The sequence below is a fragment of the Cryptomeria japonica genome, chromosome 4 (genome assembly GCF_030272615.1).
Source record: "Cryptomeria japonica chromosome 4, Sugi_1.0, whole genome shotgun sequence".
NCBI lineage: Eukaryota > Viridiplantae > Streptophyta > Pinopsida > Cupressales > Cupressaceae > Cryptomeria > Cryptomeria japonica.
The window spans coordinates 518,685,763-518,829,941 of record NC_081408.1 but is presented as its reverse complement, the minus strand read 5'-3'; the positions used below and the strand labels follow the sequence as shown (position 1 = coordinate 518,829,941).

The 144,179-nt window shown below is 36.6% G+C and overlaps 1 protein-coding gene across 3 annotated transcripts; it reads right to left on the bottom strand.

Moving 5' to 3' along the window:
• Positions 1-40,295: 40,295 nt before the first annotated feature.
• Positions 40,296-122,221, bottom strand: LOC131031242 (uncharacterized). 3 transcript variants are annotated; one of them, XM_059219928.1, is made up of 2 exons: positions 121,245-122,221; positions 40,296-40,558 (listed from the first exon to the last, which is right to left on the bottom strand). In XM_059219928.1, the coding sequence occupies exons 1-2, from the start codon at positions 121,856-121,858 to the stop codon at positions 40,510-40,512; spliced, it is 663 nt and encodes a 220-aa protein (XP_059075911.1). In that variant the 5' UTR covers positions 121,859-122,221; the 3' UTR covers positions 40,296-40,509. The 3 variants fall into 3 exon arrangements, with proteins under 3 accessions (XP_059075911.1, XP_059075909.1, XP_059075910.1); XM_059219926.1 differs by lacking the exon at positions 40,296-40,558 and adding an exon at positions 41,506-42,195 and having other exon boundaries at positions 121,245-122,220; XM_059219927.1 differs by lacking the exon at positions 40,296-40,558 and adding an exon at positions 41,506-42,192 and having other exon boundaries at positions 121,245-122,219.
• Between the last annotated feature and the right edge of the window lie 21,958 nt (positions 122,222-144,179).

The following is a 144,179-nucleotide window of genomic DNA, read 5'->3' as shown; positions in this document are numbered from 1 at the left end:
GCCAACTATCACAATTCCTATAGTCTTTAGAGGATAATTTAGTTATCATTGGAGGAGATTTTAATGCAATGATAGATTGTTTAGAAAATGTGGAGGAAATTTGAAATCAAGACAAGTGTAGATGTGTTGCAAATATGATTTTGTGTTGTCATTTATGTCAAACTTGTTATCGTTGATGTCAATCAAGGTCTCAAAGTATGTGATCAATGGTGCTATATCAAGAGTCTACTCATGTGTTCATATTTATGTATAGAGATTGATGGTGATGAATATAGATGGTATATCTAGTTGACTTATGTTTTTTTTGGAGCATTAAATATGTATCAAAATGTCTGCAACAGATTGTGCTAAGTGTGACTATTCCGTTGAATAGTCTATCAAACATGGTTCGATTTTCTGGTTTGCATTGTGCCACATTGATTCATATTTTCTTGTGGTTGTAGTTTGATGTTGGTGAATGGAAAATAATGTTATATACAAAGTTTCATGTTCTCATTTAATCCATAGATGATTTGGTGTCAATTTGAGTGTTGGCTCTACAATGATAGTGTACTTATGTGTAGGAATGATTTGCATTCCTTTGCCTTTTGATGTTTTTAGTGTTATGTTTCTTTGATATAGTATTGATAGTGTCAAGTGATTCTATTTTGTGCATTTGTAGGTTTTGTGAAGGTTTGCATCATATTAAAGTATGGTTGACTATATTACTTTATTGGTTCTATCTTCCAGAGTTGGCGAGTATTTTTGGATCCTGCAGTAGCATGCATAGTTGAAGGTGATGATTTGGGATTCCTTTTATATTGCTTTAGAGAAAGTATTTGGGGTTGTGTTGGTTGAGAATTTTGTAATCAGAGGATGATTACAAAATATGGTTTTCCTCCATAGTTTGATGAGATTGAATCTCCCCCTACAAAGGGGAGGTTGCCTTCTTATTGCAATCTAATAGCTAGTATCTGTATACACCTAAAAATGGTCTGAAGATAATTAATTAAATATGTAGTTATTTAATTAATAACCCTTCCCAATTAATTGAATTTGCAAATAATTTGATTAATTTCCCCATTCAGTCTACTTATAAATAAATCTAAGGATTTATTCACTAAGTTCATTTCAATAATTCCCCTTTGATTAATTAATCCTCCCCCCATTTTAATTCACTCTTCTAATCTCATAATTAGTTAAAACAAATCAAATCATGATTTGTTGAAATTAATTATCTTTTCCTAATATTTGAATTTCTAAATTCAAATATGAGCACATGGCTCCTAACTTTTAACCACCTAACCTAACCACCCTCTAACCTAACCCATGCTATCTAATCCTGGGTTTAACTAATCCTATCCTATCTTGCACATCCTAACCTCTTCTGGGTTGGATATTCTCCCCTTGAGACACATGGAACTTTTGCCACATGTCTCCTCCCTTGGACACTTGCCCTCTCATGAGCAAGGTTCCTTGACACTTGTCACCACAGAGATGACAAATGTCCCTTCCTCCAACCTCTTCTCCAACTTCCCCAATCTTAGCCCTTGGTATCTTTAGATCAAATCTGGACCATCGATTCCTACCACCTCAGCTTTGGCCTTGGAATTCCTATAAATACCCCTCATTTTGTGGCAATAAAGATCCCTTGCATCCTAGATTTCAACATCATTACTATAGGCATTTTTTATCTCAATCATCTAGCATAATTAGCATCTTAGATTAATCATGCATACAATTATGTATCTCATATCACATTAGATTAATCTAGCTTAATTTGTTAATCTTGCATTCATCTATTTTGCATTCATATAGATTAAATCCTCTATCTTGGTGTAGTCAAGTCACTGGTATTGCTTAGACAAATCTGAGAGCAAATCTATACTTGCATCTTTTAGGAGGCAATAGGTCAATTTGTTATGGTTTTACATTTATTGATTTTGATCAGCTAACCATGCATGTAATGATATATTGAGTGTTTGTGTTGCAGATGCAGATTCCAGATTTCACGCAAACATTAATTGGCACCCACCGTGGGGCCCGAAAGTCATTTTTTGGCCTTGCAAATCATCAATCCTTCAGATTACGTCTGTACATTCTATAAAATATTGTACGATATTCTTTGGTTCATAGTACAATATTATTTTCTTTTTCGTATGGTTAGGTGAGAATTGGATTGCATTTTAGGGTTTTTCTTGATTGAATTTTGATGATGCTAATGCTAACCCTAATCTATTTTGAGATTTTTCACAGCCTAACCCAGTTTTGTAGGACGTTTGTCCAAGAACACACTTGTTTCTCAAAAACAATATGACTACGATTCATTATTTTTGTAGGTTGCCTAAGGAGATTCAACTAAACTTTGTGTATTCTTAAGTTTTCTAGGCACTTAATTGCGATATGGTAAATGAACAAATATGTTTTTTATGTTTGAGAAGAGTCTAAAAGGTAAGAGAGTATGCTCTTGTCTATATAGACAATCAGAAATCTAGACCCTTGAAACTTTTCGAGTTTGATATTTGTGTTCCTTTAGCGGGCCTGTCACAGTGGGAAAAATTAATCACCCTATGAGAACGACCCAAGTGAGTACAACTAGACCTAAGCATTCCGACTCACTATAATAAATAGGCCTCTCGGGATTAATGTCTCAGAGGATGGAGTTATTTGAGTTTTCTCTTTGAGATCTCTCATATCAGGCATTTTGTAGGGCCTCATGGTCTCAATCACGCTTGCGTGACTACATCTTGTTTTGGTACCTTGTCGGGCTATAGGCCTCAATCATGCTTGCACTTGTTCAAGGGGTAATTTCAAATGGAAGTCCTTATTAATAACTTTAAGATAGAATCTACCCGGTTCACCTCTGAAAGGGGGATAATCTTTATGCAAGAGAGATGGTAACTCTCCCAAGATACTTGCCATATCGTACCCCCATTAGCATTTGGAGTCAGTTAATACGATATTGAGAATCCATTGCATGAGACTCAACGACCATATTTTGATTAGCTATTGGGTGTGTACCTAATCTTGCAAGCAAAGGTTTTCTCTCTCAGCCAAGTTCCTTAGGATTAGTGTGATGTGCTTGAGGTCACTTTGCATCTAGCGTGTTTGCTATGTTTTTATCCTTGAAACTGAAAATGAAATACTGAAATTGAAATAGGAGAAAATAATCAAAACATCAAAACTCATTGGTCAAAACTCAGTTCTTGCTAGAAACTCATCCCTGTCCAGTCTTGTGTCGTATGAGTCTTCCATTTTGTCATTCTAGGCTCTAAGGATTATCGTCTGGTTCACCCTAAACTCTCGTACGAGTATAGGTAGTAGGTTGTACGAGATTTCCCTTTTGTCGTCTGGATCATAATCTTTTGTCGTACGAAACTTTGTTCTCACCAGTCAAAAAACCTGTGTTTTCGTTTGCCTTTTTGGATCTGTCGTACTTGCCTAATCAGTCCTGATACACCACAATGAGCATATACCTGGTCTTGATACACTAAGGTTCTCAAAAATTCATTTCTAACAAGTTTAAGATCTAATATCTCAAAGTGCATTATCACATTTTCTTTAATAAACTGATCATTCAAACATAGTTTCTCATTAGGATCTATCATCCTTTATCATGAAACTACAACGCTTGATCAGATTAACCTCATTCTCTATCATAGGATATATTATTCCTATTGAACTTGGTCATATAAAAAATCATAAAATTTGCACTCCAAACTAAGATCGAAAAACTTGTAAACTCGCAAATACTTGAATGACCATTTCGTGTCTTATCAATCTATCATATTTACCTCAACAATTGATCACTTATTGGGGCACATTATAGAAAATTGAAACCTCACAACACATTCAAAACACATGTATGAACGTTTTAACTAGGGCTCAGAGATGAAAGATCAGAGAAACATAAATAGAAACACTTGAAATGGCAGAAGATCACGAGGAAATGGCACACGAAAATGAAATACAAGAAGAGATAACTGATCAACACATTAGAGAAATCCAACAAGATCCTAAATTTGAAAAATTCATGGAAAAAACATTGGAGGGTGAAAAAGAAAAATACTTCCTAATGTTAGCAAATTCTAGTGCTAAACTTCCCCCAAGATTTTGACATAAACAATTTAAGACAAAGGAGAAGATCAAGTGAAACTTACAATGATAATGAACAAAATGAAGAAATTTTCAGTTGCAAAAAGGATGACACAAGAATTCTTGATGATGCAAGAACTCATGAGGACACACGAAGAACTAATGACGACACAAGAAGGAATTGTGATGACACAAGAACTCATGAGGACACATGAAGAACTAATGACGATACAAGAAGAGATCATGATCACACAAGAACTCATGATGATACGAGGATAAATCATGTCGATGATCTTCTCTTAGCTATCATGCAACAGATACAAACTCTTCAAACGCAAATTCAAGATATACAAAGGGGAACTACTAAGAGGTATTCGCTTCAATATATATGTCCTTATCCATTTGAAAAAAGTCTCAACATGATACCTTTTCCTCCAAATTGTGAAACTCCTAGATATGTCAAATATAATGGAAGAACTGATCCCCAAGATCATATAAGAGAATTTTGCATGATGAGCATGGAATTCGCACATGAGGACACATACTTAATGAGGTTATTTCCAAAGAGCTTAAGTGGACAAGCTATGGAATGGTTCTTGAAGCTTCCACTTGGAATTAGATCATTTGTAGAATTGGTGGACAAATTTGTTTCACAATATGTGTACAACATACAACATGAGATCACAATGCTAGACATGTGTCACACCAAGAAAAAGAGTGGAGAACCTTTCATGACATTTTTAGAAAGGTGGAGACAATTAGTTGCCTGATATCCTCATACGATGCCAGGATATGAAAAGATGAACATATTAATTGACAATCTAAACGAAGAAATGAGTTATAAACTAAAAATGCAAAGTCATCCAAGTTTTGAAAGGATGATTGATAATAGAATCAGGATTGAAGAAGCTATGATAAAGAAAGGAGAGTTGAAGATATACAAAGGAGTTAATCCTCCTCCCAACAACACTACTAATAATAACAACAATGATAAGCCCAAGTTTTGGAACAGAAGTCAAAACACTGTCAATGATGGGATAATGGATAATAATAATGTGAAACCAAAGCAACCAGTTTTCAATTTATCAAGTCACACAACAATGGTTCAATAAGATGAAAATAAACCAAAATAATCTTTTAATAACTTCTTTCACAGGAAATTTACCAACATTGGTAAACCACTTGGGTTAGCATTAAAGACACTTCTTGCAAACAAGTTGATTACCTTACTAGAAGCAAGAAAATTTAAACCCAAGGTTAAACCTGCTTGGTGGAACAACAACCATTATTGTGATTTCCATCTAAACAAAGGACACCAAACAAATGATTGTTAGCGGTTAAAACATGTCATCCAAGAATTGATTGACAATGGCGTAATAATTATGGATGGGCATAAGACAAATGAATCGCACACAACTTTCAAAACTCGACTTCCTAAAATGAGAAGGGTGAATCATTAACAACACAAAATGGCAAGGGTAAAGCAAAAGTGAACTATGCTCATACTTATTATAACATGGTTAATGTGATTGTGGTCAAAGAGAAACAACAACAAGAACCTGCTCATGTTATCATAAGAAGAAAATTCAAAGTTACTTTGTTGGGTCCTACAATTGACACGTCATCCACTTCAAAATAATATAGTCTAGTGGATCAATTACAGAAAACTCCTGCACAAATATCAATTTTAGAACTTTTAAAAATTTCACCCACACATAAAGAAATCTTAGAAAGAGCGCTAGTAGATATGACGATATCCAAAGATCTTGATGTAGAACAATTCCAAACTATGGTGGGACACCTCACAACACCTCATTTCTTATCATTCACATAAGAAGATGACATGTCTTTGCAACATCCCCATAATGCTCCCTTGCATATTGAATTTCGTATTCATAAAACATGCATTAAACGTATCCTAATAGATGGAGGAGTTGGCTTGAATATTTTCTCATTAAGTCTTGTTCGTGCTTTAGGTTATTTTGAAGAGACAGTTGGTCCCTATAAAAAGATCATAATCAAGGCATATGATGAAGAAGAACGTTCCTCCAAAGGAATTATGGTATTACCCATCAGAGTAGGACCCTTGCAGAAAGATACAACATGCCAAGTTCTAGACTTGGATTTATCATACAACATACTTTTGGGAAGACCATGGATTCATGACATACAAGCTATTCCTTCATATTATCACTAGTGCCTGAAATTTCCATATAATGGGCAAGAAATCACAATTTCAGCAGACTCGAATCCATTCCAATATTATAGTAATTTGAAACAGGCACAAGAGGTCATTGTTCCACATAATAGAGAGACATCATCTTCAAGCACACAATCCAAGGAAAAATCATTTTCCTCAATCTTGTCAAGTTTTGAAAAGCAAATACAATTGAGAGATCAAGGGAACGGAGAATATTCACTATCACAGTTACCACTTTCTCCTAAATCTTATGGTAAACCATCAAACTCAAAACAACAACTAGTTATTAAAACTCTTCCAATATTTGATGGAGCATTTATTAGTGTTGGGACATTATTTGAGGAAACAAAGGACAAAGATGTGCTACAATAGCTATATAAGGATGAGAAAAAATCAATAATGCCAGAATACCCACAGAGAAATATGGAATAGGATTCAACATCCTTCATTAAATGGGATATATTAGAATAGGTTCTATAGGAAAAAGAAAAGAAGATATCTTAGAACCCATACAACCTCATACTTAGCAGGCTACAGACAAATTAGGCTTAGGGTATAGACAAGTTAATCCGTAAGAAGAAACATCTTCTAGGCAACAAAAAGATGAACATGACAGAAGGCAAGAGAAACTTGCAATTAAAAGAGAAGAAGCATCTACCAAACAACAAGAACAAGAAAACATAAGATCACAAAAAGAGAGCTTCTAATCAGCAAAAAAAACAAAATAATGTCACTTCCCAAACAAAGTCAACTCCCAATCAAAACAGACAAGAAGCTGGTATAAAGAAAAGAGAACTAATAGCAAGACTAACAGAAGTCCATATCAGCCTAGAGGAAGCTGAATATGAGAGAAGAAAAGAGATAGAGAAGAAAACAAAAGAAACAAACCAAAAGCTATATGAACAAATCTGCAGATTGCAAGTTGCCAGTGAGATAGATTCCAATGAATGGGAATGGGATTCCTATCATTCTGAATAATCAGCTGAAGAAACATGCTATGAAGAAGATGTGGGTGTCGATGTAGTTCATGCATATGCAAGACAAATGTTAGGAACTAGATCACTTGAATTAGAATCACATTCGAACGACTTGGATTTAATTGAGGACAATCGGGAACTACTTGCGAGAGGTCATTATGAGGAGAGTATTGTCCTAGACATTGAAATATGTATTGAAGACTTTAATGTTTCTATCATGACCCTTAATACCTTTGAAACATCTCAACCCAAAGATCCCTTACCTTTAATACATCCTGAACTTATTGACTGGGATAATGAAGGACATACTAAAATTGATACCTTTCCTAATGACCACTCTATAACCTTATACCTCAATGCAATTGAGCCTACAACAACTTCCACCAGGGATTTTGCCAACGCATCTTCCAGTCAAGTGGGTGCCAAATCTCCCAGTCTCAAAAATAAAAATAAAGAAAAAAATATCAAGTCTACTACTAAAAACCATTTATTGGCAAGACTAGACCACATAAAAGTAAAAAGAAAGGACGCATCTAACGGTTAAAACCTCCTTGAAGCGTCAGAAGATGGGATATTTGACACCTTACCTGAATATTATCAAGAGAGATCATCTATATTGATTGAACCGACAAAGGCAGTCAACATTGGCACAATAGATAAACCAAAGGTTCTACATCCGACAACCTCTCTATCAGAGCATGAAAAGAAGAAATAGATGGAATTTTTCAAAAGATGACAAATCAATTTTGCTTGGTCATATACAGGCATGCCAGGGTTAGATCCAGATCTTATAATGCATCACCTAAATGTCACTTTAGAAGCTAAACCAGTAAAACAAAAATTGAGAAATATGCATCCTCATATAGGTCTCCTTGTCAAAGTAGAACTGAAGAAATTACTAGACGTGGGATTCATCGGACCTATAGCATATCCTCAATGGGCATCAAGCATAGTTCCTGTTTCTAAACCAGATAAAAGTATCAGAGTATGCACAAACTTCAAAGATCTCAATAATGCATGTCCAATGGATGACTTTCCTTTGCCTAATATTGACATCATTATCGATTTAACTACTAGACATTCCATGTTTTTTCTAATAGACGGTTTCTCAGAATATTATCAGATTAAAATAGCTCTAGAAGATCAAGAAAAGACAACTTCCATGTGTCCATGGGGTATTTTCTATTGGAACATCATGCCATTTGGACTATAGGAAGGTGGTACTTATCAAAGAGCCATGACAACAATATTCCATGACATGATGCATACATTCATGGAAGACTATGTAGATGACATATTGACAAAATCATACAACAGAGAGGAACATCTAGAAATACTACAAAAGATCTTTGACCGGTTAGAACAATACAAGCTAAGGCTCAATCCTAAGAAATGTGCCTTTTGTATCACTTCAGGTAATCTATTGGGATACATTGTTTCAACTAGAGGTATATAAGTAGATCCAACTAAAGTTAAAGCAATCATGGAAATGGCATCTCCCAAGAATATTAGTCACCTCAGATCACTTCAAGGAAGATTGCAATCAATTAGAAGATTTGTTGCTTAGTTGATAGATAAATGTCAACCATTTACACATCTATTGCACAAGAATATTCATTTCAAATGGGACAATCAATGTGAAGAAGCATTCAACAAGATCAAGGAACATCTCATGCAACCATCATTCCTAATGTCACCAATTCAAGGAAAGTAGTGGTTACTAAATGTATCAACCATAAAAGTATCATTAGGAGTTCTGCTCGCACAATAGGATAATGAAGGAAAAGAATGAGCTATTTACTACATCAACAGAACATTAATTGGATACGAGCTCAATTATTCACCAACAAAAAAAGCATGCTTAGAAGTAGTGTTTGCTTCTCAAAAGTTGCAACACTATCTACTCTCTCACTCCATCAAACTAATTGTTAAAATAGAAACATTAAAGTATTTACTCGGTAAGGTGATTTTAACAAGAAGATTAGCAAAATGGGTCATGATCTTGGGCGAATTTGATATTGAATATGTGGACAAAAAAGCTATCAAGGGACAAGTTATTGCAGACCAGTTGGCCGAAGCACCACTTCAAGATGATCATCCCTTAAACATTGGATTTCCAGATGCTGATATCCTCCCAGTCACCAAACAAACATGGAAGTTGTACTTTGATGGTTCATATACCCAACATGGATCAAGAGCACGCATTTTATTCATCACACCACAAGGTCACACAATTCCAAAGGCATATAAATTGAGTTTTTCATGCACCGACAATACAACATAATATGAAGCTTTGGTCATAGGAATTAAGATGGCCATAGAATAGAACATCACACAATTATAGGTTTTTGGAGACTCTCATATTAGAATCAATCAAATTAATGATGATTATCAAACAAAGGATGACAAACTAATGTCTTATAAAAAGATGGTAGATGATTTCAGGAAGTATTTTATAGAAATCACTTTTGAGCAGATTCTGAGAAATGACAACAAAGCAGCAAATGCCACGGCAACACTTGCTTCTCTACTTCAAACACAAGAAACTCAAGAGTGTTACGAATTCCTGGTGGAAGAATTGTTTTACCTTACCCATAACTGTCATGATTCCCAAATTATCTGTCACCTTGTTGGGCATGATTCCTCCCGCTATGGCCAAATTTATACATACTTGAAATATACTACCCTCCCTCTTGACTTGTCAAAGAACCAAAAACAAAATTTCATTCGCCAATCTTCCCATTATAATCTTGTCGCGGATACCATTTTAAAATGAGGTCTAGATGGTACTCTCTTAAGATGTCTCGAGAAAGAAGAATCTGAGAAGACCTTAAATGAATTCCATAATGACATTTGTGGCACTCATTCAAGTAGTCTTACCCTTTTGAAAAAACACATGCGCTTGGGCTATTGTTGGCCAACTATGGAATGAGATTCTTTTCACATATCTAAGAGAAGAAAACAATGTCAGATCCATGGTAATTTAATTCATGCACCAACACAAGAGATTCATACTTTGGAAACATCTTGGCCTTTCTACCAATGGGGTCTTGATATAGTAGGAAAGATAAATCCTCCTTCATCCAATGGTCACAAATTCATCCTTGTAGCTACAAAATATTTTACAAAATGGAATGAGGCAGCACCTCTCACAAATATCATAGGAAAACAAATTAGTGCATTTATCTTGAACTACCTCATATGTTGCTATGACATACCCATGACCATTATCACTGATAATGGGCAATTGTTCAAGAACCAGGATGTAGAAGAGCTTTGTGAGAAATTTAAGATCCAACATAGATTCTCCATACCCTACTATCCACAAGGGAATGGACAAGCATAAGCATCAAACAAAACAATTTTAAAAATCCTCAAAAAGACAGTGAATGTTGCTGGCAGAGATTGGCATATTCAATTGAACCTTTCTCTATGGGCCTACCATACCAGTATCCACACACCAACATGAGCCACACCTTTCTTTCTTGTCTATGTATTAGAAGCAATACTTCCCATAGAAGTAGAGATACCTTCTTAATGAGTATCATTAAAAGGACTTATCCCAGATGAAGAACAACGAGTATCTAGACTGTAAGAGCTAGAATTGATCCATGAACGATGACAAAATGCCTTTGATCATTTGAAGGTGTATCAACAAAGAATGTGCCGAAGTTATAATCACAAGGTCAAACCAAGAGCCTTTCAAATTGGAGAACCAGTGCTTAAGGAAAATCTACGTAACTAGTCAGATCGAGAAAAGAAAGGGAAGTTTGAACCAAATTGGTTGGGTCCATTTGTTGTCACAACAATATTTGGGTCTGGAGCCTATCAACTATCAACAACAGATGGGGATTAGCTAGAGGAACCAATCAATAGCATGCATCTGAAAAAGTTTTATGTTTAAAAGCAGAAAGTCCAAAAAAAGTGAAAAAGCAAAATAATCCAAAAATAGTGAAAAAGCAAAAAAATCCAAAAAATCAAATATGAGAAAAAAGTGCAATAAAAAAAAATGGTTAAAACCTGGCAACATGATAGCTCTTCCATCTATTAGTTCATGCATCCTTCTGCTTGCATTCATTTTCATCAACGATGTTCATATCCATAATAAAGCCTTTGTACATGCGCAGGCTTCACAGGTGATTTCTCACCATTGTTTGGATCATTGTATATACCATAATAAAGTTTGTTTCTAGATCGGGGGAAAAATCCTGAACCTGGCTGGGGGCAAAAAATTTCAGCATTTTGAGCTTAATCAAACAAGTAGAACAACAATAGGCAACACTTGTCAAGTGAAATCTGAGACACATCCAATGTTGAACGCAAGATCAAATTATCAACCATCAACTACCCACTGTCAATCTAAACATGATAAACACATATCAATGGATGATATATTTTGACTAATGATTTAAACACTTTGATAATAATGGTTCAACTATTTTATCTTGATTTTCTCTATCATGATTTTAGAGTGACTCAAGGATGTCTCTGACTAGAGGAACACAAAAGGAACATGATATTTTCTTGTCTATTGTCTGTAAATTAATCGTTAATATGTGCACATTTGTCTTAGGACATGGTCATCGAAGTATCATCGAAGATATTTCGGATTTGCATATAGAAATGGTTAATACTGCCTGTTTTACGCAGACAACACTCAGGTCATCTTGGTTCAATTATACCCCGATGCTTGTGCTAACTTGTAGTATCAAAACCCAAGAAAGTAGTACTTAGCTCATCATGGTTCAATTATACCATTGATGTTTGCACTCACTTCCCACATTTTAAAAGCTCAATGATGACAAAAATCAATAACCAAGTCACTAATTCGATCATAGCGTTGCATCTCATTTGCATTTGCATTATTTAAAGTAGATTGCATTTCATTTTGCATGGGATCGCAAAAGCTCATCTTTTTCTAAGGCCAAACACTTCAACAGGTGTTATCTCTCTTATTACGTGATTGAGTACATTGGACATTAACAAAACTAATCAATTCATTCATTTGGAATGATAAGTTAGTTCATTTCATCACATGTCAGCGTTACATAATAAGGCATCATTCATATAGATTCATCATCCATATAGATCATTCAATCTTTCATTCATTCATAAATATCAATCATGTCAAAAGACATCATCATTACATTGCATTGAATCCATCTCATATCAACATGCATGGGAAAATTCAGAAAACCATCATACAAATAGGAAACATTTCTTTGCACATGAGTCACATAGTACATATAGCATCATCTTGCATCATCATATAAGAGGCATGCATCCATCACCTAGGGTCCATAATCATATAGCAAGTAGAATGCATCCATAATCTCATAGACCATATAAGGAAAATAGGATCGATTGCATATCATATCATTAGAAATAATCAAGGTCCAATGTACAATGATATCACAAAAATGTCAGAATATATCGCAGGAATCATCAATGTCTCATTAATGGTGTATACAAAATCAGATCAATGATTAATCTCTCATATCAATTTCCACTAGGATGATGACCAAAACTTTCTCCAGATGTTGTCGGCCTAAACGAATCTCACACTACTCCCCCAAATGCACCAACGTCAGCACATCTAAATCTTCCTGCAACGGGATATCAACAAAATGCCAGTTCTTTATCCAATCAATCTCTTTGATCATTTACTCTGCTATCATATCCTCTCACTGAAGATTTCCATCAATCTCTTTGAGCACCCATCAGTGATTCTCATTCATCATGAGGTCACACATCTAGTATTTTCAATCTTGAGTTTAAATCATTGACGCTCATCAATCATGAAATCAATCAAACTCACCCTATCAGATCATCAAATCTTGAGTTTATATCATTGACCCTCATTGATCATGAGGTCAATCAAACTCTATCAATCATCAATTGAAGAAAAAAATCAAAGTGATCAGAGAACTGACACTTTCATCAACCAAAGTTACAGGAACCAAGTAAATTTTATCGGGAAATCAATTTCGCACAAATCCAAACAATTCAATCGTCAATTCTCTCAATTGATCTCCCAAGGGGGCATCCTCGTATCATCATCTATCAATCAACGTCTGGGGAATCCTCACATCATAATATATCAATCAATGTCTAGGGCATCTTATCAAAATCATATCAGCATCAAATTGAGATTTTTCTTTGAACCAACACATCGTCACACATCACTTCAAAGAGGGGCAAAATGTATACTCCTAAAAATGGTCTAAAGATAATTAATTAAATACATAGTTATTTAATTAATAAGCCTTCCCAATTAATTGAATTCACAAATAATTTGATTAATTTCCCCATGAAGTCTACTTATAAATAAATATAAGGATTTATTCATTAAGTTAATTTCAATAATTTCCCTTTGATTAATTAATCCTCCACCCCATTTTAATTCACTCTTATAATCTCATAATTAGTTAAAACAAATCAAATCATGATTTGTTGAAATTAATTATCTTTTCCTAATATTTGAATTTCTAAATTCAAATATGAGCACATGGCTCCTAACTTTTAACCACCTAACCTAACCACCCTCTAACCTAACCCATTCTATCTAATCCTAGGTTTAACTAACCCTATCTTATCTTGCACATCCTAACCTCTTTTGGGTTGGATATTCTCCCCTTGAGACACATGGAACTTTTGCCACATGTCTCCTCCCTTGGACACTTGCCCTCTTAGCAAGGTTCCTTGACACTTGTCACCATAGAGATGACAAGTGTCCCTTCCTCCAACGTCTTCTCCAACTTCCCCAATCTTAGCCCTTGGTATCTTCAAATCAAAACTAGACCATCGATTCTTGCCACCTCGGCTTTGGCCTTGGAATTCCTATAAATACCCCTCATTTTGGAGCAATAAAGTTCCCTTGCATCCTAGATTTCAACATCATTACTATAGGCATTTTTATCTCAATCATCTAGCATAATTAGCATCTTAGATTAATCATGCATAGAATCATGTATCTCATATCATTTTAGATAAATCTATCTTAATTTGTTAATCTTGCATTCATCTAGTTTGCATTCATATAGATTAAATCCTCCGTCTTGGTGTAGTCAAGTCACTGGTATTGCTTAGACAAATCTGAGAGCAAATCTATACTCGCATCTTTTAGGAGGCAATAGGTCGATTTTTTATCGTTCTATATTTATTTATTTTGATCAACTAACCATGCATGTAATGATCTATTGAGTGTTTGTGTTACAAATGCAGATTCCAGATTTCACGCAAACAATATCTATCTAACCTCTATCTTCTATAATATTTCCCAAGGTGTTACAATCACTCTATTCTCTTTTTGATAATAAGTGTTGATCCAACTCTGTTACTTCAGAGTAGATTTTCTCCTTCACAACAGGTCACAAATTACAAGATACTAATTTAAGCATTAATAACCGATATAACTTCTAGCCAAAAGAAAGATGACTCAAAGATGTACCGACAAATATACAATAACCAAGAAACCTTTGTAAGCACAATGTCTTGCATGGTCCCTCTAACAGATTCTTGAAACTAAATCATGATATGCAAATAGCTCAAAAAATTTCATATGTATCACAACTTTCATTACTTTAAACAAAATAACCTGATCTACCACAAAATCTCCACCTTGTTATCAATCACAGATAAATAGTTCTTAATAAAATACTATAGCACAAAGTCTACAATATCTTTATATCCCTTAATTCAAAAACTTCTCACATTGCACAATTCAATCCGTAAAGATTATATTACAAGAATGACATAATAACACTCTCACCATATAATAAAGTGAATTGAAGACAAATATTGGAAAACAACTCTACTTCTTTATTGATATAATTTTCAGATTTTCACTTAGAGCACAAAGTATTTGAAAGCTCTACAATCCAACAAAGTTTTGATGCATTAGAAAAAAGATCATATATTTATAATGAGGTCTCTCCTTTAAATAGAGAAGAGCCTTGAGAAAATATAGGGATTCTACAACTAATTTGACTTATTCAAAGTATAGTCCAATTTGATTTAGGACTTTTAATTTCTTTACATGCAATCACACATGCAAATTGTCATGTAATTTATTGAAAACAAAAAAAAAATTACAAAATACAAAACATGATAAAAACTACTAAGTGTCAGGGGACACTTCTTCTTCTTCATAAAAATTATTCTTCAAAAATTCTTCAAATTTGTGGAGGGCTCCCTTTATCTATGATTAATTAGGTACATTAACATGGCTAGCGATGACATGAACTTGATTAATCGAATCACCTATGCTGACACATCCTTTCTTATGTTTCTTCATAAGAGATTCTAAATTATCCAAGATCACCTAAAAAAATACTAGTTTGTGAATAGAAGAAGCTATAAATTCTTCTTTCTCCATTTTTGTAGTGACTAGTAGAGTGAATTCTAGGATAATGGAGTCCACCTGTAGACGATCTTGATCCTCATCCAATAATTTTTATGGAAACTCTAAAAAATTTATTGACGATGTCAAGCCTTTTATCATTACATTCTTTCTAAGATTTCAAAGATCCTTAATTGTTCAAAAGCATCCGTTTTGTATGCTAGAGCTTCCCATTACTCAACATACATATGGTGGGTAGGAATGAATTCACTTTCCACAAGAACATCCAATTCAAAATGCTTTACCTTGAGCCAAGAATCAAGGTCCTTTTCTTGCACCTATAACTCCTGTGATAATAGATCAAGTATTTGATCCAATTGAGACTTCACACTGTCCAAGTTGTCTAGCAACTTGACTGAAGAACTCACAAGGTGTATTCCTTGTGACAACATTATGTTTGTCTACGCTGTAACAATTCTACCATGTGTTAAAATTCATTTATCACTAAGAACCGATTGGTTCAATTACTTTAGAAGATCGAGTAATCTTGATTAACACTAAATTAAGCTACTCCACTTGTAGTTTTAGCTTGTCCTTGATGGCTTTATCTTTATCATATCTTACTGTCAAAGCCTCAAGTGTGACTTGAGAATCTTATTTGGTGCTCTCATGTGTCTATTTCCCTAGCTCAATCCTTCTTATTTGATAATCAATCAATTGTACTTCATTAGTAGGTTTGTCTAGTGGTGGAATTGCTACCTCCACATGTTCTTCGATTCATCCACTCTCACTCTTTAGAGAGTTTTGGCCTTCTTAACACCTTTTGGCTTCACATGAACTAGTTGACCAAAGTCAAAGTTATATGGAGAGTTGGCTTGCATTTTCCTTTTAGGTGCCACTGATTGAAACCGAGGAAGGGTAGGATTTGTCCCTGCATTGATGCCCGTAGTCTGGATAGACATAGTTTGCTGTGACATAATAGCAAATATAATTGGTTTAGTGTGTGTCATGATTGCAGATGGATTCTTTGAAGTTGGAGTATTTGGGAGGGCATTTGACATGAACTTGTCAAAATTAATATATGCTACATCAAGCATGGAAGTAGTGACTTTTGATAAAGTAGGGAAAGAGGAAAGAGATCAAAAACATTCGTCACATTATCCTGAGGGGTATCCAATATTGACTCGCTTGAGGTCAAAAAGTGAACAAATATTATTGGAGCCACACTAGAAATCGCAGGAACAATGGGTGTGGACACAACAATGGAAGTGGTAGGAAAAGAAGAAACTACAAAAATGGGGGAAAATATTGTACATTGACCATAGAGGAAGTAGGAATTGTAGTTAGAGGATATGAAACCTCTGAAATCACTTCATTGGTAGTTCTATTTCTATTGTTGTAGGAGTAACTAAGAGGTCTCCTTCTTGGTAATGTCCTTCCTATTCTTCTTGCTCTATATACAATTCAATGTCTTGCACTTCAACTTGTTGAGATACCTGAGCACATTTTCCCCCTTACCATTCCTCTTGTCTTTTCCAATTGTGAATTTAAGCTTGGGTGCCTTCTTTGGAGTGGACACATCTTCCTTGTTCTTATTCATTAACTTAGACTTCTTCCCAGTAGGTCATACATTTCCCTCTTCTGATCATATCTTGAAAGGCTTCAATCTAATCCCTTTCTTTAGTAACCAAATGTTGGGATTGACAAGAGTGCATTGGAATATTTCCCTGATGGAGGTTGATTCCTTTTGATACCATTGGATATAAGGAAGAGGGGTCTCAACAATCTTACGTTGCACATATTCAGGATCAACAATATCATCTTCATCCTTCATTGTGTCAAGAATGTTTGCCAAGTCAAGATTCTCAATCTGTTCAAGTGTGAGTTGACTATAGTCTAATCTCCTCATATCTTCATCTATTTTGCATTCATCCCAGATATCATGAATCCTGTGTACATGAGTATAACTCTTTTTGAGTTTGTCCTTCATGCCACGATAGTCAAAATATTCCCTCTTCTTGAATATTTTCATGGTGACCCATTGCAGTTCAGTCTCCATTTATGTGGCTTTGTATGAAGTGGACACTATGTAATGACAAATTGAGAGAGGGAATTTGAAGCTGACTTTGTGTGCCTTAGAGTGTTGACCATGAACAATTATGATCTGCCAACTCAACTCCATGAGGATAATCTTGTCACTGAGGTACCTTGGCAACATGAAGAGGGATTCTTCATAACAACCAATCATGATGTATGAGAATGTGGGAAATTGAAGGAAAAGACATCCATATTTCTTCACAATGTTCTATGTATCTTCCGACACTCTTCTCTTCTCCAATCCCTGATCAAGTGAGCTCATAGTGCATCCAACAAATCATTGTTGATCCTTCTGAAATCATTCAGGCTCTACTTGAAGGGTAACTGGGGGTAATATCTATGATCATGGACAACATTAACACAAAGACACATTAAGCATCACATCATTGGAGAAACACATCACATGCAAGAAAACACACAAAAGAGTCCACTTTACAAGTGAATCTAGTCTAACAAATCATCCCCATCCCAATATTTCTTAACATCATTTAGGGATGGTGGACAAGATGAAAGAGGACCCACAACAAGATTGATAGAAGGAGCTATCAAAATTTTTAAACAAGGACAATGCTTTAATGATGAATCACTTTGTTTGTCACTAGGAGATAATATTAAAACTTTTTCAAATCTCGAAGATAGCTCATAATTAATTTCAATAACTTCATAAATATCATCATAATCATTAGTATCCACATTATTATCATCAAAATCATCATCAAAATTAATCACAATAGGATCCCCAATGCACCGAGGAGATGAAGGAAAGCAATCATTTTGCATAGATAATTTTAATTTTTCACATAGTTGTTTAAGATAGAGCTCTTCCCTAGGATTAGGTGAAAGTTGGGGAAATGGGACCAAGTTAAAATTTGATGTCTTGGGGGAGGAAACTCTTTGGGAAGCAATCTCATGAGCCTTGGCACAATTTATTTGTAAGTGTTCTCTTGAACTATGATTTCTCTTGTTACAACTCAAAGTTTTAGAAGGTTGGGGATCAATAAACATAGGCTTCTTTTCTTTGTTTATAGGAGGAACCGAATAAACCTCACTATGTTGAGAGATACGAGATGTTGGGAAATTTTCTCTTTGACCTTTATAAGTTATAGGAGGTGGGATTTCAACATATATAGGAGGAATATGAGGGGTAGGAATAAGTCCAGGTCTAAGATGCAAAGGAGGAACATCTATATCTATGGGTGAAGAATCATTAGGCCTACTGAAAGACGATATCATTTAACGTTTGAATTTTTGATAAGATAATAAAAGGATATCTTCATGAGGTTGCAAAGGTTTAGGTTTATGAAGCCTAAATAAATCAAGGGTCAAGTTTCCATGTCTTGCTAAGGACCGATAAAGGATATAATTGATTGTTATAATACACCCACTATGAGGGAACTTTAAACACTTATGGATGATAGAAGGTATAGATATAATGGAATTGAGCCAAGGGTGTCCCAAATTCACACAAAATTTGTTTGAGGTAGGAATAACAACAAAGGTAGCATCTAAGCACCTATGCCAACCTCTATAGGAATGTGATGGAACCTATGGATGGAAAAGTGAAACTACCATGCACCTTATTCATAACATCAGATGTATCTTGATATAATAGTTGTGTATAAGATGTTCTTCAATGATAACATTCACCATACATATGAGATCAATGAGTACTCCTCATGAGAGCTTTCCTTTAATCTTTGCAGTAACATTAAAGGTCCATTAGGTTCATTAATAATATATCTTCTTAAGTCAAAGATGATGTGAGGGCCATACTTTGGTATAGGTTGCTCAATAAACAACATTGTTCCTTTGAGTAGACATATCACCAACAATTATAAAGATTGGGTCCATAGGCTCAACAACATTGGTAGAATGAGAAAGCAAATGATTGGTGAAGATTTGCAAATTTTGTTTAGGAGGTGCCACATATTTATTTCCTTTATTATTCACACCCTCCACTACTATATTATTAGAATAAATAAGGTCTTGGATCACATGTTTCAATTTATATTGCTTCTTAGTATCATGACCAACTTGATGATGACATTTGAAAAAGGCTTTAGGATCAAAGGAAGGTGGTAAAGGCTTAGAGGTATCTATGGGATGAATGAGAGGAAGCCTCATCACATTAGAATTAATCAATTTAAGCATGATACTATGCAGATTTAGAAAGATGAGTGAAATTGCAACATGTGAAATTTGATGATAAAGGGGCTACAACTGGTGTTGCAACTGCCACTTGAAAATCAATATGATTGGAAGAATTATTACTGATCTTGATAAAATTCTTAATTTGTTTTGATTTTTTTTGAAAATATTGATTATCATCTTCATTCTTATCAACCAAAGCCAATGATAAAGAGGATTCACATTAATTCACTTGAAGTTGATAATTATGTAGTGGTATGCATAATTATGTGAAAGACACATAATAAAAAAAGTTTATCTCTAATATTGTTTTGTAAATTATTAATGAAAATTATTTGAACATAACCATCAATCACAAGATAAGAAATTTGTGAATGAAAATGTTTATATCTACCAATGAAATCAATCACCTTTTCCTTATTTCCTTATTTATAATGCATCAAATCAATCAATGTAATTTGAGGACTGATATTTTTTTTTGAAAATGTTGTACAAACACATTTTATTTTTTATGAAAAGAATCAATTGAATGAGGAGGCAAGGAGAAAAACCATTGAAATTTTTTTTCTCTTAAGGTACAGGTGAATAGTTTTTCCACGAGTCTATGATCACATGAGAAGTGTTGGACACAATGGACCACTAAGAGGGGGGGGGGGGGGTGGTGAATCAATGATTTAAACACTTCTTTCCTAATCTTGGATATACCGGTACAATATAAAACAAATAGAGTGTTGACCGGTAAACCAAACAATACAAACTAAGTGTGTGAAAGGATTTTCTATAACATAAATATAACACATACACAAGAATGCCTCACATAACACCATATTTACAAGGAAAACCCAATGTGGGAAAAATATCAGTGAGAATAGCTGCTGGAGATCTTCTGCTCCAATCCAGCTTCACAATGAAAATGATTTGATTACAATTTTAGGGCACCAACCCCTGATTTATGAGCACTGACTCAAAGGAGCACCAAACCCTAAAAAATTTATAGGCTACATCCTAAAGGAGCTACAACCCCTGCACTAAGCACCTATTTAGTGAAGACAATATGAAAATTCAAATACACAAATAAATTCCCTGTTACAAATGAAGTTTTGCAACCTTTCAATACTTTTCTCTACCGGTTTCAATCTTACCAGTCTGTGAAAACTCCACACACCCTGCAACAATGCCTTTCAGCTGATTCTTACTTTGCTAAAACTTCTATTCCTCTGACTATTGGATTCAATTCACACTTGATCACACTTTGCCAGGTTCTACCTCTGTCAGTTCACACAGACCTTACTGGTTTCTCCTTCAACACACATTCACTTTAGATATTTATTATTTTAGCCTCAACACAGTCTTTTTCCACTCTCTTTCATTCACCAACATCATCACATATCAATCTCAGGTTGACATCTTTTAAACTTGAGGCTTCCCACCAAAAACTAATTCAAGCTTAGGATGGTTAGGGTTTCCCTCCTTCAATCAAAATCCAATCTAATTTGATCGGCCTTGGATCGCTCACCTGCTTTGGGGAGATGCATCTATACACATTTTTATTCATCCAATGCATGTTTGCTAAAAATAATAAACTTAACCCTGCTTTTCGGCCTTGTTCTTTATCGACCCCATTTATAATCCAGCTATTTATTTTTTGAGGTCAATCTGCAATCGGATTTCATGCTTCGATCACAATTTCTCAACTGTCTGATCATTCTTTGTCATCCATTCTTCCTCAAGCCGCATCAGTCTGTCATCAACCTGTGATTTGCATTTTTATCATTTAATGACCACCTACTACACAAACAACCATGTCGATGAACATTTCATTGACCTCCGCATATTTTCCACCTCAGCACCACAAGGCACACATCATCCTACATTCAACCCACCGACAAGGAGTCGGTTCAACCTAGAACATCTCTACCAGTACAAACCCTTATCGGTATGTCCAACACACTGAACAATCACTCTTATTGACAACACATTTTCTGACAATTCATCTTGCCTTCTGGTATGTCTTCATATCATTCTTTCTATTTTGCTTCACCTGGTGTTGTTGTGATTCATCTAACATTCCACCTCTTCATCATAAACAAACTACCAACCATCATACTGGTTTATGCCTTATTGATTATTACTCAAGTGTGCCAACACACTCCTGCATCTCACCTCATACCAGTGATATCATCTGTCAACTCAGAACATACTTCTCATCTTTATGTCGGTTCAATCTTCTTCATACCGGTTGACACACTCTACTTATAACTTGCAATACCGGTTGACATCAATGACAACTCAATGCCAACAAGAAGTCACTACACAAAGTTTAAAATATTTTTACATGAGTTTGGGTGTCACATTTTCCATTATATGTCTCGAAATAGGGAACCTCCATGTATGGTGGGACAAGAGTATGAATGATATGATTGAAAAGTGGGCTAGCTATATCACATGTGGGAAGATTGAATTTGGATTGGGTCATATAAGCCAATTGTTATTGTAAATACAAAATATTTTGGACCAAATTATTTATAGTGGTTTTGGTCGATGAATTAGAGTTGGACATGCTAGATTGTGATGGAGGTGTAACATTATGGTAGGTAGGTGGAGCATTGGAATAAGTAGCTGGAAGATTATGATAGGTGGGTAAAGGAGATGGTTGGGAAACAAATGGAAGGCTAGTAGAAGGAGGTATGTAGGAGTATTGATTGATATGACTCGACCCATTACTAAAATGTGTAGCATTAACATTTTGTGTACAGGAATCCATGTTGGAAGATGCATATGTAGGCACATTAGGAAAAGAAGTAGGAATGGAATTCTCAACTTGATTTGTAGGATTGAATAATTAAACACTTCAACACAACTTTTCATTGGCATAACACGTTTGCCCTTAATATGAGCAATGCTATCTAACACATTCAGACCTTGTTCATCACTTTGAATCATCCTCCTCAAACCCTCAATTGAGTGGACTTCCTCTCCACCCAAGTGTTCTTGACTCATCCATTATTGAATATTATCCGATTTTTGGTCAAGCTCCCCCAATTGCTCGATAGTCACTTCAGTTAGAGAGTCATCCTCATTATGAGAATCATGAGGGAAATGGTTCTCTATAATGTTAGGTATGTTTATTGTAGGGATAAAGGATTCACTCAAGTTCCCATGGAAAATCAGGCTCAATACCCTTAGTATTTAAAATTTGGGAAGCTAGAAGTCTATAACTTCTTCTCACAAGGATACTGATTTGAGACAAAGGGTCATGAAACTCACACACAAAGATGGAAAAACTAATGAAATAGATTTGTAGTCACAATGTATCATAAAATTGATAACAAAATAATGCAATTTCTCAATAGAATGATCAATTAACCATTTAATTAAGCAAAATGCACTATAGGAATGATAAATATGAACAATGAATGATTTTAATTTTGAAAATGTATAATGGTAAAAATGGGGTTCACTAGTCTAAACATGCAAACTATGAATCAAATCCATATACAACACACCATCACATTAAGATGAATGAAATGTCAATAGGCCCAACCTCAAACTTATTTTAAGGGCTGGACAAATCTATTGAAATCTTATTCACTTTGTTTGAGTTGAATTTGTTGCAATTGGATAAGATGGAACAAGAACTAGGGCTAATGATGCAAAATTGAGAGAAATCAACATGAAAATAATGTTTTAAAACAATTATGCAGACACTGAGCATAGATTTAGAAATGAGAAGCAGAGAGGAGCCAGTGTTTGAAATTTGAGCTTGAAAACGTTAGGTGATGGGGCTAGGCAACCTAGTCTTGAAGGTGTTACCTTTGGATATTGGAAATAATTTTGGGATCAGAATGTCGCTCATATTCTCCTTCTAAAATTTTGTCAAAAAAGTGTTGGACATTGTTCGTCGATTGCTAGTGTTTAGGGTTTTCCAGTTCTTCAAAATTTGGTTAAATTTATCTTAGTTCGTACTTTTTGGATCTATATTCCTTCTCTTCATACCCTATCACCTACACACAAGAGAAAAATGTTGTTAGATTGATAGGGGTTTTCCTAAGTCAAACCCTTGGTTTGGGCTTAAACCTATGATGAATGAAATGAAAATGAGTTGGAACTAAAAATAAAATGCTAAATTGGAATGTTATGCCTTCTTTATGAATTTCATTTGCCTTGAAGTATTCATAAAAAAGGTTGATGTTGTCCTGTGCAAATTTATGGATGTCCTAATAATAACTTTATCATGGATACGATCTTGAATGCTTGAAATCTAAATGCCTGGCATCTCCTTCATTACTCCAATGGTGCTTGATTGCTTGCTCACTTAAATTTTAAATGTGGAGTGAATTTACTTAATGAGAAATGATTGAGAGATGTTTCAAATGAGGGGATAAGACTTAATTTTATTCATATCCCCATGAAACATATTGAAAATTATGAAGAAGGCTGACATCAAAAATCTATTGCAAGCTCAATTTTTTTCAATTGTTAGAGGGTTAAAAAATGGGTCCTTTTGGTCTAGACTATGGTGCCTATTACCCTAGTCATGAGGACTATGGAGACTAGTACCATGGTATAGTCCATTGGGGCTAAATTGAAGTCTAAGAATAAGAGAAAATGATGAAGATAACAAATTTGGCATTGGTGTGAGCAGAATTTGGTACAATTAGGGCATAGAAGGCAAAAATGTTGAAGTGAGGCCCAAGTGAGTATGAAATTGTATAAGGATATAATTTATGATATTACATAACATAAGCATCAAATTTAAATGATAAAAAAGGCTCTAAGTAATTTCCTTAATCATATCACTTGGAATAGAAACCACAACAAATTACAATTCATCCAAGCTAACCATACCTCAAACTAGGGTACATACCAACATAGGTAGAACTTCATAGCATCAACATATTGAATATAAACCTATAATAAAGTCTCCAAATATCTATCCTCCTATCACAATGCAACATACAAATGCATAAATGACCATAGACAAGACCAACTAAAAAATTCCACATCAACGTTGAAACAACCTCGTAGATATAGACAGTCCACATCCAAGTCATTGCATTGCAATCAATAGGTTGTACACACCTACAAACTGCATAACTTGTAGATCTTAATCCAATGAAACATGCAAACTCATCATCCCATTAGTACCCATCAATCCAAGATATCAAAAGGGATAACCAAACATATCCAAAAACTCCCATTGCATGAGTAATATTGAATCTAAAAATAGATCAAATCATATCGAGTCTATCTATAGTACTTCACATAGAGGATGTGGCTAATTCATCTATTACATAGTGTCAAGGAAACATACACTGATCAACAAATATTGCAACCAAATATTTTGCAATATAACTCTCACCATAGTCTCCATAGCTCTACCAGCTTCTTTACACTAAACCATATGAATACAAACATCCAAGAAGAAGTCAAAAGAGAGAACCTACAAATTAAATCATATAATTGTTCCACACTAACATGTATCAAGCTATGTAATGTAACATCTCTATCATAATTTACATATGAAAATGATATCAACATATAACATTCAAATCAAATGAAACATGGTAGCAATAGATGTAAACCTCTTATACTAAACATAGATCAAACAAATCAACCATTTCAACAACAAAGATAATATGCCTAAAGCCACAAACCATTTCCTGTACCTTCCCAACTATTCAGAATTAAATCCATAGTTGAAGTCGAACAAGGAGAACAATGGAAATACATAAAACCATGCATCTTCTTCTCAACAAGTCCTCAAAATTGGTATATCAAAGACTAGTACACATGAGAAAACAAGATAGAAAATAAATAATGCATCTAAAAATTAGGTTAGCTATACCTCTTAGATCACTCACCTTCCAAGTAGACCAAGAGTGTGAAATAAGATTATCATGAGCACAAAAAACCAAGCAATTAAAGCTTATAATGAATTCCAATATTCTCTTTAGGTCCATAATGGATTCACATCCATAACCAGGTGTAGGCTCCTTAGCCTTTCTACTAAAATATTCATCAAAGACTAACCATATCAACAAAAGATCCCAAAGAACATGAGATATTATAGCCTCACCCAAGTTTCTCTAGTATCCATGAGAATCTACCAACCAATCCACGCTAACTTCAAATTCAACTTTCTAAAATCATGAAGCTCCAATCAAATGATTAATACTCAAAGCCAAAGAGAACCAACGCAACCATTGTCAAAGTTGCAAGAATAAGATCAAGGACATATCATGACATCAAGATCTAACATCTCCTCAAAGGAAGATCATATACTCCAAAGAACATATCATAAACTAACACCTCACTAAAGATTCACGAGTCCTCCATGACAAACCACGATGTCATAATCTCTAAACCACATGAAAATAACCATCCATCATAAAATGATGAATCCATGTCATTGTCAAATCTCCCACTGAACTATGTAAACAAGCTCTCCAAGAATCATGATAACAATCTCCTAACTAAATATCCTCTATGGTCCCCCCAAAATCAAAAGACTTATCACCAAGAGATATCAAAAAGAAGATTGAAACCATGATATCCAAACAAAGAAGATACAAATTCACATCCTTTGTCAACATAACCAAAGATGTCAAACTTAGAATGTAATATGAAGGTAGAATCCAAAATCTCCACATGACACAAACAACCATTGCAAAAGACCATCCATATTCTACTCAAATCTTATCCATGGGTCACCATGCACTGCAACAACAATAACTTAGAACCAAAATCTTGAAACAAAGAATATATAACATATATTATGTAACTACATAAAGCTCCCATCCAAAGTGATACCAATTTATACATGGCATCATGAACAATATTATGACCAAAACCCCACTAAAAGTAAACAAAGCTTCTCATGCACCATAATCTACTACTAAGATTCAAATGAACAACTATATCAGGTACACCCTTTTTTTTTTCTCATTGCAATCAACATACCAATGTAATAATGGTGACCAACAAGGCATACCAAATTGAATCCTCATTAGACAAGCTACAAGATCAACACATATGCAACATCCCAAAGGAGAAATACATATCCAGTGATCGAATCTTAAATTATTGAAATATTTGACCCCGCATCAGTATCATGCATAACAAAGATAATCAGGAATAACATGTAGATTTCTAAGCCTCAAACATTATAATCAATGCTATATTTGATTTACCAAACAAACCCACATAGGAGTAACCATAGATCAATAAGAACCCTCCAAGAAGTTGTTCAAACCTGTAGCCATCTTCGTCCAAAACACCCTAAATATAGTCTTATCTTATATCTATATACCAAAAAATTTAGTTAACATATAAAACTAGAAAAACTGTCTCTATAAATCTAAAATCCACTTAAACATCTAGACATTCACAAATAAGTACAGATCTACAAACCCAACAACTGAAAAATAAGAGAACACTAAAACCCAATATGGAAACCAAGTTGTCCAAGAGCTTAAAATATATGAAACATATCAAATCACAACTCACAAAGAGGTTATTGGCTTATCTTCCAATGCTTTCATGTAACCATGGGCTAAAATCATGAACCAAACATAAACACTCCAATCCATAGTCCAAATAGCTGGTGTTTCTCCATTGTAACCAAGATGTTGATACCCATCTAACATGAACACCTTCTCATTGCATATGACCAAAAGGCAAAGGAACTAAACTACTAAACAATAGGTTACACATATATTATCAAACAAGAGATCCAGGTTACCAAACCATAACCAACTCCATGAAAATCCACAATCATAAGCTTCGAATGCCCAACATAGATCACATTGATAATATATATTGCTTCTAATATAAAAAAATTATAAAACAAACTTAACTCACAAAAAATAATTGCAGCTCCATAAGCCTTTCAACAACATTTAATCCCTTCTAATAGATTCCAACAAGCTTTCCAAGCTAAGAAACCAAAAATAGAGGAATACCTAAAACTAGTTAACCTTCAACTTTGATACCAAATGTTGGGAAATAAATAGGCTCAATGCCAAATATTTTGAAGGTTAATATCTATCCAATAAACCAATCAAAAGATGAGATACAAGGCTTGGACAACTACAACATGAAAATCTGAAACTCATACGCAAATCTAAAAATTAAGTTTCGTTAATATGGAAAACCATGCTTAGATCCTTCTTCTTAATAATACCAAAAATTAGCCTACATATCATTCTTAATAATCCTATCTTATGTAAACTTATAATAGAAAATAAATAAAGAATATCATCACAATAAGATAGCAAAAATGAGGCACAAATCAACAACATAAAAACACCACATAACAAAGGATTTACATAAGGAAATCCTTGCGAAAAAAATCCACCAAGTGAGGTCAAGTATGCATTATTGACAATAAATGTGATTACAATGCATTCACTTTAATTCTCCTCTTTGCCTCCAACATAGCAGCACCTATGTACCTGTGAGCAACATCCTTATTCCTTCCATTATCCTTGTTCTTGTAGATTAACTCTACATTTAGTTGTTTCCCATTTCATTGTACATCTAAAGAACCAAAATTATGGAATGCAAAGAGCTCCAAAACGACCAATAAATGTGTCCAAAGAAGGCTCTTGATTCCAAACGACCACAACCCTTGGATTGCCTCTAAGGAAGTTCAAAGGACATTGGTTCTGGCTCTAATACTTTCCCTCCAACTTGGGCATCCAACCTTGCAAGATAAACATTACATTAAATGCAATAAATGATAGAATACTAAGAGACACATGTTACCTCTTCCAAGCCTCCACTTAGATAATCTCAAAGGTTACTCATTTCTCCAATTCTCAAGTCATTAATTATCCTGTTCTAACCATCCACATGTGGGGAAAACAATATTAAATAATTATGTTCACAACCCACCTTTATTGCTGCTAATGGAACCCATCACCCCTTATGAATGTATTACAAACAATAGTGATAATAAATATTACTAATATATTTTTCCAATACACCCTAAGTTCCATATGACACTTTCCAAGGATTTTGGAAACATGTCATTGGATTTACGAGCTAGATGGCACCTTAATCCTAACAATTTTTATCATTTTTTAGATTCCTTTCCATTTGTTGTTTACTTAAGTATTTATTCCAACCTTTCTTTTCGAATGCAAGTGATGATTTATTCCATCCAAATTTCTTCTTAGTCCTATTTCAATAAGTTGAGATTGACTTTAGTTTGTGCTCCTTTTTAATAACTTTCTCAAACACCTAGTCCATGGTTGTCAAACCATGAACATCAACCTCTCCATAGATTTGTGCAATAAGGTCCATCATTAATTTCCTTATCCTAAACCTTTCATCGTTTTGATGTTGTGGTACGTATTTTAGCAACCTAGAATAATTATCCTAATATTTAGTCACCGGCATATCTCCTTGTCATAGATCCTACAAATCAATGAGATATTGGTCAAAAAAGAGTTGAGGTAGCCACCTTTGTCTAAATATGGCCACTAACTAATCCTAATTGACCCTTAGGGAACTCATCCCTAATTCCATTTTTTTGTTCATCCCCTAAGTAGATGCTTCTTGAGCTAGTTGGAAAGCTCCCCAAATTGCCTTGGTTACTTCAAAATTGTTTCTTATCTTGAAGTGTTTCTCCATCTTAGTGATCCATATCATGGTACCATCAAACTTAGGTGGAGTTACCTTTCTCATATCTCTATCCAACTCATTGGTCATACAAGCTCTCACATCCCCTTGGTTTTAAAGATTTTGGTTAGCTTCTCCATGAGCATCGCGAGTACTTTTCTCTTGATCATTGTTTTTACAATTTCTTGGATTGCTTCTTCATTATTAGAATCACCAACCCCTTTAACTTTTGCTTAAGGGCTCATAGTATTTCCTTGGCTTTTTCCAAAATGGATAAGATTTGATCTAGTTTTTCCATTGGGTTTTCTTGTTATTGACTTGAACCATCATAACTTCCACCAAGATTTGCCCTTGTTCAAACCATTTTCCCCCTTAGTAGGTAATACTAGTTAAAATTAGTTTTTTTATATCAAGATATTTTAAAATTGATGGTTTAATTTGAATTACATACAATTACTTTGGTTTAAATTCTTATATTGTAAGAGATTCATAATTACATAAAATATAATGTTTCAACACAAAAATAAGATCTTTACCTATAATAATGGATTATACATCCTTATTCATATAGGTTTATCATGATATTACATATCACTATTTGAGAGAAGCATTTCTTCAAGTTTCTCCTCTCATTCAAAATTTGAGAAAAATACTCAGAGGGTAGATGACCTTGCAGATACTCCTAAATATCCTCTTTAATCATCTTTGGTGTGTTGTAATCACACCCGATGGGCTAGTCGTGAATGATCAAAGGTTTCTTAGATATAGCTAGAGTAACTAGAGTGTTTTTTGGTTGTTCAACTTGTTTTTTATTCTCTTGCTTGATACACTCGGGAGCATCAACAAAAAAATTTGGATTTAGAGAGCCATGCTTTTCTTGAGTAATCACAACTTTCTCATTCTTGGTTTCAATTTTAGTTCTCTTTGGTTTCTTTGGTTTTCTTTTTTTTCTCCAAGCCTTTGACTCGTCCATTTCTACGTTCAATGCACACAAGAAGTTATCTCATAGACAAGTTTGCATGATAAGCTCATAGACTTTAATTTTTAAATCATGTGTAATGAATCCATACTAGTTCCAACCATTCTAACACTATATATTTATATTTATATATATAAGTAAATTGCACAATTTCCATTTCCAAGGCAAAATGAAATAAACTAGAACAAATAATTGCATTGATCATCTTTCCTCATCATGGTACATAAGATTAAATGAACAATATTTCATAGTATAATAGTCATGTTTTCATCAGTCATTTTCATAGTACATAAACATAATTACATGGCTCATCTCATTTGGATGAAGATAACACAACCATATTATAATAACAAGAGGAATCATGAAAGTTGTCTCTAATAGTCCAAGTCTTTAGCAATCAATCACAAGAGGGGCAATATCACCCAAGTTCTTTTCCTTCAACCATAGAATAGTGGTCCCTCACATACCTTCTGACTAGAAGTGACCTTACCCTTCACAAGACCGTCAAATCCAAGAAAATTCTAATGTCACCAAGTCATTTGAGAACTAGTGTTGTGTATTAATGCAAATAACCTACCATATATCTTCTAGATACCTTCTAGCTATGCATGACATATATGGTTAGTTTGCAACTTTAGACATGGTGAATCAATAATGAAATCAATGATTTTGCATTACTTTGACCACATATTTAATAATATAAAATATGTAAACTTACGTGGTCATATGTTTAGATACACTTCTATCCCAAACTAGATATAGAAAATGATCCCACAATCATGTTTTTTAGTCACATTTAACAAATAACAGTCCTATTTTGTATATATTTTAGAGATGTTGAAACACAATTAAGATAATCGATCTTACCTTCTTTTCCAAATTGATAGGAACATATTATTCAACTATTTTAGTACTGATCATCATTGTTATTTTTGTCTAAATAAACATGTGGGAAATGTGTACTTCTAGCATATGTAGTATTACTTCTTTATACACGATCAATTGGTGTGATACAATCACATGTATAATATAGATTTACACACATATATTGTTTTTATGTACATACATACATGCATGCATGCGTACGTACATATGCATGCATGCATGCATGTATGTATGTATGCATGTATGTATGTATGTATGTATGTATGTATGTATATGTAGCGTCCTAAAATTGCACCCCTTTGTAATTTTGACCGTATTTGGGTCTTCACCTTAGTGTTTGCACCCCTTGGCTTGATTGAAGACCTGATTATGCTCATACACATCACAAATGCCATAAAACTCAAAATCCACCTCATCAAGCACCTTAAGACTACCCCAAAATAGGGCAAGACCATGGTGCCATGACATGGTCCACCCTAATTTGGGGCCCTTCAAAACCCAATGCAACACTTTAAATTTGAGTGGGATCTCCCTCTCTGTGTCTGTTCATGTCAAAAAATCAATTTATTTTCCTGATGGGCAAGTATATAAAGAGGATTTCCCCTCTCATTTGAAGTAATCCACAAGCATCCATCAATTAGAAAGAGCACACACATGTGATCAAGCATTCAATAATTCAAGAGCAATTGAGCATTTTAAGTCTTCCTTCAAGCCTTGGAGCAACAATAAAGTCAATATTCAAGCATTGAAGTGGAGATCTACATCATATTTCATGAAACCCTAATTCCATGTGGACACAAGAAAAAATTCACAAGGAGGTATCATCATTCAATTTTTCAGTCATAATTCAGCATCGCCTTCAAAAGGAGATCCTTTCCTTACAGTCATTTCAATTATCTCTATTTCAATTTCATGGTTAATTACAAAACAAGGGTTTGACCTAAGGCAAGCCCCTATTCCCAACCCTTTTTCCCTTCTTTTTGTGTGTAGGAAACAGGTACAAAGTTGTACTCCTTAGAATAGGCTTCAATCACAAAGACGAATCATCCCCTTCAACGTGCAAAAAGTTCGGAGGACTGTTGTGATGCGCCATGGTCTTGACTTTTTAGGATCTTTTTTGAGGATGAAATCTGACTCAGCTTATACTACTCAGATCCAGGTGCACACGAAAATCCCGCATATGTAGCTCACTGTTTTCCTAGTTTTGCCCTCATTTTTCAACACTTTACCTTAATTCAGCATTTCAACTTACAAAAGAGAGGAAAAAAACCAACAAAAATTAATCAATCCATTTGATATTCAGTCCTTAATCTGATTTGTGACTGAATCTAGTGGATTCCCTTCCCTCTTTTGAATGTAAAGGTTTTTAAGCAAAATTGATTTGGTGATTTCTCCCTTCTATGTTGCAAATTTCCAAATCAAATTTTCCCCTTTACAGTATATACATGTATGCCATATATACACACATATACATATATATATTGTCAAAATTCTTCTGTTGTAAAATAAAATAAAGACTAACAAGTGATAATTTTTAGTTTACATCAACTTTCGAGCTCAAGATCTGAACACAACACTTGATAATTAAACTCTTTAATGATTAGAGTGAAATTAGTTTTTGGCTTCAATTGTGTATAAGATTTTTGTATCAACATTTTAGATCACACTCTGTGATCCATCATCAGGATAATGAGAGCCAAAGGAATCAAATAAGATATTCAGTTGTAGACCAAGCACAATAAAAGGAGGGGATGAGAGAGAGAAATGAGGCACAAAAATCAAGAGATCAATATGGTCAAAGGTTCAAAGGGAAGGAACCAAAAAGAAAGAGAACACAAAGAGAATAAACAAAAATGATAAAAAGACACCAATAGAAAGAACAAAAAATAAAAAACCAAGAACAATAAACAACAAAACAAAAAAAAAGTCAAAAAATAATCAAGAAAAATATATAAGAAATCTAACTTAAAAAATAAATTAATTAAATAATGAATTAATTAGCTAAAAATAAAAAAGGAACATAAAAAATAAATGACAAAAAAAATAGTATTATGTGTGTGTGTGTGTGTGTGTGTGTGCGTGTGCGTGTGTGCATGTGTGTGTGTATGTATGTATGTATACGACAAAAACCAAACACCCATACACATAAATATCAATGTATGTATGTATGCAAATATTTATGTGTGTATGAATAGGTATGTATGTAAATACACACGCGCACGCACACACACACACACATGCAAAGAAATGAAAGAATACAAACTAACTAACTAAAAACCAAACAAACATAAAAGAAAAAATTAGATAAAGACAAATAAATTTGTGTGCATGTGTGTGCAGGGGAGCTGAGGGACTAAAAATATAAGAGAATGATATTGGCAAGCTAGGAGACAAAGAGGGGCAAGGAGGAAAGAACAAGGATAAGAAAGAGCAAGAAGACTAATAGAGCTTGGATAATAAGGGTTGCGAGGATACAGTGAGACTCCAACTGTCGTCTCGGTTAAGGTTGGAAGGGTGATTGTAGATCTCAATAGCTTCCTTGAGCTTTCTTTTGAAGAAGTTGTCTTCTTTGAACAAGGTTTGGGTGCTCTCAAGACAAATATGGTGGTTGGTAGAGAGGGAGTGGTCTGCAAGGGTTGACTTGAGGGTCTTCTCATGCTTGATATTTGTGCTATGTTCTTTGATTATAGTGCAAAATGAATGTCTAGTCTCACCTATATAAGGCATGCCACAAGAGCAAAGAATCTTGTAGACATCGGAATCAAGAAAGACATCTCTCTTATCTTTGAGAGGAGGGATGCGATTCTTCAACATAGAGAATGGCTTGAAAGAACATTGAAGACCTTTTTTTAGGATTTGACCGTTGGATCTTTCTATAATTTGGAGGAAAGTTTTATAACTATCATTTCTAAAATCTAACCGGAGAGATTGTTCTGGTGAATAATATTTTAAGAGTTATTAATGATTGTTCGTGACTGTAATTTCATGACCAGAATAGAGTAAATTTCATAGTTTGGGAAAATTCTTGGTTTTCATTTGCAAGAAATCAATAGATGAAGGGTTTAAATGATTCATATTTAATGCATAATATATGGATCTACAATAATGATGGATTGATATCTATGGAGAAGATTTGATAATGGTTATTTGATTGATGATTTTGTTGGGAAATATATGAGAATGCCTCTAATATGTTGGAAGATTTGTGTTGATGATTGAGCTTCACAAATGATTTGAGGTTCTTGGTTGGATTTCACTATGCTCTGCATCAAATTGGTATCAGAGCTCAGGAAAAGGTCTGGGCTGAGAAAGTGATTGGTATTTTGGTTTACTAATGGTTGTGGTTGCAGATGTATATCCACTGGCTGCAAGTAGGCAGACATGAAGGTCTGTCATGGGGCCATAGGAGATGGTCCAAGAGGCTTGAGAAAGAGGTCCAGTGGGTTGCCAAAAGACCTAGGGAGAGAGGCAAGGAAAGGACTCATGGGTGAGGCAAAGTAGTTGGTGAGTTTGGTACAGCATTGAGGGTGGACTTATGTTTGGAGCAGCATCTTGAGGAGTAGCCAGTATGTAGGTTATTTTCATCCATGTTTCCTAAGGACTTGGAAACATTTCAAAGTTGAGAGTATGGTGCAGGAGCACCTAACACAAAGGCACAAAAGGAGTCTAGTCAGTTACCCGGTACCAACTGCCGATAACCGATGGGTTAACTGTCGACGCTAACACAATTTACCTTATGCTTAATTACCCAACAACAATAGACTAAGCTAAAAGTTGTAAACTTGAGATGTCCAAACAAAAGCTAAGAAACCATGCAAGTGATTGTAAGGTCTTTAGTTCACAACAATAAATTTGGCATAACAATAATTTATGGGTCAAACCCATTAGCTTCTAGCCTTACTGAAAACCTATTCGAACTACCAATATCACCACAAAAGAATATAACAATATTCTATAAAAAATATTTCACTTCATGGAATTAAACCAAAACCTTGTTGTCATCTAAGTCTTTTTAATAAACAATATGGTTTTTGTTCAAAACAGAGAAATAGTATAGTTCTAAGATACGAGCTCCTGAATGAGAACCCTTCATCTAGTAATACATAGAATTAATGATAATTATTTGATGGTTTTATCTCCAATCAATCAAACACAACTCTGACAATAATAAACCCCTACATTTTAATATATCGTCAATGAATACAATAGTAACATTTAATCTAATCACATATGAAACCTTCACATAAAGTCATAATCTCTTTGAACACAAAATAGAACAGTAGGGTTTACATACCATGAATTGTAGAGCCTTGAGAATGCAAAAAGATCACTCCTCAATTCCTCTTTCTCCCCTTTTGTCATGTCCCCTTTGTTTGCCCTTTTTTCATTAAAATTTTTCTCATTCTCCATCATTTTATCCACATTTCCATTCATCTTCTTCAATTCCAACTTCCTCTACCTTCATTTCTCTCCACTTTGCAAGCAGTAAAGACCCACTTCTCTTCATATTACTCACTATTTGAATTGATGGCATCCAAAGTACTTGGTAATCAATTCTTGATATAGGCTATTAAATATCCAAGTTTGAGTTGTTACTCAACTATGGTCCAAGTTCAAGTTGCATTTAGCTAAGAATAGATTCACACATACACACGTAAAATATAGTCATATTTACATTTATATCAATCTCTACGTGTCTTTAATTAGACATATATTTGTATGCATATGTGTGTGTGTGTACTTATCAATATGCAAAAACCACACAAGTATGAGTTTGTACAATACATACATATATAGATGCATATATATTAATGTATACAACTATGCATATTTGCTTACATTCTTTTATAAACACTTGCTCTTACTGTAAGAGTTTCACTAATTAACACATAACTCACAATACCAAAATTTACCCATGGAAAATATTACAGTAGACAAATAATCATGATCTACAAAAACACATTTTCACATAGGTCAAGAAATGCAAATTCATGAAACCACACAACATTTCACAAGGAATTAGAAATGAATTATATTACAATCATAGGAAACAACAATTACTATTGGTGTAGAGACTTCTTCCATTTCTCCATTCCTTGAATCTATGAGTAGTGGCAGTGGTAGTGGTAGTGCTAATATCGGGCCTAGAATTTGTAGATCTTTATCTAATTTGTATTCACAATTGGTTCCATGTGCTACTCTAGATGTCCAACCTTCACTTGTGAGTCTAGATTCAAACAAGGATAAGCATGATGCTACAAGAAGTGCAAATGGAGACTTTTGGTTCTATTGCATCATTCATTTTTTTTGTATTTAGAGATATTTAGATATTTAATATTATTTATTTATTTTATTTGTTTTAAGTCTCTTTATTGGCAAAACATGATAGATGTGATTATTGTTTGTAATGTAAGTTCAAAGCCCCTTACGATGAGGAGAACAAATGCTCTAATTTGAGTCAAAAGATTATTGATGTCAAAGCTAGAATTGACAAGCATAACGACATGGAAAACGAGTTGCACAATTATGATTGATGGTTGGATCGATAGAACCAAAATGGAACATTGTTGAATTTTCTTGTTTCTTCCTCAAATAATTGTACTATTTGAAACCGATTAATTTAATGACAACCTTTTTAATTTCTAATTTATTGAATCACTGTTTTTTTTTCAAATGGCACAATATTCCTTAAGTCCATTGAATTCTTTTATAAAGGTTTACAAGGAATATTGAACAAGGTGGTTAAGGGGAATATAATGCAAATAGTTACAAATTATGCAACAAGTTATGTTGTTGTAGTTAGAATTCTCATGGATATACACCCATCCTTATTCTGGACTCCTTATGTTGCTTATTGTCTTGACCCTATGTTATTGATTCTACTTGCAAATCAACCAAATTCAAGTTTAGTTCAAACTAAATCCATAATCCAATCCAATTCTCTTGCAAATATAGATGGGTTACGACAAAATGGGGTTGGGTTAGTCTAAGACAAACCCAAGCAAACCCAAGCAAGCCCAAGAAGGATCTAGGGGATCCTAGGCAAATTCATTCATTTTCTTTGTTTTTAATTATTAAAAAAAAATCCTCCTTTGATTGTCTTTTAAATTTTTATGACAATGTGCACCATGAAGGTCTACGTGGTTTTGAAGGGCTTGGTGACAAGGGCTTTGCTCCAGACCCCATGAGGGGCATCACCTCTTGACTCCACAATGGGCATTACCCCCGAACCCCCATGAGTGGTATTATCCCTTGACCTTGATAGGGGTGCTACCCCCAAATCCGTATGAGGGGTGCTACCCCTTGACCCCACTAAAAGGATTGCCTCTAAAGGCCCACAAAGTATTGGTATATGAAACTAGAGCCAACTAACTCGGGTACTTCCACTTTCCAACTTGTTGCACTTGTGGACCCTAAAAGCAAATATTAGTGTGAATGGCAATGGCATTGCTTGTAGTTCTTCACATGTTTCAATACCATCTAACATCAATGATGATAATAATGATGATTTGAAAAATCCACATGATGTTGAAAATAGATTGTTGAACTTGATATTATTATTTTAATATTGCATTTGAAGTTTGAATGATGGATATTTTATAATATTTATCATTTATGTTTTAAGTAACATTAGAGTTTATGGTGATATTGTTGATTAAATTACATTGTAGTATTCTAAACATAATTCCTACTTTTAGGCTACAAATGGATATATATTTATGATTTTTGTAGACGCCTAAAAATTAATTAAATTTGATTTAATTAACTCCCCTTGTAACATAATTAATTTTTGTTAATTATATTAGCCTCTTTAGCCTTTTCAAAAAATTAATTAAATTTGATTTAATTAATTATGTCCCCGTCCATTTATTAATTCTATTCCTTTTTTTTTATCAAAATTTGATTTATTTTAATAACTTGAACTACACCTTAGCCCATTCATTAATTAATTCTTCTAGACCACATTAGTTAAGTAATTGACTATCATCCTAGATTCCTACAAATCCTCCCACTAATCCCCCTCATCAATCTAATTAACCAAAGCTTAATCCTCATTATCATTTTTCTATACTTTTAATTCACCTCACCTACCCCTAGGTCCACATGTGACACCCCTCTTAAATGACTTGCATGCACAAGTCATTTTCAAGTCTTCACTTCATCCTTTGACTAAAGGTGCTCACACATGTGTGAGAATACTCTTCCCCATGAAGCCACCCTACATTTCCCTTTTCACCCCTTTGTCATTTCCCTCTTCCTACACCTCTTCTATTTTGTCACTTTTACCTCCACTTGTTACTCTCTTGTTCTTCCCAAGATGTGCTCACACATGCACACCTTGCTCTCTTCCCCATGACAAGTGTTCTTCCCAAAATCCTCCACCTTATGACACTTGTCACAAGACTATGAACCAAGCCACCTCATCTCCTCACGTTCAATCCTAGCCCTCCAACTTTAAATCCTAACTGTCCAATTCAAATCCAAAAATCTATAAATTGGAGTCTCCTTCATTTTATAACCAACAATTTATGCTAACCTTATGCTACCAATTTGACTTCTTGTGCAACAAAGAGAGTAATCGACATATCTATCTATCAAAAGCAAATCAAGTGGCTTAGGGTGCACCACTTCAAGCTCAATCCATGGGATATGTGAAAAGTATAATGCATGTTTAGACTATTTGTTTTATGTTTGAACACATATTTAGCATTACACTTTTTGTTGTCTTCAATTTTTACATATTTTTTGTACAAACAAATCTAACCCAAAATCTTTTTTGGCTAGATCCACAAACCAAACTAAGATTGTACTAGAACTTTTAACTTAGCCTTGACTTCATAGTGGAGGACCTTGGCAAGATTCCATAGATCAAAAAATGTGTAGGGTATGCTAAAAAAATGTGTAAATACACACAATAATAAATGGATCCTCAGCCTAATGAAAAAATTCACAAACAAAAACAGAGTTAACCATCCTAAAATAATACGCTTTGCAACCAAGTTTTATCACGTTGCAATTCGTGTTTCAAAGAAAAGTTATTTTGGGATGCATGTTTGTTAGTAAGGAGTGGTCTACATCATCACATGCAAAGACCAATGTAATAGTTTAAGGGTTGATTGGATATTTGACGAACACAATTTCTAGCAACAAACCAAAACGATTGTAGAGATAAATTTTCATTATATTTATGTTCGTACTCCCATTTCATTTGTTTATTTTTATTCACTTATTTAATATTTTACAATGTTACAAGTCAGAGAGCCTTTAATTGTTCTCTACAGGTTGATGGGGAGAAGCTTACAATGAGCTACATTTATGAGGGCATGGTTAGGGCGAAAGAGGCCATTAGATCCATTTATGTTGGGATTCTCGATAAGTATCGTCCAATATGAGAGATCATTGATTAATGATAGCACCCACAACTTCACAAACCCTTACATGCAATTATCTATTTCTTCAAAAGCTAACATTCCAATTTCGCCCAAATTTGAAGGCCGATGAGGTGGTCATGAGTGAGCTCTACAAATCGTCGAATGGATCCCCTTATTTTTAAAAAAAATACTTAAGATGACTTTTGATTGGTCTTCAGATCTTGGCAAATGTTTACAGGCCCTCAAATATATGAAAAGGTTTGCCAGGAGCAATGAGAATTGTTTTGAGATTATCAAGAAAAAATAAAGTAATCACAAAGTTAAATAGAACACTCGTTATTTGTCCAGAAACTGTGGGGACATAAAGCAAGGAATATTTTAAGATGGACTAAGTTAAATAGAACACTTGTTATTTGTCCAGAAACTGTGGGGACATAAAGCAAGGAATATTTTAAGATGGACTAAGTTAAATAGAACACTTGTTATTTGTCCAGAAACTGTGGGGACATAAAGCAAGGAATATTTTAAGATGGACTCAGAATATGAGAACTGAAAGATATTGCTCAGAAAAATATCAATTGCATTCCACACAGCAAGCCAGGATGCCAAAAACTGTTTATAAAAGCTTTATCCTTGTGGAAATTCTATCTACCAAAGATGATTAAGAGGTTCAGTAGCTTTATGTATGTCCTTAGTCACGACTGAGCAAAGCTGTAGCCCCAATTTGGAAATAAAAAGGTGGTTCAACCAACCCAAAGGATACAGCAAACTGTTTATACTTCATCGGTAGCCCGTGGAAGTCTCACTTATCAGTCCACTCTGTAGTAATCTCCCTTGTAACTCAAGAATAGGTAGAATCTGCAAGTATAATGCCCAATAAGAATCAACATGATTGCAGATAAGTACGATACACAACACTCGGGACGGTATCATATAGTAAACATAAAACCAAATTCAAGCTTTGATGAAGCTAATAAATTGACTTGGAGAAAGCACCAATTTTTGACCCAAATTATTTGTAATACAAATTAGTGACAACCTAGTCCATCTGAGAGAAGTATTTGCAATGGAACAACTCTCCAACAAGCAATTGTTTTCAAAGAAATATAAAGCTGACACAATGAAGCTATAGAACTAGGAAACTTGAATGTATCTTTTGTCCTCTTGGAAACGTGATTTAACCTGTAATAAGCACTACCACACCCTATAATCAAAATTCCCCCCTTCACCATAGCCAGCTTTGGCTATCCAAAGGAACATTACCACAGTAGGTCTTCCTCCAACCAATGTCATGTACTGGAAATCTGGAAAATATTACGTGCATATTTTAGTGTACCACCAGGCAAAGAAATTTGAAAGTGGGCTGTCCCTTTCATTGCAGATGCTACGATGGTCAAATTTTGTTGGGCTTCTACACTATAAGAATATGCCAGCACTTGGTTAGCCAACTTTCAAATCGGGTGGCAAATGCTAAGGATAGATTCCCTAATTCTTTTTATGGATAAATGAGATGAAAAAAGTTATATAATAATAATATCTGTTAAGTTCATTGTCATCTCTAATGTCTGTTAAGCTCAAAATATCCGTCCAGAGCTAAAGCATCTTTTGGGTCCTTGATCAACCATTTGGCCACTGCTTGCATCATGCCAGGATAAGCAAATCTCGGTATCACAACAGTAGGAATTGAGATTAAGGAGGCAGGGTATTTAGATGCAGGTATAGGACAAACAATCAAGTTGTACCAAAATTAGCATTTAAAAGTTGAATTAAACACAACTGATGGATTATTTGCATCATATCACAACTTCACAAACACCAAATAAACAATCAACAAGATAAATGATACATTACAAAAATACGGTATTTGGTAAAGAACCTACTTCAAAAGATAATTTGCAGACATACTGCATAGAATACAATCCTTATTAGGGTAACTGATAAGTTGAATCCTCTGGAATTACATCAGAGCATTTGGGAAGCTGAAATCTCCAATGTTCATATTCTTCAAAGAAGTGTAATTAACATCTTGTAAACATGATCTGTTTTTCTGAAATGCTTACATGGATGTCCAAAATGATAGCTTCCAAAGCTCCATCATATGTTAGTTACTCTGTACAACTCCTAGATTGATTATTTGCACTCAAGCTAAAAATTTTGGAATCAAACTGCTCAATCTTTCAAGTAAAAAGGAGACAAAAACACGAGCTCTAATGCTTGCCAGGATCTTTTATTGCATTCAAATTGTTGAATCCTTCGTATCTGCATTGTGAACAGGTCCTGCAATCCAAGCGTCCTTTCTTTTACTCTGAATATAATTTACATATTCTGAAATAATATGATGAAATTTTGGGGCAGATTTGGAAGAAGTATTAAGCCCTGCCCTTTGTAAAGAATAAGCAACATGTTTCTGGGCCTTCTGGAAGTGAACTGTGCACAGAGAAGGTACAGCTGCTTTCAGCACTGGTTTTCCACATGTAACTGGTTTATTCTGTCTGCTGCAAATCCAATCAAACAATCTAAGGTTGTTAAGATACACCAACGCATTTCTTTATCTAATTACACCTTTAAGGATAACAAAAAACAGTTATACAAGCCCAAGGATGAAGCACATGGTATCTATAAAACTGAATTCATTCACATTTCTTTATATGAGGAAGGACCCTTTTCTCACAATTCAATCATTTAAAGCTACAGGTTCATGCCAAGTTATCAGAACGATCCCATGATTATCAAATAACTGTATCAATATCTAACAAATGATTTATGCCATTCACAAACACTTCTCCTCCATTACCCAAGTTATACAAAGATTTAAGGCTTAACTGCCCAATTACCCAAGGTCCTAAAAACTTAAGGCATATAAATACAAGAAATTTGACAATTACCTTTCCAACTAAACTATAAAATGTAATTACAAGACTAATAAATGATGCACACATTTCTGTATAGTTCTGTCTCTTTGCATTAGATCCCTTTGACCCTTAAATGTCCATACTATTAGAAGCAGATATCTTTAAAATGAGATATCTTTTCTCAGCAGGGGTTCTGACATCTTGAAAATATCACAACTTTTTTCAAAACGACTTTGACCAAAAATATCACAAAATTATTGGCAATATATCATTGGTAATATCAAAATAAATTAGTTTTTTTTATATATAAGCATCAGACCTGCAGTTTTTTATCACTCTATGGAGTCTACACTAAAACTTTTATAAACAGGTTAGATACCTTAACTGATGTAAGTAGCTGTTAATAATTCCAGCTGCAATTATTGAATAGCAGTTAGATCTGTTGCCATGGGACAATGACAATTATTGTTGTTATTAAAAAATTGAACATAGTCATCTACAGTTGTGAAGATGCTCGGTGTAATGTTCCCTGACGGTACGGTGAACTGGCAAAGACTGTTGAATTGGTAGAGGACGGTTGCACAGTGGATAGACCGTACGGTGGTAGGAAGAGGGGGCCGTATAGGGTGAAGACCGTACGGTGGAGTGAGGGTCCGTGCGGTGGGCGAAACAGGCCGTACGGTGGTGTGTGGCAGGTTGTACGGTGGAGCCAAGCAAGCCGTATGGTGGGAAGAAGGCAGGCCGTAGGGTGAAGGGGTGTGCTGTGGTATGGGGATGGAGTGACCGTACGGTGAAGGGGTCGTACGGTGGTGTGGGGATGCAATGACCGTACGGGGAGAAGTCGTACAGTGTTGTGCAGAGGGAGTAGCCGTACTGTGGACCTAGAGGGAGGGGTCTAACCTGTGGTATGGTGGTTCAATGGACTACCTTCGGTGGTTCAAGGGTTGATCTTATGCGTGCATATCAAGTATTGACCTCCAAATGATAAGAATCCTTAATTAAGCATGTATACCAGAAATGAAGCTATTTGATTCAACAATGATGAGTTTCCAGAAGGTCCAGAACAAGTACACAAAGCAGAGTAGGGTGAGGGTTGAATCCCACTGAAACTGCAAATACCAAGTAGGGAGGGTCTTTCACCTCCGAAATGGCGAGTAACAGAACTCCAACTGGAATTCACACAAACAAGAGAAAATACCAAATCGCATACATACCTATGACAAAGACTAACTCGGCCATATATATGGGCTCCGGGAAACTTCCCGAAGGGTTACAAATGGGCCGACGCATCCAACTAAGACTTACCTAATCTAGTTAAATAAAAGGGCCCGAAATATTTATTATTAAGTTTGGGGCCTTACAATAAAGTAATTAAATTTATTATTTAATTATATCGGGGACATTACAAATCCTTGCCACCTAGAAATTGCTTGCCCTCAAGCAATCCATCATCAAACGGTTTGCCCACTGCAGAGGTCCAGGGTCCCAAACCGAGCGCGAACACCAATATTCGTATCTGAAATCTCCATGCCGCAACATGACCATGTGCACGTACATCGAAGTAAGCGAGAAGAGTAAATATCCCTCCAGCTTCAGCCGCTCCACTCTGATATAATTGCTGCCATGCCTAGAATTGCCAAGATCCCTTTGAAGCCAATCATCAAACACATCGATGCTCGAATCCCAAGCTATCATGTCATCTTGCCAATTAGTCATTTTCCCATGATGGTCTGGAATCTTGAAACTCATCTGCAATAGGTTCTTCTCATGTAGATGTCACTCCTCCTGAAAAGTAATGCTCATGTCTGTCGCATGTTTTTCATACCACTGTGGTGTTCCAGAATCCCTGTCACTCACTATGTTCTGTGGAATACTGTGCAGACAGAATACCTCACGGAAGAACCACTTGGCCACTTGAGTTGCCTGGTATCCGATGGAGATGGAAAATAAATGGGCATACTTGGTCAAACGATCTGAGATGCAATCCTTTCTTTGCACTAGGGGAATTCCGGAAATGAAATCCATCGAGATGCTATCCCATTTCTGGTCAGGGATTGGCAATGGTTGCAGCAGTCCAGCGGGTAAGGTGTGCTCAGATTTGTTTTGCTGATAGGTGGAGCATTCCCGCACGTACTGTAAAACGTCGTTCTCAAGTCCCTTCCAGGAAAAACTCTCCCAATCCTGTCTGTAGGTTTTCAAGTATCCCAGGTGTCCGGCCAAGGGAGAATCGTGCATTTCCTTCAGAATCGTCTCCTTTATCTTAGACTCGGGCACCAGATAGATTTTGTCCTTGTAGTAAATGATGTCGTCAGCCACCTTGTATCTGTCATCCTGCACTTGACCATCCATCAGCTCGCACGCGAATGTATTCTTGGAGTATTCAACCAACAGATGTTCCTTCCAATCAGCCGAAATCTGGGATAGAGAACATATGGCAAGCCTTCTAGCGAGGATCTGACAAAGCTCTTGATGACTTCTTAACTCCTTTAACGCATCTATCAATCCTTCATTCGATGTCATGATTCTCTCGACAAGCTAGCGGAATCACTAGCTCTGATACCACTGTAATGTTCCCTGATGGTACGATGAACTAGCAAAGACTGTTGAATTGGTAGAGGACGGTTGCACAGTGGATAGACCATACGGTGGTAGGAAGAGGGGGCCGTACAGGGTGAAGACCGTACGGTGGAGTGAGGGTCCGTGCAGTGGGCGAAACAGGACGTACGGTGGTGTGTGGTGGGTCGTACGGTGGAGCCAAGCAAGCCGTACAGTGGGAAGAAGGCAGGCCGTACGGTGAAGGGGTGTGCTGTGGTATGGGGATGGAGTGACTGTACAGCGAAGGGGTCGTACGGTGGTGTGGGGATGCAATGACCGTACGGGGAGAAGTCGTACGGTGTTGTGCAGAGGGAGTAGCCGTACTGTGGACCTAGAGGGAGGGGTCTAACCTGTGGTACGGTGGTTCAATGGACTACCTTCGGTGGTTCAAGGGTTGATCTTCTATGCGCATATCAAGTATTGACCTCCAAATGATAAGAATCCTTAATTAAGCATGTATACCAGAAATGAAGCTATTTGATTCAACAATGATGAGTTTCCAGAAGGTCCAGAACAAGTACACAAAGCAGAGTAGGGTGAGGGTTGAATCCCACTGAAACTGCGAATACCAAGTAGGGAGGGTCTTTCACCTCTGAAATGGCGAGTAACAGAACTCCAACTGGAATTCACACAAACAAGAGAAAATACCAAATCGCATACATACCTATGACAAAGACTAACTCGGCCATATATATGGGCTCCGGGAAACTTCCCGAAGGGTTACAAATGGGCCGACGCATCCAACTAAGACTTACCTAATCTAATTAAATAAAAGGGCCCGAAATATTTATTATTAAGTTTGGGGCCTTACAATAAAGTAATTAAATTTATTATTTAATTATATCGGGGACATTACAAGCTGTTAATAATTCCAGCTGCCATTATTGAATAGTAGTTAGATCTGTTGCCATGGGACAATGGCAATTATTTTGTTATTAAAAAATGGAACATAGTAATCTACAGTTGTGAAGAGGCTCGGTATAATTGGGTTTGAAAACCTTACAGGGAACATGACTGTCATTATTGCGGTTGGTGATTATCATTGTTGTCTTTGATAACTTCAAACACTACTGTCATTATTTATGATTCATGAGCATAGTCATTACTAGACAAAACTGCCGAATGATGCTATCCTTTGACTTGTCATTATCATTGCATCACATATGTTAGAGCTTTTGTTGACTTGCTGTCATTTCTACTTACCATTAGATATTGTTGTTGTTATTTCATTTGTAGAATAGTTGTATTATTGAGGTAATTTGATTGGGAATTTTCATTGTTATAGATTAGCTGTTAATAATGTTGTACCAGTTGAGATTGTTGTCGTCGTTAATGTTTTTTTGACATTACTATCCTTTTGTGATTAGCAATCTTCTTATGATTAAGATTGCTAATTAGTAATTAGTATCATTCTGTCATTATTGTGGCCTGTACATTCTTGATCCATATGGTGTTCAATAGCATCCCTATTAGTACTACAATCAATTAATATGAGCATCAATACTGCTGTCAACATTATAGGAAATATTGCTGATCAAAATGATTAATATGCAATGTTCTTAAGACCAGACATTACTGTTCTGAAATGCCAGGCATGATTGTTGGCACTGCTGCAAACTTAAGAGGTATTTGAAGGAGAGGTTAAGAAGACTGCTATTGTCAACTCCAGTTACCATTTTGTGTATTAAGTTGTCCTCTTCGACATGATACTTAAGGAGAATGGTAGAGTTAACAAGTCATATATATCTTAGCTGCATTTTATTGCTTTCAGGGTTCATTTTTCATTCTGGCAGAGTTATTTATTAAAATTTAATGTTTTGGATTAAGGCAAAAACAGGTTTTGAAGGGGCCCTGAAACCCTTTACATAGAAGATTCTAAAAGGCTTGGAATCAAAGCATTAGAAAATCCAAAACAAAACATTTCATTAAAATTTAATGCTGTTAAAGACATTTACAGTACAATTATTTGTGATCAGTGATCTCCAAATAAATGAGAAAAATCTATATTTCAAAATTCAGTGTACACTATTGTTTACTTTCACTTTTCTTTCTATGTAATTAAGATGGACCTACAGGTTCAGGTCCGATCCAGCTCAAATACAGATCTGGATTCGGTTCGGCAGGGGATTTGGGCAGGGTTCTACAAATGCTCTGTAGGTTTGTCCAGGATGAACCTGAGCAAACCCATCCCAAATTTCACCTCCGTCCACTCCTGCCACAATGAATCTATCGCTTTTTTGTGATTTTGTTTGCTTTTCTAAATTGGCATTTAATTCATCATTCATCCTTGCTAACCTGCATATTTTTGGCCTAAACCATGACTATTTTTTCTCCTCAACATTTCAGATCACAGTACATGATCCATGATTATCTTCTCTTGCTTTTCATATTGATGATGGATCATGTAGTGCGATCTGAAACATCGATGAGAAAAAATGCTCAAACAGTTTAAGCCAGAAATCTGCAAGCTATCATTATGGATTGTGGAATTTTCATGTATTTAATTCATCCTTGCTGTTTCTAGGTGTATTTGCAACTTACAGAATGAAATGTCTTATTTGCAGCTAATAGAAAACATAGGTATTCCTCACGAGGATTGACACACTGTTTTATTAAATGCAACGAACAAGTGTCTAAACCAATTGGTTCACTTTTGCTAGCATACATCACCCTGTGACAACATAAGAGCCTTGGATCATGGTATGGTCATCTATCAAACCATAATGAGAAGGGTTTTTTTAATCAGATATTGTAGTTGGAAATGGCCTGGTAGATATGCATGCAAAATATAAAAGCATACACAAGGCAAATGAACTGTTTGACAAAATAGCTCAAAATATGTGGTAATTAATAGGTATCATAGAATACAATGATTGCAATAGATAAAATGATGTTCTTGATGAAGCTTCAGGATTTTTTAAGAAATGCAACAGTTGCAATCACACTCAAAAAACATGGTTTTTTTGCTTTATGAAAAATTATGAAAATGGCATGCACCATGATGGTCAATGTTTCTTTGAAAGCTGTCGTTTGGGCTTGGTGGCAAGGGTTCTACCCCTCAACCCCACCCTATACTACAACATGGATTGCTATAGGGGCACTACCCCCATAACCCATAAGGGGAAATGCCATTGCTCCTCGACCTTGCTGGGGGCAGCAGACCCCCACCACACTCATTTGATACATTTTCTTTCACCCATAGCTGCTTCTTTCCTCTTTTCCCTTCACAAATGCTTGATTTCACGGTCACTTTTCTGCATGACTCTGCATCACACACACCCATAAACTGGCGGAAAAAGCAGCTTTGATACCCACTGAAATGAGCCAATCTAGAAATTTGCTTTCTACATAAAAGGAATGGAAATTTACCATGAACCACAGGAACCCATCCCCAGCCATGGATGGGAGGGGACGTCCCCTTGCAGAACTACCACAGCCAATGGGATGTCCCAAGGATGGCTAGGCATTCCCCGACCGTCCTAGGGACGCATAGAGGTCTTTAGTGCTGGGACAGCCCAAAAAGTGAAAAACAAATTCTTATGTTTGTCTCAATCCCACAGCCCAAAGCCAAACCAAATTCCCCATTTTTACTCACAATCTCCTTTCAATAGCTAGGTTGAAGAGGAGGAAGAGAGTGAGTGAAGGAGTGTGTCATGTCCCCATTTCTCTAGTGGCTATATTGATGTTTGAATTTGCCTGACATCCATCCCCACAGGCAAGTTCACAGTGTAAGGGGATGATTGTTTAGCCAAAGGGGTCATTTGTTTAGACATATTTTGCTTTGGTGAACTTATAATAATATAACTTTATAATTTTATGTTATAAAGTTACTTTTTCTAAATATAGAAAAAGGTTAATAAAAGTAGCTTATAAGTTGCTAATTAATTCAATAAGTAACTTTATTTAAAAAGTTACATGACCCTCTTCCCTAGGCAATTTAATAACTTAAAAGGTGGTCAAATTTCATGTTGAAGCCACCCTTGAGGTTGAGCGCTCAAATGGAGGGAGAATAAGATTCTTTAGCATCTTTGGAGATGCCTTGTGGAGGTTCGATGAGTTTATGAAGCCATTTTTTGAGAAGAGGCGATTCATTCTTTGGCTTGAGTTTTATGATTTTTATGCATCCTTTGGATTGTGGAGGTCTGCAGCAGCACGAATTAGCCTGAGCAGCCTTTGGAGGATGTGACTCCTTCAGATTTAGGTGGTGTGGACGGAATCCCACACTCCTCTCTTCACTATGGCAGTACCATTAGAGGTTAATTTGGACTTTGGGGTTCGATTTCCTCCAAGATTTCATTCTTCGCAGCATAGTCAGGTCTGTAATATAAGATCTGAGCAGTTAACAGGGAATATCCAGTGAGTTCTCATACCAAATTTGCAGATCCAGCTTTCTAAGGCCAGCCGTACCATTCTTCTTGCCTGGGAAGCACAAGAAAATAATTTCAGGGCTTTCGGAACTTGAATTTTGCTCAGAACTCATTGTTGGGGACCAGCAACAGCATTCCAACCAACTCCTTGGTAATTATTTCAACAGTGAGAGCAAATCGATTATTTATGTGGGAAATCGCTTTGGAAGTGAGGGTTTTTACCTAGCAAAGTTCAAAAGATTGCTTGGTAGTACAAGATCTTCTCCCAAATTGTTTCAGTAATTCTTTGTTAGCATATTTAAGCTGTTTGGAACCCTAATTGCCTTGAGAGGGACCCTTCATCAGCCATTCTTTGATTTCAGTGCAATATGGAGGCCCCATCGGTTGAGCTTGGACCCTTGGTAGGCCAATTCTGGCTTCTAATGTCTCCATATTTGATTTAGATAAATGCTGTCATTAAATCAGATATCTAATTCTTCTTTCAGTGTTAATTCTTTTCTATATTGCAATTTTATTTCATGTTGGCTCTATTATTCAAGCAAGAAAATTTCAAAAAAAAAAGTATAAAACGTCAAAATTGTCAAAAAAACCCCACACAATTCACGCTGTCAAAGATTCAAAATTCAAACAAAACAATCAGATTTGTGCTCAGTCCTAAACGGCATCTTTCAGAGTGAAAGAGTTTGATTGAAGTGCAACAAGTGCAAGTGGAGTGAGAAGGAGCAAGAAGAAGAAGGATTCTACACCAAGATGGAAGGATTTTTCTAGCACGAGGTAGGATTTTATGACTGCTTTTGAGGTAGGATTTTATGACTGCTTTTTAAATTTTTTTATTAGTTTCATATCCAAATTTTAATTTTATTCTTTGTTTCATAGACATGGCCGCAAGTGTATATTCAATGATTCATTGTTCAATGTTTATTGTTTGTTTTTCATATTGTCAATTTGTACTAAGATTTGGCATTGAAATTAATTTTTTATTTTGTCAAACTAGGCTGAAACTATTGTGTATTCTCTGCTTCTGCGCTCTGTGCCTGAAGTAAGAAAAACAAAAGTGAAATCCTTGACTGACAAAGATTAGTTTGAATTTTAGTTCTAGAATTATAAATTTATATTGTTTATTGCAGTGTCACAATGAGTTCTCATGGCATGAGTGAGGATGAGGTTGAGGTTCACAATAAAAGTACTAAATTTGATTATGCACCTGAGACTGAGGGGGATGACCATGAGGCTGAACTTGAAACCCAAACCACTAGTTCCATGGCAAGTGCAGCTGCAGTTATAAGTTGCCCCTCTACATTATTGGTAGAGTATGCTAGGTGGCCTTTTGATCATAAGTCTCCTCTGAAACAATTTGCAACAAAATTGCCAAGCAAGAGTGGGACATCTGGGGACATGAGGTTGTGGAAGTGCCAACACACGAATTTTATAGCAGCATTAATAGAGTTGATGCCCACCTTCTTCATATTCTAGGGAAAGGTGTGGAAGCATGTGAGTTTTTGGGAAGATTGGCAAACGTGAAGTATAGAACTGAGTTATACAAGCTATGGGGTGTCACTGATGACATTTAGCTACACCTATGTCTACTTCTTTGTCTCAAGGCTGCAAGCTCATCAGAGACAACCACACGTTTCTACTGATACTTTGCAGAGGAGAGTAGCAGAGATGCCAAGTTGTTCTTCAAGGACCCATGTAGGAGAGGCTAGGGGGAAACGCAAATTGACAAGTGATGCTGGTAACCCCACAACTGATTTATTCAATGTGCAATTGAAGGATGATATATATGATGCCACTGACAAATTTTTCTTTGCCAATGGCATTCCATTTCATGCGGCTCAATCTCCTTATTATAAGGAGATGATGGTGATGGTAGCAAGAGGAGGACCATCATATGTGCCACTAGGGAAGACAAAATCGAGGACCACGATCTCGGATAAGAACTATTCCAAGATAAATGTGTTAATGGAGACAATGAAGGAATGTTAGGTGAAAAGTGAAACTAGTATAGTCATGGATGGGTGGACAGACATTTGGCATCATCCAATCATCAATATCATGATTACATGTACAAAGGGTCCATATTTTCTTAGGCAGTTGATTGTTTAGGGCATTGCCAAAATGCTGATTTTCAGTTTCAGATTCTCAAGGATGCTATTGAGGAGGTTGGGCCACAAAATGTAGTCCAAGTAATGACAGATGCAGCCTATGTGTGCAAAGCTGCAGGGAAATTAGTTGAGGCAGCTTATAGACATATTTGGGGATTCCTTGTTGCATGCAACCATGAATAATGCACTCAAGGACATGGGAAAGATCGAGTGGATCAAAGCAGTGGTCAATGATGCTACAGATGTGCAGATGTTTATCTGCAACCACCACACTTCATATGCACTCTTTAGGAGCTTCTCTAAGGAGTTCTTGAAACCTATTGAGACTAGATAAGTATCCTATTTCATTCTCTTGGAGAGAATGCTTGTATTGCAAGAAGCATTGCAGCTAATGGTTATGATAGTAGAATGAAATTGGTGGCCCAATTCTAGACAAAGCAGGGGAGGGCAGTGAAGGATGCAATGAAGAGTGATGCCTTTTGGGGTGATGCAAAATATATAGTCTCCATTACTCCAGTTTTCTAGGTCATTAGATATCGGGATTTCGATGCACCTAACCTTGGAGAGGTGTATGAGTGCATTGATTCCATGCTTGACCAAATAAGGGTTGTCATGTGAGAGGACTTCTTGTGATGTTTTCACACATCGCCCCATTACAAATGGGGATCCCCTCTTTTTTGCTGAATAAACCAAGTCTTTTACAGTCTATGTTGTCTCTCGACCCTAAGGAATGAGTTGTATGGTCTTGTCGGTCTAGATTTTGATCTTTGAAAGTAATGAAATGACTATGCAGGGAATGGATTCTTAAGGAATATACAGCCTAGACAGGATGCAGTCTTAATATTGTCATTAAGTCAAGAATTGGGGTTTTAATGTATCGAGAAATGCATTGTGCTTATTGCTTTATCCTTCGAACTTTGCATTTTGCTAACTATGAACTTGATTGATACTTGTACTTCACAATGTTTCCTTGTCTTTTTCAGGTACATTGCAGGGAGCAGGACTTTGGATGCTAGAGGACATCATTGAGTGGATGATATCATCATCCAAGGAAGAGATTGCAATGATAAAGCCAAAGAATACACGTGTAGAGGAATGGAATGATGGATATTTGGCTAAGTGTCAGGATAACCTTGAGAATTGATATGAAGAAATGAAAGAGAAACAGCCAAATTTTGGCTGTCTACAAATGTTTTGGAGAAATTTGACCAATTTTGGCTGTCTGCAAATGTTTTGGAGAAATTTGACTAAGTCTCCAAGCTGATATTGTCTATTTTAGGGTTTGTACCCTTCAGACTTAGAAATGAGGTCAATAACTTAGGGTTTTGAAAAAGTTGAACAAAGCATTGAAATGAGAACCCTTGAGAAAAGCTACCAATGAAATTTGAGTGAATTCTAAGGACTTACTATTTTTTGCAAGTCTCTATTTTAGTAAGTTTCACTATGGCCCGGATTGGTCTAATTTTTCATTTAACAAACTTACTATTTTTAGTAGTGTCTATTTTTAGTAAATGTCACTATGTCCCGGTTTGCCCTAATTTGATGTTTGGAAGAACTTACTATTTTTAGTAAGTCTATTTTTGGAAAGCCTATATATAGCAGTTGGCAAGACATTGACAGCAGAGCATTCCCGAATATCTAGTTCTAAATCCGGAAAAGTTGAAAAGCAAGCAGACGATCAAAATTTTGGTTGTTTGCAATTCTTTCCCGAAATGGCAAAGGCACGAAAAGTCTATTCTTGGGCATGAAGAAATTCATCCTTCACTAAAAATTCCTCCACTACCTCAAAATTGTTCTCAAGGACTAGAGGAGAGTGCATTTCCTTGGTCAAGGAGGATTTTCCTTCCTTGCCAAAATTCCTGCACTACCTCAAAATTGCGCTCAAGGACAAGAGGAGAGCACATTTCGTTAGTCAAGGAGGATTTTCCTTCCTAGCAAAAATTCCTCCACTACCTCAAAATTGTGCTCAAGGACAAGAGGAGAGTGCATTTCCTTGGTCAAGGAGGATTTTTCCTCCCTATCAAAACTCCTCCTCCACCTCAAATTTGCGCCCAAGATAGGGAAGGGAGCACATTTCATTGGCAGTGAAGGATTTTTCAAAAATGCCAAAATTCCTCCTTCCATGCCAAAATGCACCCAGTATGCAAAATTCCAGGAAAGTAAAAAACTAAGTGTTGAGAATTCCTCTCCTCCAGACTCCAAACTGTACAAAGTTCTTGAAAGATGTAAAAAGTGGTTGAATGTTAGAAACTTCCTCCTTCAGGACAAAGTATGCATGAGCATTCACAAGAACGGGAAATGGCAGAACTTCGCAAGAAAAGGAATTTTTCCTTCTCCAAGGTTGATATGCACTCAGGAATTCTTTGGAAATGGAAAAGATCATGAAATTTTTTCCAAGGAAAAGATATCCTTCAATTCCTCCCAAATGCGCCCAAGCACTTTCAGGGCATAGACAGGATGAAATTTCACTAAGGAAAAATTCCTTCTTTCCCTTCCAAATGTGCCCAAGTATCCAGAGAGGCAAGAAATGATGAAATTTTACTAAGTTTGTGAGGAATCCTCTATGTCATTTCATGTGCACCCAAGCAAGAAGAATCCTCCACCATGGGGAATTGGTGCCCAAACATGGAGAATCCTTCCACCTATCTCAAATGTGTCCATAGAAGTAAAGTGATTGGAGACATAAAATTGAAGTTCCTAAGGAGATATTTTGATAAAACATGGCATTCTTGACAAGTCAGAAAATGATAAACATCAAGAATTCATCTATCCAATCCAACGACAACATCAGGATGTCAAGAGGCACAGAGGTCCAAGATGAGCAGATCCAGTTTATGACATCCAAGTTTAAGAAGAAATCCAGTCTCAAGAAGTTCATGGAGGAGGAATTCCAGTTCCAAAGAATGCCAGTTGAAAGACCTCAAGATTCAAACAAGTACAGACGAGAAGAGTTTACAACTATCTTGAATTTCCTTTGGAAGTCCAAGATCCTAGTCAAGAAAGAACAAGGAGGAAGAATTCTAGTTCCAGATGTTCGAGGAAGGCATTCAAAGTTCCTGAGATCAAATTCAAGTATGAATGATTTAAAGAATGACAGAATCGTCGACAAGGAAAGATATTCCAAGAAGGTGAATTCCCAAGCAAGTACATGGAAGGAAGAAAATGATCAAGGAAAGATATTTTTGGAAAAGTTAATCAAAGTTATAACCTTGATCACAAAATGATGCAAAATGGAATATTCCTCGTGATGAGTCACCGGGTCCACATGGCATCCAACATGTTGAGGTGGCGCCCCATCATCTTCTCCGACCAATCATGTGTTTCCAAACCATCATGATCAAATTCAATGCATTTGCCGCCAAGGAGAGGGATAGTGGGCATGCTATTTTGCGCGAGAATCTATTGAATGTTTGATGGAGTGACAGTTCATTTAATGCATGGTGGTCGCCTTACTTGGAATGATGGGTCACTTAATGCAAAGTGGGTGCGATGCCTTATTTATTACTGGACCTACTACTTGGCGCCACAAAGGGTTCATTTTTGGTCAAACCCTAATTAGGGTTTTTGCATTTTGTAATCTTGGCCCTTGATTTCAAATCAATCTTGGCCATTCATTTATGGGGGACCTCTATAAAAGGCCCTGCCTTCTCAATTGTAATTCATTAGATAGTTAGCTCATTAGAAGTAGAGAGCTCTTGCTCCTTAGAGTAGAAGTAGAGTAGAAGGAGAAGATATTGTTGTAAGACTTGGAGAAATAAAATTTGATTTCATTGAAGATATGGTAGATTCATGTTTATTTCAACTTGTTGAATGGTGTTCTTCCAATTTCTCAATTGTTAGATAAAGTACTTTGGTATTAATGGAGAATGCGATGGTGTTTGATGAACTTCCATGGCTCATACTTTTTGCATCTTATTGATTATAAGTTGCAACGTAAAGTTAGCTAGAGCCTTTTATTTGGATGCTTAATTTCAATCATTAAATGTGCATTGTTCGTTATGATGGTGTTCATTATGATATGAAAACTATTTGCATAACCCTTGGAAGATTGCACTAGTTCTTGTGGAGTTGTAGTTGATCTTGGCAAAGCAAAGCTTGGTTTATTTGGAATTCGTCCATTAGAGCACTATCCATTGACATCGTTGTCCTTAGGAGTAGATTTAGATCCTTCTAACCCTTTCCCCTTTAATTTCAATTCATTTCAGTTGTGTCCATTCAAAGAAGAAGCATCACAAGATTGCAATATCCGATGAAGAAGTTCTAGCCAGCATTGCAAAAGAAGTGAAGAACGATTCAAACATAAGTCCCTTTGTGTTACCAGCATATCACAATGACCATTGAGCTTATCCACATGTCAGGACCTGAAAGAGAAGAACCTTGGAGTCACCTGTATGATCTTTTGCAATCTTAGCATATACGGGATTTTGCTCAAGAGAGGATAAGATACCTTGGTATTTTATTCTGTGTTGGTGTGGTCATAAAATACCCATCAACAGGACCCCATATTGGCATTCTACAATGAGCACATTCAGCTAATCATTCATCAAAGATGGGAGAAGCTTAACACTCCCTTGCATGTTTGTTTATGCATTGAACCCAAAGTAGTACAAGCATAGGTGATGCAAGAACATCCAGGCAATCTTGCATCATCCAAAAATATTGTTCTTCTATTTTTTGTGAAGGTTAGGTTTATAAAAATAAATGCAAGCATCTATAGGTCCACATGTACCTTGGGAAGTGTTCAAGGGGACATAGGGGATAAAATAATTTAATATTATTATTTGTGGCCTATGTCAAATGGCAATTGTAATTTTCATGAGGGGACACATATTAGCATTAATTATCAAGCAAAATGAAGAAAGTCTCCATCTTGGCGTCCACTTGGGAAGGGGAAGAGTCAAGCTTACATGTTTTGGTGGTTGTAAAGAAGAATGGGAAAAGTCACCTCTTTAGGCACCCACTTCGAAAAATTGAAGAAAGACCATCCTAAGAGCCCTTTTGGGGAAGTTGTTGAGTCTCTTAATGGCTATGTGTTGATTTCCTTGGTGGCCATATGTTGTTTACCAAGAGGGGGCATGGGATTTCCTAGAGGCACAAGAGTACTATAAATTGGGGGCTTGGGCTAGTCATTTGATCATTCAAAGTTATGTCCTCCTTTACAGAGCCTAAGAAGCAAAACTTGTAGCTCCAACTTGCAGAGTTGTAAAGCCTAAGTGGCTAATATTTTGTAATTGATGAATTTGTATTGCATTTTGTTATGCTATGTGTGATTGTTGGATGGAGTAACCCTTCATCAGGTGTGACAGAACATGTGTTTGGGTGTGTAAGGGGCTTCATCAGTGGTCTCAGAGCCAATGTTCCTAAGCATACAGAAGCACCGAACATGAGGCAATTTGGCATTGGGATCTATGGGTGGTGTGTTTGAGTTGTTGCAAAGAAATGTTCCTAAGTGTGTAGACAAAGTGCCTAACATGAGGTAGTCTTGCACCAGGATCCATGGGTGGAGTGTGTGACTAGTGTTTCTGAGCTTGTAGGAAGAGCACCAAAAGCGAGGCAGTCTTGCACCAAGATCTGTGGTGGAGTGTGCATGAGCAAGTTGCAAGAGGAGCTACGTAGTGGACTTGTGTAGTACGAGTTTCTAAGTGTGCAAGCAGAGTGCCGAACATGAGATAGTTTGCACTAGGACTTGAGGGTGTTGGTAAGATGATTTGTGGAGTGAGAGTTCTTGTGTGTAAACAGATCGTCGAACGTGAGGCATGCACTATGACCTAAGGGTGTCGGTAAGAGGATATGTAGAGCAAGAGTTCCTAAGTGTGTAAATAGATTGCCAAACATGAGGTAGTACCAGGACCTAAGAATGTTGAGGACTTGAGAAGTTGAAGATGGAGAAAAAAGGAAGACGAAAATGACATTTGTCACTGGATGGATTTTGAGGATTCATGTGCTTATGAGAAGAGAGAGAAGATTAAGAGATAAGATGATAGAAGAGATGATAGAGATGTAGCAACAATTTAATGATATAAGAGCAAAGATTGAAAAGATCCCAAAGAAGAAAAGAGGTGTGGTTAATTTTCTTTCTAATGATGTTTTGATTACAGGAAAAAGGAAAATGTAGCAAAGTGCCTTGCATGTGGCACAAAAGAAGAGGCTGTAGTAGAGGACTTGGAAGGTCTGATATTTGATGGAGATGAAGAAGATTTTGCGATAGAGACATGTTTGTTGAAAGGCATGGAGAATGAGATCAAGGAGGTTATAGTAGAGACGAAGATGAGGATGTCATTTTGAAAGAGATGAGAAGAATCAAGAGCTTCTTGAAAGCTGAACCTGAGAAGAAGGAAGAGATTGCAGCAGAGGCAAGTCTTTGCAATGGTTTGGATATATTAACAACAGAAGAGGAAATTGAAAAAAGAGTTGCAACAACAGTAGAAGCAAAATGGCACGCATTGATTGAAGGTAAAGGTGTTGGGATTAGTGTTCACATAGGGAGTAATATTGCATCATAGGATGCATAAATAATTAAGCATAAAATAATTAAGGGGTGTTGATATATGTCATATTAATATTAAGTTGAGAAACAACTTAATATTATTATTAGTCACATGGTTTGTTAATAGGTTAGTATATTGGTTGTACGTACTTGGTTGTAGGAAGTTGAGTTGTTGAATCAACTCATATATTTAATAGAGTTGTTATAGGAGGTTTCCTATAAAATAAGAGTTTGGAATCCTATAAGTATGTAATGATTTTAAATGAAAATAGAGCAGAAGCATGTATTATTTTGTTTTTGATTGCTCTGGCTAATATGGTATTAGAGCAGGATGGCTAGCTGTTTTTCTGTCAAAAGTTTTCACAAAATTTTTTGATCTGGAGGCGGCTTCATTTATCGGATCCCTACTTTACATTTGGACTGGTATTTGTAATGGCGACTTCATTGAGATCTGTTTTTATTTGTTGCCTTGGCTTTATTGTATTTTTGTGTGTAAGGCGATAAGTGTATCTTTGTGGATTGGTGAAACATTTGTCTATGATCTAAGTGCGCGATTTTCCTTTGAAAAGTTTGCGTTTATTTTTTAGCGCTTGAAGCACCACTTGTGTTTGGCACTTCCTCATCATCATTTGGCTTTGACATTTGAAATTTGGGGATCAACTTTCTATATTGGCAGATTAGTGTTTTGGAGGCTTGATTTGTTTTTGCAAGGTGTGTACTATTATTCTGCTTAGCAATATTGTGCACTGTGGCTTTGTGTTTGTGCAAGCGATTATTTCCTGCGCTTGTAGGGCTCTATTATTGGTGCTGCATCTTGTCTTTGCCTAGACATATATAGAGGGTTCAAAGGCTCCCAATTTTGCCTGCATTTTGTTGTTCTGTTCTAGGGTTTTCCAGTTGCACACGAGAGTTTCTATTGGGATGGATCTTCTTTGACTTGGATCATTGTTTATATTTGAGATCGGGCCCATTCCATCCTCTACAATTTGTGGCTGAGTTTACTGTTGATGCATCTCATTCTGGATCCATTGATTATGCTCTATAGGGTCTGTATTAGTTTGGCAAGCTTCATTGATTATTTGATGGGCATTATTGTTGTCTTTATTGAAAGTCTACTTGAGTTTTGACCACCATGGCATTACCATCCGTGCTTGGCCCGTATCGAACCATATTGGAGCATGGACAAGGTGTGTGGGATGAAATAAGGCTCGGAAAAATGATTGCATATATCAGTTGCCAATAGACAGGAGGTGTAATGTCCCCTAATTAGTTATACTCTAAATTATCTTATGCTTTCCCAAATCTGAAATAGGTAATTAAGTTTTAAGGGAGTACCTTTGTATACTGTTTTCTTGCAACACAAAATTAGAGAACATATATGAAGTAATACTTATAAGTTGAAACATAGGCTAATGAATTAGATTGAATGATATAAATTTTTAATGTATTAATTACCATTAGCATTATATTTGTTAGATAAAATCAGATTGTAGGTTAGTTGCCATTCTTTATTATCCAATTTCTTAGTGCACTAGGGTAGGCTGGTTGGATAGGGTGTCCAAGAGACCCTCCACCCTAGGCCCAAGAGCAGATGCTACATCCCTCTTGGCTCCATGCGGCAAGTGTTAAGCATCCATCATGGAGTGGCATACCTAGTGAGGTGTCCTATCGCCGTTCCCCCTCATCACAACCACCTTCCCTCTTAAGCCCAAGAGCAGATGCTACACCCCTCTTGGGTCCATGTGGCAGGTTGTGATAAACCCTTGTTGGTTCAATTCTTCAATCTGTTGTAATTTAATATTTTTTTTGTGTTTTTTATTATTAGAGATGGTCTTTCAGAATTAGACAGAAGTTGCAGAAGGAGTTTCTTTAATTTTCAATACATATTGAAAGAATACATGAAATTAATCAGCTGAAACAAGAAATTGGGGAATTTAGAAGCATACCCGTAGGTCCTTAGCTAATTTATTGAAATTAAAAGATTCAAACCAGCAACTTACAAAGTTCTGATTTTTATTCTGAAAACAATTCAGAACTGCTCTTATTTAATATAAGACGCCCAAATAGTAAGAAGATGGCACCATTAAGTGAGCAAGTTGTGTGTTTGGGAAAGAGACTTCCAAACCACAGAAAATTATCAGCAATAACAGCAAATAGAAAACCTACAACAAATCTGCCTTGTAAGAAGCCAAATCTGCCCCAATTTGATTCAATTTGACTTCTGAATGAAACCAACCAAGCTGCAACAATTCGATTGATCTTTCACAATCTCAAAGCTATTGAATTATGAAGAATGCACGCTCTCCAAAACAAGTCCAAACCCTAGCCGCCATAGCCAAGTGCTCAGAAGAAATGTCAAATGCTCAATATCCAATTAATGAGGTCTAATTTCATCTTGGCCGCCTAAATACCCAAATGGTGCGATTTTAGCTTTTAGGGTTTTAAAAATAATAACTTGCTTTTAGGGTTCCCCACTTAACCCAAAAAAGGATGCCCAACTTAGGAGATATAAAATTTTCACTTAAATAAATTTAAGTGATGCAATTTATGATTTTATTTTAATATTTCATTAAAACATTAATTGCTTGAGAGAACCACCTAAAAATTCATATCTCCCTCATTATTGCTCAGAACCTAAATCCGTCAGAAGCTGGGGCCACAGTTTGCCATGCCAGTGAAAATAGGACCATGTCTATTTTTAGCAATTTTTCCCAAAAAAAATAGGAAACCCTCATATGATGTCAGAAACTGATGAAACGAAAACCAGAACTAAACTCAACATTGAACTAGAACAAATAGACTGACCACTCCTCAAGACACTGCATCACTGACCCCCTTATCCATACCCTGTTAGCCTACAAGGGTCCAAAAATAGGCTAACTCCTCGCACTCGGATGCTCACGAAAATGGGGACATTACAATCCGCCCTCCCTGAAATTGCTTGACCTCAAGCAATCTCTACTACAAAGTAACTTCACTCCACCAGAGGTCCAAAAGATGAACTGTGAAATGTCCCACACATCTCCAACCGACTCCTGTAGCACCAACATAAACACAACTACGCAGGGACAAACATCATGCCAACTATCCAACCCCTGTGCACAAGAATAGTGCATCAAAAACAAAACATGTTCAAGAAGGCCAAGGATGAACCGGTATACTCTCAGCACACTGAACATGCTGCAATGATCAACTGTAAACCCTGTCTGGAATCTCGATGTACCTGTTGTCATTTTATGACACCCTTGGTCCATCAGTAAGAACCGATTAGAGATATGTTCCATGGATCAGCGCTGCCCCAGTTGATCAAGGTTAAAAGCAGTGGAATCATGGTTTGAAGTGTTGCCTTGTTGGAAGTTCCTAGGCCCTCTTTTTCTCCTCTCTGGAACCTCGTCGGGGTTCCAAAGTTATTTTCCTTAGCCGCTTTCTTTCCTGCTCCGGAACCCCGAGGTTCTAAAGTTCCCTTCGTTCCCTTAGCTTTTCTCCAGTTTCTTCGGAACCCCGAGGTTTCGACGTTCATCTCCCTTCCCCTTCCCTTCTTTGGAACCTCGGAACCCTGAGGTTCCTTCCCTTGCTTAGCCCCTCCTCTCCATAGCCTTTCTCCCTCCTCCTTCGGAACTTTGGAACTTCCGAAGTTTGTTGTCCTTTTTTCTTCCCTTTTCGAAACTCCGAAACCCCGAGCTTCCGAAGTTCCTCTCTTTCTTTCCCTTTTTCTCTTCTCTCTGGAACTGCGAAACCTCGAGGTTCCGAAGTTCCTTTGCGCAGTTCCCCAGAACTCTAGAACCCCGAGGTTCCAAAGTTCCCTTCCCTTGCCTTCCCCGGAACTCCGGAACCCCGAAGTTCCCTCCTAGCCTTTCTTCCTTCTTTTCTTCGAAACTCTGAAACCCTGAGGTTCCAAAGTTCTCTTCCTTGCTTCCCCTTCTTCACTCTGGAACTCCGAGGTTCCGAAGTTCCTTTTCTTCTCTTCCTCTCTCTATCCCAGAACTCCGGAACCCTGAGGTTTTGAGGTTCTTTCCTTAAGCCTTTTGAAGTTCTCCGGAACCCCGAGGTTCCTTGTTCCTTGTTCCTTCCATTCGGAGCCCGAGCTTCCGAAGTCTCTGGACTTCCTTCCAACTGACGATACTTCAAGGCTTTAAATGCTCCGACAGTTTTGGTGACTTGTACACTTTCTTTTGTGGAGCCACAAGGGTGCATTAAATGTTTTGGCAAGATTTCAATCAAGGGAAGTACAGGGCCTTGCTTGGTGACTTATGTCATGTCTGACTTAGGAATGTTAGTCAATCCACCTTCTCAGAATTGCCTTTTGTGGGTATGGCTAGGTTGCTTGCATGTACAAGTCAAGTGCATGCACTTCCCTGCACTCCCAAACTAACATATAGGGGTCATGATCACTTTTGTAACCATTTTTCTATATAAATGGTTGTTAAGCCTCATTGTAAGGGGTTCTCTCTCTTTGCTAGTTTGAGCTATTCCATGCTCTCCCACTTCTCTTGTATTTATCTTGCATTTATGCAACTGTAAGTTTGGCCATTGGCCTTGTAATTAATTGAAAATCGCCACTCTTGCCTTCTTTCAAACTATGTATGATGTGTATGTTTTCTTACCTTCATTATAGGTGTATGTCTTGTGGCTTTTCTCTCCATATATGTTGTGTTAACTTGTTTTCTAAGTGTGACTTGTGGGAATCCTTCTCCCCTCTTGACACTTAGCGAATTCTAACCTCCATACATGCATTGGAGTCACTCATGCAACTGAATTTTGTGCATCTCCTAGGTGTTTCAGTTAATTATTTGTGTCATCTTGGTGGGGAGAGGAATAATCTCTTCTTGGTGCATCACCTCCTTCTATTTCAAGCATTTCTCTCTTACTTGTTGAATCCCGGAACTCCGAGCCTTCCGTTACTAGTTGCTGAATTCCAGCACCCCGGAGCCCCGAGTTCCTGAGTTCTCTCAACCTTGCAACTTCGGAACCCCCAGGTTCCGAACTCCCGAACTTCCTCACTTCGGAACCGCGAGGTTCCGAGGTGCCGAAGTGGTCATACTCCGCAACTCCGGACCTCCAAGCTTCCGAGGTCGGTTGCAGATTTCATGCCTAGAATTCATACAAGGGCGCCTTCTAGAGGCAGTTTCCAATTCGTAGAGCTCCCATCTGCAAATTCTAGAAGGCGGAGAGGTAGACCTTCATTGTCACCAGTTAGGGGTGTCAAGGTCGTAAACACTCTATCTCCCAAGTCTCATTCTACTCCTCCATTTACAAGACCATTACTATCAAGGGCTCCCACCACTCATATCAATAGACCATTGTTTCACATGGCAAGAAATCAGGTTTTGTTACCTTCAATGGAGGGAGTCCCCTTATTTTGACTCAATGGAGTGACATACCAGTGGCTGCGTTGAAGAGTATACCATACTTCACTGGTGAAACAACTACTACCCCCATTGAGCACATTCAAGACAGTGCAAACATCTGCTCCGTCCATAATATCACTTAGGATGATGTTGCTGTCAGACTCTTAGCCACATCTTTGAAAGGCAAAGCCTTGCAGTGGTATAGAGGGTTGTCGTCTAGCTCCATTCACAATTGGGATGAATTGGGGGAGAGGTTATGGAACCATTTTGAAGGCAAAAGTGATCACCTATCACTTGTGGAGCAATTGACTACGATCAAGAGGGCACCCCACGAGTTCATGGAATATTTCAATTTCAGATTTCATAAGACATGGAATAGAATTCCTTCTCTAGTGAAGCCATCTCCAAATCATGCCTTCTTGTACTATCTTAGAGCTCTCAACATCAATATAGCTGTCATGGTACAATCAATGGGTGGAGCCTCTCTACCGGGTGCATATGACATAGCCATAAGAGCAAAAAATTGTTTGATTTAGGCTAGGAAGATAGCTCCAAGGCCTCCAATGCCTCTCTTCCCAGAAGCTCCTACTCAACAACCCACCTTGGCTCCTATCCCCATGGCTCCCGCAGGACAATCATCCACACCCTCTACATCCTCCAATGAGCTCCATGAGGTCAAGGCTCTATTGCAAAACTTTGGTAATGAATTGGTGGCACTAAAAAGATAGCAAACTCAGTATAGTAGACCTTACCAAGCACAAGGTCAAAATTATCAGCAAAATAGGCCACGCTTTCAAGGGCAAAACCAATGGAGCAAAGCCAGGCCTTTGAATAGTGTAAATACCCCACAACTCCAAGCAACTCAAAGGCGATAGTTCCAATGCAAAATAACCTCGCCCAAGAGCATGATTGGTGCTAACCATGCAATCAGCCACACAACCAAGGTGCATGCCAAAATGTAGGGTTTGTCCAAACCTTAGTGGTACAAGATGAGCCGACCACTTCTGGCCAACATTATGACCCAAATCAGCCTAGTGTTGGCACTCAAGCTCACTTACAAGGAGACTCTACCTTCGTCAATTGGCAAGAGGTAGAATTCTGTGGTTTGAACCAAGCAAATGGTGAGTCCATGTTGCAGTATGTAAGGTCAAAGGAGAGAGCCATGGAGGCTGCCTCACCTTCAACATCAGCCCAAGCTCCAACACCAAATGTAGTCGTCCATGATACAGGCCAAAATAACATGCAAGGGAGCAAGAGGCAAGAGGAGGCCCAAGTTGTCCAAAGAGCAAAGGCAGACCTTGTAGCTTCAAAGGGGCCTCTAAAGTCAGCGGGTGTTCCTTTCAAGATAGTTGATCAGATGAAGAAGGCCAACCTCAACGTCACTATGTGGGAGGCCCTTTCAATCCCATCTCAAAGGGATTTGCTTAAGGAGGCATTGAAGGACGTCGATCAATCAAGTGGTGAGGCAGCAGTTAGAGAAAAGGCAGTCTGCACCAGTTTGGTGCAACCCAATGAGGAGGGAGATTCAAGCAAGATCAGCAAGCCTCCCCCCTTCTATCTCTCCTTAATCATAGGAGATAATTTGGTTCACAACTGCATGATAGATTTAGGAGCTAGTAGCTCAGTCATGCCTAAGAAGGCAGCTGATCTTCTTGGCATAGAATGCGAACCTGTGACCAAAGGGGTGGTCTAGTCAGATGGCACTTCTATTAAGACAGTAGGGGTGGTGAAAAATTTGAAGTTAACCTTCATGCATGCCCTAGTTGCACTGTCTTGCAAGACATATCAAATATCGACCTCCCTGCCTTCTTTGCCATCTGCCTGTCGAGAGACTTCACCGCCAAGATAGGTGGGTACCTATCTTTCGACTGGTCCCATATGCTATTTCGAACAAAGTATGGTACCAAGGTCACTATAAGGGCAGAACCCATTGCCCAAAACCACATAGAGCCCTACAACCCCAACCCTATAAACATGAATTGCACTTTGCATGAAGAGGGGGAGGAGTGTGTTGTCCGTGAGCCTGCTACTCTTTTGTAGGAGGTCACTGATTGCTTGCTAGACGAATGGGCCAATGCTTTTCAGTTTGATCCATTAGCTGAGACTGAAGAGGCTGGGCTTGGCACCTATTGTATCCATGAAGAGGATACTCCTATCCCTAACCTCATCAAGACACAAGGAGATTCAGAGGGGTTATGGAACATGTTTTTTGATGGTTCAAGAAACAAGAATGGTGCAAGTGTCGAGGTGATGCTTGTTTCTCCTGAGCAGGAGAAATATTTCTTCTCTTTTAGGCTTCAATTTGGTTGCACCAACAATGTCGCTGAGTATGAAGCCTTGATCCAAGGCCTCCAACTTGCACAAAGCAGAAAGATCAGATCTTTCCAAGTATTTGGAAATAGTGAATTGGTTGTTAAACACATCCAAGCCCAAAGGGTAGCAAAGAACAACCTACTCAAATCATACAAACACAGGGTTTGGGATTTGAGGCCTTCAATATCCAGAGCATTCCTAAAAGTCAGAACAAGCATGTTGATAGGCTTGCAGCGGTTGGTGCTCAATTCGACATACCAGCGCATGTTGCAAGTGAGAAGGAGCAACACATCAGACTTGTTGTGAGGCCTGCTGTCCCAGACAATCAAGTGAATTGGCAAGTGTTTGAAAGCGATCAGCAGATAGTCAACTTCTTGCAAAATGAAGTAGAATTTTCTGCTAAAAATCAGTCTAAGCTGCAAGACCAGTATGGAGACCAAATCATGCAGCTCAACTCCAACAAGTTGCCTAAAGATCTAGTTACCTTGCAGGGCATTTTCAATTCAGATGATCAATTGAAGAAGAAAATGAACTTGGCTGCAAAGAGGGGTGATTACAAGCTAGTTGCTGTTGCCAAGGGTGGGTCCTTGAACTTGGGCAGGGTGTGTTCCTCAACCGAGCAAGAGGCCTTTGTTGAGCTTTGCCAACAATATGACATAGTTGTTTGGACCTATGAAGACTTGAAGGGTTTTGAACCTAGTTTAGCCTAGCATACCATAGAGCTAGACCCAGATGCAAAGCCAGTTAGACAAAAGCAAAGGCCAATAAACCCCAAAATTGAGCCACTAATGAGGAAGGAGTTGACCAAGTTGATAGAAGCCAATATCATCTTCCCTATCAAGCACTCCTCCTGGGTGGCCAACCTTGTCCCTGTAAGGAAGAAGAATGGGGAAATCAGGCTATGTGTAGACTTTAGGGATCTCAATAGAGCCTCCCTCAAGGATCACTATCCCCTTCCCTCTATGGAGCAGATTCTCCAAAAGGTCAGTGGCTCGGAAAGATTTTCATTCTTGGATGGGTATTCAAGCTACAATCAGATCTTGGTCCAAGAATCAAACCAATACAAGACTGCATTTACTACTAAGTGGGGTACCTATGCTTATTGTAAAATGCCCTTTGGGCTAACCAATGCAGGTGCCACGTTCCGAAGAGCAATGGACATGGCTTTCAAGGGTGTATTAGCAAAGTTTGTGCTTGTATACCTTGATGGCATAACTGTTTATTCGAAGCATGTAGCTGACCATCTTGGTCATCTTGAGCAGGTTTTCATAAATGCAGGGAGTATGGTGTGTCTTTGAACCCTAGCAAGTGTGTATTTGCTACTGATCAAGGAAGATTGCTAGGACACATTGTATCCAAGGAGGGTTTGACCATTGATCCAAAGCGAGTGGAGGCTATTCTTTCTCTTCCACTCCCCAGTCACGAGAAAGGATTGCAAAGTTTCCTTGGTAAGATCAACTTTGTGAGGAGGTTCATTCCCAACCTTGCCACCATGGTAAAACCCCTCACTTCCATGTTGAAGAAAAGCTTGGCTTTCAGTTGGACCAAGGAGGGAAGGGCTGGTTTCGAAGAGATCAAACAAGCAATTGCTCAGGCCCCTACCTTTGTCAATCCTAATTACGAAAGGGATTTTATCCTCTATACCTTCGGAGGAGAATCCAGCATCTCAGTTGTCCTAACACAACTGAACGATGACAATTTGGAGCAACCTATTGCTTTCTTTAGTAAGGGGCTAAAGGACTATGAACTTAAGTATAGCTATGTAGAAAAGCAAGTCCTCGCTATCGTAATGGCATTAAAAAAATTCAGACACATGTTGTCCAACAACAGGATCCAGCTCTTAGTTTCGCATGCAAGTGTCCAAGATTTCCTTCCAAACAAGGATATCAGTGAGAAGAGGGTTGGGTGGATAATTAAGGTCATGGAATATGACATCAACATCAAGATCACCAAGCTTGTAAGAGGCAGGGGCCTATGTGAACAGCTTGTCTCATCTTCTGAGACTACTCCAGAGGCCACCCTTGTGTTACAAGAGGATCAATCAACTGGCAACAACACTCAATTCAGTTGGGTAAGCGACATGACCACCTTCTTAATGGAAGGTAGATACCCCCAAGGTCTAGACCGGACCAAAAGAAGACACTTCAGGTTGTAGTCCATTCCCTATGTCTTAGTGAATGGCACTCTTTTCCGAAAAGACTCTAATGGAGTCTTACTAAGATGCATCGAGCAAAACCAAGTCAACAGATTGCTGGAGGAATTTCATGATGGCTCTTCAGGGGGCCACTTCTCTGCAAGGACTACGGTTATCAAAATAATGAGGGTTGGTTATTACTGGCCATCCTTATTCAGTGACTCACATAGATGGGTGAAGAATTGCAAGAAATGTGCTCTCTTCTCTGAGAAGCAAAGACTAGTTGCCCTACCTCTTCATCCCATCCAAGCAGATCAACCGTTCGCCCAATGGGGTTTAGACTTCATTGGCATGATCAACCCACCTTCTAATGTCAGCCATCAATGGATCTTGGCCGCAACAAATTACTTCACTAGGTGGACAGAGGCAGTTGCATTGAGGGATGCCACTGAGGCCTCAGTGTTGGAATTCCTTGAGGGAATTGTGACAAGATTCGGTGTCCCCTTCACCATCATATCAGGCAATGCCAGGGCATTTGTTGGAACCCAAATCAGCTCTTGGGCAGTTAAGCAAGGTGTATACTTGAAGACATCATCTAACTATTACCCTCAGGGTAATGGCTTAGCTGAATCTTCCAACAAAATCCTCATCAGGATAATTAAAAGGACAATTGAAGACAATCAAAGGGCATGGCATACTAAGTTGAGGGCCATGTTATAGGCTGACAAGATCACACCCAAGAGGGCGATTGGAAACTCCCCTTTCATGCTAGTATATGGGAAGGAAGCAAGACTCCCAACTTCCCTACAGTTACCTTCTCTTGAACTAGCACATCAGCTGGAATTAACAATGAATGATGCCATGACAGTAAGGCTAGCTGAGCTGATGGAGCTGGAGGAAGTTAGAACTAAGGCTATGCATAAACTTGAGACTCATCAAGAGTAGGTCAAGAAGGTTTTTGACAAAAAGGCGACTAATAAGATCTTCGAAGAAGGAGATCTAGTTCTCAAGTGGGATGAAGACAGAGCCAAAGTTGGGCGACATTCCAAGTTTGATGCTATCTGGAGTGGTCCATATGTCATCACTAGTTGCAAGGAGGCCAATGCATTTCATCTCTTCAGGCTTGATGGCAAAGTTCTTCCAATCCAAGTGAATGGGATTCATCTCAAGCCCTACTTCTAAAGAGGGTGTTGAGGACTATGTAAATATTAGACTAGAAGTGGTTTTGCTTTCATAAGTGCTTATGCACATGCCACGTTCTCCTTAAGAGGGTGTGCGCTCTAGTTTCTAGTTTTCCTCCAAGTGATGGCACACACATGTTTTGGGTCTTTTCAATGACTCAGTGCCCAATGGATGCTCAAGGTTTTTGGACTTCACGCTGAGCAGGCAAGTGCCTTGTCGGAAGTTCCTAGGCCCTCTTTTTCTCTTCTCTCCGGAACCCCGAGGTTCCGAAGTTCCTTGTCCGTTTTTCTTCTCTCTTCGAAACTCTGGAACCCCAAGCTTCCGAAGTTCCTCTCTTTCTTTCACTTTTTCTCTTCTCTCCGAAACCCCAAGGTTCTGCAGTTCCTTCTTTTCTTCTCCCCTTTCCCGGAACTCCGAAACCTCAAGGTTCTGAAGTTCCTTTGTGCAGTTCCCCGAAACTCCGGAACCCCGAGGTTCCGAAGTTCCCTTCCCTTGCCTTCCTCGGAACTCCGGAACCCTGAGGTTCCGAAGTTTCTTTGTGCAGTTCCCCGGAACTCCGGAACCCCGAGGTTCCGAAGTTCCCTTCCCTTGCCTTCCCCGGAACTCTGGAACCCTAAGGTTCCAAAGTTCCCTCCTAGCTTTTCTTCCTTCTTTTCTTCTAAACTCCGAAACCCTGAGGTCCCGAAGTTCTCTTCCCTGCTTCCCCTTCTTCACTCTGGAACCCCGAGGTTCCGAAGTTCCTTTTCTTCTCTTCCTCTCTCTATCCGAGAACTCCGGAACCCCGAGGTTCCAAAGTTCCTTGTTCCTTCCATTGGGAGCCCGAGCTTCCGAAGTCTCCAGATTTCCTTCCAACTGACGACACTTCCGGATGGCGTGATTGACACTCAAGGCTTTAAATGCTCCGACAGTTTTGGTGACTTGTACACTTTCTTTTGTGGAGCCACAAGGGTGCATTAAATGTTTTGTCAGGATTTCCATCAAGGGAAGTACGGGGCCATGCTTGGTGACTTATGTCATTTCTGACTTAGTAAGGTTGGTCAATCCACCTTCTCAGGATTGCCTTTTGTGGGTATGGCTAGGTTGCTTGCATGTACAAGTCAAGTGCATGCACTTCCCTGCACTCCCAAATTGACATACAGGGCTCATGATCACTCTTGTAACCATTTTTCTATATACGGTTGTTAAGCCTCATTGTAAGGGGTTCTCTCCTTGCTGGCTTGAGCTATTCCATGCTCTCCCACTTCTCGTGTATTTATCTTGCATTTATGCAACTGTAAGTTTGGCCATTGACCTTATAATTAATTGAAAATCATCACTCTTGCCTTCTTTCAACCTATGTATGATGTGTATGTTTTCTTACCTTCATTATAGGTGTATGTCTTGTGGCTTTTCTCTCCATATATGCTGTGTTAACTTGTTTTCTGAGTGTGACTTGTGGGAATCCTTCTGCCCTCTTGACACTTAGCGAATTCTAACCTCCATACATGCATTGGAGTCACTCATGCAACTGAATTTTGTGCATCTCCTAGGTGTTTCAATTAATTCTTGTGTCATCTCGGTGGGGAGAGGAACAATCTCTTCTTGGTGCATCACCTCCTTCTATTTCAAGCATTTCTCTCTTCCCTTTACCTCTACAATTTGTTAGGATAGGCCTAGGAGTTAGTTTTGAAGTGTTGAGTTGGTTCAACACCTACACCTAATTGAAGAAGGAAGTAGGCCTCCTTCGGAGATTCAACCCCTTGCGCAAGGTCCCACACTTCGGGGTTGTTTCCATGTTTCACAAGGTTGCTAAGTTGATAGCTTAGCAAGGGTGCAAGTTTTTGAGATAACAGTACCCAAAGAATCCCAAACTCTATACTCAATGCTCGACTGAATACTAGGATCCCAAATCACTCTGTAGAGTACTCCCTCCAAACCATGTGGCATCAACATGATACCATTGTATAGTGCAACTAAGTCAACCCCAACAGAAGGAAGAAGCAATCCACCAACTAGAACAATCCATGGATCCCATAACCAGTATTGAAGTCTGCCATGAGAAACACTCCCAGACCTCCGCTGCTCAAATTTGATCTCAACTTCACCATGCCAGAAGTGGTGAAGCCAACCAATGGGACCCATCCAAACCGTAGTGCCAACCTTTTCAACACCCAAGTCTCAATGCAAACAATACACACATCCATCTACTCTGTGGAGATAGGAACAACTGAGAGTGCCCACAACACAACAACAATCTCCACCCTTCGCTGAATTGTCCTGGATGTGCTGATTCCCCCCCATAGGTGTTGAATAACGTGTAATCTCCCCCCTTATGTTGCTGATATGAAACCAAACAGCACCCTCAAAACTACAAGACCAACTTGAGGGGATGCTAAGGATACCAAAAGGTACATAAGATGATAGAGTATCATCCCCATGATACTCTCGCATGACAAGGAAATGATCTAACTCTTTCCCAACCTCATGTGTAGCAATGACATTAGAGGCTGATCCACTAAGTGTGTATTCAACATGGTCACACATCTCTAAGGCTTGAGCATTTAATGGCCTCTCAACCAAAGATAACTCATGGGTCTCAAGATGCAAGTTATGTGTACCAATAAAATTTTCTAAATCATAGCTCTTCTCTTGTTCACACATAATTGCATATTCTTCATGCTTGCTTACCTCAAGAAGCTCCTCCTTTGTATGCTCAACTTTAATATGCTCTTCCCTTGGAAGAATTAGAGATCTAAAGTGTGACTCCCCTTGCTTCTTTGCTTGATCTAGCTGGTTGCAACATTCTTCAATTTCTTGCAAATGCTGTTTCGTTTGGGCAGCCAATAACCTTGCCTTTTTAGCTCTTTGCAACCATCCATCACACATGACATGTGTCTTGTTCACCTCTTCCAAGGTCTGATATACAAAATCAGACTTGCTGTGACTTGAATTTTTAACGCATAAATCATTTTTAACACCCAAATCTTGAGTGTCATTGCTAAGAATCTCCATACAACCCTCTTCCACACATGGAATGGCTGTTACCTCATGATAGTGCAAAGAATTGTGACTGCTGCTACAAAAATCATAACTGTTTGAGCTTGTGTCCTTTGCACATTCCTCATCTTTGACACTTCCAACTCATGTGCCAACATTGGTAGATCCTTCAGCAACGTTTTCGTCATTTACTAGCACATCTACATCATGATTATGCTCAATAGTTTGGCTACATGTGATAAACCCCAAAGATATCACATAATGTAAAAGTATTTACATAATGTCAATATATTTATAGATTAATTAAATAAGTTCCAAATGAATAAATGATTAAATTAATAAAATATATTTAATATATAATAAATGTCAATCAAATATTTAATACATTTAAATATTTAATAATTCTTTTACAAAAACTAAACCGAATAAGCAAAAGCAAATAAGACTAAATAAAATAAAGCAAGTTAATTAAACAAAAGTATTTAATGCCCCCCCCCCCGATCACCTCCGCACAAGAGGTGCGACGGTAATCACAGCCTAGGCTGTGATCACCGCCACACCCCTCCATGCGGAAGGGCACCGTGAAGGGGTACAACCCCTCACGGGATACAAATAATAAGGGGGAAGGGAGAAGGCAAGGAAGGGAGGACCAGCGTTGGAAAGGAAGGGAGAGACATTGGCTGCGTACAAACAGGTACGTGTTATATGTTTTTCACGTAATGTTATTAATATGTTAATATATGTAAATGGAATATAGGGGTTAGTATGCTATTACAATTTGCTTTATTTAAATAAGGAATATAAGTAATGTGTTAATATCAAGGAACATAGGTAATTAGCATGTTAATGTTATTTACTTTATTAATGAATATAATATACAAATTAACACATTAGGGAATGAACATGTTAATACAGATTTGATTAAGGAAATTAATAACAATATGATGATAGTTAGGCATATTTAAAATATATGTTAACAAATACGTATTAATGAATAGTTAAGAATATATGTTAATAATGTGAATTATGAAATGGAAATAATAATGTGAATTATGAAATGGAAATAATAATAAAATTGTCAAATGCAATATAAATATGATTAAATAATGAAGGCCATAGGGGGGAAACTCCCTTAAGCCTAATGGAGGGATACGCGAATCCCTAGTTGGCAGTATGTATATATATATACTGATGATCTATATGCATATATGAATGGCTTGGTTGACAAATTCATCCAAGAAGAGACGGATCAAAAGATTCAAAGATTCAAACCAGCAACTTACAAAGTTCTGATTTTTATTATGAAAACAATTCAGATCTGCTCTTATTTAATAATAAGACGCCCAAACAGTAAGAAGGTGGCGCCAATAAGTGAGCAAGTTGTGTGTTTGGGAAAGAGACTTCCAAATCACAGAAAATTATCAACAATAACAACAAATAGAAAACCTACAACAAATCTGCCTTGTAAGAAGCCAAATCTGTCCCAATTTGATTCAATTTGACTTTTGAATGAAGTCAACCAAGCTGCAACAATTCGATTGATCTTTCACTATCTCAAAGCTACTGAATTATGAATGCATGCTCTCCAAAACAGGTCCAAACCCTAGCCGCCATAGCCAAGTGCTCAGAAGAATGTCAAATGCTCAATATCCAAAATTTCATCTTGGCCGCCTAAATACCCAAATGGTGCGATTTTAGCTTTTAGGGTTTTAAAAATAATAACTTGCTTTTAGGGTTCCCCACTTAACCCAAAAAGGGACGCCCAACTTAGGAGATATAAAATTTTCACAAAAATAAATTTAAGTGATGCACTTTATGATTTTATTTTAATATTTCATTAAAACATTAATTGTCTGTGAGAACCACTTAAAAATTCATATCTCCCTCGTTATCGCTCAGAAACTAAATTCGTCACAAGCTGGGGCTAGAGTTCGCCATGCCAGTGAAAATAGGACCATGTCTATTTTTAGCAGTTTTTTCCATACCCTATTAGCCTACAAGGGTCCAAAAATAGGCTAACTGCTCAAACTCTGATGCTCACGAAAACGGGGACATTACACAGGTGTTAGGCATCCACTATGGAGTGACGTACTTAAGAGAGAGACCCTCATATATGATGAACCATTTGTGATATTCTAATGAAGTTATATTTATTATTCAATTCAACCCATTATGATAATTAATTATACTTGACACAGTCATTACAATTCTATTACATTATGTTATATGAAGTTATATTTATTATTCAATTCAACCCATTATGATAATTAATTATACTTGACACAGTCATTACAATTCTATTACATTATGTTACAATAGTGTCTCATGCTTTCTGTTAGTACTACTTTGTATCAGCATTATTCATTTTCTGTCATGGCTGCTTCTCACCATATTAGCACTATACGAATTTACAGTATTATAATTTATGCAAACTGAATTTGACTTGCTTATACAATGAATGGTCCACTTAACACTCTTTGCATCTAGGTTATGTGAATGGTCCACTTAACACTCATTGCTTTATTCCTTCAGGATTTATTAACAAATGTATGTACATGTATTATGTCTAACAGTGATGTTGTGTGTAGTTATTACAATGCTGTTTGAATAATTATATGTTATTTGTCTTTTCAATTTTATATCATATTAATGGTCATCAATTTGATTAAGATTATCCACGATGGTTTATATTCATTAATGAACATATTGAATTTTCATATATATATATATAAGATGCTGACTGTTATATTTAATATTAACTCAGAAAACGTACCTGTCACTGCTCCTTACTTTTTCCTTCCTGTCGAGCTGGCAGTCTGAATGGTCTTCTTATATATTTTCTATCCTTTCTGGCAGTCTCTATGTTTTCCTATATTCAGCACATCACCATGCATACCACCAAGAACAAAGATGCTACTGCCTGTAACTTAATAACAGTTCTGATCTGATCCAATCCATGGTGATGTTGGATGCTTTGATTCCTTTCCTTTATATCTCTCAATGTGAGGGAAAGGTCACACCTCTTCATCATGCATGCCCTTTGGCACGAGACACACCCTTTCACCATTAGCCCCTTTTGAAAGAGTGCAACTCTTCATTATTTCTGCCCTTTGAAAGGGACATAACCTTTCATAATCAAGTCTGCACTTCTTATTTAAATCAGATGCGCACTTCTCATTTCCCAAATTATCCCCCTCTAAAATGAGGTTTTCTTCTCCCTTTTATATCTCATTGTTGAGGGAATCACAACTTTTCCTTCCATATCTTTTGACCATTCATTAACTTAATTAAATTTTAATTAATTATATTTAATTATATTCTTTTATATTTTAATTTTTTTTTTTAATTTTAATTTTATTATTATTATTTATTATTAAATTCTATTTTAAAGTGGGGACATTACAGGAGGGCTGTGTAATGTAGGTGAAACCGCAACTTGTGGGCACATGGATGTGAGGCGGATGCAGATTTTTGCGTGGAGGAATACGAGGACGCCAAGCCTCTAAACTTGGGTTTCAAAGTTATTTATTGCTATATCCAAATACAAGTCGATTGGGTTCTTTCAGCAATTGAAACTATTGAGGAACAACACCCAGTTGTGGTTCTGACTCAAATCAGCTATCTCAACTATCGAAGGGTCGATTTTGTATGGGATCTCTAAGTGCAAGTTGACATGCATTCAGGCAATAGCCCTTCGTTTGGAAGGTCCTCAACAAATATGCTTATAAGAGAGGTATGCAAGCATCACACTAATTCAGAAAGTAGCCAATATAGAATGAAAGAATTTTAGATAAAGAAGAGTGCCTTATTCCATGGGAAGTTGATGGCAGATTGTGATCTTCGTAGTGTCTAATAATATATTGAAGTCAAAAGTTTATTTTTTAAATGCTAGATTGTCATTATTATCATTTGAATATTTCCAAGTGTCATAGAGTTGTATCATCCTTTTAAGAGAGGGTCTACTTCCATGAGTTTTAATTTTCGTATGTTTGAATGTAAAGTGTCAAAAATTATGAAAAAAAAAAATTGTCTCAGTTGCAACTAGATGCATTATCGCTTGTATGCGACATCCAACTTTAAGGGGCTTTATAAAATTGAGCTTCAAAGTCAATTTTGCTTAGCAAATCACTGGAGGATGGAGGCACAAGAGGCTGGAGGACATTCAGCAACCTCTCGTCAGTCACTAGCGACGAGGTAGTGAAATTGCAATAGTGACAATACTATCTGTGCCAAAATGACTAAAGCCAAGAACGGTTGCTAAGTAAGTAGCAAATCACTAGAGGATGGAGGCACAGAAGGCTGGAGGACATTCAACAACCTCTCATCAGTCACTAGCGACAAGGTCGTGAAATTGCAATAGTGGCAATACCATCTGTGCCAAAATGACTAAAGCCAAGATCGGTTTCCAGGTGGCAGCGACAACCGTCTCATATTATTTGTGATCAGAGCGACAATGATCTAAAATGGTGGCTGCATATGTGACAACGAGGACTTGGTTCTCAAACTCTGTATTTGTGGTTGGATGTGTTGGTCCCCAATCACAATTGTTGGTTGTTTGTGAATGGATGTGTTTGTCCCCATTCACAATCTATGTTTTATGTGATTGGAAGTGTTTGTCCCCAGTCACATTTGTTGGGTAATTATGGTTGGATGTGTTTGTCCCCAATCATAATTGTTGTGAGCAGATGTGTGTGTCCCTCTTCATAACCATGTTGTTGGATAGATGTGTTTGTCCCTATCCTTGGATGGAAGTACACTAAGCATAGTGAGGCTAGTTCCACTGTTGCTTGTCATGAGTAGATGTGTATGTCCCTATTCTTACCTTATATTTTTGGTGAGCTACCGAGTGTAGTCATCAAGTATTGTGATGTACTTTCTCCCCATGTTCACACTAAGGAGAGGTTTTGGGATGAGTGTTCACATAGGTGGTAATATTGCATCATAGGATGCATAAATAATTAAGGGGGTGTTGATATATGTCATATTAATATTAAGTTGTTGAGAAACAACTTAATATTATTATTAGTCACGTGGTTTGTTAATAGGTTAGTATATTGGTTGTATGTACTTGGTTGTAGGAAGTTGAGTTGTTAATCAACTCATATATTTAGTAGAGTTGTTATAAAGCAAGAGGAAACTAGAGAGGTGTATGTTAAGGTGGTGATTGCAAAGGAGATTGCACAATGCTTTGGTGGAGGTGGTCTAACTTAGGTGAGTTAAAACCCATGACGAAGAGAAGAGGAATGCTAAGTGGTGAGATGAGGAGAGATGCTGAGTGGAGCAACAATTAGAGGAGATTGGGTTATGGTGGAGCTGGTTCCATATCGAGGAAGAGTAAAGAGCAAGGTTGTCAGAGGAGGAGGATGCTTGTTCTGACTAGGTGTTGGAAGAGGAGAAAGAAGAACCAATTGGAGGTACCAGCTACAATAATGGAGTTCGTTGAAGGCTGCTTACAACCTAAAAGGATGGCTCTACCATCTAACTCCATTTTATGAGACCAAGTTCACATAATTTTCCTACCCTGAATGTCTGATGCAAGAGCATCAAGGAGTAGAGGGCAATCCTGTATCATCCAAAAATATTGTTATTCTAATTTTCCTATTAAGGTTAGGTGAATAAGAATAAATGCAAGCATCTATAGGTCTCCATGTACCTTGGAAAATGTTCAAGGGGACATAGGGGGATAAAATAATTTAATATTTGTGGCCTATGTCAAATAGCAATTGTAATTTTCATGAGGGGACACATTTTAGCATTAATTATAAGGCAAAATGAAGAAATTGTCCATCTTGGCGTCCACTTGCAGAAGGGTAGGAGTCAAGCATACACGTCTTCATGGTTGTAAAGAAGAATGGGAAAAGTCACCTCTTTAGGTACCCATTTTGAAAAATTGAAGAAACACCACCTTAGGCACCCTTTTGGGGGAGTTGTAGAGTCTCTTATTGGTTGTGTTAATTTCCTTGGTGGCCATGTGTTGTTTACCAAGAGGGGGCATAGGATTTCCAAGAGGCACAAGAGTACTATAAATTGAAGGCTTGGGCTAGTTGTTTGATCATTCAGAGTTAACAGGTTTGATAATGTTGTGGGAATGTCAAATTGGACACAAATAACCCTCCTTTGACTGCTGTAGCGTTCAATTCTGGGCAGGGCAGTCACATTGTAGACCCTGTGAGGCTTAGGCACCTTCTTCTAACATCCTGCTACTCTAGGATCTGAATCGTTGGTGCTGATCTGCTACTAGGACTGTCCTTGTTTATGCTATGGCGGCAGATTTGGGCACATAATGACTCATCCTTGGTGTCCTTATTGAAATTATTGCTATCCACCCGTCTGCAATGGATAATGTTGTTGTAGGTCTGAACAGGCTATCTCGGCTGCTGCAGGTGTGTTGGCTTCCCCAAATGATTGATTGAGTGGCCTATGGCCTGATAGTGCTGTGAGAGTTTCTCCTCAATCTCCCAAGAGTGGTGACCTGCCTGGAAATCAACCCTTATATTAGGTTTATGATAAAAACTCTGATCTGAGCATGCAATTAGGAAGGAAATTTGATAGAAATTAGTGGAATAAGGTCATGGTTTGTGTCCTAACCTTCGTAGACAACTGGGGTTTTCATCCCAATAGTCTGCCTTGGGAATTCTTCCCAAGATTCACATCAATTTTCATCTTACCACAATAAAAGCAAAAGATTTACATATATCTATCCAAAAATCAAATGGCATAGCAAGTGGGCGACCAAAAGGATTTTTTTATTATTAAAATGATTAATATTATTATTATATATTATTATTAGTGTTAAAAAACACTTTTATAATTAAAAAGTTGAGAGGGTCGGCCCTATGGGATAAGGGGCATGACATTGTCCTAGCCAAGGCTTGTTGAGTGGTTGCTCTATTGTGCATGTTTTACATGTGTTCCAAATAAGAACAATTTCCTCCTAGAGTGTGCAATGGCTATGAGGGACAAGACCATTGAAACTTGCTAGGGTGAGAGTGACCTTTCCAAGTGTTTTGATTTAGATAAGTACTTAACTTTCAAACATATTCAGAACTATAAATAAATAGGATGGAGTTAATTTAATTAAATTCTCACAAAATGTTCTTTGTTTCCTTTTGATAATATTCATATTGTTGGACCCCCATTCATGGAGGTCCGAAGGATAATCTTTCATCCAATCCTAGAGCAGATGCAAGATTGGTTCCTCTAGATGAGGAATGACACAAACTCAATTTGATGGTGCTACAAGAGGAAACCCAAGCCAAGCAAGGGCTTGAAGCATATTGAGAAACAACAAAGGGCAATTAGTTGGCTTCGTGGCAAAGGAACTCCAAATTGGAACAAATGATGAGGCAAAATTCAAGGCTGTCTTGTTAGGTCTTTGAATGTGTAAAAGTTTAAATATTAAAAAGGTGCATATAGAAGGGGACTCAATCATAGCAATTAACGCTTTGTGAAGGCACCAAACCCCAAATTGGAAGCAATGTTGCAATCTTATAGACAACTTCGAAGACTTCAAGGTTAGCCACATATACAGAGAAGCAAACCAGATCACTGATAAACCTGCAAATGTGGCAATAGAAACAATGCTTGATCATTACTTCCCATTTTTGGTTAACACGTAGCAAAATATAGTCCCTAATATCCCATCCTTCACAATAAATGAAATTAAGAGATAAACATACTATTTCATGGTTTTTGGCCACTTATAGTCAATTTTCCATTCCGAAGCATGTGTGATAAGAGATCATATCATGTTTCCAAAATACTGACAAATGGAAACAATGAATAAAACCCTCATTTGGTGGTGGCTTTTTTCACTTATTAACATTCGAGATGGACACCACCTTTTGCCTTCAAGCTAAGAAGTGCCAAATTGAATTTAGAGGGGAGGTGTCTAACCTTCGTCTGAAGAAAGCATTTAAACAAATCCAACAATACTATTACATGCTATCAGGTTGATGCTCGATGACTCTTTCCTCTCCTCCACTTACAAGTACAGAGTGAACACGGACATTTCATCAATGTTCATGGCAGTTTTGCTAGATGCTGGTGAGGCTAAGGAAGAAATTAAAAAATTAGTTGGTTGGTTATCAAGCCACACTAGTTTGGGGCCATCAAGATGGTTTTGGACATCGTTATGGTTGGGTTGGGCTTTCATCTTGACAACGAAAACTAGCCCCTAACCAACCCACAATTATGAGGCTCCTGGGTTCCCTTCATTATCAAGGCAATGGTGGAGAATGATGACACTAGCAAACATGGTGATGTGGGACATTGAATTCCTAAAGACAAATGCAAATACCTTGGCCCCCCAAAATGTTTGTTGGTCCTCTCCCCTAGTCTCTTATAGTTTGAACTCCAATGGTGGCGAGGCTAGTGATGAAGGTGTCCCTATTATGATAAAGACATAGACATAATAGGTAATCTATTTTGTTACTTTTTGATTTTTAAGTCATATAGGCTATTTATATAGTTGCTATTTAGTTTATTCAACGTTATATGCTAGAAACCATCTCTTGTGGAGAACCTCAAATGTATTTTTTGAATTTTGACATCAATACAAAGGGTATGGCTCCCTCATTCCATCTTTACCGATAAAAAATATATCATATTGTTGGTATATACAAAATATACATGGTTTTAATGTGCTAAAGTATTAAGCTAATTAATTTTGAGAAAACTTTATAATCTCTAAACTTAGATAATGGCATTAACAAATCTGCTGTCATACAAAATTAACTCTAGCTCTAATATATTAAATCTATTTAATTTTATACTCTACGCAGAAGTTGAATTACATTTTGGTATTAGAGCCAATCATAAGTTAGAGCTAGTACAGCAATCATACATTAACAACAACCAACCAAATTCTAAAAGAGGTAAATACGTTTTCATATAAGACACTTGCATAGCATTTTCATAACTCTCTTTTTAAATACATAACGAATACTATATCTCATTGCAAATTCCCATACACTCTATACTTCTCTTACACATCGATTCATTTTTTTCCTTACCATATCCTATACTTCTGCCATACTTTATCCTATCATCTCATACTGCTTAGGGTTTTGTACCAGAATATCTTATCACAATTTTCTTGCAATCTTGTTTTGATCAGTGTGGTCTCAATGGCTCTTCGACCGTAACTTAACCCTTTAGAACCTTGAAGAAGACAATAAACATTTTTGTCAAGGGACCATTAGGTGGAATGGACTTACTAAAGTTCCTTCACATTGGAGACCTTGATGGACCTCCAAAGATACATTTGCTTTGGTTGGGAAGCATCAACCATGAGAACTACAATTCAGCTTAACCAATTACTCAATCAAATGACTTCACAATAGAAAAATAGTTGTCTTTCAATGTGAAATTTCCAAAGCAGGGCAAGGATCTTGGTGAGGATAAGGTTGAAAGTTTGAATTCAATTAGAAAAATTGTTTACTCAAGAGACAACAAATTGGTTGAGAATTGTTGATACATAAGTTTTGTTGATGTGAAGCTTGTTAGACATTTTGTAATTGATGTCAAGTGATTTTTGTCAAGCCTATGTTATTCAAGCTAGAGGATTACTCAAAGTAATTTTGGACTGAGTTTGAAGTGCTTTCCAAGCTACTGTTTATATATTAGATTTTCTCAATTTTGGTTGAGCTGCTTGAGGTGCTTGGCATGCTTGACGTGCTTGACCTGCTTCAGCTCCTTGCCTTGCTCCAGCTGCTTGGTTGGTTGATTGAGGTGCCTTGTTGGCTACTTGAGGTGTCTGGCTGTCAGCTTCAGCTAGTTAAGTACCTACTTGTCACTGTGTCAGCTGTTACATCAGATTTGCTGCCATGTCATTGTTGACTTGTCAAAAGCCTTTAAAGAAGAATGCCGTGACAATTAGTGAGTCCAAAAATGGCTTTGACTTCAATATTCCTTTTTGGTCATGATGCGTTAAAGAGATTAAAGCTACGCGAGTAGAGCCACCTTGTATGTTGTCAATAAAAACATATTCAATAATTACTTTCAGCCTTTCGATAAACTGGAAAATAACGCATTTGATGCTATGGTGATATCGTGTTTATGGAAGAGCATCGGGGGTCAGCTTTTTAATGCAAAAAGCCTTTAATGACAAAAATGTATTGAATGAATTAAGCCGGAAGGGAAAAAGGTAACAGATGGTGTGTGTCAGGGGTCTATATGCAAGTAAAAAAAAACACGACTTTATTCTTTGTAGAGATATGGGTGTAAGTAGTGCTTGATATTGTTTTTTAATACATATATAGTGCCCAGCTAAAAAAGACATTTTTTTTTGTGAGTCACGATTTTATGTTTTGAGTCATGTTCGTGTTGTTCCCTGGTTCAGCTAGTAATCTTTAATAATCGTATTTTTGTGTGGTGTATTAAGTGGTGGTGTGGACATTTTGGGGGGGGCCTAGCACGTATGAGTTCATGGCACAATCAATAAATTTGGAGTTTGATATCTCTTGTTTTTGAGATATATTTTTCTGAAGGATGAAGAGCCTATAAAAGGAAGTTACATTTTTTAAGGAGTGTCGTGTGTCTGTTTTCAATGCAGTTGATGTCTTTTTGAAGTCGCCAAGCGTGGTATTGAAATGCCGACGGTAAGTGGAGTTGCTATGGACATCTTTGTCCGTTTTAACATTCTATATTTGAATTCTTCATTCGGGGAGGAGAACATGTTGTGGAGGATTCTCTCCGGCGATCGTAACTTTTACTAGCAAATGAAAGTGACGGAGATCGCTCGCTTCACAACGCTCGTGGCTAGAGACATCGACAAGGTGGCAGCAAGCATTTTGAGGATTCAACGAAGCGATGTGAGTCGGTATGCTTGCTATTGACTGCTCAATGTAATGGAAGGTTGAGATCGAGCAACAGCATAGTGGCGAGTTTTGTGATGATCACATTAAGCCGTACACAAATGTGAAATGTGTGCGTATGGGGACGAAAGCGAATGGAGGCACCTAACGATCAGGAATGGTGAAGAAGGCCTCCGTGCAATAACACCTTGCAACAACTCTCGCATCATCCTAGAAGCTTCGAGAGTCACATGAAGCATTTGTTTCGTTGAAGCCTGCATAGGCATAATTGGATGGGGTTGCGAATCGAATGATATTGCAACTGAAAGTCTAGTTATTCAAGTTCTTACTTATGTCGCTCTTGAAGATCATCTGACGTTTGTCCTAGGATGGGCACTGCAGCTTAGCATTCTAGCACACCCTGTTACAGGTGCATTTCTGTCACATTTATGTGGTTGGTCCATCACTTTGTTGTGGATGGTATTAAAGGCAGTTCCTCAGATGATGCTTAAGCTATGCACGGAGCAGATATTGTGGACAGATGATGAGTGATGGCGAGGACCAAAGGCCACGCAGCCATTAGATCATCACTAGGTGTTTCGGTGTGATCAATCCAAGTGAATGGAAATTCCATTGCTGAGCAAAATTATAAAAGAGAAGTACTCTTTATGTTTGAATAATGTTCATGAATTTTTCATTAAGTCATGCTACATCATTGAACAGCAAATCATGTATTGACATTTCCCCTGACTATCATTATCTCTCTCTGAAATGCTTCCAGGACGAATCAGAGATTGCATTCAAGGAAAGAAGATTGCTTGCATTTCTTCGCAGAGGAAAATCAGCATTCAGAGTGAGTCTGGCATATTGTTAGAAGTAACCTTGGACGAAGAGATCAGAAGATTGATATCTGCTTCAGAGGGAGCTTGACATTTCAGCTTCAGAGGAAGCATGACATTTCAGCTTTAGAGGGAGCATGACATTTCAACTTCAAACGAAGCTTGACATTCCATCTTCAGAGGGAGCCACATCATCATGAAGAATTGGTTGATGCATTTTTCTCTGTGATGGAGAAATTTGAGGTGAAAGCGCTTGTTAATGAGTTCTTCTCAGTGAGGAAGAAGTTTGAGGTGCAATCCCTTGTTAATGAGTTATTCTTTGTGAGGGAGAAGTTCAAGGTGCAATCCCTTGTTAATGCATTCTTCTCTGGGAGAAGTTTGAGGTGAAAGCCCTCGTTCCACCCTCTGCGAGAAGGCATGGTGGAGATGCATTCTTCTCTGGGAGAAGTCTGAGGTTAGAGCCCTTGTTCCACCCTCTACGAATAGGCATGGTGGTAATGTAACCTTCTCTGGGAGAAGGTTGAGGTGAAAGCCCTCTTTCCACCCTCTGCGAATAGCTATGGTGGGTATCATGGAAGAAATTCCATGATGTGCTTGTTCACCCTCTGGGAGTAGCTATGGTGAATGTACCATTCATGGGAGTAGCCATGGTGGTAGTCACTATGTGACTTGGTTATTCAGAAGGAATCCTCCCTAGCTAAGAGGGAGTGTTGTTGTGTAGCTAGGTTGGATCCCTTCTAGGGCCGACCTAGTGCACAAAATGCCAAGTGGCATGTCGGCCTAAGCATTTGGATATCTCAGTCGTATGAGTTTAATTTGGGGCAGGCCCTATTTGGGCGAACCACTTGTGTGTAACTTGTGATTAAGTTAAATGTAACTTGCAACTAAGGGAGACTCATATGTAACTTGTAATATATAGGTCTGACCCTATCCTTGGCGCCAAAAGTATATAGCCGACTTGAGATCTATTAGGAGGTATTGATTCATATATATGCAAGGTCATGACTGCATCAATAGTAATGAATTCAATAACATAAAGGACATGCAGTGTGCTCAGGGGTGACGATAAGAGCTTATCGTCTGTGGTTGGGAAGGCAACAGATCTGATGTTTGCTTGTGGTTAACGAGCACCACCATAAAATCAACAAAGAGAGTATATTTCTAGTTGAATGCATGGCAGCAGCATCAATATTGCGGTATGCTACACAAAACTCTCTTGTAGTGTTGGGTGAACTTGGTTGAGAAACATCTATATTGTTAACACTCCAGCCCTTTCTTCCTGCTCTCACTTATGGGAAAACATTCTCTTTCATACACTTATGGTCATATAATTGGATGTCCATGTTTCTTTGCTTTATTCCTGCATATATTTTCATATATCTTTGGCATTTAAATATATTTTCATTTATTTACAGTTATGCATCTGCCTATTCAATCTCATTTATATACCAGACTTTTATCCATTCATTGGCAAGCTCATTCTGACACATACATATTTATTTGGTTGCATGCGTGTCTGTCCATCTTTCCCTTACCCATGTATATACTTACTTATGAGCACATATAGGTAAGCATATATTATTATACATTGGCTATATATAGGTATGCATACTCTTTAATACTTTACATTCATTCATTTGCAGTCTAATATACTTTACTCTTTAATCAGTATATGCCAATTCCAAATTAATTCAACATTAATTTAACATTCATAATTTCTCCAAGTGTCACTACTAACCTCAACCCTAATTCATCATTAGCAACATTCAGTAATCTTTCCTTAACCATTAGTCAACTTATCAAATGAAGAACATAAACACACATCCACACAAATGAACACCGGATTTATGTGGAAACCCGAAAGAGAAAAACCACAGTGAGAATAGCTGCTTGGATCTACTATCCAAATCCAGCCTCACAAAAGATATAATAAAGAACTTACAGTGTTCAATAGGCACCAACCTACCTGAGACACCAATCCCCAAATATGTTTGCAAACACCAACCTATAGGAGACACCAATCCCCTAACCAAGATCTGAGCACAAGCATAGCTTATGAGAAATCAATCTCAAATACAACAAGATATACAAAAGATATGTTATGCAGACCTTCAAGGCTGAACACTCAACAACTTCTTGATTTGATCTTCTTCAACACACCCTCACACTGTGCATGAGACCTTCAATTAAGTTCAGCTATTGACTAGACAATTTGAACGACTTTTGCCAGTTATTAGTTTTCCTCATGCATTCTCAAACACACACACTGTGATGTCCTCTGAATAAGGAATGGAAAAGCATCATAATTAATTAATGAATAATTAAATGACTCTATTTCTCTTTAAAAGTCTTTAATTATTAATTAATTAATCGATAATAAGTGACTAGTTAAGTCACAAACGAGTGAGGCAATTGAACTGCTTAAGGATGATGGACTTCAAAAAGATGCCAGATGCAAGTTAGGATATACAGAGAAGTGGAATGGATCAATGTCTTGTAGAACACTAAATTGAGGATGATACCCCTCAATTGCTATCAGTCTGGACGAAAACCCAGAGCTTCTTCGTTGTTTCTAAGAATTAAAACTTCAAGTTGGAATTGAAGATTTTAATCAAAAGCTTGTTCAAACTAGACATGTTGATGAAAGGAATGATAAGTTGAGTTGGGAGGAAGTAATGCAAATAATTACTCCTGGAGTGCCTTTTGGAAGGTTGACGGATTAGGCAAACGTTCTACATCTAGATATCACAAGGTCTATGAAGATTCATTTGATAGTTGTTCTAGAACATTGTCGGAAGGCAAATAGAATAGGGGTTTGATAGTTAGTATGTTTGAGTGGAGTTGTAACCTAACTATATCGTTGCTTAGACTTGAAGATCACATTTTTATTCTACCGTGATGCTCTGTGAAGCAAAACTCCTTTCTTGAATGAAACAAGGTTTTTACCATGAAGACAAGATTGTAGATAGTTTGTATCATGTCGACACTCAAGGAACAGGTTGCAATTCTTGCCACGGTTTGTATCTATATTGTCGGCCAAACATGAAGGATTAGTTCTATGTACATGGTCGTACTCTAGAAAGAGACGCTGATTAATATTGAGACTATTGATATGTATAAGGCATTGATGCTGATTAATATCAAATTTGTAGATATGTATAAGGTGCACATTTTAAGTTCTCTATGGAAATCTTGAACTCGTGGTGAATTGTTAAAAAGAGTTTTGCAAGTTACAAACATATTATGTTTTTCCATCAAGAATTTAGATCATGGTTTATTTACCTCTATATACGTTATTGTGGCATCGTACAAAATACTGGGAAACTTAAACACTTTCAATCATTTCTCTACAAAACTGAGCATATTCTCAAGCAAACCTGCCCTATCACACCAAACTGAGAGTGCCATAAAATTTTGTAGACCAACCTAGCCGAGATCATTACACACACATTGGGATGAATCTGAACAACAATATATATGCATCCCAATAATGATTACCACTTCATGTCGACTTGAAAAGATACATTCAATAATACCCGCAAGTTGGCCATTTGCAAGTATCTAAATCAAACGTGTACTTGGCTAGGTCTTAAAGTCCACACATTACTCCAAGAGTGAGGACACACTATGGGTTATCCAACACACACTCTACTGACTCCAATGAACATCCACACACTTCATCTAGCTAGTATATAGTGCAATACTTCTAATACATTCATCTGAAACACCAGAGCAAACTGAGAACAAGTCTCAATGAGGATGATATCGACTTTAACTTCCTTTCTTCTTGAGCTCCACCTCAGAAACTTGAATAGATTTGTCTTCATGTATAGCCTTACTTATCTTCCAAACCGCAAGCCTCAAAACATCCTTGCGGTAGAATGTGGTACAAAACAAGTTGCTAGTATATACATAGGTTTTGAGAGACAGGCCTTAGAAACATACCGCAAATACTTGCTGATCTCTACTAACAACTAAAATATGATCAAGATGATATTGGTAACATACTATAGAAGATATATCCAACATAGATTGACTTTGTTCATCTGGACCACCAATGCCCTAACATGACATGACAGTAATTAACACTATTGTACTTTTCGGACACCTGAAACCAAGGGGAACACAATGATATTTGCGTACAATTGCACGACTAATTCTATTAGGTGATTTGCATGTCATGTCACAAGTAGTTAAAATTCCAACAACCTTTTGTATACCTTTACATCAATAACCATACTGACTATGCCTTTGACATCAATGACAACACAAGGTTCAACAATCTCCCCCTTTGTCATTGATGGCAAACAACAAAATGCCACCAAGGAAATGCTCCCCCTGAGAGAAATACTACTTTCAATGTAATTGTGCTTCCTTTCTCCACAAGTTTGGCATCTTCTCTGGAAACTTGAGTGGCAAATCATTTTGGCTTCCTTTCTCCCCCTTTGACATCAATGGCAAAGGGTACCACCATTCTCTTGCTCTTTCTCCCCCTATTTGTGTATTAAAACTCTTCGCACGACCATCAAATCTGCTTGCAGCAGGAAGTCAACACTCCCCCTTAGCCTATGCTTCCTCTTTTATTTCAAGAGGACGGAGTTACCACCCCCAACTTCTTCCTGAGATACTCAAATGTTACCTTTGGAAGAGATTTTGTAAAGATGTCAACAATTTACTCATTTGCTTCAACATATTCTAACTTCAGTTCTTTGTCTGCAACCTTCTCTCTTAAGAAATGATACTTAATTGAAATATGTTTTGTCTTTGAATGCATTAAGCAATTCTTTGAGATGTTTATAGCACTTGTATTGCCACGAAGGATAGGAATGAGCTCATCAAACTTTATTTTCATTTCCTTCAAATTTTGTTTCATCCATAAAATCCGAGTGCAATAGGAAATTGCTACGATATACTCCACTTCTACTATAGATAGGGATATTGAGTCTTGTTTTTTGCTCATCCATTGTACAAGGTTGTCACCTAGAAAGAAAGTTCCACAACTTGTACTCTTCCGGTCATCAATAGTTTCAACCCAATCTACATTTGTGTATGATGTCAAACTAAAATTGTCACTCTTGGGATACCACAAACAAAAATCCAATGTAGCTTTCAAATATCCGAATATTCTTTTCACCGCCTTTACACAAGTTTTCTCAAGTGCTACCTGAAACCAAGCCACCATACCCACTGCTTGCATTATATTCAATCTAGATGCAGTTACATATAACAAACTACCAATCATTGATCTATACAGAGTCTGATTTTCTGAAGTAGACTCATCACCTTTGTTCAATTTACATCCAATAACCATAGGTGTACTAACTAGTATGTAGTCTTCCATCTTACACTTGCTCAACACTTCTTTTATATACTTGGTTTCAAAAATGAATATGACATTTTATGACTAAGAGATTTGTAAACCAAGAAAGATAATTCACCAAGCATTAACATTTCAAATTCTTTTTGCATAACTTCCCAGAATTCCTCGCACATTGCATCACTACTGCCTCCAAAAATAATGTCATCCACATAAACAACAACAATTAGTAATTGATCACATTTAGTTTTTATGTATAGGTTGCTATCCACACTACCTCTATTGAAGCTTTGTTGTTGCCGATTCTTATCCAATCTTGAATACCATGCTCTGGGAGCTTGCTTGAGTCCATAGAGGGCCTTCTTCAATCTACATACAAAATCCAAATAGAAAACCTTGTGGTTGTTCAATGTATACTTCTTCCTCTAACTATCCATTCAAAAAATTTGACTTGGCATCCATCTGATATACTTTGAAATTCTTGAATGCTGATAAGGCAAGAAACATTTTGATTGCTTCAAATCTTTCTATTGAAGTAAATGTCTCCTCAAAATCAACTTCTTCAACTTAAGCATATCCTTTGCATACAAATTTTGCCTTATTCCAAAACACTAAAAAACAAAATGAAAAAAAATTAAGCACAATCCTATTAAAAAATGAAAATAAAAGATTCTCTAATATATTTTAAATAGTTTTTACCGTGCATATACAATTATTTCGGGTAGTTCTAGCAGAGCACAATTATTTCCTAGGCAACAAGGTAATTTTCCTGCAATAGTTACGGTTAGTTGACTCAACTTATGTAGGAACAATTGAGATGAATTAAGTTGTTAACAGACACTCGCAAAGTTAAGAACTATAGTTATGGTGTATAGATAACATGTATGGGATGATGTCATGCCAATGCATTGTAGGGATTAGGTAGACAGTGCCTAGATCACATTTCCATCTTCGTTCAATTTGTTTCTGAAACCCCATTTTACCACTCTGACATTTTTGTCCTTAGGTCTTGGAACTAGTTCCCAAGTTTCATTCTTCTCAATCTAATTTAGCTCTTCCTCCATAGCCTCTAACCATCCCTTATCTTTGCTAAGTTTTGCAAAACTACTTGGTTCAATTTTTTATAATAAAGCAAAGTGTACCTGTTCATTTTCTTTCTCAATCCTTCTTTGGGTTTGAATTCCACTATCTTTTTCTAATAATTTGATCTTTGGAGTGATTCTTCTTAACATATTTGCTCGTAGTCTTTACAACTGTATTTTCCAAATTTGGAAATAAAATCAAACATAAACAGCTATAGCCTTTATTTCCTCAAATATCATAAATACTTAGAATAGAATAATCTTATTTCCCAGATCAGATGCACATATATAATACTTCTAAATTTCTTTATTCTTAAAACCAAACTTCAAACATTACAAATTTATCTCCAACGAAGACTTTACAAAATTGCTCAATAGTGCATGTCACCCTACAAACACTCCACAAGAAGGGATGGGTTTTCATCCTCAGAAGTTCATCAAAGATTAAATCCAAAGCATGCTTTACTTCTCCCAGCCAACCTCCTCATAAAGAGCCCCGGGAAACATCTAGAAAATTAGGCCGACTTGAATATTGGAAAACTTTATTTAATAAAGTGACAAATAATAATATTTTATTGTTATTTAATTAAATTAATTAATATTAAGTCATCTTTTGAATATTTCTTTTATTTTTTGACAGCTTAATAAAAATCAATTTAATTAATTGTCACTAAAAATTGGGGACATTATAGTCCTCTTGGCCTAAACATTGCTTGTCCTCAAACAACTCTTTGTTGCACCACCAAGATCCCAAACCAGCCATATGAAGAACACTATATCATTTTGCTGCTCCACTTTGATGCAATCAACATTATGGAAACCTACAACTCTGTCATGTGAAGTATTCCCATTGTTATGCTTATCCACTCTCCTTCCAACAATGCCTCATCATAATCCCACCACTCCATGCTCATGTTGTAGACTAAAATTTGATTAGCAACATGTTGCATACTCATGAGTGTTTGTATAGCAATCCATTCTACATACTCCAATCTTCCCATCATGGATGCATAATAAATCGAAAGCTCATCATAAAATGCCATACCTAAAAAATCACTTGCATCCACATCATTCCCACACCTTGGAGAATCAATTTGTAAGGCTGCCCCCTTATACACCACATCATGATTATTCATAGCTGAAATCATCCTTGCTGCGACTACTTGTGGTGCTTCATCCACCAAGGCCATGAGTATTATCTTTTTTCCTTCCAACATGAACTTCAATTCCACCTGCTGAAAGTCCTGAATGTATCATCCAAGAGAATGCAACCATTGAATCCTAAAATGATATCCGAATCGACAATCTCAATCATGTAGAAATGATCAGAGATTGTGTAATCATCAGGTTCAATGCTCATCTGTGGTACCCTCTTGTTGCATTTCCTCTTAAACCCATCAGCCATCATGACATGCAAACCTGAAAATTCTTCTAATGGCAATCCTCCTCTTGCTACTAAGCCATCACTCACAAAATTAAGTTGCACCACTATCCACCAAACATATCACTTGCTGTCCATTAACCACTCCTTTTACTCTAAATGGAAAATACTTAGAACTTAGAAGTTCCTAAAAGTAAAGTTGTGGCACCATGTACTAAGGCTATAGCATCTTGCTCCTCATTGTCACTTTCTGAAGTATCATCAATAGCATCATCAACATCAGATGTAACTTCAATATAATGCAATTGACCCTTTCCACGACATCTATGACTGGGCACCCACGGCTCCTTACAAGTGAAGCACAACTTCTTCCTACATAGATCATTCTTGACCTAAAAATCCAGCTTCTCATCATCTTCCTTATTTGGCTTAGATGGAATTTTGGGCTTCTCTTGAGATACCTTTTTTGCCTGTCCTCATGATTGTGTTTTCCCTTGGAGGCAAAGTTGTTCTTAGTCATGGAATCCTCCAAATTAAAGGCTCTTCTGATAGCCTCTTGTAGTGTGATCAGATTGAAGGCCTTAAGCAACCCTTTTAGGGGTTCAACTAATCCCTCAACAAAGAGCACTATGAGTCTCTTTTCTGTCACATCAGGCACCATAACAGCAAGTCTTTGAAACTCTGCTACATAATCCTCCACTTTGCCCTCTTGTTTCAGCTACTAGATCCCTAAAATGAATTTCTGAGTCTGTCTTATCAAATCTCTCAATCAACCTTTGACTGGATTCTTCTATAGTGTTGACTGAGTCATGCCCCTGGGTCACCATTCCATGATACCACCATTCATGAGCTACTCCCTCCAAATGCACGGTAGCAAATTTGATGGCTTCCTCTTCGAGCATGGGGTAAAAGGAAAAATATGTATCTAGTTTTTGTAACCATGACCTTGCTGATGTGCTGCTTGTCCCATCGAAATTGGGAATTGTGATCTTCCCCAATCGGTGTTGGATATCCTTTCTCCCATCATACCCCTTCCTGCTATGCCCTCCTTTTGTTTTCAGTCTACAATAGTCAGTGAAGGTCATGTCATCACGCACTGCTGCACTCAAAGCATTGTATTTAGCATGAAGTCGTTCCATTGCATTAGCTTGATCAAGTTGTCCTTTGCCCATATCTTCCTTTGACAAAAAACTTGGCCCTAAATGACCTAGTTTTTGTTTATGCTCTTCCTCCTCCTACAGTAGATCTCTCCTCATTAGAATTAGTATGCTCGCCTCTGTCATTTGCAGACCTATTAACATCTTGACGCTTATTGAGACCCTCAATAATTGCACCATTTCTCTCATGGTTTTTGAAATGCTAAAATGGAACTCTTCAAACCTCTTGAAGAAAGCTTCTGCAATGTCTTCTTTATCAGCCATCGAGGCTCTTTTCTTTTTCTCACACTGCTGATACCGAATCTCCCTCTCACTCATTCACCTTCCCCAGGCTGATAGGGTCAGAGGCTCTAATACCATGGAAATATCCCCAACACCACTATTGCAGATTCATAATAAACCAATAACAAAGTAACACCAAATTCTGATTGACTTTAGGAAAATTTGATAAGTCTGTATTATTCAAATACACAAATTGATAATATAATACTGATCATGCCATGAATACCATTGCTGAGCACAACATAGAGAATTGCATGGGAGCTTATATTTGAACTACAGAGCAGATGAAAAAGTTCATACAATGGTGTTTCCAGAATTACATGTAGATTGAGTCTGAAACTAAAAGGCAGTTATATCTTCGAACCCTGGCCACTGAAATGCGTCTTCTTCCAATTGATATCTTTGTGTTCTGCAACTAAATCAATCTGCACAGCAATAGTAGCAGATTGGTCTTACTATGAATGCCGATATAAAAGATATAGCCTGCGTTGGAAGTCGCAGACACAAACAATCACTAAACAGTCTGCAAAAATAATCCTTCACGGTTCCTATACCAGCCCAATGTTGTGATCGCTTGCGCTAAAACCAAAGTCACTGATGATAAGATTTGTGATGCCACAGATGTGTCATGGTTGGGTAATTTGGTTGTTCTGCAGATGAAGACTCGTCTTCAACATGTATTGTGTGTTGGGCAATAGATGGCTCGAATTAAATTTAATCAATCATTCTGCTAAATGAACATTAGCTGCTATTCTTAATATTTCCTCAATAATGATCTTTGTCGGAATGATGTTGGACACCAACAGCTACTGAAATATTATTCCAATGCCTTGTCATCCTGAGTATATGAATCCTCAACCTGTTGGTTCTTCAATAACCCCACAATATTTACCTTCCTTTGCAATTATTAATTTGCAAGCCACCTCAAGAGTTCGGCAGATTATTTGAATCATAGTTGGACTACTCGTGACTCGGCTCAACTCGCCAAGCCCCTGGGAAAAAAACTCGGCGAAAAACTCGGCAACTTAAAAACATGCTTAAATTTAATAAAAATGCATTTTTTTTTGCAAAATTTAATGAGAAGATGCATCCAATGAGTCAATAAATGATAACACAAAAGAAACAAGCTGATTCTAGATATATTTAAATGTAAAGTGTCTACAAAATCACATCCTCGTGAGGAATGCTGATGGCTAGAAGCCTGAAAGCAATATAGTAAATAGTTTTTGTAAAACCAAAAGTAAATACATCATTACAACTTTCTCTTCCTAGCTCTAGCAAAAACTCGGGGAGAGGTAGAACTAGAGGGTCTAGTACCTAGAAGTCTGCAATGGGCGTGACTGTGCCTCCTCGCTTGATATGGCTGGCTCATCCTCCATCCTGGATGAAGCTATGTCTCCACCTGCTTCTGGCACTGGCAATGAATCCTCATCCTCCTTAATGTCATCCAGTGTGAAACCAAATCCACCCCCCTCCTCCGTAGCCTACCTCTCCAAACCATTGATGTCGTCCTCTATAAACAATGGAGGCTGCTCCTGTGATATCTAGTCAATGTAAGGATCTATATCATCCGAATCAATTGGACCAAGTAGTGCTTCCTCTAACTTCCTTACGCGCAACTGAAGATTATATGGCACAAAGACAAGGTCATTGAGGCAGTTTTTAGCTAACTTGCTCCTCTTCTTCGTGTCGATGGCCTCAAACAAGCTCCAATTGTGCTCACAACTGGATGAACTACAAGGTTTACATAAGATTTTGAGGGCAATTTTTTTGAGATTTGGGGTATGTCCACCCAAACTTTTCCACCAAGCATCTACAAATTAAAATTAGGTTGAGGGTAGCACCCCTCGTTGAGGTCTGAGGGTGAGAAAGAGAGGGATAGAGAATGAAACTGACCTGAAAAAACAAAAAATTAGATAATTTTTTGACATGTTTGGGCCTCTTTTTTTAGTGTTGCTGAGTTTTTTTAATAGAAACTCGCCGAGTTTTTGTCAAAAACTCGCCAAAAACTTGGCGAGTTTTTATGACGAGTAGAAGTCATAAAAACTCGCCTTGAAGAAAAACTCGCAAGTTTTTAACTACTCGCCGAGTTTTCGGCGAGTAGTCCAACTATGATTTGAATCACACCTTGGGATTTTATTGGCATATGAAATACCTCTGACAATAGGAAGCGAGATTAATATTTAATTACAACATGAAAGAAGACACTTGCACGAGTCAGCTCCTCCAATTAACTTCCCAAAACATTAGTCATGCCACAGTTCACAAATATTACATAAAAACAGATATCAATATATTCAATTTGGAATTAAATCGAACCTGAACAGCTATAACCTTTATTTCCTCAAATATCATAAATACTCAAAATAGAATAATCTTATTTCCCAGATCAGATGCACATATATAATACTTCTAAATTTCTTTATTCCTGAAACCAAACTTCAACCCTTACAAATTTGTCTCCAACAAAGACTTCACAAATTTGCCCAACAGTGCCTGCCACCTTGAAAACACTCCACGGGAAGGTATGGGTTTTCATCCATGCCTTCAATTCTAAGGGTCTGCATCCTCAAAAGTTCATCAAATATCAAATCCAAAGCATGCTTTACTTCTCCCAGCCAGCCTCCTTATAAAGAGCCCCAAGAAACATCTAGAAGATTAGGCTGACTTGAATATTGGAAAGTGTTATTTAATAAAGTGACAAATAAATAAATTTATTATTTTATTATTGTTTAATTAAATTAATTAAGTCATCTTTTGAATATTTCTTTTATTTTTTGACAACTTAATAAAAAGAAATTTAATTAATTGTCACTAAAAATTGGGGACATTACACACCCTTGCCAAGTCTGCGCCGAGTCTGAGTCCTATTTCTATGGTTTTTAACTTTCTCCTATGCCCACCACATAGAAGTCATCTTGCAACTTGGGTCTAGCAAGAGCAATCTCCAAGTACTAAATTCTCTTGGTGCATAGAATGGTAAAACCATCAACCATTGTGACATTGAATACATTCAGATTTTCTATATGCAATCCTCTTATAGCAACCAATCCTTCATCAATGATGTTGTGTTGCTCCACTATCAATTAGAACTATAACTTTATGTCCTTGCAAAACTCCCCATACTATAAAAGAGTGATATTTAGGAGCACTCGACAATGTTGCAAGTTTGCCCATTGGATGTTTACCTTCCTCTTTTATCTCTAATGCCGGTTCACATTTTTCAAATTTTTGGTTCTAGTTCTTCCTCTAAATCCTCATCAAGAATTACTTCTATGTAATGTACTTGACCTTTTTCTGAGCACCAGTGTCCAAGTTCCCATGGTTTTCTACAAGAAAAACATAATTTGTTTTGGTGGAGCTCATTTTTTGTCACAATTTTCCTGACAATGCACTAGCACAAGATGTACTTAGCATCAGTGCTTCACATAGGCCCATTCAGCCAAGAGTTCAAAAGCAAGAACTTCCCTCCCATCCAGAAGAGCCACTCCAGGATAGTTTCATAGAAACAATCCTTGGAGAAATGGAGGAAGTTTCACAAGAGCGTGTACATATGGGGTTCGGGATTAATCGACTGCTGGTCTAGAATGGCTGAAAGACAAATTGAGAAAAGAGCCAAAAAAGGAAATGGATCTAGCACAAGAGTTGGAAGAACTTCTGAGAAGAATGGATAAACCAGCCGAAAAGAAGGCCGCCCGGAAGTTTTCTAAAATCACAAGGAATGAGTTTGGATCCAGAAGTTCACATTTAGCCAAGCCTGCAGTGGACAAGGATAGAAATGAGATTTGGGGCATGCTTCCAAGATGCAGGTGGTGGAAGAATTTGAGGGTTCTTCCTTGGCCATGAAGGAAAAGATGCAAAAGATGAAGGAAAAGTGCAAAAGGCTGAAAAGTGAAAACAAAGCCTTATGAGAATATTTTAAGAGTTTCAAACATCCACACAGGGAGGAAGATCTGTTCTTAGTTCTTCCCACCTCTCTTCCTAAGGAATCCATTGATATTGCTGAAGAAGTTAGGAAGAGGGCTCAATGTTCTAAGGAGTGGGTGGAGGATGTTTTAACTGCATCCGGAAAATTTATTGAGGACTTGACTCACCTTCATTCTTGACTCCTTACCCTCTTGAACAGGCTAGAAGTGGTGGATAGTTCATGGGAGGATGTACACATTTATTAGTACCTAACTATTCAACGAATCAGAGCGTTGATGAAAGTTCCTAAGCTCAGATACCGGTTCTTGGGGAAAAAGGCTAGGTCTGGGTCCTGGTTCTTGCCCGGTCCTGGTCCGAGCCTAGGTTCCACCCGGGTCCTACCCAAGTGGCAGGACCCACAGAGAACCTAGCCACTTGGGCAGGACCCGGGTGGAACCCAAGGAGAACCCAGGTGGACCCGGGAGAACCAAGGCCCGTGGGTTCCCAAAAATGAGGCCCACGGGTCATACAAGTCAAAAAAGTATGACCAAACATGAAAATTATAGGTGAAAAAAGTCAAAAATGTATAAACCAACTTGAATTAGTTTGAAACTTGAAACTTGAATATTATCTTTTTTGCAAATTATGAATATGATATTACATTTACGATATATGAATATCAGATTATTTATTGGCATTGGCAATTATGGATTTATGATTTATCTGCTATCATTTATGTATCATTGTATGGGAAAGTTACATTGTATGTTTCATATTTGTATGTTTGAAGTTTGAACTGTGAACATATATATAACATATGTCATATGTTATATGTATATGTGTGTGTGTGTGTGTATGGACGAACCCGTACCCATATCCAAGAAAAAAAAAATTGCCGAATCCGCAAATCTGTACCCGAGTCTGAACCTGAATCCAAACCCGAACCGGTAACTTAGTTCCTAAGTAGACACTGATAGATAGGAAAGTGATCCAGGAGAATGAAATTTATGACTTCCCACGGAGGTTTTGTGTCGTTTGCACTGGAAGGGAAGCCATTGAAAGATTCAACATGGAATCTTTGACTTTAAAAGACTCATTTAGAAGGGTACAGGAAGAAATCATCAATGCAGTTGAGGCATTATTCGCGAGAAGGCTAGATGAAGGTGGAGTGACAGTGAATTACCTGAGAGACCGATTACATGAATTCTTCTTTGTGGAATCATTTTCCAAGGCACATATGGAAAATGTTTCTTTATTTTCCAGCTCAATGCGGAGGACACAGGAAATGGCAGCAGAATGGGAGAAGTTTTTCTCCAAGAGTGAAGAAGAAATTTCCTTGATGGAATTTAGGATGGAGAGTGTGCCAAGTGTCTCTGTGGGAGAATTGGAAGCCGTCGGCGCCAAGTTCATTGCTTATGCCATTAATGAGCGAGATAATGGTCGTCCATTTTTGGACGAGGATCTTTTGACCGAATGACATAGTGGCATATTTATTTTAGGAATATTTGTCTGGGTGGCGGTTGGGTCAACGCATGCTAAGATAGTGGAGCATCTTCTTGCATGTAGCCGTCACATTTATGGCATCATGGCTAATTCTTGCATGCAGCTGTCACATTTAGGAAATGATGAGCATTTATGGCTGCATGGGTGATTTTGCATGGAGGAACATTCATTGCATGTTGGGTGAACTTGGTGGATAATGGTGCATTTAATGCACAGTGGGCACTATCTTTAGACAGCAAGAATTTATTGGAAGTGGGAATAATGAGCATTTAATGAATATTCCCACCTTGTTGCATCATGCGTGGGAATCTTTTAGGGAAACCCCTAATTAGGGTTTTGCATGTAGCCAAACCCTGAGGCCTATATAAAGGGGTGACCTCCCTCATTTGTAAGGGAGGAGAGATTGCTTTTGAGATTGTTGCGATAAGTTGTTAAAGCAGTAAACTTAATACATTGTTCAATTTGATGGTGTATACTTAATCTGTTTTCTAACTTGCATGGTCTCGCTTTCCTCACTTGGAGTAGATTTGTTTTTGGCACTTAGATGAACAGGATTGATGATATTGTTTGTAGTGAGATCCTTGCTCATACCTTTTGTTAATAGCTGATTGTAATTAACTTTGCAAGGTTAGTCTGAGCCTTTTTATGTGGAAACTTAACTTTGATCATCAAGTGGACATTGGTGTTATGAAAATATTTTGCACAACCTTTGAAGATTGCACTGCCTTTGTGTAGTTGTACGAAGTTGACGAAGCAAAGTGTGGTTGATTTCACTCAAGCAATCATTGTCTCTTTGTTCTTAGATTTAGTATAGCTTTTCTAAACCCTTCCCTTTTACTTTCAGCATTTTCAAGTCAAAAATTAAAAAAAAAAGGCTTTTCACTGACAAATCATTCGCGATCGAATTCCTTCAAAGTAATAAATTGTTTAATCTTCTTCAAGTGTGTGTAAGTCCCCTTGGATTACCGGCATATCACATCAGGCCTACTGAGTCACATCCATTGCATAACTGGAACCTTGGAGTCAATTGTTTGAACTTACTGCAATCTTAGCATATGATTGAACTTTGATCAAGAGAGAGTGAAGTGACCGTTGGGCAACTTTATTCTGTGTTAGACGATGTCATAAAAAACATGTCAACAAGCTCACCATCACTTGTGAGGATTTACTCACCCCTCCCTACACACACGAACCTATCCTCTCACAGTCATTAGCAAATGAATTAAGATAAAGTCATGAATATAATAATCTTTATGCTATGAATGTATAATAAATTAAGTATAAATCTGATATATGAATGCAGTCTTACTGATAATGTATACAGTAATTTATATTGCATTAATGTACATACAGTAATACAGATCTGACATGATATCAATGGATAAATAAATATTATATAAATGCAGATCTACTATAACATAAATGAAATAGAAATATATAGCCATGATACAGCGTACCCACCTGCTGTCTTAGATACAATAGCAAATAATTGTAATGCTGGAAATGATCGCTCTCCTCCTCAGTGATATTCCTTTTTACCACTCCTTTTACTGTTTCTTAGTTGATGCCTTCCAACTCCCAATCTTATCACCTGTATACCTTTCACATAGCCTTTCACAATGGTTGTGTCTTATCAACAGTCAAAGGTTATCCTTTCATAGTCGCCTCTTTTGTAAAGTGTATTTTATTATTTTAATTGCTAATCTTAATTGCTGCTACCCAGATCCGTTGCTCTTTAAACAAACGCCTCTTCTTATCCTTAATTGTTATTCTCTTAAGTGAAACATTCCATTGCCTAATCAAATCATGGCTATATAAAATCGCTGAATCATTAAGTTATATGGATTGCTAAGAATGTAATGCTGACTTTACTAATAATACCAATCGATATTTTCATGGAGTCGTTGGTATGTGAAGATTAATTATTATTCTTTTATTGGATATCAAATCAGGAATATGACACAATAATAATAGATAATATTGCTACCATAGTTGAACTACTCGCGACTCGGCTCGACTCGCCAAGCCCCTGAGAAAAAAACTCGGCGAAAACTCGGGAAAAACTCGGAAAAACTCGGCGAAAAACTCGGCAACGTAAAAACACGCTTAATTTTAATAAAAAATGCATTTTTTTTGCAAAATTTAATGAGAAGATGCATCCAATGAGTCAATAAATGATAACACAAAAGAAACAAGCTGATTCTAGATATATTTGATTGCAAAGTGTCTACAAAATCGCATCCTCATGAGAAATGCTGATGGCTGGAAGCAAAATAGTAAATAGTTTTTGTAAAACCAAAAGTAAATACAACTTCCTCTCCCCAGCTCTAGCTAAAACTACTTTCAAACTTTCATCATATTTGAAATTTCATCATTCATACTCATAGTTTCAAACTTTCAACTCAAAGTTGGGGTCAAGGGGCATCGCCGAAGGATCCTGAAATTTGACTAAGTCTGGAAAATTGAAGAATCCTCCAAAAACTAGATTTTGCATTATAACTCCTGGAGGTCCGAAACCACTCTCAAACATCCTGACAGTATATATGGAATATAACTTAAATGTCACTTATACTTAAATGTTATATTCCATATATGAATCCTGACGGACAGACCAAAAAACTCGGCGATTACTTGAGGGCATAGTGGGCTCTCAGGGTGGCCCTTCCAAGTGAGTTTCCCCCTTCTCAACCCAAAACCATATAGAAAAACAAAAAATGCATGTATTTTTGGCCGTTTTTTGCTGTTATGCTAACCCAGGCGAGTTTTAAAACTCGCCGAGTTTTTGACAAAAACTCGCCAAAAACTCGGCGAGTTTTTGGCAAAAACTCGGCGAGTTTTCCTGGCGAGTAGAAGTCATTACTACTCGCCAGGTCCAAAAACTCGGCGAGTTTTTGTCACTCGCCGAGTTTTCGGCGAGTGTGCCATCTATGTTTGCTACTATTAATCTTAAGATAATAGATAAGAATGTAGATTTATGGGTGAAATCGTCAAGGCTTACCTTGTATGATGATTTCACTTACAAGCTTATTATTGAGGAAAGATCGGGGGCATGACAGTCCGCCCTTCCCAAATTTGCTTGTCCTCAAGCAATGATACTTTTAACCAAGTCCTTTTAATGGGAGGATCCCTACGCTAACTTTTTGATCCTTGATGCATATGTCACTGTCTCTAATTCACTGTAGGTTATCTCAACTAATGAATTGAAATTTGCATGGTTTATATTCTTAAGACGGGTGTTCTCTCATCTTTCTTTTCTCATCACTTGAAAATGTAAACGTTTGCACAATATCATAGATATCTCTTACATTAAGGCAAGAACTTGTGTATGAGGACTAGAAGCATGACACCCATCTATGACCTCAATTGCAATGTTATCTCATATTCCAGATCAACCCAAAAATATAAATCTTATGATGATATGAATATGTCTATAGTAATCATAAACACTGATAGAGTAGACAAGCACATCAATTATGAACCAAACACAGAGCATACACATAAAAAGACGAAGCATACACATGGTTATATGCAAACATGGAGCATACTTATGCCAATTATTACTAGATCCTTCTTATTAAGTAGAATGTATCCATTCCCTTCTTGACAATGAAACCTTGAGGTTTTATGAAGAGGTTTCAGCTGCCATATTTATGAGTGTGTTGTGATTGGTTCCTCCATAAAGCTCCATCTATTCATTGTCCCTTGTTCTTTTGATTGTATGCTTTTAAGATTTCCTTCGTCATACCTTGCTTTTGTGCTGAAATTCTCTTTGATCTCTTCGTTGGTGGATGCTTCTATCTTATGAGCTCAACCTATCTTTTCACATTTATCCCCTGGTTCCCATTTCTCCTTACATTTGTAGCATAAATTTTTCTTTTCAGGTTCACCTTTATGGCAAATGTGCTTGTGTTCCCAAGGTTCCTTGCATTTGTATCATGAATTTTTTTTCTTAGGTTCATCTCTTAAAGAGAAGACTTAGTGTAATCTATCTTCCTTGTAGAAAGTTTTTGTGTGCTCTTTTAAGGGTTTGTTACTTGTACATGATGTTTCTAGTCTCGAGGCCTTTTCAATGGCATCCTCTAGAGATGTTGGGTTAAGGGCACTTACCAATCCTCAGAGTGAATCTTTCAATCCTTCAACAAATAGATAGGTTATCCTATCTTCATCAACTCCTCAAACTCTGACTGAAATTCTTTCGAATTCAGCTATGTAATCCTCCACTGTCCCTTGCTGTTTTAACTGAGTCAGTTCTTTAATCTTTTTGGGGATGTTTCCAGTCAAATCTTTTGATCAGTTTTTGTGAGAATTCATCATAAGAAGTTACATTTTGGTGCCCTGGGGTGTAGATTCCATGGTGCCACCATTCGTGGGCCAATCCTTCTAAATGTAGGACAGCAAATTGAACAGCATCTTCTTCAGTCATTGGGCTAAGAGTAAAATAGGTGTTCAACTTTTTGTAACCATGCATGGGCTGTTATTTTATTAGATCCATCTAAGTTTGGAAGAGTTACATTATTTACCATATGTCTCAAGTCTTTACTTGGATGTCCCTTTTCTTTTCTAGGTGCCTCATGTTTCTTTGCTTCACAGAATTCCCTAATGATATGGTTCTTCTCACCTCAGGATCTAAATTTGTGTATGCTGCAGCAATTTCCTCGGTCCTGTTAGTAGGAGGATTAATTTCTTCTTCCTCCCTTCGTATATCATTCCTCAATAGGAAAGAGGGTTTTGGTATCTTAGATGTAGAGGACCCATTATTGTTTTCTGAATGGTTTGAACTAATGTCTCTCCCATTTGAGAGATTGGTCTTAAGATTATTAATTGAATTACTCATGTATTATAGGGCCTGCAGAAGCACTTCGCTTTGGTTATCAACTCCATGAATGTTCTCAACTCATCTCCCGTTGGCTCATCCATGTTATTGTTTTGATTGGGGTTAGAGTTTGCTGCTAGGATTTTTCCTTCCCTTTCTAAGGCTCTTTGTGCCCTTTGATTATGTTGCATTAACTTATCTTTTCACAGAATGGCAGGATATAGCTCTAATACAAATTGTAATGTCCCCTGCTAGGGTCTGCCATTTTCCAAAGGTTGGCATACATTACTATGTGTTATATGTTTTAATTCATATTACCAAACTGATAATAGCAAATAATTGTAATGCTGGAAATGATTGCTGTATCGAGGCTATAATTGTAATAATTGTAATGCAAATAATTGTTGTAATAGCTATAATTATTATTCTAATATATATCAGATATATGCTGTATCATGGCTATATATCTCTATTTCATTTATGTTATCGTACATCTGCATTTATATAATATGTATTTATCCATTGATATCATGTCAGACCTGTATTAATATATGTACATAAATGCAATACAAATTACTGTATACATTATCAATAAGACTGCAATCATATATCAGATTTATACACATTAATAATGCATAAAGATTATTATATCCATGACTCCATCTTAATTCATTTGCTAATGCCTATGAGAGGATAGGTCGGTGTATGTAGGGAGGGGCGAGTAAATCCTCACATGTGATGGTGAGCCCAAGATGGGGTAGGGACAGAGTCCTGAAACCTTGAGGGAGCCTCCTTGTAGATTGGTGTCAGCGCCCTATGACAGTAAATCCCCATCCCTCATTAGGGTTAGGAAAGAAGTTAAGATGGGTCTAACTGTAATACATATTGAATGTATTACAAATAATAATTCATTCATTAGTTTAGTAATATGAATTAAAACATAATAATGCATAGTAATGTATGTCAACCTTTGGGAAAATGGCAGACCCTAGCAGGGGACATTACATTCAAAACTGATTGCTTGATGCATTTGCTAGATTATTTCTGATTGCCTTCGCTGATTAATATTTCTTGATGGATTGACAAGTCAATATTTGAAAAATGCTTAAATGTTTCTTTAAATGATTGATGTTTGAATTGATTTTCTGAACTGATTGAGTTTCTTAGATGTTTGAATGTTTTGATACATGAATAGTTTATGTCTGAATGGTTGATTGATTTGCTTGATTGCTGAATTGTTTGTTTTCTTGATCCCAAGATGAAATGATGATTCTTTGCTTGATCTTTGCTTATTGATTGTTTGCTTGATTTCTCAAGGGATTGATGATTGCTTGAATGATGCTTCTTCGATTGATCACCCCTTTATACTTTATTGGTGAAAAATTCACCACCTTTCACAAGAATTGAGTCACCACCCTTCATTGCTACCTTTGAGAATAATAATTTATTTCCAAATTAATTCCTTCATTCCCAATTTATGATTTGTTTATTCCTTGCTTGATGATTTCTTCCCAATGAAACAATCTCCCTTTTATATCTTATTATTGAAGGAGTGACAACCTTTCATAATTTATGCCCTTTGAAAGAGTAACAACTATTCATCCTTAACTGTTGTCCTGAACCTTAATTTAATTTTAATTAAATGTCTTTCATTTCGGATACCACTGCCCTTGATAAATTCTTTAATTTATTTTTTTCAACTTTCTCTTTGGATCACTAGCATCGTTTTTTGGTGCCATCTTTATTTAGATCGCCCAAGTTATATTTTTTAAGGGACTGCAACCATGGATTATTACAGGCTGTGATCTGATTTTTGGTGGGACATGACAGATTATTGACCAACCCATGGGAAGGCTGTCAAGAACCAGATGTATAGACCACTGTTAATCGCTTAACATTGCTATTAAGTTACTATTTATATGTATTTAGCAGTAGCTGAGCCAGTATTCTAAAACAGAGGTATCTAATGAACTCTTGTTAAAAGCATCTCTGCATTTAAGCAGAGGTCCTTGATATTACTTGAGAAGGGCTGTTAAAAATAAGTAGATACATATCTTGAGACAGGCGGCAAAGATTGGATATCGACTTCAACAGTTCTATCTTCCTTTTTAATCATAAAACTGTCGATTGTGATATGATTCTCTTATGCTTTCTCATTAAACAAATGCATTAGCTATGGCTTTTAGTATGGTCAGCACACTACAGAATATAGATAACAACCAACTGGCATTACTCCTGTTCTACTCTACTCATACAGAATTAATGAACAAAGCAATATGCAATTCCATAACTAGAGTTGCCCTGTCATTATCCACTGTTGACATCTGGATAACTTAGATTGAGTTCTATAACTAGAATGAGTTTAATCCAGGTCTAGAGAACAGTGTCCTAGTAAAGCAAGAACTTGTCATGCTCTGCTCTTCTAGGATAAGGCTGGCAAAAGGAACCAACGGCTGCATAATAACTAGCTGTGAAAGGGGGACAAAAGTTGATCTCTTCAGTGTCCAAAACAGACACACTTGGCCCAGTGTATACCATTGGATGGAGATCAACTGTAACAACCGCCCCTCCAATACTAACTAATTATTTAATTTATATAATTCTCAACAAGTGCCAACTTAATTGGCCAACATCTTTGCCCTAACTTAGAAGAGTTGACTTCATAATTTCTTCAATCATTGTGACGACAACATGTCATGTCCCCACCAGAACGAAGCTATCAATGCATAAGAAAATTGTCTAATTCTTAAGACTTCACGATTTTCTATGATCTTAGACCAAGAAAGTTAATGCACCATGCAGTAATTATCTCCATAAAGCAGAAATGAAGGCAACAATCCTATTTCAAAGCTAAGCATTCTAAATCTAAGTCGATTCACAAACTTAAGTATCTACAGCAATTCATAAATAATAACAATTACAGTGAATAGATTAAGAAATGTATAGAGCTTTAGGCTCGGGGAAATACAATTTAAAATTACTCACAAGTGTAGAAATAGGTTTGGTAAGATTATAAATGTGTAAAGAGCTGTGAGTGGATATTATTAGGAATTGAAAGCAAAGAATATGAAGAATCTTGGCATCGCCTCAAAGGATCCTTATCATAAGTTAATGAGGACAGCAATTATATCATAGAAGGACTATTCTGCCCACCACAGTTATCAAGGATAAGAAGTAGCACACAGCACACGTGAATAAACAAGAAATCATTCTTTGAAGATCAACGATTAAAAGGTGACAGCAATTCTCTTTAAAGAACATGAAATAAACAACATCATGAAAAGCATTTAACAAACAGTTAGTTTGAGTTATGAAGAGATGTCACCCTCCCACGGGAATGGCAACCTCCAAGAGTCATTTCTTCTCAAGAGAACGTGAAACTATTAAGGGCAGAAGTGGGGGGAGGCATCAAATCAGGAATGAGGGAATCACACAGAAAAAGAACAGCATTGAACATCACCTCACACTGGAGAATCATCGATCTATACAAACACATCTTCAGAAACCAGTATCGATCAGCAATCAGCAAAATACATCAGAAAATATCAGTATCAATCATCATCAATCATCGATCATCCACAACACATATACAGAAATATAAGTATCAGACCAGCAGATTGAAAGGCAAGAGATTAATAAGATAACAGCAGCGACCAAGAAGGAGACAATTTTCAGGACTTCAGATTATTATTATTAAATTTATCATTCTGTAGTATAATTATCACATTTATATCCCTTATATCCCGTGTTAATTCTGATATATATATATATATATATATATGATGTAAGAGATGAGTGACAAGCGGACTCGTAAGTAGGCTGTCCTAGAAGGACTGTAGCGGCCTAGGACGAAAAGGCACTTACAGAGTCAAGGACTCCACAAGATAGCAACTGTCTGTAGGGAGATGAGACACGGTTGGGGAAAGTAAGTTCAAGCCACCAAGCAAGCAAGAGGCCTGTGGTAGACACCCATCTTGGACTTGATGTAGAAATGGCTTTGGGCGGACCCATCATGTCTCTTCCTCCAACCCCTGATGTGTTTGTACTCTATGAATATGATGTGGTATTGCCTAACCCTAATGATTAAATATATATACATGTATATTGCATATGTTGTTCATGTTGTAGGATTCAAATTCAGGATCGCATTATTCAAGAAATATTTATTTGGTAAGATGTAACCCTAGCCCTAATTTGTTGCAATTGTGATTCTAGGGCAAATTAGGAAGGGGACATCACACAACTCTATGTCACCACTTATGCATACACTCGAAGGTGGTAAGCTCTTGATGTCAAGGTCATTCCTAGACCTAGACCTAAGCCTCAAGGGTTCATTTCTAATGACCCTACCTATGTATCCCCTTGTGGTAAAGCAAAGGCTTCATGGTTCATCCACTTATATTAGAGGTCATATCATTCCATAATCTCACAATTCCCATAGTGAGTGACTCAAGCATACATCACCTATACATAAGGTGAGTAGCTCATACACAACAAGTATGCACAATATGACTAGCTTTGGCACAACATTGCATATACACAGTGACTAGCTCTAGCTTACATAATAAATGCATCGTAAGTAACTCTACCTTCCATCACAATTACACAGTAACTAAGCAACATATATGCAATGAGTACATAACACATCCACAATGAGTGACAAATCACCTACCCTTTTAGTGCATCCCAAATAGAAACAAAATGTCAGTGCATTACGCACTACACCTTGGGTCCCACCAGTTTCCTTGGTCTTTTGCACCAGTCGTGATGATCGCAAGCATCCCATACTACTTGCAAACATCACTGGATAAAGAGTAAGTAAAACAAAACACATCACAAAGTAACACTCACAAATTCCTTGAATACACCAATGACTATCCACCCCATCCAAGTGGATTTTGTGGCCCACAATGAGTTGGGTAGATATTCAAACTAGTCTACAGTGCACAAGGTCAACTCCTAATGGCCATTCATCCAAGACATTATGTACCTTTGATAATCTAAGATACCATTTCCCACATTAGGATATGCCAAAACTATACCATGAGGTTGGTCCAATTTGTTACCTGCCTATTCTTCATTAGAAACTCTCTTTTCCTTGCACTCCATTAGATGACTAATCAAACAAGGGCATACATCACCAACATGTTGTTGGCCCCAAGGACCACATGCTCCTAGCAGAATCCATCCAAGCCTCTAGAGTAACGCGTGTATCTCTCACATGCTAGCACTGGCTCCCAAGCCCATATGCTACTAGTGAAATGCATCCCACTATATAAATGATATGGCTAACAATCTACCAACATAGTTGTTGGATTGTTGGGGAGATTGTTGGATTTGGTTGTTGTCATTGTCGCTGCTAGGATATGTTGTTGTCATTGACGTCAACATATTCTTGTGATTTATTCTGGTGAGTTTGGAAATAGTTTCTGATCTAGTTTTGTAGTTTGGTTTTGTTGATCACTGTTTTGCAGAATCCAGTATTTCCTCCGGTATATTCCGGTGTGATCAAATCTTGTGCTGAGACTTTGGGATATTGTTTGGGATAATCTTGTGTATCTTCATTTCAGATGGTTCGTGATTTCGTACTCCACAAGTTATCTTTCTTCGTGACAGTTGCTGATTGGTTGTGTTCTTGAGCTTTGAGACGTTGATCGATGAAGATTTGAAAAGAGGTGTTGGTGCAACTGTTCCAGATGGTTCTAACATGCTTGTTGGTGTTTCCTAGTCGTGTCCTATTTGTTTTGGTGATCCGCATTGATCGTTGTGCGAATTTTTGGTCATTTCTATGAACAGGTGATAATTTTCGTGTTATGCAGTATTTCTGGTGGTGTAGCGTGTTGCGGTTGATCTTGGCATGATTTCCGGTGGATGTGATCGTTTGGGAATTTGAATTAGGTCCATGTTATGTAATGTAAATCATTATATTGGTCCGGTGATCGATCTTTGTATCGTGTAATATAATTTTTATAATTATGAGTTGAGGGTTGAGGGTTTAGCCGACCTTGTTATCAAGGTTGATGATTTGTATTTATAGGTGAGATACTTATGTAATTTAGGTGTCGGTATTGTGTCTACATTATTAGAGAGAAGTGATTGTGCGAACAAGAGACTTATCATTCAGCAAAGTGTGAAGGTGAGATTGGTGTTGCAGAGCAGACAATTGTGCTTAACCGGAACTGTCATCAGGCATTTGTAGATGCTATCATTGCAGTTCATTTCTTCCAGATTGTAGTCCGAATCATATTGTGAGTCAGTGAGACTTCCTTGAGGGTTGTAGCCTTCCGAGCATATATCTTTTGAGCAGTGAGCTCTAGGCAGCGTGCCTGAATGCATGTGCATTCCCCATTGTAATATTTTCACATACTACTGCAGAGTATCATATTATTGTGGGTAGGTTCCCACCGTGGTTTTTCCCTTGACCGAGTTTTTCACGTCAAAAATCTTGGTGTTGTGTGTTGTGTTGTTAATTTGCTTATCTGATTCATTGCTGCAGTTTATTAGTTTAATTTGCTTTGATCCGATGAAGACTGATTCACCCCCCCCCCCTCAGTCTTCCTTCTTGATTGCTGCTAACAATTGGTATCAGAGCTAGATCCTCCGATAGAAGCTTAATCGCTTGAGGAGATCCGGGATGGCAGCTCAAGGTATTCTTTTCAAAAAGGATAGTTTGAGGTGCATTTGAAATGTCTTGGAGAAAATTATTGGAAGATTGCTAAGAATGTCTATGTTGTTCCTCAGAATGGACTATCCACTCCTGATGAGGTTAAGGAAGCAGAATATAATATCATAGCGAAGGAAGCATTGCTTAGTGACCTGACTGATTCTGAAATGACAAATGTTATGGGACTTTAGACCGCACATGAGATCTAGGAGAAGCTTGAGATCCTGTATGAAGGTGATAGCCAAGTGATAGTTGCTAAGTTGCATAGCTTGAAAGGAAATTATGAGACATTGAAGATCAGAGATGATGAGAACATACATTCATACATGGCTAAAGTGAATGAACTTGTCCTTGGTATCAGGAATGTCGGTGGAAAGATTGAGGAAGATGAGATTGTTGCTAAGGTGTTAAGATCTTTGCATCCTGCTTATAAACATAGGGTTGTTGCTATTGATGAGATCCAGAGTGTGACTACAGTGACGAGATGTGTTGGTTGGAAAACTTGCTGCATTTGAGCTACGCAAATTTGGAGAATCACATGGAAAGTCTGAGACTGCATTTAGAGCATAAACATCGGTATCCGATAAGCAGAAGTATGATCCTGATGAGTGCAAGATATCCAGATATGAAAGAGAAAGAAGAGAGATAGCAGAGCAAGAAAAAAAGCTTGATGAGCTTGAAGCACTGATTGCTCGGAGATTGCTCAGAGATTGCCTAAAGGTGTCGGTAAGTATGATGGAAAGTTGCCCTTGAAATGTTTTTCTTGTAATAACATAGGACATTTTGCTTCTAGATGTCCGGAGAGAATGGCTAAGCATGACTGACATGATAAGTTTGATAAGTATGATAGGAATGATAGATATGAGAAGCATGAAAAGTATGATAAGCCTTACAAGTCTAACCGGAAGTTTAGGAACCAAAAGAACTGTTATTATGCTGCAGATGAAAGTGTTACAGATGATGAATCAGAAAGAGATGAAGTTGTGTTTATTGCCATTAAAGAATATAGACCTGTACCTATTGATTCCACTAGCTCTTTTGTTGAGGAAAAAGCTTTGGCTGCTAAAGTAGAAGAAAAGGGTGTATGGGTGATTGACAGTGGTTGTTCACATCATATGACCGGTGACAAAAGCAAATTTGTAAGCATGGAAAGTATGATGGTGGAATAGTTAGATTTGAAGATGACAAAGCCTGTGTAATCCGTGGGAGAGGTTCTATTTCTTTTGATGGTAAGCATAACACTGATGATATCTTGTATGTTGAAGGTTTGAAGCATAATCTTTTGAGTGTTAGACAAATGGTTGATAAGGGTTATGATCTACAATTCAAGGATGGTGAATGCAAGATCTTGAATGCCTCCGGTATAGAGATTGCATCTAGGACTAAGACTGAAGGTAACATTTTTCATTTGAATGCTGGTGAGAAAGAAAAGTTGTTTGATTGCTAAGATAGATGAGAGTTGGTTGTGGCATAGAAGGATGTGTCATGTAAACTTTGATTCATTGATTAAGATCAGTTCTACACAAGTTGCTAGAGATCTACCTAATATTGTTAAACATGTTAATCCGGTATGTAAGGAGTGTCAGTTGGGTAAGCAAACAAGGATTTCTTTCAAGAGCAAACCTTATACATCTGATGGATTGCTAGATCTTGTGCATACTGACCTATGTGGACCTACAAATGTTAGAAGTGTACAGGGTTGTCTTTTTGAAGGAAAAATCAGAAGCATTTGAGAAATTTAAGATATTCAAAGCTAAAGTTGAAACTGAGTCCGGACTGAAGCTGAAGTGTCTGAGATCTGATAGAGGTGGAAAATCATGTTCCGATGAATTCAATTCATTCTGTGAGATTCATGAAATCAAAAGATAGCTATCTACTCCTAGGACTCCACAGCAGAATGGGATTGTTGAAAGGAAGAATCGTACTGTTTTGGATGTTGCAAGAACTATGTTGATTGAAGGAAATGTTCTGAAGGTCTACTGGAGAGAAGTTATTAGCACTGCAATTTATACATTCAATAGAGTTCATATCAAAGGTGATACCGGTAAGACCCCTTATGAGCTTTGGTTTGGTCATATTCCTACTGTGAAATATTTCAAAGTTTTTGGTAGCAAATGTTATATCAAGAGAGATGAGGATATTGGAAAGTTTGGTGCTAGAAGTGATGAAGGTATCTTTTTGGGATATTCCACAAAAAGTAAAGCCTGTCGGTGCTATAACAAGAGACTAAGAAAGATAGTTGAGAGTGCAAATGTGAAGGTGGATGAGAACCGTGGGAAGGAGATCAGAGCTTATGATGATGGTCAACATGTTGTTTTAACTCCTATTCAGCCTAAAGAGCCTAAGCAGAATGATCCGGTAGAAACTGTTAATCCGAATGTTGCTGCTGTTGGTGATGATGTGCAAGAACCTGAGGATCAAAACAATCAGAAGACTCTAAGGTATGTTAGATTGAATCATTCTGAGAATCAGATTATTGGTGACAAGAATAAAGGTGTGATGACTAGAAGAAGGTTAGTTGCAGAAGAAGTATGTCTGATTTCTAAAGTTGAACCTAAAGATGTTGCTGAAGCCTGTAAAGATGAAAACTGGATAAGAGCCATGGAAGAAGAGTTGCATCAAATTGAAAAGAACACTTGGGAACTTGTGCCTAGACCTAAGGATAAAAATGTTATTGGTACTAAGTGGGTTTTCAGGATCAAACTGAATGAAGCCGGTGAACTCGTCAGAAATAAAGCTAGACTGGTCTGCAAAGGGTATTCACAGCGTGAAGGGATTGATTATGAAGAAACTTTTGCCCCGGTTACTAGAATTGAAGCTGTTAGACTGTTACTTGCTTATGTTGCTTATAAAGATTTCAAGGTATATCAGATGGATGTCAAATCTTCATTTTTGAATGGTGATCTAGAGGAAGAAATTTACATTGAGCAACCTAATGGATTTTCACTGTTGGATGATAGAGACATGGTATGTAAGTTGAAGAAAGCACTTTATGGACTGAAACAAGCTCCTAGAGCCGGGTATGCTAGATTAGACAAATATTTGTTGAAATTGGAATTTACTAAAGGTGTTTCTGATAGTAATTTGTACTTTAAAATTGAAAATGATAACATTTTAATTGTTGAAGTTTTTGTTGATAACATTATCTTTGGTGGTGATGATGATATGAGTATGAAGTTTGTCGGTGATATGCAAAAAGAATTTGAGATGTCTATGATTGGTGAGATGAAGTTTTTCTTAGGTTTGCAAATTGCACAGACAGGAAAAGGTATCTTTATATCTCAAACTAAGTATGTGAAGGAACTGTTGAAGAAGTTTGGACTAGATGATTCCAAACCGGTTAGAACTCCTATAGTGACTGGTTGTAAATTGTCTAAAAAATGATGGATCCCTGAAAGCTAATCAGAGTTTGTACAAATCTATGGTTGGTGGACTGCTATATCTTACTCAGACTAGGCCTGACATTATGCATGTTGTGTGTATGGCTGCTAGATATCAAGCTAATCCGAAGGAGAGTCATGTCACTGTTGCTAAGAGGATATTCAGATATCTAAAGGGAACTGTGGATTATGGTTTATGGTATCCGAAGAATGATGATTTCATGTTGTGTGCCTACACTGATGCAGATTGGGCTGGTGATGTTGATGACCGGAAGAGTACTACCAGTGGAGCATTCTTTTTAGGTAAGAAGTTGGTTTCGTGGGCTAGCAAGAAACAAGATTCAGTATCTTTACCTACTATTGAAGCTGAGTACATTGTTGCTGCTAGTAATTGCACTCAGATAGTTTAGATAAAGCAAATGTTGAAAGATACCAATTATTCATGATGAGCCTATTGTTATATACTGTGATAATTCCAATGCTATAAACATGTCAAAGAATCCGGTGCAACATTTGAAGTCTACGCATATATCGATCAAATATAACTACTTGAGAGAGCAAGTCAATGAAGGGAAGGTGAAGCTGGAGTATGTATCTACAAAGGAACAAATTGCTGATATTTTCATTAAACCTTTGCCTACAGATACATTTGTCTATTTGAGAGACAAGTTAGGGGTATCCACCCCTCCTGATGAGAATTAGATGCATTGGGTCGCATCGATCCAGTGGAATTCAGAGCCTTATTCTTTTATTCGGATTGATGAGTTGGTGGTGCTCCTCTGCTGGAGTAGTCTATTGATTTCGTTGTGTATCCCAAGGGGAGAGAGATTCATGATTCTCTATTGGGAGAGAGTTTGATTTTATGTTTTGGAGATCTTTGACATTGTTGTCAAAGGCGGAAAGAGATCACGTGAAAAACTGCTTTATCTATTTTGATCTTAGGGGGAGTTTGTTGGTGATATCTTCTTTCTTTGCATTGACTGTGACTGTTTTTCACATTCATATGTTGCCATCAATGCCAAAGGGGGAGATTGTTGGATTTGGTTGTTGTCATTGTTGCTACTAGGATATGTTGTTGTCATTGATGTCAACATATTTCTGTGACTTATTCCGCTGAGTTTGGAAAAAGTTTTTGATCCGGTTTTGTAGTTTGGTTTTGTTGATCGTTGTTTTACAGAGTCCGGTATTTCCTCTGGTATATTCCAGTGCGATCAGATCTTGTGCTGAGACTTTGGGATATTGTTTGGGATGATCTTGTGTATCTTCATTTTAGATGGTTCGTGATTTGGTGCTCCGCAAGTTATCTTTCTTCATGACAATTGTTGATTGGTCGTGTTCTTGAGCTTTGAGACGTTGATCGATGAAGATTTGGTGCAACTGTTCAGGATGGTTCTAACGTGCTTGTTGGTGTTTCCTAGTCGTGTCCTATTTGTTTTGGTAATCCACATTGATCGTTGCACGGGTTTTTGGTGATTTCTGTGAACCGGTGATGATTTTCGTGTTATGCGGTATTTCTGGTGGTGTAGCGTGTTGCAGTTGATCTTGGCATGATTTCCAATGGATGTGATTGTTGAGGAATTTGAATTAGGTCCATGTTATGTAATGTAAAATCATTATATTGGTCCAATGATCGATCTTTGTATCGTGTAATATAATTTTTATAATGAGTTGAGGGTTTGGCCGACCTTGTTATCAAGGTTGATGATTTGTATTTATAGGTGAGATACTTATGTAATTTAGGTGTCGGTATTGTGTTTGCATTATTAGAGAGAGAATTGATTGTGCAAACAAGAGACTTATCATTCAGTGAAGTGTTGAGGTGAGATTGGTGTTGTAGAGCAGACAATTGTGCTTAACCGGAACTATCATCAGGCATTTGTAGATGCTATCATTGTAGTTCATTTCTTCCAGATTGTAGTCCGAATCATATCGTAAGTCAATGAGACTTCCCTAAGGGTTGTAGCCTTCCAGGCATATATCTTTTGAGCAGTGAGCTCTAGGCAATGTACCTGAATGCATGTGCATTCCCCATTGTAATATTTTCACACACTACTACAAAGTGTCATCTTATTGTGGGTAGGTTCCCACCATGGCTTTTCCCTTAACCGGATTTTCCACGTCAAAAATCTTGGTGTTGTGTGTTGTGTTGTTAATTTGCTTATCTGATTCATTGCAGCAGTTTATCAGTTTATGTTTTGAAGTTTAATTTGCTTTGATCCGGTGAAGACTGATTCACCCCCCCCCCTCTTAGTCTTCCTTCTTGATTGCTGCTAACAATTATCCTCCTTGACTGTTGTCAATCTCAAGTGTCGATAAGCTTATCCTTGAGTAGCCATAGGATTTATCCATGGGTGATCACCTCAGATGGACAGGATTAGTCTACGTATTAAAGGTATGCAGCCTCTACCTATGCTCTCGTAGGGTCCTGACTCTATTTGTTGCCATAAAAGTCAACACCTATACCCAGCTTAGCACTATAAATGGAAAATTGATTCCAAATTAAGAATAAATAGATCACAAACGACTAATTTAGGAGCCTTTACATAGAGTCATATAAGTCTAAAGTTAATTTTCACAACACACAAGAATCATCAAGACCCAACAACAGCCTCTACTCAACAAGTACCCACTACCAAGTAGTCAAATTTATTCCCTTCATTCAGCTTATTATTTAGAAGCAAATTATGTATTAAATACAAGTTATTAAGTCTTCTTACCTCGTTCATAACCATCTATTACCCATTTTGGCCTTATTTGAAGCCTACTAAAGAGAGAATGTCAAAATAATTAAGAACAACCTCAAAACTTGAGAATTATCCCCCCTAGACCCTCCCCCTGCGAACTTGAGGTCATAGAGGAATCCCTCACCCAAAGACTGCCTACCTACCAGCTTCCAAATGGATCAAAGTCACATGTAGTTCTCCTGACAAGATCTCTCAAAGGACCTACACACAAGTTCCCATATTCAAAGTTTCATTAAAGAATCCCTTCAATTATTAATGCTTGATATTAGGTAGGAAAACATTTAACTAAGCTCACAACATAGTAACATATACTGAGGATCTTCTAAAAAGGTCATCCATATCTCAACTTGACCTCCCAATGATATTGATCCTAATTTGATGTCATGTCCCCGCCATGATAGAGATATCAATAGGAAAAATTGTCTCGCCTCAAGACTTCAGGATTTTTCCAGAGGGGCAATCAAAGATCAAAACTAATGAACAGCGGCTGGATTAATATTAGGCAGCAATGTAATTGTCTATGATTAACAGCGATCGTTACCAATGTCTATAGCAGCGATAACTATTAAAATACATAATAGCAATTATTATTATTATTATCTTAGCATAACCAAAGAACTAACAATTACTTAAGATTAATATTAAAATGAGGCAGCGATTATGAGAGGATATGATTCACGAAAGGTTGCGTCCATTTATGCAAAGGCGGTTGTTTCCAAAGGACACCTTACTTCATAAAATATTAAGATGTATATATGGAAGGAGCCGCAATTGGGGAAAGGACAGCAAGTCAGGCACATCAAAGGAGATCAGCACTTCAGCACTACAGCAATCAGAATCAGATCAATACTTATCCGATAATCAATCAAATGAAAAGTTGGAGGAAGTAAGTTAGGGAGATGCGATTTACCAGCTCCCTTGAACTAAGTAGACCACCCCAAGGGATGGAACTGATCATAGTTGGATGTTCTTGCGACTTGTGGGCCAAGAGGCGAATAGATTACCCTGAGGGATGGAACTGGTCATACTTTGACATTCCTGCCGCTTGGCGAATAGGTTACCCAAGGGATGGAACTGGTCATAGTTGGACATTACTGCCGCTTGTAGGATAAGAGGTGAGTTGCCATGACTGGATGTTGCGTGCTCTCGAGCTTAGTTAGTATGAGCAATTTACTAGTGCCCTTTCCCAGTTTCCTACCAAACTAAGCTATGATTGGTTATAAGATAGTTAGCTAGTCATAATGCTTATCATGATCTGCTTATTCACTAACTTATGTATTTGTTCTATTACTTAAATTATTAATGATTAATTGAGTTCACTTTAGTACGTTATTGTTGGAATTGCAGTTTTTGGACAAAAACAAGTCAATCCCAAATTGGGGACATTACACGATGTGAGCATCCCAAAACCCTTACAATGACATATCAAAGATATTTTACAATATTTGGTACCCTAATGATAATACCACATTGTTTATAACATATGGTCCTATTTAAGTTTAGAATGTGATAGCATGTATACAACACGATTTGGTAATCTTAGATATCACAGTTGTATTGGTTCCTGATATCTAGAACCACTATGTTATACTATTGACAAAAACCCTTAAGCATTCATGTATGAGGAGAACCCGGTAGAATAAATATCTCAATTAGGATACATTTGCTAATGGTAAGAGTGGTAATACTCGAGTTATTCACAATGAGACAATTACGTTAAGCCCCAATATGACTCCAATGCTATTCTACTAATATAATTAAGCATCATGAAACTATTAATTTATGACATCAATCTCCATTACAACATGTCATGCCTCCATAAGACCATGCACAATTATTTAACTTCAAAGGACATAACACAATAGTTATAAACTTTCTTTAAGTATGATTGATACTTGATTCATCCTTATGATAGTGGGAATAGTGTATTTGTTAGACCATCATTATATCGAGATCAGACCCAATAATATTAGTAATATTAAATGATATCTTAATCCTTCCTATTTCATTTACCCTATGGTGCATCTTTATGTTCATGTAGTTATCAAATTCATAGTCTAAATAATATTTGCATTTTCCATACTTAATGCTATATATTACCTTAATTGTTAGATTCACAATTATAAGTTTCTAACTAGGAAGAACATCTATCCCTTAAGCTTATCAGTTAGCACTCTTCAAGTCTAAAAGGACCTTATTGCAAAACAATTTAGCTTGCAATAACACACTAACAAAACTTCCATGAAAAGATGCAATATCAAAATAATTTACATTCCACTTAAACTTCATATGTTCCTCATATGAACAAAATGTACAAGGTCCAATTTCCCAAGGGTATTTCCAATGATATTATAATAGACAGGATAAAAGTATAGCTTGAATATATTCCAAATTCTATCCTAATTGCAGCACTCATCTGACATTTCTATTTTGTCAAAAGTAGGTACATCACACTATTGCTAGCATACGATTTTATTTAGTTTAGGAACAATTGTGTGCTTATAAATCAATGTCATAATTTCTACCTTGATGTCGATAGAAACAACTCCAAGTTCCATAATAAAGGGGATTAGATCAATTTTGACTTCTAGAGCCTAAACAATTTGAATGTTGCCACATTATGACAACAAACTTACCTATATCTACACATGGGGTAATAATATTTACTCATGTTCTTATCACGACAAGGATACTAGATGTGTCTCACACACAAGCATTAGCTTAGTATCTAGATTGATAAGATATATTAATATATTATGGGCCTTAAGCCTTTATCATAAATCATGTCAAGGTTCATACATGAGGCCAAGTGAATCGGGTGAGACTTTTATAATTCCATAAACAACATGTAACATTAAATGATTATATAGATTGATATAAAATCCTCCCTTATGATTCTACCAAAGTTATAATATCCATTAGATACATGAATCTTATATTACTTCTAAATTTAATTCTACCAATTAATATATTATCCATTAAATATATTAGATTCATTAACTTATATTAACTATTATAATTTATGTTTAACTTGATTCTACCCAAAATTGTAATAACCATTAAATATATTAAATTAAAAGAAAGAAACCCGAAACTCAACTAAGTCATGATAAAACTTAAGATCATACAAGGTCTATGTTAGAGGAATTCTTTGAAACAAAGGAAAGAGAAGTGACCTGATCTGCCCCCTATTAATAAGGCTAGCAAGTTATTACCTCCTACTATGAAATTTCCTAGGTGCAAAATTTGCCTTTGGTTGGAGATGAGGGAGCCCAAGAAAATGGCAAGTTGAGAATGACATGACCATTGATAAGACGACTATTTGGGTAGGGCAAATAGGAGACGCCATATGGTGTAAAGTCTGCCCGTACTCTACATAGTGGAATATGATTGTTATTAGTGCCTGCATCTGCTCGTGAACCTCTAAAAACATACAAAGTTGGTACATAAGTAGACCACCACGCCCAACCTCCAAGTCAACTTCCTCACACGCCATAACCTAGGGTGCCACTTTCTCATGCCCCTCTTCTTGTCTTTTCTCTACAAATATCTATGGTTTCCTGCCTTCAAGCTGCCCTATAATCACCTCCACCACAAGTGCTCACATTCTGAGGTTTTCATGGTCTTTTCCCAACTCTCGAACTGCCTGAAATTACACCTTTATGGAGGTCATGGGTCAATCTTCCCTTCTTGTGTTGTCCTCTCCTATCTTGCCACACACAATTTGACTCTTTACCATGCATTTTCTGCCTTCTCTCATGCAGTTTCTCCTTCCTTCTCACATTTTTCCCTTCTCTGTGCATTCCCACGCCCTTTCCTACATTCTCCCCCCATGCTTTTACCCCAAAGAACAAGCTTGAGTCCCCAAAATAAAGGGTCACATGGTTTAAAGATTGCCATACTATTTTCAACCATGCACTTGCCATTTGAACAACTCAAGGAACTAGGATACCATAATTGATGGCATGATAAGAAATGCCCATACTTACACTGCAGGTTTGCCTCCGTCCTTCATGTCCTCTCATCTGTTGGGTCCATAACATGTTTGGGAGCTCTCCTCATGGCATCCAAGTAGGAGAATGCAGTCAAAGGTTGTTGATTTTGGCATTAACCCCTGCTAAATACCTTACTGAATGCCCACACTCCTTTCTTTCTTCTACACACCCCACTCTTTCCTGTCCCTTCACATGAATGCAGGAGGGCATAGCAGGGGTTCTATGCCTCTAATAAATGTATTGCCATACCTGACTTTTCTTGTGCCTTTCCTCATAATTCAGTTAATCTCCTTGCTGTCCCTTTCAGCAGGGCTTGACAGCAATGTAACATCAACAACATGGTATTAACCCCAATCACTACATGTCCTGTTGTATATTATTCGAGTTAAAACCAAAACAGAGGTACTAAGTTACTAACACACTAATAAGGTTAATCAAGGAGCTTGCCACCGAATTGACTAACATGATTACTTCAGACAGGTGAACAGCCTTCTCGGTCATTAAAAACTCCATTGAGTATGTCATGAGCGTAGTAGTGTTGGAGTGGATGCAGCTGATAATTTGGCAATAAACAATATACTTCTCTCACTACTTGTTTTACTTAAACAAAATCAATCTTGTTCACTAGATTGTGGACTTTTATGGAGTAGCATGGAATAGATTAATGGTTGAGACACCTAAACTCCTCACCTATGCTTTCAAGAATTCTAATAATAAACCTAGGATTCCTGAGAAAAAATTAGATTACAGATGGTTTAACAAAAATGAATGATATAGAAATTTTTTGTACAAACGATTTACTACAAAACCTTAGTGTATATTTATGTTCCAAGGGAAAGGAATTTACACTCCTATGATGTGTGTGTGTGCGCGCGTGCGCGCCTATGAAATGTTCACTAGGCTGCATATTTGGCCCCTTGATTCCAACATATGACAATTGGAAACAACAATTAGCGGAGCAAAGAGTTGCTTTTGTCTGCATCTACAACACTATAATTTTAATTTTGAGCTGGTGATACTTAGCGCTCAAATGCCAGTGGTCCAGCCCAAAGCTTGGCTGCAAAGGAACACCCCAGCAGAGAATTGCCAGACATCGCACAATAGCACCCACTTACTAGAGGAAAACCCCAGCCCCATAAACAGTAAAAGCCCAATAGTCTAACCTTAGCATACCCAACAGGAAGTTTTCCTATCACGTCACAATTCAAGTTTACACGTGTATATGTGTATGGGAGAGATTGGAGCTCAAACTTATATCTGTATACAGAAAAGAGTCTGAAGAAGGTCTGAAAATTAAATAGAAAAGCACAAAAAAAGAAGACCAACCTCTTGATGACATATGAACAGGGCTTGTACAGCTGCTGCCGAGCATCCGAAAGGATATGATTATGACAAAACGAACATAGAGCCATTGGCTTGGACTTGCATCCCTGAAAACAGCACTTCACAATCGCTACACCATTTTCCTTCCTCATACGAATAGACCCAGTTGCTTCACCACTCCTATCAACAAAATCTCTCTCTTCCTCGTCCTCCTCTTCAACTTCCACCTTCAACACACTTCTTCCATTCTTCATATAAAACTCCCTGTATTTAGACTTGAGGTCCTCCATGAGAGCCCAATAATGCCTCCTGTACAATCTAGCCAGCTGCTTCATCCTCCTCGCCCTTCTCTTCACCACTTGCTCAGTAGTCAAGGCATTTGCATTCTGTAAAAGCTCATCTTCACTGGCACCGTCAATGCATATTTCGGGGATTTCCAACTCATTGTCTGAAGCTCCATCCTCTTGTTGCTTTCCGTCTGTGTCACTGTAGCTGCAGCTGGCATCAGGTTGAGGGTTCAAACCCTGGTAGATGTTGGTCGCAAGATTTTCAGAAACTTTTCTTGTGGGTGGCTGTGAATTCTTCTTAGCAAGCTTCTGCTTACTAGTGCTGCCCATTATGTCCGAAAATGAGTTTTCGGGTAATTTTTTGAAATGACATACTAAATTTTTCAGGATTTAAAAGAGAACTGAAATTGTCAGCTGAATAGTATATTCATAAAGGAGTTCGAGGATCTGGCACCCTGAGCATCTTACACGGTTATTCTAATTCCCGGTAGCTAAAATGTAGCTTTCGTGCTACCAAAGATCTGTTTCTTTTTTAGGGGCTGACCCACAGACAATCTCGTTAACTTCTTCTCCAATTCTGTCCACTTATAACCACCTCGTTCGTATTCTTTAGCACGGATAAATGTTTGGGTATCTATGCCCGTTTGTGTTTTTCGAAGGGAACTCCCAATATATGTCTTGGGTGGTTGGAATGGGAATCCGGTTGGTGGTTGGAATGAGAACATGACCTAAGTGACTAGAGTACTAGGGCTTGTATCTAGGTGAGGTGCAATAGGTAACACCGATATTCAAAGCATGTCAACATTTTTTTTATCAGAAAAAAGATATATAGCTCCTATTATATTATTATTAGTTTTATCTTATGTTATATTTAGAGTATTAAAAACATTAAGAACTTACAGGGCTTAATGAATTTTCAAAAGCAATAAAAATATTATTCATAAATACTAATATTTTTTTAGTAAATTGTAATTATTTCATTAAAAAAATTAAACAAAACAAATATTTTTGAAAAATTGACATGAAAAGTAAAAATATCAATGAGTTTGAATTTTTTTTTAAGTAAAATAGTCAACTAAATTGTGAAAGGAAATAAAAATCTTATTCATGAAATTACAAAAATAATTAATTTTTAAATTGTAATTCATATATTATTTATCCTTAAACAAAATATATTTAAATAAATTAACATGAAAAGTGAAAATATTAATTAGTGTCATAATCTTATGAAAGTAAAATTAAACAACTTTTCAACTAACAAATATTTTTGTTTACCTTTTAATTTTCAAATATTATAAACATAAGCATAGATAGTTTGCTAAAATCACCTCATTTTTATATTAATTTGTACATTTTACTATTATAAATTTATAATTTTTAGTTTAAAATATTATGTAATCTAATTCTAATATTGGGAACTATTTGGGGGATTAAAGACAAGTTTCACAAGATTGTCAGCGTCCTTCAAACCTGGGCACGTAGACATAGTTTCATAGTTGCAACTGAATCCATGGAGATATAGTTGAAACTGAGATAACAACATGATACATTATAATACAAGAGTTCACCCTTCAACTTCTATGACATGATTTTATTCAAATTGTCATTGAAAAATAGCTTTCATATTCATGATTCTGCATCTTGTTGCCACTAATATACTTGCAATCAAATCTAGTCTTGCCTTCATTTCTAATTTGTGAGATTAATTCACAAAATTCATTGAGTTGAATTTAACAAGATTAGGAAAAGATCAAAATATTCCATTTTGGGATATAGCATATAAAGCTTGGTTTCATAAGTAGGAATACTTGTCAGTGAGGCAAGAGCTCACACTAATACATTTGGCCTCAAATTTCGACGAGCATTTCCAACGATCTATGGGATTTCTTTTGCTTTGTTGGATTGATTTATTTTTTTTTTCAAAAATTGCCCCGTGTTCGTTAGAATTCCGACATGGTAAAATTTCACATTGGAATTCTGACTAAAAATTGACGTCTTGAAATTTCACCTCGTATTCCAACGAACACGGATTTTACCTATTGATCGGCATATGTTGGTCTAATGATTTTCACAGCCTATGGATGTCTTCTTACTCATCGAGATAACATAAGTTGATGACCTCTCTTCCTGCTGATCGGTGTGAGTTATCCTGCTAGTCTCATCGGCCATCGAGATAGCTTAAAATGTGTTCAGGCGATGGGCATGATTTCCCCGATGTCATTTCCCTTGGCGTAGCTCCTCCCGATACGTTATGTCTCCTCAGCATAAGCTTTGACCCTATATCGTCTTAACCTTTGCCGATGCTTTTTACTTTTGTCAGTGTCCATCGAGAAAAGTCTTACCGATAGCATCATCGACTATCGACAATACATGATCTTTGCTTTGTCGCTAGTGTGCGTTATGCTTATGGACTTCTCTGGTGTATTATATCCCGATGGCATGCTTCTAGTTGTGTTACCATTGGGTTGAATTTTGTTGATAGTGCAGATTTCGTAATCACGTCAGAATTCCAATGAACATGTGGTATTTTTTTTTTAAAAAGTAACTACATGCCATCATTATACGTGGGCTCATCAAGGTGCAAAAATTGGGAGGAAGCGGGCACAATTGTTGCAGATAGATGTTGATGAATAATTCGCCCATGGCAACAGCAAGCGGCCTTTTCTCATTCACAATCTGCTCTTTCTCTTTCTCATGAGTCCCTATTGAGAATTGAACGTGGAATCTTTTCCTTGCAAATTCGCCACACATGGGAAGCAACCCATTGGAGATGGAAACCGTAAACCCCCGGGAATTCACTCTACTTTCACTCACCAAATTCAAATTAAAGAAAATTGCAGTAGCAAACGGCGGTGCCATTGATCCACAACGGTCGTCACCATTATTGTTAGTACCTCTTACCTCCTACGCTTCATGGTGTGTACTATACAAGAGGTCGGTCCTTTCATTCTTGTCATCAAGAGTTTTTTGCAAGTTCCTTTTGCATTCTCTTGTTCACTTTGTTTAATGGTATTAGCTTTGGCAAAATATGGATCCTCAACCTCCTTAACCTCTCCATTTTGCAGCTGCTAGTTATAAAGACAAGTTGTTGGACATACCAATCGCCCCAGTTATGATTCACTATCTTTCTGTCATCAAAATATTTAGGTCTTGATTCAGTTATAATTTGATCTTGTTTAACGAGAATCCCAAACAGAAGTCCATAATTGAACATGTTGCTCCTCCCCTTGGTTGTTTCTGACGTTAAGCCTCAATTCCTTGGGCCACATACCCCTAAAACATCCACATAATAAGATTAAATGCATCAATAATGACTAAAACTTAAAATTAGGGCAATTATTAGGGCACAATTGTTGCAGATAGATGCTTGACAGCAACTGTACAAGAGGTTGGTCCTTTCGTTCTTGTCATCAAGATTTTTTTGCAAGTTCCTTTGCTTTCCTTGTATTCTCTTGTTCACTTTGTTTAATGGTATCCGCTTTGGCAATATATGGATCCTCAACCTCCTTAACCTCTTGTAGTACCCCTACCCTAGTCAGCTTTGTAAAATCGGTTTGACCTTGATTGACTTTTTATATGGCAATCTTGAATGGTTCAATTACCATGAGGTAATGGTGTAGTCAGATATTATTCATAGGGTTGAGTATACCTCTTTTGTCCTTAGAATTTGGGTTAGATGGTCGTAAAACCCTTAGTTTACCCTAGTCATGCTCAAGTAAGCGTCGTCTGTGATCTGTCAGTTTCCCTTTTTTATTTGGGTTTGCGGGTCGGGTAATTGGTTGGCTTACTTGGTTTGCATGCTTGGTGTGTGGTAAATGGAGTATTTAACCCTAAGTATTTATTTTGATTTAATGTGTTCATTTACGCATTAGTAATTGAGGAATTAAAATAAATAGGTTTCTTTTATGTGATTAATCATTAATTAAAAAGATCGCTCTATTTATGTTGGTAGCGAGTTTAATTTAATGGTTCATTTTAAATAATGAATTTATTCAGTTTATGCATTTTTAAAAAGAAAAAATTTAAATTTATTCAAAATAGAAATAATTTAATCTCTTTTGCTTTTTGGAATAGAAAGATTAATTTTAATTATTTAAGAAAATCAATTTTGATTAGAAAAGTGAGTTTTATTCATATTTATTTTATATAGTGTGTAAGATTGATTTTGAGAATTTAATTTAATTAAAAATATTTTATCCTCATTAATATTGTGAAATGCAACTATTAGCTTTGTTAATTAAAAATTAAACGAGGGAGAAAATCATTTCTTTTAATTAACTAAATTTATAATCTCAATGCATAAACAATTCAACTATGAGATAATTCCATTAATTAATTAATTAAATTAAGTTGCAAGCTGCATGACATTAGAAATATATTTTTATTTAAATTTTAGTGGAGAAATAAATTAGATTAATTATATTTATTGTTCCTAGAATTTTAAATAAATAAATAAAAGAATAAATAAATAAATAAAATAATTTAAAAATATATATAATAATTTAAAAAAATGAATAAAAGAGTTAATTGGAATTAAAGTATTGTTTTAATTCTTATTTAGAAAATTAATTAATTTGCATGAGAAAAGAAAAGAAAGAATATTGATATTTAATTATTGCATGTTAGCTTATCTTTTGTTATAAAATTAGAAAATAAAATAAAATTACTTTCATTCTAAATTTAAGTTTTTGAGAAAAAGCTATTGAACTTAGAATTTTAGTTTAAATAGGGAATAGGTCTTTATTTTAGATACAGAGGGAACAGGTCAAGTATTTAGGTGAAGAAATTTATTGGAAGCTTATTGAAAAGATTATGGCTCTTCTACAGATTTCTTCCAGGAAAGCTATACCAGGTTGGATGACTTCTTTGATTGTGGGTTTTTAGAAAATATTTCTATTTTTCTCTGAATGATGTGTGCGTAAATTATTTGTTAGTTTCAAAACCCTCTTCTGGTTAAATCAAGTTTTGAATTAAAATCCTTGCCTGATGTTAATTTTCTAGTGTATGGGAGTAATTTAATTTTGAGAACATTGGGAAAATTATTATGAAAAAATTATTCTCTCTGGTTTGATTTGTTCTGATAGTCCTTTAAATAAATCTCTATGATTTCTTTAGAAATAAATTTAATTGTGAATTAAATTTATTGGATTATCTAATTTTTTATTTATTTTTTTAAATGTAATTGAAATAAAGTTCTATGAACGAATTTTATTGAATAGGAAAAATATATTTCAATGTAAATTCTGTTAAGTGGTTTTTATTTTCATTAATTAAAAAAAAATGTATATAAAAAATAATAATAAATTAAATTATATATATATATAAACCGTGGTAGTGGCTACCTATGGTAGCATCCGCTACCGGCGGTAGTACATAGTACTATCGACGGTAGCAGTGCTATCGGGCGGTAGCAATGCTACCGGACAGTAGTACCTGCTATCGACAATAGCAGTGCTACCGGCGGTAGCATGGGCTACCATGCCTAGGCCAACGTGTTAACATTTTTTGTTGTATTATTATTTATTTAACCCTGTGCGTACTGTGACGTACTGTTTCGGGTTACGTGCCCAGGGGTTTGGTAAACAAAATAATGTATGTGTTAATATATATATACATTAGATGTGTTTTCTTTATGGTGGTTATTATTTTAACTGTTATTTAAATACTGATTATGAGTTGATATATATATATATATATATATATATATATATATATATATATATATCTGTAATATAATTATGAGTATATCATATATATACGATGTATATATATAGGTATACATACAATTATATTATAGTTATAAAATCAGTTTATAGTTTGAATGTTTCAGAAAAGCTTATAATTTTTTATAATTGATAATTGTGTTAAAATACATTAGGAGAATTATTTCTTTGAGATCTTATTTAACTTATTGAACAAATGGCAAATTGATTTCTTTGTATTAAATAGTTGTACTTTCTTATTGTCTGGAAAATCTTTGATTGCAAGTTATTTATGCTTTTGGTTGTTTTAAGAAAAGATTGATTGTATTAGGATCTTGTGTAAATGGTGTTTGCAGTCAAGCTTAATTTCATTGCAATTCTGGTTGAGTTGTCATTGTGTCCTATGTTGATATTTTTGTTTGGACCCTGTCGTTCGAATGATTTGGGGCACCTGTTTATGTCTTCGGTTTCTAGTTTGGTTGTTGCCTTGTGATGGTGTTTTAACTGGTCCTATCCTTTATGCAGGAGTCCAGTGTTGATTTTTGGTTGACCATAGCAAGTCAGGTCTCTAGTTAGACTACTGTCGAGCAGTGGACCTTGTATTAGCTTTTAATATGTTCAGTTGGATCCGTTTCTTTGTAGGGATCATTTATGTAATTATTGACTGATGTGGTCAGTTGTTTATTGGTATGATTCGCCTCGATGGCAGGAATGTAAATGATGTGAAACTTATGTACCCTTAACTTATTTAATTATCAGAGGGGTCTTGCAGTTGAGCAGACCCAGAGATGTAGCCCTCTGGGGGTGAACTCCGAGATCATTTTGGTGTTATGTGTTGCTTTTGTTCTTATGTTTCATGTTTTAGTGCTAGCATGTATGGATGGCATTTTGATAGAATGTGTAAGTGGATTAGATGAAATTAATTGTAAATGCATGTATGCAGTCATCTTTTAAATGCAGTAAATTGGATCATGAAAGAATGCAGATTAGAATAATGGAATGTATTTAGTTATTGTTAAGGAAATTAAGTATGCATGGAAAGATCTTGTTAGTTTATGATGAAATTCAAGTGTGTTATTAAATTGGATGCATGATTCAAATTTTAATAAAAAGTATGAACGTAAGGTATGAATAAATTTTAATCGATGAACTTTATCTTGTGATCTATATTTTGTCGTATTGAAAGAAATTATCCTTGTTTAAGAATTATCTCGTTATTAAGACAATCGTCTTATTGGATTAGTTAGCGTGTGTTAAGTTAATTGTGCAATTAAGTAATCACGTTGGGAAACTCTTTAGGTGTTAGTTGATGTCTTCCATTGTGTAATTTGAACTTGGATATCTTGTTGTATCTTAATGTTGTGTTTAACTTTTAAAAAAAAAATTGTTGCACTCTATTCTTGTGTTTTAGCTTAATCCCTTCAGGGTTTCCTGGCGGGGCATTACACCTCTCCATTTTGCGGCTGCCAATTATAAAGACAAGTCACTTCAGAGCTTCTAGAGGGATGAACAATTATCTATGACTGTAAACCCTTCCAGCCCTCAAAATAGCCCTTTGTATGGAAGCAACATTTCTAGGTCCAAGGCCAGCTACAAATTATAGAGGAGAAAACATCCATTCATGTGATGCTACTAAATTTATGTCAACACCAACTTGGTTGGTTACTGTAACCATTACCTGTTCGACAATTCTTTGTGACTGTAAACCCTTCCAGCCCTCAAAATAGCCCTTTGTATGGAAGCAACTTTTATACGATTATTTAGGACTCTGTGTGCAGTTGGTTGTCCAATTTTCCCCACTGAAAGGGTCTCTTCATTTTCTCCAGTTAGCAGATAAAATTCCTCATCCTAGGATGGCTCTTTATATCATAGTAGCAAAAATCGTTTGGGGAAAAAATCGGCAAACCAAAAGTATTAGATTTATTTTGAAAAATTCGGGAAAAAATCAGAAAAAATCAGATTTAAAAAAAACATAACAAATTGTAGGCATAGAGGCAAAAACTATTTTAAAAAAAAACTTAAGGGCATTTCCATAGCATAGAGATATAAAGAGCAACTAAAATAGACTTTAATCCATGAATTGTAGAAAATTATATTTTGTTATTTACATTCATATTGTCGATTCAATCTTTATGTCAGCAAGAGTTTCCCGCTTTTTATTGGATGTTCGTTGTTCCATACTTCTAGCATATTCATCAATATCAATGGCCTTTAACACATGGGCATATTTTTTGACATGTTCAAGTGCCATTTCTTGTGTTTCCTCATCCATATCATCTATATCATGTCTTGCATCTTCACAGTATACATCCTTAGCCATTTTCTTGGCTAGTTCATATGCATCAATAAAAATCGGACAAAAAATTAGATTTAAAAAAAAACATAACAAATTGTAGGCATAGAGACAAAAACTATTTTTTAAAAAAACTTAAGGGCATTTCCACAGCATAGAGATATAAAGATAAACTAAAATTGAGCTTAACCCATGAATTGTAGAAAATTATTTTTTGTTTTTTACATTCATATTGTCGATTCAATCTTTATGTCAACAAGAGTTTCCCACTTTTTATTAGATGTTCGTTGTTCCACACTTCTAGCATATTCATCAATATCAAGGGCCTTTAACACATGGGGATATTTTTTGACACATTCAACTGTCATTTCTTGTGTTTCCTCATCCATATCAGCTATATCCTGTCCTGCATCTTCACAGTATACATCCTCAGCCATTTTCTTTCCTAGTTCATATGACACAAGTTTTGGAAGAATTATCATAACTCTCATTTGAATCGTTGGATCTTTCTATAAATTGGAGGATAAGTTTGTAACAATGATATCAAGAGATTGACCAGAGTAATTGGCTTCATTATAAGGTAAGGGAAACCTTTGTCATGTTTTTCTTCCTCAAAGTATGGTTGGTGTCTATTAAGTTGTTGTCTTGTAAGGGTGTTTTGAAGATTGAGAAGAGACTTTTGATGGGTATTAATCCCATTGTTGTCAAGTATACCTGATTGGAATTGAATGTTTCCAAGGTTTATGTCACTTCAATTAAATAATTACTGAAAACTTTGAATTGCTTGCTTGTAAATGAGTGTTTAAAATAAAAGGTTACTTTATTATAAGCATGATTTCTTAATTGAGATTACTCTGAAAACACCTAATTAAATTATCTTCAAACAATAGTAGACCAGTGCCTTCACCCCTGACATAATGTTGCAGTTAGTCTTACTGAATTTAACTTTCCTCTGAAAGACCAATAAGACAGAATGAAGCTTGACATCCAATCCTTCAAACTGATAATCAAACTGAAACTTAACCCAAACTATAATAACATAGGATAACACATTGAAACAATCTAAATGGATAGATTTATCACAGGGAACTAATCAAACAATTAAAAAGATAATACCATCAGAGATGAAAAACACTTGATCTTTGTATTGAAATAAACATAAGATAATGAACTGATTACATATAGCACAATGTCTTTTCACTAGTTTGGCATTTCTAGAAAATAAACCAAGATCATCACGTGTCAAAAGCATCTATATGAGTTGTAATCAAAATATAATATGCAGTTAGTCTTATTGAATTTAACTTTACTCTGAAAGACCAATAAGACAATTTGAAGCTTGTCAACCAATCCTTCAAACTGAAAATTAATCTCAATCACAATAACGTAAGATAGCACATTGAAGAAATCTAATTGAATAGATTTATCATAGGGAACTAATCAATCAATTGAAAAAGTAGATACGTTCAAAGATGAAGAACACTTGATCTTTATATTGAAAATAGATAATAATAAATTAAAAAAACCAGTTGATTTCAATAAATATTGTCATCCACCAACTTGATACTATCTTTCTTAAAAAACAAACTGCATAAGCACCGCATAAAAGATTGTCTTGACAGAGTAAAAAATATAGATGAGATTCGGTTCCACAATGAAAGGGCATACCCTTTCATTTGGAATTAAACTTAACTAAGTCTAACTAAATACTAACTACCTAAAAACTAACATTTCCTTGAGACATTTTTAAAAATCAAGTCTGATCTCCCAGCATCTTGCCGCATTTCTAAATGTGTCCAGGTATTTTTCCAACTTGTATGTATCTGCAACATGAATTATGTCTTTGGTGATGATCTCCAGTGTGACAAAATTCTCCATCTGTTCTATAGTCTTTTTTAATTCAATTCCATCAGTCCAAGCAATATCAAGGGCAGCATTGAGGAGACTCTGGCAATCTGAGATCCATTTGTCCTTATCTTTAATCTCACCTTTCTGATCAACCAATTCTGAGAAACCATTGTGAGTTATGTGCTTGCACTCATCATACTCAATCTGTAACTGTTCATCAAATTTATTTGTCTTGCCAACAACTTCTTTATCTTTTCAATCTCTTCGTTTTCTACTTTGGCTACTGTTCTATCATGCAGTCTAGTCCCCAATATGTTTTGACTCTTGTTGTGCGAGACTGCATTATCCATGTTCTTCTGAAAAAATGTCCAAAACTCTTCCAAAAAGCCTTGCAAAGTCTCAAATCTTTTGGTTAACAATTTAGAGGCAGTAATTCCTCGCACTTTTTCTTCCACTGTGAGTTATCAGAAGAAAAAACCATTGGCACTGGTTGCCCACTTGTTCTCAGCAGTTCTTCATACAATCCTTTATATTGGTTTCTTTCTCTTACTATCCTAACCATTTGTGCCTTGTTAAACTTTGAGATATCTACTCCAATATCTACAGAAATGATGGGATCAATCTCCCCAACTTTAAGCTTCATCATATGACTAAAGGCCTTATCAACATCAATAATCTTAGGTCTTTTATGAGGAGGATATAAATCCCACAACAATAAGGCTTCCTTGTCTTGATCGAACCTTGACCCAATGAACACATCATTTACACCCTACATATCTAATTTAAACTCCTTATTCTTTGAATGTAATAAACTATTTAAAAAATAAATGAAGCACTAAGAGCCCATCTAGAAAATAAGATCACTCCAGCCTCAGTAAGCAGTTATTTCCCCTTTTGAGGAGTCATTGTGGCCAATTCAACATCTATTTGTTCTTTTAACTTCCTCAATAGTTCAACTTCATTTTCTGGTGTAATTTGGGAATAGAATCCCTCAACTTCTTTCCTTTGAAATTGTACAAAAATGATTTAAATTCTTTTGATTGTATAAAGACATCATCTGCAACAAAGGAAAAATATTCCTCCAACCTAGAATCAACATGAACCTCCAATTTTGTCACAATTTGCTCTTGCACATTGGGCTCTTCTTCCCTTGCTAGTACTTGATACCTAGAGATGGTTGCATTTTCATTTGATTCACTTTCCGCTTCCTCCTCCTCAGTTTCTATTTCCTACAATCTTTGTCTCTTTTCTACCAATTTCCAATTCAGTCTATCAATTACCTCTTGGGCTTCTGCATCCTCCATATTCCGAAACATAGCTTCAGCCTCCAAACTTGAGTGCAGATAATCTCCCAAGTTTTTCTTTTTCTTGCAAGAATGAATATAATCTTCAGGATCATAATTCTTCCTGGCATAGTGCTCAAATAAGTTGTATTCTTCCATCAATTTTCTATCAATTATATCATAAGCTTTAGTAGACACTATTGTAAAATCTCCAAAACTTAGTGTTCCAGGCAGGAAGACTTGTTTGCGTTGATCCGCAAAATGTTTAGCATTTGACACACTCAACTACCTTACAATCTCTAAGTAGGCTATTCTGTCTGGAACTATTTTAGGCAACATATAAGGGCTTCCCTCAAATCCATATATTATGAAACATGTGAAATCTTTGTTTGCAAACCAGTATCCCCAGTTATGATCAACAATTCGCCTTTCATCACAATCCTTAGGCCTTAAAAATATCTTAATTCCATTAGAGATAGATCCTTCACATGGAACCCCATATATCCTGTATAGTGGTTTCACTATAAGTTCTTCAAACTTAATATAATTGGATCTCATATACCAAGAATCCCAAAGAGATGTCCATAATTGCATGGGTTGTTCTTCACCTTCCCTTTTCGTTGCATTCAATTTTAAATCTTTTGGTCACAAACCCTTCACACGTCCATAGAACAAAACCAAATGCATTAACAGTGAATAGAATTTGAAGGTAGGGTTCCTATTATCTTTAAGGTTTAGAAAACCTTCATGTAACTTCTCTACCAAATATGCAACATAGTCAAAAGGCCTGGGCTCATACATTTGTATGTCAGAAGCTAAAACCAATAGCCCGGTACTCGCCAAATCAGGCACCTCGACTCCTCCTACTTACTCACATAAATCAATGCTAATGGTGGCCCATCTTCCTCAATCAATTTCCCTGGCTGTGTTTTATGAATAGCAATTTTCCAACTAGTGTATGTAGTGTCCATCCTAAGATATTATTCCTCTAACTCCCCAAAGGATAGGGGTTCGTCAAGGTTGGGATCTAAATTAAATACTTCATTCACAGTACCCGCAAAAAACCTAATGAATGCATCACCATTTGGGAATTGAATGTATCTCTTCACGAAATTGTAATTTCTAACCAGAACCTCTAGCAACCTTATATTCACAAAGATATTTGGGACAATTAACTTACCCAAATTCTTCATCCAAGGATTGCAAAGCGGCATTTCCTTGTTTCTTCTCAGATAATGGAATAGGAACAATTCATGTCCCTCACCTTAGTCCAGACATCCTCAACCTCTTTGTATCTATCTTCCAACTGGTCCCTTTAGGCAGGTGTTGCTTTGACCTTCTGGACTTTGGGCTGGGTGCTTGCACTTGCTAAATCATGTCTTCATTCAGTCTTATAACAGGAGGCACATCCTTTGTCTTAGTCTTCTTTCCCTTAGATTTTGAGCTCTTTGCTGCCCTTTTCTTTCTAGTTGAACTTGAAGTGTCCATCTCTATAATCACAATTCTTCACTCTGGTTTTTGAAAACTCAATGTATACTCTTTGTGAATTATCTTTCACTTGTGTGACACTCAGATTAGGTAATTTTAGTTTATATGCCCAATGCATCTACATACAGATTTGTATTGATGAGTTTCTCATAAAATTGGCTCGTGTGAACCATACATGTACCTGCTACAAGCATTAAATAAGAAATCACTATTTCGGTTTTGAATTCAGATATGGCAACGACTCGACGACATATGTTTCTCTGATGTATACTTTCTTTTGGCACCACCTGCAGAACCCTTCTTTTATTTTGGTACTTTACTCTCCTTTATCGGGATATCCTTAGTCGATAACTTATCTTTTGTTGTATCAATGTAAGTCAACCCGATACTCCCATCAGGCGTCGGATTAGATCATTAGATGTCATAGAGATTAACATTGTTTCCTCGATGACTTTCTCCTTTGGTGCAACTCTTCCCGTTGTAGTCGGTTCCATCATCATAGGTCTTCCCGATAAAATCCTCATTCCACTTAATCGACCAACTCTTCCATCAGGTATAGGGATAGCTTGGAATGAATTACAATGATAGACAAATCTTTCCTGATGAAGTATGTTCCATCGGTATATGCTTTCCTAATGTCTTTTTGGGGCATCGGGGTGACTCAAAATAACACATCCCGATCCCCTTGGTCATGTCGATGACCTTCTTTTCGTTATAACCTTCATCGATGGATTTTCTTCGTTGCCTTTATCGCTATATGATACCCTCATCGAATATTGGTCTTTTTTGTTCAAGTGTTCTTATCGGGATAACTTAACCCGATAATGCAATTTTCAATTATTTGCAACTTTTACTTCTTCTTAGGAATACAAATATTAATAATCTGCTTAATGGATTCAATATAAATTGAACAAAACCTCTAACATATATAGGAGCTCTGCTTTTTATCATTATGTTCCCTGAGATACTTTTGAAATATACATTTTGCCAAGATTTGTCAAAGTGAAAGATCATCCATGTCAACCATCACATAAAACCCAACAATAACTATTCTTATGATAGAAAGTGTTCAATGCATAAAATCTAAAGAAAAAATATAAGAGAATGGCATTTTTAAGAGCATAATTAATTTGAAAAATTATGTGCTATCAGATCTTATCAGAGTTCTTTGACATTGTTGTAATATAGTTGTTGCTCTTGTGATCCATCAATGACTGTTGTTCATGATGTTACTGTGTTGAATGTTCAATGGTTTTGGTTTGTTTTGTAATTTTTCTATGTTTAAGTATTTCAATTTGGTATATTATATTGAAACATCATTTCATAACTAACATTTCAAGTTCTTTATAACTAGTTCTGAGAAGACTTTCGTACTTGCGACATCATTTTGCTTAGTTTGTGAAGGTTATAGACCAAAGTTTTGTAAACTAAGTATGGAATCTGAGTCTACGAAAAGACTCAGTAAAGGCCCTTTCTATCCCTTGATACTTCTCTAAATTTATAATTCCCCAAATGTACCACACAATTTCACATGAAAGTGAACTCCAAAACTAACTAGTGCCTTTTTTAAGTCCTTTAATAAAACCAGATACAACATCAAGTATGCTAATATGCCAAGGAATAATAAACCCAAACAACTTCAAAACCTCCTTAGCTACAGAGAAGTCAAAGAAAATATGTCTAATTGTCTCTTTAACCTTGCAAATGTTACACAAATCATCATTAGAATGTTTAGATCTAATAGGTAACTTATCAAGTAGAAGCAACCATTTAAAAGCTTTCTTTTTAGGAGCAACAAGAGAGTTCCAAATATTCTTAAACAACTTGCCCCATTGAGCAAGGGATGAATTAGAATACCAAATAATATTAACATGATTAACAATACTCTCATTGTACATCAAATAATTATAAATAGAAATAGATTTAACATCACATCTTTTGGGTAACTACAAGGAGATCATACAATTTTAAGCATTTGCCCCCTTGATTTTTGGTAAATTTGCAGTTTATAAATGTGGATTGTTCCTGTTGTGGGATGAAATTGTTTACTCATTTTTCTAGGAACCTGGGTTTTGATTATTTTTTCATTTTGTCCAATATCATGGCATTTACCTCAGGAGGACTTGAATCAAATAAATTGGGAAGATGAAAAGGCCCTTTATTCAAATTGAAAATTTAGTTAGCAATTACATACTAGATACAAAAGAAACACCACATGACAAGGACATAATACAAGTGATTTACCCTGTGGAAAATTGAATTAGGAAAAAACTCTAATAAATAATCTATTATCATCAATATACTAGTAAGATCCCCTCTAGGAAGAAACTCTAGACACCTTATAAAATTCAAACGTGTCCTCACTTCTCCAAGTAATTTTGTCTTACTTGTAACGTAGTGAATTACTAAAATTATGAGTTCATTCCATTCTCAAGGATCACTATGAACACCTTAAGGCACCCTCTCACTTATATAGAAGGTGATAATTTTAGTGATCATAAGTAATAATAAAACTCAGAAATAAACAATACAAGCAAAAACACAAGACAACACACACAAATTACCTTGGGAAAACCTCCAGATTGGAGGAAAAACCTAGCATTAAGTTCAGATGAAAGATTTCAATATAATGTTCGGATTGCATGAGCAGATATCAGATATACTTATCTGAATGGTGACTAATCACAGTCACTAACTAAAGTCTAATGTGAAGGCTTGCGTTCAGTGCCTAATCCAACAGATGCAAATCTGACTATTGAATGAGTTGTCCTCAACGAATCTTCTTGATTCACTCAATATGACTGCACTCAGAATAATTCCAATGCACAGTTGATGGCGCTTATAATCATCTCACTCCAACTGTTTGCCTCCTTAAGTATTTTTTTAGATGCCATGATGAGGGTAGTTCTGTTGATGCCATTTAGCATTTGCATTCAACATCTTTTGTTGGGAGGGAGAGAAAGAGGGAGGGAGGGAGGAAGAGTTGGTGGGAGAGGAAAAAGAATTTATGTTGAACATCTAACGATTGAACATCTATATCAAAAGAATTTGTGACCACTAGCTACAATAAATACGTTCTCTATTAAGTTCAATGTTTTAAGATGAAAAAGAAGAGTTAAATGGTTTTGGTTTGATTTGCAATTTTTCCATAGCCTGATTTTTTTGCCTGTGAAGAAAGACCATGTCAGATAATATCAGCGAAGAACAAAATAAGGAGACAATTGCTAGATTGTGGTCTAGCTTAAAAAGGAAAGGTGATGGAAAATGTTATTGTCCCTGCAAATTTTTTAAGGGATTAAATACTAGAAAACTTCTAATCAAAACAACTAAGAAACATTGTAGGTAGCATGGTCACATTGAAGGGGGACATGATTATCATCCATTGGTAAATTGTTCATTATATCGTTTTAACAATTTATATACATAAGAAATCACTTGATGATGAGATCATGATCATGGTTTATTTATGTTGATCATTTTTATATAGGTCGAGCACCCCACGACACATGATATGGACCAACACAACCCAGAGAATATGGTTTTTGAAGTGGAGGAACATGGAGGTGTGAATATCGAAGCTGAAGATAATGATCCCATGGAAGATGACGATCATGCACCAGAAAACACAATTAAAGATGATGGTACAAATACATTGATCCATGCCACATTTAGTGTTGGCACAAGTGATCATGATGATCAAGGTGACCTTGATGTTTCTCATGATTTACCTCTACTTGAGAAGGCATATGAGGCCCTTTACGAAGGCTCCCAAACAACTCTTCTCTTTGTTGTATTGTTGTTGGTGAACATGAAGATTATGAATGGTTTATCCAACATAACAATCTCACATATGTTAAGGTATGTCATATATGTCATTATAGTTAATAAATGGTGAATCATGTACCAATAATATTCTTTATATTAACAAATTATATTTTTTGCTTTAGATTGATAGGTGAGTTTTTGTTACCACCATCAAATATTCTAGCTCGCTCATATCGAGAATTATCTGCCATTTTGAAAGATATAGGAATGGAGTATCAAGCAATAGATGCTTGTCCCAATGACCATATTATATATCATAAACAACATGAATTTGGAACAAAATTCCCTGAATGTCATATCAGTAGATATCAAATAGATCAAATAACAAAAAAGGTGCCTCGCAAGGTTCTTCGTTATACTCCCATTATTCCACGTATGCAATGATTATTCAGGTGCACTAGCTTGGCACAATTTATGGATTACCATGTACGCAATAGAAGTCGAGATGACATTATTTGAATGCCTACGGATGCTTCAACATTTATGGACATAGAGGAAAAGTGGCAACACTTTAAAGAAGAACCTCGTAATCTCAGGCTTTCATTGGCAGCAGATGGTGTCAATCCATTTGGAGAGTTGAGATCTGTTTACTCGATGTGGCCTATTTGTGTTATCAACAATAACATTCTGCCATGGATGTCAATAAGGAGGGGGCACATAATTTTGGCAATGATTGTTCCAGGTATTTTCTCATTTAATAGTCATCTACATTTAATTATAAATATTGTAGTAAAATGGTCATAATAATTAAATGTAATGTTTTTGTTCATTCAACTAGGTAAGTACCAAGTTAAAGATATGAATGTATATATTAAGCCTCTTATTGACAAGTTGTTGGAGTTATGGAATGGTGTCACAATGTATGACATCTCTAGACCAATAGGACAAATACAATTTCAATTCCATGCAATGCTTGTATGGACAATACATGATGCCCCAGGGCTAACACATTTTTGTGGTATGTTACAGTGTTCAAGTCGTGCATGATAATTATAATTATAAAAATTTACATATTTAATCAAATTAAACATTATCTTCTAGGTCTTCAAACAAAGGGAAAAATTGCATGTCCAGTTTGTGGTCCAAAGATGAAATCTCGTCATTCAAAAAGTTTAGGAAAGCAGGTGTTTCATGAGTATAGGCACTTCCTCCACAAAAATCATAAGTATCAAAATACTGAAAAACATCTTTTCAATGGGAAAGAAGAGACTACATCAAAGCCACGGAGAATGACACCTCACATATGGAAGTTGGAATATAATAGAATTAATCATCAAGGTAATGTCATTCCATCTAATGGTTTATGTTTGGAATTTGTATTTTTCTATCGTGTTTTATTTATTGATGATGTAATTGGTGATCATGAAGTTCATCAAGGCATGGATGACCACCTTCCAAAGGGACTAAAAATTTATCCCAGACAATTTAGTAGGTTGCCCTACTACGAGCACTTACAAATTGTTCATTTGTTTGATACTATGCATATTGGAAAGAATATAACATAGACATTATGGAAAATATTGGATGGAAGGCGTAACAAAGAAAAAATTGTCAAAATTTGTAGTGACATTCAAGAATCCAATCATGCAATGAAAAATGTCATTCAATCAAATAGCAGTGGAGACCAGATTAATATAAGTGCCCTTCCTTGGTCATTAATGGAGCAACAAAACAATGCTATAAAAGAAGTCATACGAAAAATTCGATTTCCCATAGGATTTGCTGCGAACATAAACAATCTCATATCAAAGAAAAGTGAATTTGGGTCAGGGATGAAAATGCATGATTGGCATACCTTCATTAAGGTAATTCATATTCTTGTGTATTTACTATATATTTGTATATTGTGCATGTACTTTTCATTGTATTATTTTAGAAAATAATGAAAATACCATTTTATAATTGTTGTAGTAGGTTCTACCTCTATCTCTCCCAGACCACTTCGACAATAATGTCAAGCAAGTCATGCATGATCTTGGAAAATACATGAGGTAAGTAGTGATGTTTGTTCAATTTATTGTATAGATATTATATTTGTGATTTGTTTTACTTGTTATGTAATATATTGTACATTATTTTTTAAAGTCTTGTTTATATATTTTTGCATCTTGAATCTCTTGTAGGTTGTTGTCATCTAAAGAAATCCATAAAGAAGATATTCCTCATCTAATGTGTGAAATGCAAAAGTGGCTACCTTCAACTTTTTTTAATGCACAAGAACACTACCTCATACACCAAGTTGAGGAGATTGAATTGTGTGGACCTGTACACACTAGGTCAATGTGGATGGTTGAGAGGCACTTGAAATTTTTGAAGGCTTTGGTTCAACAAAGAGCGCACTCTGAGGGTTCTATGGTGGAGGGATATATGGTATAGAAAACTTTGGCATGCATTACTGAATATCTTCCTAAGTTTGCAACAAAGATCCACGTAGATCGCATTTGGGATCCCAACCCCATTAACAAATTCAAAGGGGAGTACTTGATGGGGAAAGGTAGATTGAGGAAAGTGAGAGGTAATTATAAGATGTTATTGTAGTTAACTAATTCTTAATCTTCAAAATAAATCGGTTGTAAGTTGTCTATTTATTTTTTGTATAGTTGGTCGAGAGTGGGATGCACTACATTTGTATATTGCAAACAATCTTGATTGGATGAGGGTATGGATTGAACGATGTCAACATTCTGGTCGCACATTAACATGGGAAGGTGTGTCTTCATTGGTTAAAGAAGCTCATCGTAATGGAGATTCCAATGTTACGCAAAGGGAAATTGATTTAGCATATGGTTTAAGAGATAAACAAGTACGTATAAATTTATTAATCACCCATATGTTTATCAACCCATGATGCAATGATTTTTACATGTTTGACATGTTGCAGGTCAAACACCACAACGCTATGTGCTTCAATGGTCATAAATTTTGCATCAAAAAGCTGGATGACACGAAGAAAACTTGTGATTCTGGGATAACTGCAGTCTTTGAGGTGACCAATATTTCATCTAGAAACGACATACATCCTCAAGAGTCTCAAAATTGATACTATGGCATTTTGGATGATATACTTGAGTGTGACTTTAATTCCTTCAAATTAGTTATGTTAGTCATCAAATGCTATAGGATACGACTGAATAAAAATGATCTTGATAGAACTATTATTGAACATGATAATGGATTTACAATGGTTAATACAAGGTCATTTGAGCCAGTTGGGGATGAGTCCTATGTTCTTCCAAACCAATGTGAGCAGGTATTTTACTCAGAGGTTCCACATAAACTGGGTTGGTCATTTGTTGTTAGACATGATCCAATAGGAAGGCTGATAAAGTATAATGTGATGGAAGAAGAAGATGCCGAAGAAGTAGAAGATGATGATCACGATTGACAATTAGTCGATGATGTTCCTAACATAAATGTTCACGAAGAAGAAGAAGTTGATGATGATGATGATGTTGCTGCTAATGATGATGATGGTGGTAATGGTGATGGTGATGGTGATGGTGATGGTGATGGTGATGGTGATGGTGATGGTGATGGTGATGGTGATGGTGATGGTGATGATGATGAAGATGACAACGACGATGATGACGATGATGACGACGATGATGATGATGATGATGATGATGATGATGATGATGATGATGAGTTGGATGAAGAAGAAGATCAATGACATGAATGAAATGTATGATGTATGCGATTAGTATATTATCTATTTAATATTGATTTCTTGATAAAAAAATATTTGACTTAAATGGTTACATAATTAATTCACTATGTGGACTGTTTATTAGCTATGTGATGGATGGTGATTTATGATATATATTTGATGGATTATATATTTATGATGATACATATGTGATTCTTATGATGCTCAATTACATATATGATGATACATATGTGATGCTTATGATGCTTATGATACATATGTATTTATTGTTTATCAAATTACAAATGTAATACTTATGATGCTCAATTGTTGGTGTTGATTTCATGTATATATTTTGTGTGATGCTACCATCCTTGGTGGAAACAGGTATTTGACTATAGACATTGTCAACCCTTTACTTGAGGATCCTGCACAGTCTACATAAAGTAAAGGTAAGGAATAAAAAAATATACAATGATTATGATGACTGCATATTGTTCATGTTGTGTACTATGTAATTTTTAGTATACGCATCATGTAATTTTTAGCTAACATAAGATAATTGAATTACATATGTAGGAACCTGAACCCCTTTGACAAGGATCCTGCACAGTCTCATGGATCGACAGGTATAAGTCAATACACCCTATAGAAACAATTTATTTAAAAAAAAATACTAGGAAAACAAACTTCCTCAATTTTTCAAACCTTGACATTAGCAACAAATCCAATACAGTTATCAACACTTGAGGCCCTAGTTGGACTAATTCAAATTTTAATCTTAACATCAACTTTAGGGTCGACTTCTTCATCAACATTACCCTCATTTGCAAAATATCTCTCTCATTACCAACTAAATATCTCATTTGATGGAGTGCAGGTATCACCAAATAGGTATTTTTCAGATGTGTCTTCCTCAAGTGAGGAAAATGTAGGAATAGAAGATGAAAGTGAGACATGTAGTAGATCTAAAATAGGGAGATCAACTAGAGGTCAAAAGATTAGAATAAAATTCAATAAATGCATGCAATTTTTCCTTGCTTAAGGGGGGTCATGTTCTTACGATGATGAGACCAAAGGTGACATCAAGGTGCCCTTGAGGTACAAACATCTACAGAAACAATGGGTACCCAAGGAAATTCCTCCAATAAACACTGATTTTTGTGTTAACGAGAGGATATATCGCATAACACCTTCGTTGTTACATGGTTTGGGCCTATTTTCCATGGATGGCATAAAGGTCTGTTACAAAAAAGTTGCTGAATTGATAGAGTTTCTCGGACCTTGTTACAATTACAAAAATTGGATGTAGATTGTTCGATATAAAAGAAGTATGCGTAGGTATGCACTGTTAGAAAATTATATACAACATAAAGATAATGATCAAAGTAAACAAGTGGCTGTATACATAGATGGAAGCCAAAAGCAACAGGGAATATTGCAGGTTTTATAAATAGTATGTGATTTGGGTCAACTAATAAGCAACCCAATTGCATATTTGAGGCGCGTGAGGGAAATCGTGTATTCGTATGTGCGATAAAATAAATAAGTGTAGGGAAAGAGTTGCTAATCAATTACAATTTGAATTGTATAGATACAAACAAAGTTACTATAATGGGGGTGGTATGTACTATATACCATTTAAACCAACCTCCAATTAATGACTCCAATATACGATTTATTATTAAGATTTTTTGCTAAGTCTATTGGTTTCATTTCGCTAACGTTTTTATATTTTTTCTTTGTCACAGGGCAACATGGATCCGTCACATAGCACATATAGGGATGTATGTCCTGACACTTCTACCAAGCAGGTAAACCTCATTATAATTATACAAATTAGATAGAAGCAAATTGTTACATTATTATGTTCTTTTCTTGAGTGTTTTGGAGTAATTTTGATAGTGTTAATAATATTGTTGTCACAGATGGATGTTCGGGGAAAGGGAAAGGGACCTGTAGTACCTCAACACCTCTATAAGGATGTGGACTCAATAGTATTATGTGATGATGACATCGCATTTACCACAAACCCTATAGAAATGATGAAAAGTCTGTTAGAAAAATTAATAGAGAGATTCTTGCTTTGGCATCCATGAGCCCTTAGATCGATGAAATAAAAGAGAGGGTGCAACAATTGATGCAGACAACACATAACTTGCAAGTAAGTAGTAATGAAAGCTTTAATTATAATAAAAGTTCAATAATGGTTTATATTTTATTCTCTTTTATGTCATGAACTAAAATATGTACGTGTTGTTTTTATAGGATTTGATGCGTCCTCATCAACCTGGTGGCCATGATCAAGGTATTTCAGGTATTTCAGGTGATGACCATGTTCTATACATTAAAAGTACTCCTCCTTTGGACTTGTGAACTTGCTTTTTTAATGCTAGTGTTATTGATCATATATTTATTATGTAGTTGATGTAGAGGGATCTAGTTGATGCTCTTCATGAATGATCATTAATACCTTAGGGCAACAAACCCCCTTACACATCCCTTCACTTGTTCTCAACAAACCCCCAACACATCCTTTTTCTAGATTTTTGACTTGGATCAACCT

What these genes read in the sequence shown, in the direction of transcription:
- LOC131031242 (XM_059219926.1), bottom strand. Translation starts at nt 121,858, where the DNA reads ATGGGCAGCACTAGTAAGCAGAAGCTTGCTAAGAAGAATTCACAGCCA. An exon ending in TGTTCATATGTCATCAAGAG is followed by an intron (nt 42,196 to 121,244) that starts GTTGGTCTTCTT and finishes TTGGATTTGCAG; the next exon opens with CAGACAGAATAAACCAGTTA.